Raw genomic sequence first — 144179 nt, forward strand, 5'->3', positions numbered from 1 at the left:
TGGCTGGTTAGGAATACAAACACATAATCAGAATAGTTAACATTTTGCTGAGTCTTTAACTATACGAGAGGTAGTTCCCTAAAAATCATATTTTTGAATTAGTGCATTTTAAATAAGCTATCTATTTGCTATATTGTGCTATGGAATACATGCAACTCTATTTTTTTCTATTTATAAATATAGATGTATCTTTCCATCTATTTTCTCATATATATGATTACCAATTATTTAACCAAAGAAATTTTCATTGAGTTTTAATAGATAAAAGCACCCTAGAAATACAGTGTCAGGAGACTGGTTCAAGATGGTGGAGTAGAAGGATGTGCACTCATGCCCTCTTGCGAGAGCACTGTAATCACAACTAACTGCTGGATAATCACTGACAGGCAGACACTGGAACTCACCAAAAACACTACCCCACATCCAAGGACAAAGGAGAAGCCATAATGAGACAGGAAGAGGGGTGCAATCACAATAAAATCAAACCCCATAACTGCTAGGTGGGTGATTTACAAACTGGAGAATAATTATACCACAGAAGTCCACCCACTGGAGCGAAGGTTCTGAGCTCCACATCAGGCTTCCAAACCTGGGGGTCTGGCAACGAGAGGAGGAATCCCCAGATAATCAGACTTTGAAAGCTAGTGGGACATTAGATTGCAGGACTTCGACAGGTCTGGGGGAAACAGAAACTCCACTCTTGGAGGGCACACACAAAGTAGTGTGCACATCAGGACCCAGGGGGAAGGAGCAGTGACCCCATAGGAGACTGAACCAGACCTACCTGCTGGGGTTGGAGGGTCTCACACAAAGTTGGGGAGGAGCTGTGGCTCACTGCAGGGACAAGAATACTGGCAGCAGAAGTTCTAGGAAGTACTCTATGGCAAACGCCTTCCCAGAGTCCACCATTAGCCCCACCAAAGGACCTGTAGGCTCCAGTGCTGGGTCACCTCAGGCCAAACAACGAACAGGGAGGGAATTCAGTGCCATCCATCAGCAGACAAGAGGATTAAAGTTTGACTGAACTCTGCCCAACAGAGCAACACCCAGCTCTACCTACCACCAGTCCCTCCTGTCAGGAAGCTTGCACAAGCCTCTTAGAGAGCCTCATCCACCAGAGGGCAGACAGCAGAAGCAAGAAGAACTACAATCCCGCAGCCTGTGGAACAAAAACCACATTCACAGAAAGATAGCAAGATGAAAAGGCAGAGGGCTATGTACCAGATGAAGGAACAAGATAAAACCCCAGAAAAACAACTAAATGAAGTGGAGATAGGCAACCTTCCAGAAAAACAATTCAGAATAATGATAGTGAAGATGATCCAGGACATCGGAAAAAGAAAGGAGGCAAAGATTGAGAAGATGCAAGAAATGTTTAACAAGGACCTAGAAGAATTAAAAAACAATCAGAGATGAACAATACAGTAACTGAAATGAAAAATACACTACAAGGAATCTATAGGAGAATAACTGAGGCAGAAGAACGGATAAGTGACCTGGAAGACAGAATGGTGGAATGCACTGCTGTAGAACAGAGTAAAGAAAAAAGAATAAAAAGAAATGAAGACAGCCTAAGAGACCTCTGGGACAACATTAAACTCAAAAACATTCACATTGTAGGGGTCTCAGTAGGAAAAGTGAGAGAGAAAGGACCCGAGAAAATATTTGAAGAGATTATAGTCGAAAACTTCCCTAACATGGGATAGGAAACAACCACCCAAGTCCAGGAAGCACAGAGAGTCCCAGGCAGGATGAAACCAAGGAAAAACATAGTAATCAAATTGACAAAAATTAAAGACAAAGAAAAATTATTAAAAGCAACAAGGGAAAAATGACAAATAATATACAAGGAAACTCCCATAAGGTTAACAGCTAATTTATCAACAGAAACTCTAAAAGTCAGAAGGGAGTGGCAAGATATAGTTAAAGTGATGAAAGGGAAGAACCTACAATCAAGATTACTCTAACCAGCAAGGAACTCATTCAGATTAGCCAGAGAAATCAAAAGCTTTACAGTCAAGCAAAACAAACAGAATTCAGCACCACCAAACCAACTCTACAACAAATGCAAAAGGATCTTCTCTAAGTGGGAAACACAAGAGAAGAAAAGGACCTACAGAAACCCAAAACAATTCAGAAAATGTTAATAGGTACATACATATTGATAATTACCTTAAATGTGAATGGAATAAATGCTCCAACAAAAAGACACAGGCTTGCTGAATGGATACAAAAAAAAAGACCCACATATATGCTGTCCACAAGAGACACACTTCAGATCTAGGGACACATACAGAACTGAAAGTGAGGGGTTGGAAAAAGATATTCTATGCAAATGGAAATCAAAAGAAAGATGGAGTAGCAACACACATATCAGATAAAATAGACTATAAAATAAAGAATGTTATAAGAGACAAGGAAGGACACTACATAATGATCAAGTGATCAATCCAAGAAGAAGATATAACAATTATAAATGTATATGAACCCAACATAGGAGCACCTCAATATATAAGGCAACTGCTAACAGCTCTAAAAGACAAAATCGACAGTAACACAATAATAGTGGGGAACTATAACACCTCACTTACACCAATGGACAGATGATCCAGACAGAAAATTAATAAGGAAACACAAGCTTTAAATGACACAACGGACCAGATAGATTTAATTGATATTTATATCCATCCAAAAACAGCAGATTACACTTTCTTCTCAAGTGCACATGGAACATTCTCCAGCATAGATCACATCTTGGGTCACAATCAAGCCTCAGTAAATTTAAGAAAATTGAAATCATATCAAGCATCTTTTCTGACCACAGCACTATGAGATTAGAAATGAAGTACAGGGAAAACAATGTAAAAAACACAAACACATGGAGTCTAAACAATATGTTATTAAGTACCCAAGAGATCACTGAAGAAATCAAAGACGAAATCAAAAATTACCTAGAGACAAATGACAATGAAAACATGACGATACAAAACCTATGGGATGCAGCAAAAGCAGTTCTAAGAGGGAAGTTTATAGCAATACAATCCTACCTCAAGGAACAAGAAACATCTTAAACAACCTAACCTTACACCTAAAGGAACTAGAGAAAGAAAAACAAAGAAAACCCAAAGTTAGTAGATGGAAAGAAATCATAAAGATCAGAGCAGAACTAAATGAAATCAAGAAAACAATGGCAAAGATCAATAAAACTAAAAGCTGGTTCTTTGAGAAGATAAACAAAACTGATAAAACTTCAGCCAGACTCATCAAGGAAAAGAGGGAGGGGACTCAAATCAATAAACTTAGAAATGAAAAAGGAGAAGTTACAATGAACACCACAGAAATACACAGCATCATTAAGAGACTACTACAAGCAACCTATGTCAGTAAAATGGACAACCGGGAAGAAATGGACAAATTCTTAGAAAAGTATAACCTTCCAAGACTGAACCAGGAAGAAATAGAAAATATGAAGAGACCAATCACAAGTAAAGATATTGGAGTTGTGACTGACAATCTTTCCACAAACAAAAGTCCAGGACCAGATGACTTCACAGGTAAATTCTAAAAACATTTTGAGAAGAGCTAACACCCATCCTTCTCAAACTCTTCCAAAAAATTGCAAAGGAATAATCCCAAACTCATTCTACGAGGCCACCCTTATACCAAAGCAGACAAAGATACTACAAAAAGAAAGAAAATTACAGACCAAAATCATTCATGTAAATAAATGCAAAAATCCTCAACAAAATACTGGGAAACAGAATCCAACAACACATTAAAGGGATCATACACCATGATCAAGTGGGATTTATCCTAGAGATGCAAGGATTCTTCAATATACGCAAATCAATCAATGTGATACACCATATTAACAAAATGAAGGAAAAAACCATATGATAATCTCAATAGATGCAGAAGAAGCTTTTGTCAAAATTCAATACACATTTATCATAAAAACTCTCCAGAAAATGGACATAGAGGGAACATACCTCAATAAAGGCCATATACAACAAACCCGCAACAAACATCATTCTCAATGGTGAATAAATGAAAGCATTTCCTCAAAGATCAGGAACAAGACAAGGATGTCCACTCTCACAACTATAATTCAACAGAGTTTTGGAAGACCTAGACATGGCAATCAGAGAAGAAAAAGAAATAAAAGGAATACAAACTGGAAAAGAAGTAAAACTGTCATTGTTTGCAGATGATATGATACTATACATAGAGACTCCTAAAGATGTCACCAGAAAACTACTAGAGCTAATCAATGAATTTGGCAAAGTTGCAGAATACAAAATTAATGCACAGAAATCTCTTGCATTCCTATACACTAACAAGGAAAGATCAGAAAGAGAAATTATGGAAACAATCCCATTCAGCATTGCAACAAAAAGAATAAAATACCTAGGAATAAACCTACCTAAGGAGGTCAAAGACCAGTACTCAGAAGACTATAAGACACTGATGAAAGAAATTAAAGATGATACAAACAGATGGAGAGATATACCATGTTCTTGGATTGGAAGAATTAATATTGTGAAAATGACTATATTACTCAAAGCAATCTACAGATTCAATGCAATCCCTATCAAATTACCAAATGCATATTTTACAGAACTAGAACAAAAAATCTTAAAATTTGTGTGGAGACAGAAAAGACCCCGAATAGCCAAAGCAATCTTGAGGGGAAAAAATGGAGCTGGAGAAATCAGACTCTCTGACTTCACACTATAATACAAACTACAGTATTCAAGACATTATGGGGGGGACCTTCAAGATGGCAGAGGAGTAAGATGTGGAGATCACCTTCTTCCCCACAAATACATCAAAAATAAATCTACACGTGGAACAATTCCTACAGAACACCTACTGAACACTGGAAGAAGACTTCAGACTTCCCCAAAAGCAAGAAACTCCCAGTGTACCTGGGTAAGGCAAAAACAAAAAGGAAAAACAGAGACAAAGGAATAGGGATGGGACCTGTACCTCTGGGAGGGAGCTGTGAAGAAGGAAAAGTTTCCACACACTAGGAAGCCCCTTCACTGGTGGAGACGGGGTCTGGATGGTGGGGGGAAGCTTCAGAGCCACAGAGGAGAGTGCAGCAACAGGGGTGCAGAGGGCAAAGCGGAGATATTCCCTCACAGAGGACTGGTGCCGACCAGCACTCACCAGCCTGAGAGGCTTGTCTGCTCACCTGTCAGGTCAGGTGGGCACGGGGACCTGAGGCTTGGGGGTTGGTGGTCAGATCCCAGGGAGAGGACTGGGGTTGGCTGCGTGAACACAGCCTGAAGGGGTCAGTGCATCACAGCTAGCTGGAAGGGTGTCTGGGGAAAACTCTGGAACTGCCTAAGAGGCAAGGCACCATTGTTTCGGGGTGCGCAAGGAGAGGGGATTAGGAGTACCACCTAAACAAGCTCCAGAGACAAGAGCGAGTCATGGCAATCAGTGCGAACAACAGAGACGGGTATGAAAAGCTAAGGCTGCTGGTACAGCAGCCAAGAAGCCTGTGTGCAAGCACAGGTCACTATCCACACCTCCCATCCCGGGAGCATGTGCAGCCTGCCACTGCCAGGAACCTGTGATCCAGGGACAATTTCACTGTGAGAACACACAGCGCACCTCAGGCTGTTGCAACATCATGCCTGCCTCTGCTGCCACAGGCTCGCCCCGCATCCATACCCCTCCCACCCCCGGCCTGAGTGAGCCAGAGCCCCCGAATAAGCTGCTCATTTAACCCTGTCCTGTCTGAGCATGGAACAGACGCCCTCAGGCGACCTACATGCAGAGGCAAGGCCAAATCCAAAGCTGAGCCCCGGGAGCTGTTCGAACAAAGAGGAGAAAGGGAAATTTCTCCCAGCAGCCTCAGGAGCAGCGGATTAAATCTCCACAATTAACTTTAAGTACCCTGCATCTCTGGAATACCTGAATAGACAATAAATCATCCCAAAATTGAGGCGGTGGACTTTGGGAGCAACTGTAGACTTGGGGTTTGCTTTCTACATGTAATTTGTTTCTGGTTTTAAGTTTATCCTAGTTTAGTATTTAGAGCTTATTATCATTGGTAGCTTTCTTTATTGATTTGGTTGCTCTCTTCCTTTATTTATATATATATATATTTTCCCCTTTTTCTATTTTTGTGAGTGTGTACACTTCTTTGTGTGATTTTGTCTGTATAGTTTTGATTTTATAGTTTATCTCAGTATTCTGTCCGTTTTTGTTTGTATTTTTTTCTTTTAGTATAATTTTTAGCACTTGTTATCATTGGTGAATTTGTTTTTTGGTTTGGTTGCTCTCTTCTTTCTTTTTTATTACATTTTATTTTTTTATTTTTAATAATTTTTATTTTAATAACTTTATTTTATTTATTTATTTTTTCTTTCTTTCTTATATTTTCTCCCTTTTCTTTTGAGCCATGTGGTTGACAGAGTCTTGGTGCTCTGGCCAGGTGACAGGCCCGAGCCTCTGAGGTGGGACAGCCGAGTTCAGGACGTTGGTCCACCAGAGACCTCCCTGCCCCACATAATATCAAACAGTGAAAGCTCTCCCAGAGATCTCCATCTCAGTGCTAAGACCCAGCTCCCCTCAATGATCAGCATCTACAGTGCTGGACACCCCATGCCAAACAACTAGCAAGACAGGAACACAACCCCACCCATTAGCAGAGAGGCTGACTAAAATCATAATAAGGTCACAGGCACCCCAAAACACCACCAGATGTGGTCCTGCTAACCAGAAAGACAAGATCCAGCCTCATCCACAAGAACACAGGCACCAGTCCCCTCCACCAGGAAGCCACAACCCACTGAACCAAACTTACCCACTGGGGGGCAGACAACAAAAACAATGGGAACTACAAACCTGCAGCCTGCGAAAAGGAGACTCCAAACACTGTAAGTTAAGCAAAATGAGAAGAAAGAGAAATACACAGCAGATGAAGGAGCAAGGTAAAAACCCACCAGACCAAACAAATGAAGAGGAAATAAGCAACCTACCTGAAAAAGAATTAAGAGTAATGATAGTAAAGATGATCCAAAATCTTGGAAAAAGAATGGAGAAAACACAAGAAACGTTTAACAAGGATGTAGAACAACAAAGGATTAAACAAATAGTGATGAACAACCCAATAAATGAAATTTAAAATTCTCTAGAAGGAATCAATAGCAGAATAACTGAGGCAGAAGAACAGATAAGTGACCTGGAAGATTAAAATGTGGAAATAACTACCACAGAGAAGAATAAAGAGAAAAGGATTAAAAGAATTGAGGACAGTCTCAGAGACCTCTGGGAAAACATTAAACACACCAACATTCAAATTATAAGGGTCCCAGAAGAAGACGAGGAGAAAAGGGGACTGATAAAATATTTCAAGAGATTATAGTTGAAAACTTCCCTAATGTGGGAAAATAAATAATCAAGTCCAGGAAGTGCGGAGAGTCCCATAAAGGATAAATCCAAGGAGAAACCCGCCAAGACACAAAAATATTAAAAGCAAGGGAAAAACAACAAATAACGTACAAGGGAATCCCCATAAGGTTAACAGCTAATCATTCAGCAGAAACTGCTAGCCAGAACAAAGTGGTAGAACATACTTAAAGTGAAGAAAGGGAAAAACCTACAACCAAAATTACTCTACCCAGCAAGGATCTCATTCAGATTCGATAGAGAAATTAAAACCTTTGTAAACAAGCAAAAGCTAAGAGAGTTCAGCACCATCAAACCAGCTTTACAACAAATGTTAAGGGAACTTCTCTAGGCAGGAAACACAAGAGAAGGAAAAGACCTACAATAACAAACCCAAAACAAATAAGAAAATGGTAATAGGAATATACATATCAATAACTACCTTAAATGTAAATGGATTAAATGATCCAACCAAAAGACAGACTGACTGAATGGTATATATGCTGTTTACAAGGGACCCACTTCAGACCTAGAGAAACATACAGACTGAAAGTGAGGGGATGGAAAAAGATATTCCATGCAAATGGAAATCAAAAGAAAGCTGGAGTAGCAATTCTCATATTAGACAAAATAGACTTTAAAATAAAGAATGTTACAAGAGACAAAGAAGGACACTACACAATGATCAATGGATGAATCCAAGAAGATATAACAATTGTAAATATTTACGCACCCAACAGAGGAACACCTCGATACATAAGGCAAATGCTAACAGCTATAAAAGGGGAAATCAACAGTAACACATTAAGAGTAGGGAACTTTAACGCCCCATTTTCACCAATGGACAGGTCATCCAAGATGAAAACTAATAAGGAAACACAAGCTTTAAATGATACATTAAACAAGATGGACTTAATTGACATTTATAGGACATTCCATCCAAAAACAACAGAATACACTTTCTTCTCAAGTGCTCATGGAACATTCTCCAGGATAGATCATATCTTGGGTCACAAATCAAGCCTCGGTAAATTTAAGAAAATTGAAACTGTATCAAGTATCTTTTCTGACCACAATGCTATGAGACTAGATATCAATTACAGGAAAAAATACAAACAAATGGAGGCTAAACAATACACTACGAAACAACCAAGATATCACTGCAGAAATCAAAGAAGAAATCAAAAAAATACCTAGAAACATGTGACAATGAAAACACAACAACCCAAAAGCTATAGGATGCAGCAAAAGCAGTTCTAAGAGGGAAGTTTATAGCAATACAATCCTGCCTCAAGAAACAAGAAACATCTCAAATAAACAACCTAACCTTACACCTAAAGCAGCTAGAGAAAGAAGAATAAAAAACCCCAAAGTTAGCAGAAGGAAAGAAATCAAACATCAGATCACAAATACATGAAAAAGAAATGAAGGAAACAATAGTAAAGATCAAGAAAACTAAAAGCTTCTCTTCTTTGATAAGATGAACAATATTCATAACCCATCAGCCAGACTCATCAAGAAAAAAGGGAAAAGACTCAAATCAACAGAATTAGAAACGAAAAAGGAGAAGTAACAATTGACACTGCAGAAAGACAAAGGATCATGAGAGATTGCTACAAGCAACTATATGCCAATAAAATGGACAACCTGGAAGAAATGCACAAATTCTTAGAAGAGCACAACCTTCCGAGATTGAACCAGGAAGAAACAGAAAATATAAACAGACCAATCACAAGCACAGAAATTGAAAATGTGATTAAAAATCTTCCAACAAACAAAAGTCCAGGACCAGATGGCTTCACAGGCGAATTCTACCAAATATTTAGAGAAGAGCTAACACCTACCCTTCTCAAATGCTTCCAAAATATAGCAGAGGGAGGAACGCTCCCAAACTCAATCTACGAGTCCTCCATCACCCTGATACCAAAACCAGACAAAGATGTAACAAAACAAGAAAACTACAGGCCAAAATCACTGAAAAACATAGATGCAAAAATCCTCAACAAAATACTAGCAAACAGAATCCAACAGCACACTGAAAGAATCATACACCATGATCAAGTGGGGTTTATCCCAGGAGTGCACAGATTCTTCAATATACACAAATCAAACAATGTGATACACCATCTTAATAAATTGAAGGAGAAAATCCATGTGATAATCTCAATAGATGCAGAGAAAGCTTTCGACAAAATTCAACACCCATTTATGATAAAAACTCTCCGGAAAGTAGGCATAGAGGGAACCTACCTCAACATAATAAAGGCCATATATGACCAACTCACAGCAATCATTGTTTTCAATGGTGAAAAACTGAAACCATTTCCTCTAAGAGCAGGAACTGGACAAGTGTGCCCACTCTCACCACTATTATTCAATATACTTTTGGAAGTTTTAGCCACGGCAATCAGAGAAGAAAATGTAATAAAAGGAATCCAAATTGGAAAAGAAGAAGTAAAACTGTCACTGTTTGCAGATGATATGAGACTATACACAGAGAATCCTAAAGATGCCACCAGAAAACTACTAGAGCTAATCAATGAATCTGGTAAAGTAACAGGATACAAAATTAAAGCACAGAAATCTCTTGCATTCCTATACACTAAGGATGAAAAATCTGAAAGAGAAATTAAAGAAACACTCCCATTTACCATTGCAACCCAAGAATAAAATACCTAGGAATAAACCGACCTAAGGAGAAAGAAAACCTGTATGCAGAAAACAATAAGACACTGATGAAAGAAATTAATAATGACACAAACAGATGGAGAGATATATCATGTTCTTGGATTGGAAGAATCAACATTGTGAAAGTGACTATATGACCCAAAGCAATCTACAGATTCAATGCAATCCCTATCAAACTACCACTGGAATTTTTCACAGAACTAGAACAAAAATTTTCACAATTTTTATAGAAACACGAAAGACCCTGAAGAGCCAAAGCAATCCTGAGAAAGAAAAACGGAGCTGTAGGAATGAGGCTTCTTGACTTCAGACTATACCACAAAGCTACAGTAATCAAGACAGTATGGTACTAGCACCAAAACAGAAATATAGATAAATGGAATAGGACAGAAAGCCCAGAGATAAGCCCATGCACATATGGTCACCTTATCTTTGATAAAGGAGGCAAGAATATACAATGGAGAAAAGACAGCCTCTTCAATAAGTGGTGCTGGGAAAACTAGACAGCTACATGTAAAAGAATGAAATTAGAACACTCCCTAACACCATACACAAAAATAAATTCAAAATGGATTAAAGACCTAAATATAAGGCCAGACACTATGAAACTCTTAGAGGAAAACATAGGCAGAACACTCTATGACATAAATCACAGCAAGATCCTTTTTGACCACCTCCTAGAGAAATGGAAATAAAAACAAAAATAAACAAATGGGACGTAATGAAACTTCAAAGCTTTTGCACAGCAAAGGAAACCATAAAAAAGACAAAAAGACAACCCCCAGAATTGGAGAAAATATTTGCAAAAGAGGCAACTGACAAAGGATTTATCTCCAAAATATACAAGCAGCTCATGCAGCTCAATATCAAAATAACAAACAAGCCAATCCAAAAATGGGCAGGAGACCTAAACAGACATTTCTTCAAAGAAGATATATAGATTGCCAACAAACACACGAAAGGATGCTCAACATCACAAATCATTAGAGAAATGCAAACCAAAACTATCATGAGCCATCATCTCACATCAGTCAGAATGGGAATCATCAGAATCATCAGAAAATCTACAAACAAAAAATGCTGGAGAGGGTGTGGAGAAAAGGGAACACTCTTGCACTGTTGGTGGGAATGATACAGCCACTGTGGAGAACAGTATGGAGGTTCCTTAAAAAGTTAAAAATAGAACTACCATACAACCTAGCAATTCCACTACTGGGCATATACCCGGAGAAAACCATAATTCAAAATGGCACATGCACCCCAATATTCACTGCAGCACTGTTTACAATAGCCAGGTCATGGAAGCAACCTACACGCCCATTGACAGGCGAATGTATAAAGAAGATGTGGTACATGTATACAATGGAATATTACTCAGCCATCAAAAGGAATGAAATTGGGTCATTTGTAGAGATGTGGATGGACCTAGAGACTGTCATACAGAGTGAAGTAACTCAGAAAGAGAAAAACAAAGATGATATATTAATGCATATATGTGGAATCTAAAAAAATGGTACAGATGGACTGGTTTACAAGGCAGAAATAAAAACAAATGCAGAGAACAAATGTATGGACACTAAGGGGGGAAAGCAGGGGATGGGGGTATCTGGTGGTGGTGGGATGAGTTGGGAGATTGGGATTGACATACATACAATATGTATAAAACAGATAACTAGTAAGAACTTGCTGTATAAAAAAATAAATAAAATTCAAAAATAAAAAGAAATACAGTGGCGATACATGTTAACTTTCTCTTCACATGGGATGCTAAAAGCACATAAGAATTTAAAATATGAAATAGAAAGATTGTCTATTTAATACTGACAGAAATAAAGATATGAAAATTTCTAATCCAAGTAAAACCTCATTTGAACTCAACCTTTGAAATAAAAAGGAAGCTCTGTATGTATGAAGTTTCACAGATTTTGGCTAATATCCATGAAATAGACTAGTGCTACCCTAACACAACTGGCATGTACTTAGAGCTCTGATACAATGAATAAAACATTCTGCTTGGGTTCAAAGAAAGCACATGCTTATTTAACTTACTGCTATGAAAGATTTTATTTGGGTTTTGTTTTATTTTGCTTTTTAACTGAACTTAAATATTTTCCTTAAGTGAGCTGTTCCCAGAGAAGAAAAAGGAAAAATTAATGGGGCCTGGTTGTTGTCTTCTTTTTTTGTATCCCTTCAGTTGTAAGTTAATTGACTAAGTTGTGTAGATTTCTTAATTAATACAAAGAAGGTATAATATTTCTAATGTCAATAAGCTTTCTCATAAAGGAGGACACTGTAATTACTTGGCAAACCAATCATGGTGAGAATTAAATATTTCTCTTCATTTGTTAAGGAAAGCAATCACAATTTTCATCTAGAAAGCAATTCACCTGGGATTCAGAAAACCTGGATTCCAGAGCTAAAACTGATGTTTAAGCTCATTGATCATTTCATTTATCTATAATATGGTGAGCTCAACCATATAATCTGTAAAATATGATCTTTAAAGATTGATGTGTATTTTTTTCTATAATGCACCAATGGGAAAATATTAGCATTTGGGGGGAGCAGAGGCAATGGATTCACCCTGATCTCGATGTTTTTGTTTGTTTGCTTAGCTTCCTATTAGTTAGCAATGCATGCTTATGACAGTCAGCTGGAGGAAAAAGTATCAGTGAAACATGAAAATCTTGAAATAGAAAGGGTAACATGTAGCCCAACCTTAACTGAAAATCTTTCTATAAACAATTGGGTTTTCATTTAGGAACTGTTAACGGTAATTTCACTCTCTATCCTTTAGATTTAATATCTCTAGGGGAAAAAAAGCAAAATTAGCGTAAGTTTTATATCTGGTTGTTTGTCAGTAGATGCAAAGGAATTATGATTGAATGATATGTGCGATAGATACAGAACTCCAAATAATCCTCTTTGACACAATTTGGATCATATGAACATGTGACAATCCCTCCTGTTTTTGCCACTATCAGTATTTACCTATCCTTTCAAACCACTTCCTCCTGCATTTATCATGACTAGAATAAGAAAAGCATGATTTTTTAGCACAGGGAGAGTTGAGAAATCGAGTCCAACTTTTTATTTTATGGCAGAGTATAGAGAGTATTAGGCTGTAAGTCAAAAGAACTTGACATTAGTTCTATGGCTCCACTTATTACCAGCTTGGCAACAATGCGCCATCCACTCTTTCTGAACATATTACCTCTTCCAGAATAGGATTAATATCTATCTTTATACCTCATTGGACAACATTTTTTCTAATCACTTTCGTCAGCCCACTTTCATGATTTTTCTCCTCAAAATTCTATAGCACTAGTTCTCAACCAGTATGTTGTTGCAGAGGACAAGAGTTCTGGGAGGGTTGGAGTTAGTTAGAAAACCTAACTACTCCTAACCTAACCTAGCTACTATTACTGGTGGGATTTGTTATGCTTGTGACTGACAACCAATGACTGTGTACGTTGGAAAGAAGCTAGAACTTCTTATAACCTTGATTTTCATATATTTAGGGCCCGTGAAGATGGGTCACAGATTGATCTCAAACACAATTCCTTATTTAGTTCCTACAGTATGATGATACAATTCTACAGACTTTTATTTCCTGAAAGATGAAGGCTATTTCCTAGTAAAGAGTGAGCATACATGTTAGTACTCAAAAGCCAAAGTTAGTACTTTACATCCTTAGAGTTTCTGAACTTTCCAATTCTGTGGAAATACAACCTGCCAAGTAGCACTATGCAATATTGTGAACTGTGCTTTGAAATCCCAAGTTTTCAAGAAAAACTTTTTTTTAAGTGCATTAGTGTAGCTTTGAATAAGATATGATGCTTAGCTGCTACTTATCTCATGATGTATCTCTTTGTATCAGCAGCCTGAGGTCATCATTAATTTTTTAAAACAATCTGTCAAGAAAGGAAACACACTCATGGTAGTAAAAATACAGTGATTAAAGTTAAAATAAAACCATACCTTTTTGTGTATGGGTTGTGCACAAGAATATCACTGTAAAATTCTAAATGAGAAATTAATATAACATAAAACTGCATACTGGAAGGCTACACCATTACCAAAAGGGTGTTCCAACATTAAGAAATGTAATGATATAATTAATAATATTAGATAGCCAAACTTCCTCACTACTCTTTTATGACACTGAGATGTACTGTGTCAGATGGAAATTTAGCAGTAATGGGGCTTGTGACAATTTCTGTCCAGTAAAGGCTCCCATGTGATAATGAGCTCTATAAATTGGGTCAAATGAATCTGTACCTGGAGGCAAACTTACTTTCAGGTGAAAGAAGAAAATCAAACTGGTCAGAATGCCCTATCTAGAGAATATGCTGATAGCTGAGAACTACTATCACTGCTCAGTAACCAAAACAGATGCATTTCATTGCTTTCAAGGAGCTTACATTCTAGCAGGATATGTAGAAAATAAGTACCAAAAATAAGAAGTAAGTAAAATGTGTTGTATGCTGGAAGGTGGATAAAACTTTTTAAAAAGTAAAGCAGAGAGAAAGAGAAGAGGGGTGCTGGGGGGCAGGAATGGCAAGAGAATGCAGTACTATATTGGGAGGTCATGGTAGGCTTCATGGAAAAGATGACAAAAGGTGTAAAGGACATGAGGGAGGGAATCGTGTAGAGGATATTTGGGAGATGAGTCTTCCAGATAAAGGAAACAGAGCAATACGGGAACATTCTTCTAACATTCATTCTAAAAGAAAGTATACATTCTGGGTGACTGATGTAGGGTGAGTCAGATTCTGAGATATAAGAAACATGGTCACAGAAGAGACTCAGTTACTTTGGACTTTAATGACTTATTCTGAGTAAAGTGTTGGGCTATCACAGGGAGTTAAGTAGAGGAGTGACATTATCTGGTTTACATTTCCAGTGGCTCATTCTGGCCACTGTACTGAGTATATATCGTGGTAAGGAAGGCATGGGCTGAAAGAGAAAAAATCCACCATGAAATAATTCCAGTATTCCAGATGAAATACGATGGTGGCTGAAACCAGAGTGGTATTAACAGATGTGGTGAAAAATGATTGGATTGAATATACATTTGGAAGATACAGCTGGCAGGCCTTCCTCACAGACTAAATGTGTGCCGTAAGAGAAAAAAGACGTTAAAAAGTTTTTTTTTTTTTTTTTCGCGGTACGCGGGCCTCTCACTGTTGTGGCCTCTCCCGTTGCGGAGCACAGGCTCCGGACGCGCAGGCTCAGCGGCCATGGTTCACGGGCCCAGCCGCTCCACGGCATGTGGGATCTTCCCGGACCGGGGCACGAACCCGTGTCCCCTGCATCGGCAGGCAGACTCTCAACCACTGTGCCACCAGGGACGCCCAAAAGTTCATTTTTTAAAAGATCATTATTATTATCATTTGTCATTAACTGAGATTTGAAAATCAGTAAGTGGCACAGAATTGTCAGGGAAAGTCAGGAGTCCCTTTTTAGAGATTTTAAGGTTTTGAAGGTCTATTAGACATCCAGGTAGAGCTGTTAAATAGCCTGTGGAGTGGATAAATAGACCAGAGTTTGGACAGAGCTCTGGGCTGTAGATATACAATTTGAGGCTGTCAGCATACTGATGATATTTTAAAGACATGGGACTTAGTGAGTTCCCTAAGAGAACAAGACTGAGCCCTGAAGCACTCCAGCATTAAGAGAGGACTATTCTAAGAGTGTTAGGGACCCGCTTCTTGATTTAGGCTATATGGCATCAGAGAAAGAAAAAGGCAGATGCTGATTTCTAAAACTTGGCACATGGTTTGCTAAAGTAGCAGCAGTTTACTAATGTTATGGATCTACTTAACTGCAGTCTCTTAGGTCCCTTTAAGGCCATCATTGATTCCAGTGTTCATTCTTCTTTGTGTGTCAACAGTGAAAAAGGAAGAGTAGTAGAAACAGGGAGCCAGGTCAATCAGTTTTACTGAGAAATAAAACACATATTCTTTAGTGTTAGTGCAAGTGTGATGGAAGCAAAGGAATGGGTTGGAAAGGGTAAGGACAGAGATCCCTAGAATAAGACATAAACCATTTAAGAACAACTGGTTTAGGTCTATCAGCAAGAATAAACAACCATTAATTTGCATTCGGTAATAATTTTAGGCCTGAATTAAATAATAGCAAAGTAAGGTAATATATATTAACTTGTTGGTTTTGATAGAAAAATAATTGTATTTATCATACCTTTGTTGTTGACACGAAAAGTAAAAATACAATTCCCCCTAATTTAGCAAGAACACTCTTCATGAGGCATTCATGGAGTCCTTGAAACACTGAAATACTATTTAATAAAAATCTAATTCATCTTGCCTAATGCCATTCAGTACAACTGTCATTTGGTAAGGCCATCATTAATTACTCAACTGGCAGAAATAATTATTTTTAGATACTCTCCTTTTGGCAGCTCAGCAAAAAGAAAGCAAAAATTGCCTCCACAGAATTAGCAACTGGAGGTTTCTTTGTAGTCAGCATTTAAAGGTGACTTCTGATTTGTAAGACACACTCCTCTGGAAAAAGAGCATATAGCACTTTCCCCTCACCCTGTGCTTACTTTACAATTCATTCATGGAAAAATTAGAGGCTCCACAACAGCATAATTTCATCCTTGACGTGTGTTCTTATTTATTTATTTATTTAGTTAGTTAGTTAGTTAAAGAACTACATCAAAAATGGCACTAGTGCAATGGGATTTTTACTTTCCCCTTACAGAGCAAAGTTGTTGCTGATTATACAGATCTGAAAATGAAAACTCCAAGATAACAAATTTTAAGGATCCAGGACTTTAGAAGGGAAGTGTACAAGTTGTAAATTGAAATGCCTTAGAATATGTTTCAGGATATGCAAGTCTTAAGCTCCTGTGTGGGGCTGAGTTTCAATTTATAGCTAATTTTCTCTTCTTTTTTTCCATCAGTACTTGACCTGGATAGCACATACTTGCAAATGAAAGCTATAAAGTTGCTGGAGCACTGTTGTGTGTCCCCAATTCAGATGAACTGTTTCCTGATCAACCTGCCTTAGTACTTTCACTTATATAGCTCTAGATACAAAGACTTAAACTAAATTGCTGGCACCCATACTTTCTGTAGTACTTGAGAAGTCTATTCAGTTGCTTTTTGGAATGTTGTGTTTTCATTTCAATGAAATTTTAAAATAATTCTCTTAACTCATATCTTAGACCACATTACATCAAATACTGCCAAGTGACTTTAGTGTCCACAGCTGCTGTGACATCAAACTTGTAAAATAATGAACAAATAATACACATGTTCCCATCAAAGAAAGGCCTAGTTTAAATAGAAAAAAAGAGTAGGGGAATTGAGCCATCTCCTGGACCTAGACAGTATCAATTCACCAAAAACGACCTCTGATGAAGCAGTGAGCATAATATTCACCTCTGAACAGCAATGTCATTTCAGAATAAAACACCATCTAAAGCATTAAATTATTTTAATTTTGTTGGGTTTGTAGATTTTTTTAAGTTATAGATTTTGAAGACAGAAATTATTCATGTAATAATTATATACTATTTAGGAAACATAACAAATATAATTTGATAAAATATGGCAGAGTGAAACTGGATTACTGAAGTCCTGAAGCTATTATCCAGTGAAATTCACACACACACACACACACACACACACACACACACAAACATCAAAGAAAATCTCATACCATTCTGGAAGGCATTATGGAGTGCCTAACCCTGCCATCCAAATCCAAAATAATAAAGGGGAACATGATGAATCAAAAAAAGAAAAATTCCATAAATTATCAATGATACCCTATGGTTTAGGGAGAACGAATATGTAGATAGACTGCAGGGGGTGTGTGAAAGAGGAGGTGGGGAGGTAGAGGGAGAGAAAGAAAGAGAAGGAGAGGGAAGGTGGGGGAAGAGAAGGGAAGGAAAAGGAGGAAGAGAGGGAGAGAGAGAATATGAATACATATAGAAGTCCTTTAACATACAAAAAAATCTGAAAAGCCTAGTAGAGGTGGGAAATACTACCATGGCTTCAAAGTTTCGATAGATCCGTGGTAAAATCAGAAGTGATGTAGAACTTGAGGGTTGCCCTACCGCTTGGGAATAGGACACAGTCACCTAGTAATGAAGTGAAATCTTAATATAGATAGTTTTTTTAAAAATCTACCTACCCAGTAACCAGTAAGTATTTCAAGTTCTCTAACAAAAATGGTTCCCAGCCCTAGTTGTATCCATAACTGTATGAAAACATATTATGAGAGTAAAGAAAGAGGGAAGGAGGGAAGGAAGGGAGGGAGAGAGGGAGGGAGGGAGGGAAGGGAGGGAAAAAATCCAGCAAAAGAGAAAGAATCATGTTTGTTTATAAACTCCCTAAGAGTACCGCCTACGTTAGAAGAATTTCACAAGGACCTAGTTCAGCAGAGTAAGGGTTCAAAAGCACATTAAGAAAATAGAGAATAGATTTTTGAGCTATGGAAACATATTGAGGAACAAATCAATACCATTAATTGAACAAATAAAAGAATTGGAAAAAACAGGATCAGAAAAGTTGAGGATGAAACTCAAATAACTGCCACAGAAGAAAGTCATGAGATTATTTTGAATGCAGAGGGAAATAAAAAAGACAAAGACAGTAAAGCATTAGGAAGATAGAAAGGAGAGAACGAATACACTGCGTCATAAGTACGAGTGCTGTTGCTGCTCTTGAATATTCAACAAATAGAACAGTCAAAATATGTTCACAGAGACAGTAGTAAAAATCTTTCTATGAAATGAAAAACTAATTTTGATATTGTAAAAAGTCATACAGGATCTATAAAAAATTGATACAAAGTGGTATACACTGAGACATGTTCTAGTTAACTGAATTTCAAAAATAACTGAAGACATTTTCATGCACACAGCAAGATAACAAGTTAATAAAAGATGAAAAATCAAGTTTGCCTCAGACTTTCCAAAGTGAGATTTCGTATCAGAAGAAAAGAGAGCAATATCTACAAAGTTCCAAGGAGAAATATCCAAAACTATAGTCAATTTATAATTCAAGTTCAAAGGTAATTTATATTTATAAAGGCAGTAGACAGTTATTATCAGGCACAAAAGAGCACAGGGAAATCCCTTATATTCCTCTTGAAAAGCACCTTGCCGTCCCAATTCAGCAAACCAGATGATGAGTCAAAATTTAGAAATCAGGAATAGAGTATAGTAATGGAAAAATGGACTGAGAGTAATCAACAATCCCTTAACTCAGCTTAATCAACGGAAGGATTTATTCCTACAGAAAAGAATGCAAGTGTTATAAACTTGATAAATCAAAAATAAAGATAGACCATCTTAAAGCAGATAGTGGTGGAAGGAAAGAGAAAAAAAACATGTAAGTGCTGATTTCTCATCTTTTGTAGTGGGGAGTCATTTTGATAACATAAAATTTAAACTTGGAGGGAAAAAAAACAGCTCAAGCTCTAAATTGTCTATCACAATCTCTTATTCTTAATCTAAAAGGAATATTTTAGGCATTACAGTCTTTTTTGTCTTTTAAACAAGGAAACATTTATCTGAAACTTCAGTTTCTTTTCAATTCCTTTTTATCCTAACAATTCAAGAAATATTAAATGTAATGTCTTTCAATGAAATACATAGATATGACCTCATTTTAAAATAAAATTTATTGATCTATAAATTACTTAATTTTTCAGTACACATGCTTAGAAAAAAACTGGAATGATGCTCTGTTTCATTTTCTTTCTTGAGGATGTGACACTATTGGATTTTTAAAAAAATATTTATATAGTTTGTATTGATTAACTAAAAATTAAGCATTGTGATTTTATGTAAATCCTATAAAATCATCACCCAAAATGAAAAGAGGTCTATATAATACTTCTGTCTGTGTAACATGCCTCTAGGTGGTAAAACTGGTAGACATTGGTCTGGGTAATAAAACATGGAGGATATTTTTTTTCACAGAATTTTTAGGTTCAGATATCATGGCATGTGCTATTTTATATTTTACCTTAGTCTCACCTCGTGAAAATGTCTGGTAAGTGGTTTTTTCAGATTTTTTAAGGTTGAGCAAAAGCAGTCAGTCTCTGTGTTTAGATGCCATAACCAGGACCATTTTGATTCTGCCAAGATTTCCAGAGTCTTTGCATCTTACTTATTATATGTAATAAATATCCACATGGTAGATCAGTAGCAAGGGTCATCTTGCTTTATTGCTTGGCTTTATCTAACTAGTACCAGTACCGAAGAGAGTCACTAATAACCTGATAGAAATTAAGAGGACAGAGAAGGAAAGCAATATTCATCTTTAATATATATGTGTAAGGTAAAGTAATGATTTTGAGATTGAAAACCTGAAAAGTAGGGCAAATATTCAAATCTCCTTCATCCTAATGGACAAATCCACTGCCTGACAGTGAGCTGTTGTATCTTGTCAGCTGCAGCAGTAACCTTTAGACTTGATGCTGAAATCAATACACCACAACAAGCTCTCTGTTAGAAAGCAAACACACATCCATCTGCCCTTCAAGAAACTTCAGTGAATATTGCATGAACTCATTTACCCCATGATCCTTATCTTTAGAATGTCTAGAAGTTGTACTTCTAAAAACTTCATAATAACTACTCTCTAAACATATTTACTTAAATTTTGCTTTTTGTTTTTGGTAGAAGAGTGATTTCTGAAAAGTGATTTTAAGACAATTGCCTTCCTGGAATCTTACTGGATATTTTCTAAATGCCTGAAATATTGTTTCTATTTAAAGTAACATTCTCCAAAATAAATGAATGAAAAGGGTAGCAGAATTCCTGCTTGTGTGTCATTGGCATCTTTGAGATTCTCTTCCCATCTTTCATTCCTGAAACAAAATTATCATTTAGGGGAACAAGTTAGTGTGTGTGCTGGCTGGGCTGGGTGGAGGAGGAAAAAAAATTATCAATTAAAATAACAATTCAATTTTAGAATATCCAAAACTCCCTGCCTTGAACAATTGCTCTTTCCCTTTTTCCTTCCTTCCTCCCTTCTTTCCTCCCTTTAACCCTCCCTTCTCTTCATTTTTTCTAATTTGTTTTGTAAACATTGACTGAACACTGTGCCCAGACATTGTGCTAAGAGCTGGGAATAAAAAGAGAATCAGCATACTCTTGTTTATCTCAAATCCAATTCTGGCTAAGTATTGCTGAGAGTCAAAGACTACAAGGCTTGGAGGTCTGTGATTCTGTGTTTCTGAGGTAAAGGAACACATTTTACAAATGACTGAAATGAATTTTTGACATATATATATAGATGAAATATATATGTTGAGCACCTGCAATGTGTTTCAAACATATTGTACTCATTCTCTCCTCTAAGCTTTCAACCTTGCTCTTCTCTGGAATGTACCTTTATACCTTTTCCAGATAGAAGAATCCTTCATTTCCTTCAACGTGCATCTCAATCATGAAAACGTCTTTAAATTCAGGAGGCCACATTAAATTTTGCATCGATAAACAGATCATTTATAGATGGTTGACATAATTTAGCAGTTAACCTATATTGCATTCTTCGCATGTCAGTTTTATGTCCCCTGACTGGATGTGATGACCAGGAGAGAAGATTTTGTGTTCTTATAGTACTGAAGAGAATGCAATACATAGTAGGAGCTTGAGAACTACTTATTCATTGAAGTATTTGCTTTTCTAAATACATCTATAAAGAGGTGTGGGGAGTAGAGTTTTCACACTTAGAAAGAAAAACAGAACATTCAGTTAAATTTGAATTTCAGATAAAGAATGAATTTTTTTTGCATAGAAGCATGTCCCAAATATTGCACAAGGCATACTTATACTACTAGAAATTATTTGCTGTTTATCTTAAATTCAAATTTAGCTGTGCAAACTGTATTTTATCTGGCAAACTTCATTGGAAGAAAATTTTACAATTGTGTTAGATGCTTCTGTCAGTAGATTAGAAGCACAGTATATAGATATAGTCATAATATTCAAAAGCACAAATACACGGAGTAGGGTTTATGTTTTGGAGGGAGGGACTGTTTTTCTTTTATAGTGTGTGTGTATGCACTTGGGTGTATGTGTACGTGTGCCCACACCTGCATATGAGCATGTACCTGTGTGCAGAGGAAGAAGGGCACCTAGCTCTACTTTCAGGTGGTACAGCACATAGAATGGCAATAGGAAGCAATGACTCATTCACAGAGGCACATGAATATGACCCAGATATAATCAGATGCTAGAAGATTATTGCTTGAAAAGGTCAAGATCCATTATTGTAGAAAAAGACACATAAGCCTTTCATAAGCTGCATTTCATTTGAAAACAAAGATCGCTATTTCAGATTAATTTCAGCGTACTTTCTTTTCTTTAATTATTATTTGACTATTTTGCCAAATCATGGCTAAAAATGTGGGCAATTTTTTTTTTATTGCATTTGGACTTTGTCAAAGTGTTGGGTTCAGAGAAATGTTTTCTGCCAAGTTCCTCTGTGCTCATGCCAAGTAATTTTCAATTGGTTTATAAGCCTATATGTATTTTAAATGAAAGGAATACATACATTTTAGATTCCTTTACCCTTAACTCACCCAGGTGGTTCAGAAGATATCCAATAAACCTTTGATTCATGTTATAAGAAATAGATTGCCTAAAGGTTTTGGAAGTCAAGAAGCAAGTCACCTCATTTGCAAAAAGTGGACCCAAATGTTCCAACTATACGAACGATGATAGCGAGAGTTGCATTCTCTAGAGGTTAGAATGAAGTTTTGGACTGAAACTCACTGAGGTAGATTTAGTGCTTGGTTAAATATTCAAGCCTAGTATTACTATACTCTACATTTAATATCTACATGTCTTGGATCATACTAACTTCATTAACCTAAGTGATATGTATAGCCTACTACTAACCTCAAGTACTTACCATCCACATATGAAGATATTGAAAACGGTATTACATTCTTGCTTAATACTGGATTATTTTAGTATGTGAAATTGCTTTTATGGTGCATTGGAAGTCAGTGATACAGATGTAACTAGAAAGCACAAGGAACAATTTAACCCCACTGTGCACACCTGAGTAATTTTTCAGAGCATTTAATATCTAGAGTATGATTAACAACATATAATAATAAAACATTTTTTACTTTGTTTTTTTATAAATCATATTCTAGATATGAAACTCTGTGAAAACTCAGTTGTATACAGCATATAACAATTTTCTATACCCAAATATATTTCAAATTTTAATCCCTATTAACTACTCAGTGGAAATTCATTCTCAGCCAAGGCAACCCCCATTTTCCCAGGGCTGGGTCAAATATTTGGGGGTGAGGGAGCTTATAGTGCCAAGGTTTTGTGGGAGGTGCTATTTATACTTCTGCATCTGGCATCCAGGAAGAGGGCCACTATTTGCTGCTTGGTCTTCTGTCCACAAAGTTTGCTGCTGAGAGATTTCTTGTTCCTGTTTCCACGTCCCTTTGGTTCTAGTGGAGTTCTACGTATGTCTACCACCCTGAAGGATATGGAAATCCTGATTCTCCCATGGCACTTTTGAGCGTGGAAATCTTTCATTCCTGCCCTGCATCCTGAGTCATTTGTCAATGAATCAGGACACTGGACCTGCCAACACTTATGTGCTAATATTTCCCGTTACTTTTCTTGTTTCTGCCTAGATTAAAGAAAGTGTGTGTATGTTTGTGTGTGTGTACGTCTGTGCGCACGTTTTCTTTTTGTGATGATCTTTGTCAGGAAAACACAATCTAGCTCTCTTTTGATGTTTTATGATATGCTTTGTCTAAGCCAGCAGATCTCTGCATCTCTAAAAAACTAAGGTTTTTGTAAATCCAAGCCAGGAAAAGCACAAACTACCAACTGGCCTAAATATTTGAGTTAGTCTGAGGATTGCACAGTAGTGAGAAAAGAAGCATTATTCTGAGAAGCAAAATATCTCAACAGCTCTAACCTTCACTTTTAGAAGGAATTCATTCCCATTATTTAGTAATCTATAAAAACTATGTAGAGAATGCTTTAGCAGTAAAACAGTACTACAACTATGGACTTAAAAATCTAAAAATCCAAGGTCATAGAAAAGAGGTTTGAATGATTCTTATTCCAAAATGTAAAAAAAATTAAAAACATTACTATAGAGTTACTTTGAAATTAGCCCAAGACTTAGTAGATGTTGGTGGTGGCAGTCTGCTCTGGATGAGTGGGGTGGGGATGGTTCAATTTGTCATGCTCAGACTTATACTCCCTAGAATGACTTCTGATTATTCAGGAAGGAAAATAGATTATCCTAATGCCTACTACAAAGGCTGGAAATAAATCTGAGAATTAAAGAGAAGGTGGGACACATTCAAGATTAAGAAAATTAGGAAAGTATCTGTTTAAAATATATTATGTGGATTTAATGGGCTTTATAACTCAGGGTCTTTTTAGTTAGGAGAGATTTAGGACTGTTCACTTTTAGGTTCCAAGTTGCATCCATAGATACAGACTCAAATACCTTCAGGATCTAGACAAGTGACTTAAATGTGACTTAAATGTGAATAGGACCTAACTTTATTCCCACAGGAGTTCATGGGCACCGGAAATGTACTTTTTGTTCTGTGAAAAGATTCACTATTCATGCCAAACAAAACATGTCTGCAGGTAACATTGGTGACTTTCAGGTCATTGTCAAAGCCACCATACATCTTGAAAATGATTTGGAAGAATTTTCAAATGAATTATGAAATAATTGGAGTGTTTCATAAATTATAATATCTAGACATGAAATTTTAAGAAGGAAATTCCAAATCTATTAATTTCATTATTATTAAAAAAAAATACTTTTGTGCTCTGCTTCCCCACTTTGAGAGTCTGCAACTCTTTCCTTACAGTGCTCCATTTATCTTTTCAAAAAAGTCAATAGCACTAGACTGTTATAAAGCAGGAATTTTTTAAAATGTGATTCTCACGGTATGAAATTAGTGATGATATTAAGCTGGAGGGTCGACTAGAATAAAGTGGGAGAACTGTTTAAACCTATGTTAATAGATGGTGAGATACTGAAACACTTATAGCTAACATTGCTTGGTTTTCTGACAAATTTGGATGTACAAGTTTCATAGTCACCTTCCTACCATTGCTATTCCTATTGTATATCATTGGAAGCGAGTTTTATAATGATCAGTCTTATTTCTACAGATCGTTACATTTTCCACATTGCACTTTAATATGTTTTCTCATTTGAGCTACTCAACCGTATCTCATCCTTACTTGCACTTTATGTATGAGGAAACTGAGGTTCTTAGGAAGTTAACTGATTTCCTTAAATTTAGCCATGTGATCAAGAGTAGGAAGAAAACACAAATATGAGTTTTTTCTACTTTAGACTCTGGATGTTTGCAAACATGCCTTGTGACTGTAGTGGAAATGCAGTTGTATTATACTGTCTTTCTTAGAAATATTGTTTTCAGCTTTTTTATTTCACTGGTTTTTCCCAGATATCTGTAAAGGAGACATGATTTGCCTCATTGGAAAGAGAAATTTAGGAAATTTAAGTTACTAGAAATCAAGCAGTGATTAGGCCAGACTCGACAGAAAATGGTTTCCTGGCTCCTGTCTGGAAGTTTCCTTATCTGTTCTAGCTTGAGCTTGCAAGAAAGCAAGAGCTCTTTATTTAGCTTGATATAATTATTCTGAGTTCTTTCACCCATGGACTAAATGGCTCTGTAGTTTACATGCTCTTTTACTTACAGTTTATGGTTTTAATTATAGCTTTCATCACTTCCTTTGACTTTTTAACCACCTGTCATTCCTTTGCAAGATTCTTTCTTTCCCATTGGCCGTTGATGGCAATGTTGCAGATACTTTAGCTCAGTGTTCTTGTTCCGTTTATGTTAATGAGGAATCTTACACTTCTAACATGATATTTAGGGTGGAATTCAGTGGAGTTAATCATATTCCCTGCATAATGTAATTCTGAACTCCCTGATATGAAAATAGCATTAGTATTTTCTATAATTTTATGTTTGCTCTCTCATTACTTTTGAGGTTCAAACAGATTTAGTTTAGATGACCTGAAGTTCAAGGTTTTCCTAAGTGAACTGAATGAATTATCTCTGCTCTCCACTTAGCAATGATGTTCATAAACTGACAATGAAGTGCGATGACAGTCTCCTAAGGGTAGGAAACCAGGCACGATTCTTGTCAACACCATTACACATTCCTTGATTTGTTTGTATTTTTTCACTGGTTCTTTGTTCATGAGAGTCATATCACAAACTAATCCTATAGGATCTTGAGGTCAGCGAGGATTTTATTAGCTTTTCTCACATTTCAAGTTTTTGATGAGAAAACATAAAAAGAAGGAAATACAACTATTTCTTAAGCAAAAAGAGTCTTTTTCTTTATGTACCACCTATGTATTCATGTGGAATTGGAAATATTGATTTTTGAAAACAGTGATGGAATTTTTTTTCTAGGCTTCTCTGTGGGTCCATGGTGTAACAGAAGAAAGACACCAGAATCAGCCATAGATTTGTCTAGTGGATATACTCCTACCTCGACAAACTACTTAACCTCTCTTAGTTTCATCTGAGAGACTGGGACGTTCATACCTATCTGACAAGTGTTGCTATGAAGATCAAATGTGATAATGTACATTGCAGCTCCTCAATGAAATTAGTGGTTATTCCTGATAAGATTTGCATTTATACTTGGCAGTGGCTATTTAAACTAACTTATCCAAAATTTACAAAGTCCCAGAATATTCAAGAAGGGAAGTACTCTTAAAGTGTCTAAATTATCTCACATTATTCTCACTCTCGGCCACACCAGCCTGACAACAGAGCAAAGTCATCATAACAAAATACCCCACTCTCTGAGTCTCTGAAACCTGAGCCATTTACATCTTTCCATTCTGGTTCGGGTAGGTCAGCAGAGTATTGCATGGCCTCCGCAAAGGTCACAATTTACATTTTCTTCTATCACAGCCATGTCTTGTCTGCCACTTCTGGGTGACATTTCATCACCATCATGATAGCCTCTGTCACTCCTGAGGTTGACCTCCAGACTCTCAAACAATCAGGCCATCCAGGTGAACTTCTCTTGTTTCTAATAATGTAGGGATTTTATGTAGATAGATACTGAGCTCAAGTAGTAGAATATATCCTCCCTACATCCAACCCCACCCCAAAGAATTATGCTGTAGTCCATTACTAATCCACAAAATAGTACTGAATTTTTTTCTTATTTTCTTAAACTGACATAAAGTGACAAAGTTCTTTTATTTCACCTACTTTTGTTACAGCTCTTTTTCTCCGTAGGACCCCAGAGATAAATAAAAAAAAAAAAACCTGATGTGCATCATTACTAAAATAAACATTCCTCTTTGTGCCAGCCCTCATCCACTGTTCATACTTGTGAAGCCCAACTCTATTTGTCCTCTGGCTAACTTCCTTCTTTATGGGTTAATAATGTCTTGAAAATTGGGCAGCAGTAATCTCCAATCAAAATACAGTCAATGATCTCATAAATAGAAGAATGCTCACTGGTCTCCTTCACAATCCATGTCCTTCTCCCCCAACACATTTTCAGATTTGGATAAATTCTCCAAGGTGCAAATTATGGGTTCTCCTTACATTATTATGGCTACTTAAGATATGTGAGGATGCCAGTCTTTGTCATATAAGTGTGGTCAAAACTTATCAGAAGTACTGCAGCTCAATGTAGATTTGCATTATTGACTAAAGTGATAAGCATCCATTATAGCAGACCTATTATTAGTTCCAGTCCTGTTTTTGCAATTCTATTCTTGATTTTAGTTTTATGTTTTACTCATCTGGTCTTGAATTACAAATGAATCACATTTCCCAGACTACTAAATTCTTATTCAAAATATTTATCAGCTATCATCAGAAGAGATGGCAGATTAAGCTAATTTTAAATGTACTTTTTTTTTTTTTCTAACGTAGGCTGAAAGTATTTTCTAACTTCTGAGGCTCAGCTGGAGAGGTTTTATGTTTTGCTGTTCATATTACACACTTGTAACTATAGCTGTGGAATTTTAATAGTTGGGTCAGACCTACCTGCAGTCTAAGGGATTTTGCATGGACCCATCACTTATTAGAGAACATCAAAGGGTTTCTGAGGAAGCAAAAGCATTTTCTTAAGTAGAATTGAATTGCTGGTCTATTCAGGGGAATCTCTTTGCATTAAAGTAGTTACGTTACTTCATAATCACCCATGAATTACTGAAAACATCTTTGAAAGATTTGAAATGTGGGGTTCTTTACTATCATCTGGTTCACTACGTTGAAATGAAAGATAGGCTTAGATAAGAGATCTTATTTTCAAAGATAGGCTTAGATAAGAGATCTTATTTTCTTTTTAAATAACTGTCTCTTTTCCATTAGATTATTGTCTCTATGGTTGTCCCACTGAGCTGTAAATTATCTCCATTATTTTATCATGAGTTTCGTTTCTGTCGTCCTGGTAACAAAGCATAATTGCCTTTTTAATATTTATGTATTTTACTCAAATGATTCTTTTTAACTAAAGGAAAAATAAACTCCAACAGTTGAAGGGCATGCCAATTCTAATCTGTAAAACTTCTTTTTCTTTCCTTTGTTTTTTGGCCTTTCTCTTGCATTAGTTCTATAATATGAACTTCAGCACAGACATTAACATAATTTTTAAAATATTTATATAAAAATTGTATGTTCAACAGTAAAACTATACATATTTATTAAATGTAAATGTGATGATCATATGCTCCAAATTATATTAAATCATTGCTAGTAAGTTAGTAATTCTCATTAAGACATACAAATTATTTTGAAGAAAGCTTATTCTGACCCCTTATTATTATCTATTACCCTGCTGCAGTGCTCAAATAATGATCACATTTTTTATAATGGAAAGCTCATTTTAAAGAGGTTTGTCAGTCATTTAAGCTGGGCAAAAAAACTATCAGTTTGCACAAGTTTAAAACCAGCTACATTAAGACACCACTTTTTTCTTCAATAATATTTTATTCCAATACCTAAATATAATTTGGGGAATTATATGTAAATATGCTGGGAATATATAGTAAGTGGTGATATGGCACATTGTCATCTTGTTCAATGGCTATCATAATTTGGAAAAAGAAAAAAAATTGCAGGAAATCTAGTACTTAATTTCGAAATAAACAGATTGTGAAAACAGATTTTAGTTTTCAAGAAAGAAACTATTACATGAGCTAGAGAAATAAAAAACTTTCTAAAATTTTATAAAACAGCATCATCCTAATCTCTGACTGCAAACTCAGTGCATATCAATTTATAAATGTTTTGGAGTCAAAGATTATTTAAAAAAATACTTGTAAACTAGTGCTGCAGAGAAAATAAAGAAAATTTAAAAATATATCCTGCCAGAGAAAAAATTAAATAATAACATTGATAAATTGTTACAAGTTTTAAAATGGCCAATTCCTATGGCTTACACATCAATTTTAGGGGGAACATTGGAAAAGTTACTACCATCTTTGATTCTAGTCTACTGCATTGTATAGAAAGATGGTAAACATGCAACACATCACAAAATTTATGTACTAAAATTTAAGTTTGGCAGTTATTTTTAAGATGGTTTTACAAGATTAAAGTACAATTTCTTCAAATTATGGCTTCTATCTTTTAATCTAATCTTAGGTGATTTGTAAGTGACTGGAATTTTTGATAGCTTTGAACTAATATGAATTACAAATTCTGGTACTATTCACAAGTAAAACAGTGTTACTTTAAAGACTGAAAAAATTTTTTTCTAATGGACTATTTTTTGGAGCAGTTTTAAGTACACAGCAAAATTGAGAAAGTACAGAGATTTCTTATATAGTATAGCCCCTGCCCCCATCGTATGCATAGCCTTCCTCATTATCAACATCCCCCACCAGAGTGGTCCATTTGTTACAACTGATGAACCTGCACTGACACATCATTATCACCCAGAGTCCATAGTTTACATTACAGTTCACTCTTTGTGTTATATATTCTTTGCATAAAGACGTGTAACCACCATTATAGAAGCATACAGAGTATTCTCACCGCTTAAAAATCCTCTGTGCTCTGCCTATTCATCCCTTCCCCCTAATCCCTGGCAACCACTGATTTTTTTTTTTTTTTTTTTACTATCTCCACAGTTTTGCCTTTTCCAGAATGCCATATAGTTGGAATCGTACAGTATGTAGCCTTTTTAGATTGACTTCTCTCATTTAGTTATATGCATGTAAGTTTCATCCATGTCTTTTCAAGGATTGATAATTCATTTCTTTTTAGTGCTAGATAATGTTCTATTGACTGGATATAGCACAGTTTATTATCCATTTACTACTGAATGGCATCTTGGATACTTCCAAGTTTTGTCAATCATGAATAAAGCTGCTACAAGCTATTCACAAAAGCCCAAATAGGGATGCAACCCAAGTTTCTATCAGTAGATGAATGGATCAACAAAATGTGGTGTACACATACAATGGAATATTATTTAGCCTTAAAAAGGAATGAAATTCTGACACAACTTTAAGGACATCATGCCAAGTAAAATAAACCAGTCAGAAAAGACATACACTGTATGATTCCATTTATATGACATTTCTAGAGTAATCAAACTCACAGACTTATGTGCTTAGAAAGTGGAATGGTGGTTTCCATAAGATGGGGGGAGGGGGGAGGAATGGGGAGCTATTTGTTCAGTGGGTACAGATTTTCAGTTTGGGAAGAAGAAAAAAGTTCTGGAGATTGACGGTAGTGATCATCACATTGGTGTGAATGTCCTCATGTCAGTGAACTATACATATGAAAATGGTTAACATGGTGAATATTATGTCACATATATTTTACCACAATAAACATTTTTAAACCTGTTAAAAAATAATAAAGCTGCTACAAATATCTGTGTACAGGTTTTTGTGTTGATAATACTGTTTCACCTCCTCTGAGTAAATACCAAGGAGTGAAATTGCTGGACCGTGTTGTAAGAGTATGTTTAGTTTTATAGGATACCACCAAACTGTCTTTCAAAGCGGCTGTACCACTTCCATTCCCACCGGCAATATATGAGAATTTGTGTTGCCCCCATATCCTTGTCAGTATTTGGTGCTGTCAATGTTATGGATTTTGGCCATTCTAAAGGTATATAGTGGTATTTCATTGCTTTATTATAATATGCATTTTCTTAATGATATATGACTTGTGACATTTTTTATATATACTTATTTGGAATATCTATATCTTCTTCGATGAGGAGTCTGTTAAGGTCTTTGGCCCATTTTTTAAATGAGTTTTTTGTGCTCTTGCTGAGTTTTCAGAGTTCTTTGTATATTTTGGATACCTCCTTTATCAAAGATAACTTTTGCAGTATTTTCTCCAAGTCTGTGGCTTGTCTTTTTCATTCTCTTGACATTGTCTTATGCAGAACAGAAATTTCTAATTTTACTGAAGTCCTGCTTACTAATTCTTTCTTTCATGGATTGTGCCTTTGGTATTCCATCTAAAAAGTAATCACCAAATCCAAGGTCATCTAGATTATCTCCTATGTTATCTTCTGGGAGCTATATAATTTTTGTACTCTGTGTTTTATTTATTCATCTTGAGTTAATTTTTGTGAAGGGTGTAAGGTTTATGCCTGTATTCATTATTTTGCATGTGGAAGCCCAGTTATTCCAGCACCATTTTTTGAAGCCTATCTTTTCTCCATTGTATTACCTTTCTCCTTTGTAGACTGCAATTTATTAGAATAACTTTCTGACATATTCATGTGGCAGAGATAACACTATGTGTCCACAAAACTTGAGCATTTAAGAGAGACAACATATTTGAGTTTTAATCATAGGAATGTGGGCACAAGTGATGCTTACTGCTTGTCATCTCCCACAATCTTCCATTTCTTCTCTATCCCAATTCATGCATCTATCTAGCAGCAATAGATCCCTGGTTAGCATTTAGAGGAGGGCTGCCTAGGACAGTTGTCTGACCTGCCTTAGAATATGGTAAAAATGATAATTAAATTTCTATTGTGTTAAACCACTGAAATCATCAAATATGGCAGCTACTATTACTTACCCCGAAAAATATAGTGCAATATAATACACTAATAATTTCTCTAAGACTCCAAAAACCAGAAATTGCTTTAAAAATCAGGTGTTTCTTTGGGTTAATAATGGGTTAAAAATTATAGCTTTTAACAATTACAATTTATTTTTCTTATTTAAATAATAATGGTGTTTTAATAGCATTAAGTGTACATCTATAAAATCTAAGTGTCACTGAGAATATCTAGCACTGATTACCTCTAGATTTTTGGACAGTACTCTGCTCTGTTTTTGATACATAATCTTCAGCATTATCATTATGACCACTTCTTCAAACTCTAATCACCTTTACAAACCACTGTTTTGGTAATCGAAGCAAGAATAAAATAGGTCTTTTGCCTGGTTAGAATATCTTTCACTCTACTTAAACTTTTATGTAATACTCACGTAGATATAGGACAAATGATGGTGGAAATACATGTACAAGTAATTAAATACAGAGAATATATTATTCAGGTTAAGTATATCTTCAATGATTTTCTGCTTCATTAAACTATCAATTACTGTAAGAGTAGTGTTGAAGTGTCTAACTGCAATAGTGGAGTTGCCAATTTCCCTTTGCTGTTGTATCTGTTTGCCACACATATCTTGACACTGTTTTGATTCATACATGCTTGGATTATTAGATCTTCTTGGAGAATTGACTCTTTTTCGTTACATAATGTTCTTCTTTATGCTTGAATTGCTTTTCTTCTGAAGTCTGCTTTGTCTGAAATTAATATACCTAACTCCAGCTTTTTCTGGTAAGTATTTGCATCATATATATTTTTATATCCCCTTTTAATCTGAGTCTTTTTATTTAAAATGGCTTTCTTGTATACAACATAGAGTTGGCTCTATTTTTTATCCATTCTGACAATCTGTCTTCGAATTAGTGTATTTAGATCTTTCATATTTTAAGTGATCCTTTATATAGTTGGATTAATATCTATCATGTTTGTAACAGTTTTCTGTCTGTTGTATATATATTTTTCTGTCTCTTTGTCTCTTCTGGTTTTAATTGAGAATTTCATATTCCAGTTATCTCCTCTCTTAGCATATCAGTTATACTTTTCAAAACTTTTAGTGGTTGCTCTACAGTTTCTAATATATATTTTTAATTAATCCAAGTCAATGTTCCAATAACACTATACTGTTTTACATGTAGGCTGCATTTATAATAGAGCATCCCCAATTCCTACTTCTTGTCCCTTAAGGTATTACTATTAGTTATTTCACTTAGATATTACGGTTACTGAATATATGAGTATATTGTTACTATTATTAGCTTAAATAGTTACATTTAGATCATTAAAGAATAAGTAAAAGATTTTATTTTACTTCACTTATTCTTTTCCTATGTTCTTTATGTAAATCCTAGTTTCTGACCTATATCATTTTCTTTCTCCTTAATACTGTATTTTAACAGTTCTTTCAGGCAGTTCTCAGGTCAATTAATTCCTCAGATTTTGTTTATCTGAGAAAGTCTTTACTCCTACCTCTCTTAAGGATGATTTCACTGAATATGGAATTCCAGGTTGGTGTTTGATTTTTTTTCTTTTACTTCTTTAAATATTTCACTTTACTCTCTTTTCTATTGTGATGTCTGACCCTATTAATTCTCATCTTTGTTCCTCTATAGGTATGGTGTTTTTCTCCCTCTGGTTTCTTTCAAGATTTTCTCGTTGTCTTTGTCTTTCTGCAGTTTGAATATGACATGCCTACCTGTCACTTTTGTTTACTTTGTTAAGTATTTAACCTATTTGGTGTTCTCTGAGCCCCCTGGATGTGTGGTTTGGTGTCTCTCATCAATCTGGAAATCTATCAGCCATTTTAACTTCAAATATTTCTTCTGCTTCATTCTTTCCTCTCTTATTGGTACTTATGGTACTTATTGGTACTTATTCCTCTCTTATTGGCATTATGTGTGAGATGTACCCTTTGAAATTGCCTCACAGTTCTTAGGTGTTCTTCACAGTTTTCTTCATATTTTTTTTTTCTTTACATTTCAGTTCAGGAAGCTTCTATTGGCACATCTTCAAATTCACTAATTCTTTTCTCAAGCATAGCCAGTTTGCTGATGAGTTCATCAAAGGAATTCTTTATTTCCATTACAGTGTTTTTGATTTAGCATTTCCTTTTGATTCTTTCTTAGAGCTTACAGCTCTTTGCTTACATTAACCATCTGTTCTCGCATGTTGTCTACTTTTTTGCATGAGATCCCTTAACATATTTGTCATAGTTATTTTAATTTCCCTATCTGTTAATTCCAGTATAAGTATCATATATGAGTCTGGTTCTGATGTTTCCTTTTTCTCTTCAGACTGTTTCCTCTTGCTTTTTGGCATGCTTTGCAAATTTCATTGAAAGACAGACAAATCACATTGGGTAGTAAGTTTTATGTTAATCTTGTTAGGAATTGGACTGTGTCTATTTTCTGTAGTTGTAGGTTACAGAGGCTTCAAATTCCTGTAGTGACCTTGGTTTTGTCTCCTCCTTAAATAGAGTCTAAGTCTTGTCACTCTTTCTGTTGTATCGATTTTTATTATGCTAGAGCCCTGTTGTTTTGGTGGTAAGAATTGGGGAAGGATAAACTGTCTATAATCTTATGATTTAATCTCAGTCTTTTAGTGGTCCTGTGCCATAGGTCTGTGAACTTCACAAGTTTTGCTCCAGTGATATAGCTTTTTATTCCCTTAGGTGAGACAGAAAGGGTAGAGGAGGCTGGAGTGGGACAAATGGCCCTCTTTAAGCTGAGATAAAGCTCTGGTAAGTCTTTGCCCTTGGAGAGTAGGCTTTTATGGAGAATGTTCTGGGCATACTTCACAATGATTACTTTTCATCTCCACCTGCTAGGGTTAGAACTTCTTTGTTCTAGAAGAAGTGAGCTTCCTAGAAGTAAGTTACATGCAAGTGTGGGACGTTTACGTAACGTGGCCCCAGGAATATCTTAGTCTCATGCTAATCCACACTCAGTGTCCAGTAATTCATCAAAATTATTAAAGTATTCCTGTAAGTTTATTGCTCCAGCAATTTCAATCTAGCAAGGTAGATCTTGCCTGTTACTCTGTGTATTCACCTGTCTCTCAAAATTTCCAGGTGACAGTTTTCCCCCAAGACCTCAGATACATCCAGAAGTAGATTTTCAGTTTGTTCAGCTTCTTCTTGCTGTAATAACAGGTATGATAACTTCCAGGTTCTTTATATGTCGAAGCTAAAACTGGAATTTGCAGGATATATTTTTTAAAATTAATTTATCAACTTTTCAAGGGCCAGACATTTTCCTTCCAAATGAGCACACTTTCCTTCCCTTTCTTTGCTCCTTTATTTCTTGCTTCCTTCCCTCTAACTCTTCGCTCCCCACACTAAACTTCATAGCCTGCAAAGTTTTTAGGACTGAGGATATACAATATTTGTAGAAGCACTATATCAAGCCAATTTTGATTTCTTTGGCTCAAAATATATTTTTAATTACACGACAACATTTTAAAAGACATGAGGTTTCACATAAAAGTAAATGTTTGCTCCTTTCCTTAAAAATTCAAAGCACTGGCAGTTCAAAGTTCATAATCGCTCATGGAAAATGTTGGGTTCAGTTGCAGATGTCTCCTTTAAATGACGAGGTATGTGCTATTGAATTTTCCACACTGAAAAAATATATATCTTTTATTTATGTAAGCTTCTCCCAGCCACACATTGTGGTTTGCCAGTGAAATGCAATTCTGATCCCGACTACCTGGAACTAGGTCACATTTCACAGGTTAATGGAACAGTTTTCAACAAGACTGCCATTACTTCAGACATCAGCCACAAGCTCTAGATTCCTAGGTCACCTGTGCTCTGACCAACAGGTTACAAATTTGCGGTTTCCCTCTAACATCCTAGGTTCAAAAATTTGCTAGAATGACTCACAGAACTCAGGAAAGTACTATGCTTATGACTACAATTTTGGTTTTTTTTGTTTCTTTTTTTATCAAGAATACAAATAACAGCCATTCAAAAGAAGAGACCCAAAGAGAAAGCTCTGGGAGGGTCCCAAGTGAAAAGCTTCCATGTCCTCAGAACATGTCACTTTCATATCCATGTATATCACCTACCAGGAAGCTCACCTGACCTATGGTGACCAGAGATTTTATTGGGATTTTATTATGTATTATTATGCAGTCATGATTTATTGAATTTTGGCCATGTGGTTGAATTCAATATCCAGCAACCCTCCGTCCCCATAGGACAGGCTGATATTCCATGGCTCAAAGTCCCAATCCTCTAGTCACATTGGTCTTTCTGGGGTAGTCTGTTCCGATCATGAGTCATCTCATTAACAGAGACAATTTAGGAGCCAGTTGTAAATTACCTCATTAGCATAAACTCAGGTATGGCCCTAGGGTCCCACATGAACAAAGACTCCCCTATCACTCAGGAAATTCTAAGGTTTAGTAGTTGCCACTAGGAACTAGGGACAAAGACCAGCCACTTTCTTTATTATACATCTGCCATCCATATTCCGAGGCAAAATTCTGGAAACGTATAAAACTGTAAACAAAAAATTTAGTAACTGAGAAAAAACAGAGGTTAGTCTATCAAGAGGACTAGAGGCTACTGTATGAATACTGATAATTATCAGGAGCTAAATAATCATTTTAGTTGAGTTGTAAATTGAGAGGTTTCATTAAATTTTATACTCAAGCTAATAACTTCACTTATATTACTAAAAATTATAGTAGCTAACATTTACAGATTTTTTTTTTTTTTTTCGGTACACGGGCCTCTCACTGCTGTGGCCTCTCCCGTTGCGGAGCACAGGCTCCGGACGCGCAGGCTCAGTGGCCATGGCTCACGGGCCCAGCCGCTCCGCGGCATGTGGGATCTTCCCGGACCAGGGCACGAACCCGCGTCCCCTGCATCAGCAGGAGGACTCTCAACCACTGCGCCACCAGGGAAGCCCTACAGATATTTTTTTAATTCCTCAGCTTTTCATTAGCTGAGGCCTTGCCAGGAAAGAAGAGTCTTTCTCATTCTTGTTGGCTCTGCTACTTTGCAGAAAGAGGGCATAAGAGCTCCTCTTTCTGGTCTCCCAACTCAATTTAAGTGGTTTCTGTTTATTAATTTTTTACAACATACACAGTTATATTTCAAAATATATGCATAGCAATATGTTCCATGCCCTTGTTCATAGTCTTTTGGGTACATTTTACAGAACCTTTTGATCTATTTTGTGTTACTCAACTTAAACTTCAGGCTGTAGATAAAAACCTTAATTTATAGATGGAAATTCAGTTTCAGAAAACTTTAAATTCATACCTATACCAATTTCTTGGGAATGCTTACTGTTCCTTTTTTTCAATTGTAAAATAAGTCGTAAATAATGTAGTCTGCAAAATCTTGCAAAATGTTATGTTTCTTAATTTTTAATGTATAATCAATACATGAAGACTTCCCCTCCATTGCCCAGCTTCTATGCAATTTTTTATTATTCCTATTATAAAAGGAGTAATAATTATTAAGTAGGTGCTACAAAAGAGGTACACAGAGAATAGTATAGCAATGCAAAGGATAAAATGTTTTAGTGCCACATGAATCAAGTAATATTTGAGCTTTTAAATGAAAACATTAAAAATGAATCAGTAACAATAATTTAAGAAAATTTTTAAAGGTGAAGGGACATAAGAAAAGTGGTTTGGTATGGTCAAAACATGGTTAAAGATAAGGCTAGATCTAGGCAGAAGCTAGATCATAAACAATTTTTTATTCCATGCTCAGATATTTGGGTTTTCAATCTAAAGTCAATAGAAAGGGGACTTCCCTGGTGGCACAGTGGTTAAGAATGTGCCTGCCAATGCAGGGGACACGGGTTCGATCCCTATCTGGGAAGATCCCACATGCTGCGGAACAACCAAGCCCATGCGCCACAACTACTGAGCCTGTGCTCTAGAGCTCGCGAGCCACAACTGCTGAAGCCCACATGCCTAGAGCCTGTGCTCCGCAACAAAAGAAGCCACCACAATGAAAAGCTCACGCACCACATGGAAGAGTAACCCCTGCTCTCTGCAACTAGAGGAACCCCGTGCGCAGCAACAAAGACCCAGCACAGCCAAAAATAATAAATAAATTTATTTAAAAAAAAATAAAGTCAATAGGAAAACGTTGAACGATTTTATGCAGGACCATGTCATGATTAGATATATCTTAAGTTATTCTTGTGATAGTGTGAGGGAGAATTTTATCATTTGTAAAGTGATGTTAATAAATATTTTATGAAATATAAGTCTACATAGATGAGTGCACAGTAGAGCTACCATATGATACAGCCATCCCACTCCTGGGCTTATATCCAGAGAAAACCATAATTCAAAAAGATACATGCACCCCAATGTTCACTGCAGCACTATTTACAATAGAAAAGACATGGAAGCAACCTAAATGTCCATTGACAGATGAATGGATAAAACAGATGTGGTATATATATACAATGGAATATTACTCAGCTATAGAAAAGAACAAAATAATGCCATTTTCAGCAAAATGGATGGAACTAGAGATTATTATCATTACTGCATATTAAGTGCAGTAAGCCAGACAAAGACAAATATATGATATCGCTTATATGTGGAATCTAAAAAAATGGCACAAGTGAACCATATACAAAGCAGAAACAGACCCACAGACATAGAAAACAAACTTATGGTTACCAATGGGGAAAGGGGGTGAGGGAGGGATAAACTATGAGTTTGGGATTCACATATACACACTACTATGTATAAAACAGATAAATGACAAGGACCTACCATATAGCACAGGGAACTATAGTCAATATTTTGTAATAACCTATAAGGGAAAAGAATCTGAAAAGAATTTCATATATATATGTATAACTGAATCACTTTGCTGTACATCTGAAACTATACTTCAATTTTAAAAAGTGTACAATTTATAATTATACAGCTTGATCAATTTTCCCCAAGAGGCCATACATATAACCAGAATACAGATGAATACAGAGAACACTGAACACTGTCAGTCCCACAGAAAGCTACTTGTAACTTCTCCTAGCTACCTGTATTCCTCCTCAGAGAGAAACAGTACCCAGACTTCTAACATTTTACTTGTTCACAGTGTTATGCAGTATTCCACTTTATAATTTATTCTAATTAATATACCTATTCTACTGTTGTCTGGGTTTTTCAGTTGGGGCTATTGTAAATAATGATACTATGAACATTCCCGTACATATCTTACAGTGTACATTTGCATATATTTCTGTGGAGTCTAGACCAGGTTGTGGAATGCTGGGTCAGAGAGCATACCTTTGTTCAGGTTTAATACACACTACCAAACAGATTTCTAAAACATATTGAGTTTGAGATGCCTGTTAGTATTTAGGTGAGAGGTTAAATAGCAAGTAAAAAAATACAGCTTAGGCTCTTACGAGAACAATATAGGAGGGGTATATACGTGTTAGTCATCATCATCCAGGTGGTACTTAAAACCATTAAGAGGGAATGAGATTACTAGGAGGATAACAAATGAAGGCCAAGTAGAGAAAGCTACAGGAAAGAAATCTAGGAAAATCTTAAATAACCAAGAGGGTGAGGGAAGAGGAACTCACAGAATCTAAAAAAAGGGGAAGTCACAGTTAAAAGGAAATGATCAAAAACCTGATAATAGGCTGAGTATACATGTATTTCAGAAATGAGTTAAAAAATACACATCTTGAAAAAAGTTGAAGAAAAAAGGGATTGAAATGTTTTCATTTGAATTGAGTCCCTAGGTGTTCACTGGTAAAATAAATACTGTGTCAGCGGAGGTAGGGGTCATAGAGCAGATAATTACAGGAAACTAGAAAGGATTTCAGGTGAAGAAGTGCAAAGTTACATTTAGATTGCCTTTCTTCAGTGGAAGAGAGGGTACATGAAAGAGAGACCTCTAAGGGAGATTGTGAAAATAGCTTGGAAAAGTACATTTGTTATCTCTTAGACAAGTTTAGTGGTGCATGATTTCTGTTAGTTTATTTTTTCTAGTTATGGAATAGCATTCCACTTGTATTTTTATAATACCTGCTTGCCAGGTATTTGTAGCAATGAATTGTACCATGGATAACTAGTTTATTAAACAAAGGCAAACTAAAGAGAAAAAGGGGGTGAGGGGGAACCTTAATTAGCAACATCCACAAGTTACTTTAAGATTATCCCCAATAGTGCCAGGACTGCTACTAATGTTGCACACTGGTCCTGCCCCACAGCACTGTTCAACAGAGCTTGAAATTAGCGAGAGACACAGGGACTCTTTGACAGCCAGTCGGATTGTGGCCGCCAATTCTGAGCAAATAGCGGTAGCTATTTTGCTCACAGGAAAAATAAGGTTAGCAGAAATATTAAAGAAATGTGAATATCACTGCTTTGTAGTAATTGGCTCTTTGCGATTCATGCTGGCCTATTTCAGAAACCTACAAATTGAAAGCTTAAAAGCTGTTTTTCACACAATGTCTCTTTTCTTAAATAATGAAAAGAGACCAAATGTCTATTAAAGTAACCAACGGGCTTTTAGTTTCAGTTATTGTGTGGTTGTATGTAAGGTGTTTAGTACAAGTTTGTCTTCTAAAATAACACACTGAAGCCATTGCTTTCTATAGATTTTTAGTTTAATGGTTAATTTATATGTATGTATGTATTTATATATATATGGCCTTTAAGTATTTTTATATTATATCTATGAGTATTTTATTTTCATGTGTTTATGTGTGTTAAAATAAAGCAGGGAGGGAAAAAGGCTGTTTTTTTTTTTTCCCCCGAGTTAATGGCATTTGAGTTTTTGGATAAACTTATTTCCTTGAATTTATTTTCTTATTGTTAGAGTATATTATTTGTTTGTAAGCAAATTGTAAACATGTCCTATGACTGAAGAAAATGTATATATACAGAATTAGCTCTGTGAATCAAAGGAGAGATCTTTTGCTAACCGCCAGAGACTTAGCCTCTATGTAAAGGAGAAACTGAACATTAAGAACATTGGTTGTAAATTGAAAATCAAAGCAATAAGTACAATCATACTAATCTCATTATATTAAAACAGTTATAACAAAGCCTCTGGATTTAAAGTGTAATTGATATATTCTAATACTACTGATATATTTGTAATGATATAATCATTTGAGAAAACAGTATGGCAAAATATTTTAAAAAGCTGTAAATATGCTAGGTCCTTTCACTTACTAAATCTATTCCTGGGAATTTATCATATAAAGAAACTCAAAGATCTTAATGTATCCTTACTCTGGCACAGTCAATGTAGCATTATCTATTGTATCAGAGGACTTAATAACACTTAAGAGAATCCTAAAACATTGTGGATTAGTCTCCTTGGGCTGCCATAACAAAATGTCACAGTCTGTGAGGCTTAAACAACAGAAATCAGTTTCCCACAGTTCTGGAGGCTGAGTAGTCCAAGATCAAGGTGCCAGCCAATTTGGCTCCTGATGAGAACTGTCTTTTGTGCTTGTGACTGGTTGTGTTCTCACTGTGTCCTTACGTGGCAGACAGAGGGGGGCGGGAAGAGAGAGAGAGAGAGAACAAGCTCCTCTCTGGTGCCACTTCTCATGAAAACACTAGGCTGATCAAGATCAGAGCCATCCCTTATAACCTCATTTAACATTAAGTAATTCCTTAGAGGCCCCATCTCCAAATCAGCCACAATGGAGGTTAAGGCTTTAATATATAAATTTGACAGGGGTCACAAACATTCACTCCACAGAAGGCTCTTATGACTTCATTAAAGTAATGTTTAGAAAGATTGGGTAGAAATGTGGGAAAATATTTAAAAGATATGTTAAATGAAAAAGACAAAGATTATGTTTAGTATGACATGAAATATATTCCAGTAGTATTGATTTGAAAGAGACTTGAAAGGTACAATCAAAAATGAATATGAACTCTTTAAGTGCTTTATTTAGAATTATATTATTTTTAAGTAAAAGCATTGGTAGCCTGATATATGACAGAATTATAGTTTCAGGTAAAAGGGAAGTGGATTTTTTCCATGAGGAAATATATATAAATCTCTACCTCACACCATACACAACAATCAATTTCATAAAGTTAAAAGATTTGGTGTAAAAGCCAAACTTACAAACGGTTAGAAGAAAAATATTGAAAATTACCTTGATGGCCTCAGGGTAGGAAAGGATTTTTTTATTTTCTTTTTTTTTTTGAAAGATAACCAAAAATATTTGGGTTAACTTTAAGTAAATGATCTTAAGCAATCTTTTCTGATAATAGTTAGCAAGTAGCACTAATTTCCCCTGAGAACCCTGATAATTTGTGACATATTCATGTCATAAGCATGTAGAAAGAACATTCTATTCTCAGTATGGAACATTATTTATGCTGGCCAAACAAATCAATGAAATATGTAAAAAGAAAATGGGAGGAATTGGAACACAGCAGGCTTTTATGTTCTTTAAAATTTGATTAGTTAGTAGGCTGAGGAAAGGATTTAAGCAAAACATACAAAGCAGGAAGTATAAAAGAAAAAGAATAATACATTTTACTACATTGAGCATAAGAATATAAATGCTATTCATAATTCTTTCTTTTCTACATGGATTGAAAAGACAAGTCACACTTGGAGCTTGACAAGTCATATTTGGAACATACAATGGAAAAAGATATTTGTTATTGCCACACTGTTGACAATGGATTGGCATTCAGAAAGTATAAAGAATTCCTGTAAAGCTAAACAAAGAAAACAAGCAATCTAATGGAAGTAAGAGTGGCCAGTAAGGTTAAAAATGTGTTCAGCCACATTAGTAATTATGAAATACAAATTAAAACCTCAATGATTTATATTCTTACCCTGCCAGAGTAGCAAGAATAAAAAGGTCTGATAGTATTACCTATAAATTAGATATGAAGCAACCAAACTTTCATGAATGGTTATCTATTACTTTTAAAATGGCTTGGGGCTTCCCTGGTGGCGCAGTGGTTGAGAGTCCGCCTGCTGATGCAGGGGACACGGGTTCGTGCCCCGGTCCGGGAGGATCCCACATGCCGCGGAGCGGCTGGGCCAGTGAGCCATGGCTGCTGGGCCTGCAAGTCTGGAGCCTGTGCTCCACAGCGGGAGAGGCCACAGCAGTGAGAGGCCCACGTACCGCAGGAAAAAAAAAAAAAAAAAAAAGGCTTGGCGTTATATAGCAGAGTTGAAATGCTCAGATCCTAAACTTAGTAATCCATTACATAGGATATAACATAGAGACGCTCTTGCAGGTGTGTCCTAAAGACTTGGACAAGAGTGTGGACAGCAGCACTCTTAAGAGCAGAATCATGTCAAATGCCCTTAGGGTCTTCCTAGATTAGGTTAATTATTCTACCTAACATCTCAACACCACTTCTTAGGTTATTATGAATATACCAGAATGTTCTTTCTGTTGGAAAAAAATGTATATTTCAACGGTCTATACTTATTTTTACAATTGTTTTCCTATAGAATGTGTGTGGAATCCTGTAAGTAATAAATTGAAGGAAAAAAAAAAAACAAACTAGAATGGATTGCCTATTATCCCACTCCAGAAATTTAGGTTCAATTTGATTTTCAGAGAATTTTTAACTTGATAATAGTTTACTTAAAAAACTTTCCATATCATTAATTCTGCAGTAATTTGTGTCTAAATAAATCCCCACATTTCAAACAGAACTACTGACGGATTTTCAGTGGCACACTTTTTAGGTGACCACAGGACTCTCTTGGGGCAGACCAAATTAAAATTCTTCTCCCAATGTTTTGACTGGTTTAGCATTTGCTCAAATTGTTCATTTCTTGATAAAGTAACATACCTAAGAGTGGCAAAGGAGTAGTGGCTTTGAAGTTCCACATGGTCTCAGCTAGCAGGTATGAGACACATGCAGTTAAATTTGAAAGACAACTAGCAATATAATTGGTTCTCTTACCCAAATCCTTCTAGTTACAGTATAACTTACTGTCCCTTTACAAGTAACTTTTATGAATGCCATGCACGGTACTTGGTGCTGAAAGAAAGTGCACTAGGACCCAAATTACTAGGGACAGTGAACTCCTTCTGGTCTTGGGTTCTCATTGTATTGGCCAGCGGTGCTCAGGCCAGAGGAGTGAACCGGCTGCAGAGACACTGCTACAGACAGAAACAAGAAGACTAGGCTGATCAAAGTATGTGAAAATGTGTCAAAAATCACTATTTGTTATTGCTAAATCAATACAAATTTTATAGTCTAATGTATATGATTATACATTTTTATTTTTAATAATTTATTTTGAAAATAATTTTTGAATTGAAGTATCTTATAGGTGTACCTAAATAACCATTTTTCCATCCGTATATAAATATTTTTAAAATTACATATTTTAATTATTTTAGCACCCCTCTTTTACTCTCTATAGTGACTGCAGTTGGACAATACTTAAATGGTGACTCCACTTTCTCATCTTTGTTATCTGTCCAATTTATATATGTATAAAACATGTTTTCACATTAATTATATGCCAGGTATATTTAATCTTCACATTGATCCCATCAACTATAACTATAATTATTCCTGTTTAACAGATTAGCAAACTGAGGCCTAGAGAGATTTAATAGCAATTCTGCAATTTTTTTTATAGCAAAGAAGAGGGTTAGAATTTGACTTTGAGAAGTTCACATCTCATGCTCTATTCTCACGCATGAATTTCTCTGTGCAGTCATGAGATCTCTAAGCTCCAGGAAATCTCAGAACATGTGTAAATAAAAGCATACTGCAAAAGGCATGAATTGAACTTAGGCATGAGTTTCGCAATGCAAAATACATAAGTTTCTTTAATGTTGATCAGACCATGGGAGCCAGGGCAGAGTGTATACCTATTACATAATGTGTTCCTGGCTCTCTTATGCTTTAGAGCAGTGTCTACATGTGGGGATGGGGGGTGTGGGGGTGTGTGTGTGTAATAAATGTAAGACTGTAATAAATGTAAAATCAATAAAATATATCTGGTTAGAGAATACTTCAAATAAACCATGTAAGTAATGAAACATACACTATAGCTCTGTTCTGTAAAAACGTAAAAAGTGGGTGTTTTTCCCTCAGGGGAGAACACAAAAGGATAACTACAGCCATCATCTTATGTATAGAGCTATGGTCCCATATCAGACTGTGATTCCCATCACAGGTTTTTGTGAGACAATGGTACTGTTCAAAAGAACCCAGAATCCATCTTAAAGTATCTCTGTCTACTTGCCAAAAGTAGTAAAGAAATTATTTTGGAAGAATAGAAGTTGCTTTATATAGCATAACATGAAGAAAACGAAATGAAGTAATTAATTCTCAGTAATAATGGTTAAAAAAAAGAGCATGAACTTAATATAGTATCCCTCTTTTGGAGCTTAGATGTGATAAAAGCATAGCAGCACAGGACAGACAGACTCTAAATAATGAGAGGAGATAACATGAGCAGCTCTAGAGACCACCTACTTCCAAACTATCACTGCAATGCTTAAGGTGCCACTTTATACGTCAGGCACATATTGAACTGGAGATCAGTCCTTCCTCTTGTCCTCCTCAACAGCTCCACTGGCTCCAGAAGCATCACTCCACCTCCTACCAATCCAAAGCAAGGCAGGTGATGTCTTTTTCCGGGGGTCAAGGCCCCACTGGTTCCCAGTGGGATACTGTATGGTCTATCAGGTTGTTCTGGATATCATAAGGCTAACACAGATTAAAGACTGAGTCACATCAAGGCCAGCAATTATTTTTTCTTACAAAAGTTATATATTCCTGCCTAATTGGTTTCTGGAATGAAAATAGTTTCAAGAAATAACTACTAAATATTTGATTTCTCTTCATAGGCAAAACATTCTCTGACATAAATTGTACCAATGTTTTCTTAGGTCGGTCTTCCAAGGCAATAGAAATAAATACAAAAATAAACACATGGGACCTAACCAAATTTACAAGCTTTTGCACAGCAAAGGAAACCATAAACAAAACAAAGACAACCTACAGAATGGGAGAAAATATGCAAACGATGAGACTGACAAGGGCTTAATTTCCAAAATATATAAGCAGCTCATACAACTCAACCACAAAAAAACAAACACCAATTGAAAATGGGCAGAAGATCAAAATAGACATTTCTCCAAAGTAGAAATACAGATGGCCAATAGCCACATGAAAAGATGCTCAATGTCATTAATTATTAGAGAAATACAAATCAAAACTACAATGAGGTACCACCCCATGCTGGTCAGAATGGCCATCATAAAATTTTTTTAAAAGTCTATAAATAACAAATGCTGGAGAGGGTATGGAGAAAAGGGAACACTCCTACACTGTTGGTGAGAATGTAAGTTGGTGCAGCCGCTGCGGAAAACAGTATGGAGGTTCCTCAGAAATCTAAAAATAGAACTACCATATGATCCAGCAATACCACTCCTGGGCATATATTCAGACAAAACTATAATTCAAAAAGATGCAGGCACCCTTATAGCAGCACTATTCACAATAGCCAAGACATGGAAACAACAGAGGAATGGATAAAGAAGATGTGGTATATATATATACAATGGAATATTACTCAGTCATAAAGAAGAATGAAATAATGCCATTTGCAGCAGCATGTATGGACCTAGAGATTGTCATACAGAGTGAAGTTAAGTCAGACAGAGAAATACAAATATCGTATCACTTATATGTGGAATCTAAAATATGATACAAATGAACCTATCTATGAAACAGAAACAGAATCAGGACATAGAGGACAGACTGGTGGTTGCCAAGGTGAACGGAGTTGGGGGAGGGATGATGGCGGTGGGAGGTTGGGGTTAGAAGATGTAAGCTTTTATATATAGAATGGATAAACAACAAGGTCCTACTGTACATCAAAGAGAAATATATTCAATATCCTATAATAATTAATGGAAAAGAATATAAAAAAGAATGTGTATATATGTATAATTGAATCACTTTACAGCAGGAATTAACACAACATTGTAAGTCAACTATACTTCAATAAAAATATTGATCAACAGTAAAAAAGGGCTTCCCTGGTGGCACAGTGGTTGAGAATCTGCCTGCCAGTGCAGGGCACACAGGTTCGAGCCCTGGTCTGGGAAGATCCCACATCCCGCGGAGCAACTGGGTCCGTGAGCCACAACTATTGAGCCTGCGCCTCTGGAGCCTGTGCTCCGCAACAAGAGAGGCCACGACAGTGAGAGGCCCGTGCACCACGATGAAGAGTGGCCCCCGATCGCCGCAACTAGAGAAAGTCCTCACACAGAAACAAAGACCCAACACAGCCAAACATAAATAAATTAATTAAAAAAAAAAAACAGTAAAAAAAATTTGATCTCTTAACTTGAAAAAATCACTATACTTTTATTGAAAAAAATTACAAGCTTAAAAAATTCACAAATAAAAGAATTTCTTTTTACTTTATTATTTATCTGATTTCCATTTCCATGGAAACAGAATAGAAATTGCAGGTAGAGGCCAGAAGCAGATTGGAAACACTTTCCTTTTTTTTTTTTGACTTTGTTATCTGCTAGACGTGACAGACATTTCCAATGTGTTATACGTTAAATAATAATAATAATGAAAAGAATGAAAGAAAAAAAGAAAGACGTCCACAATTCAATGGGCCAGAGTTTTTCATTGTCAAAAACCCAAGAAAGACACTTCAATAAGTAATAATGTACAAAAATATATTCCTTTTTAGTAAATGTCATTGAATATTTTGAATGTTTCTACCAGAAAAAGACACAGTATATGAAACAGATTTTTAAGTTAATTTCTGTAACTCTCAACAACCAGCAAAATCAGTGGATTTTAAGTGAAGTCAAATATGTAGAAATTCAGGAAAATATAGAAAATAACAAAGAAGATAAAGGTAATCCCAGAGTTCTCTGAGTCTCCTGATGCCTAACCCCAGAACCACACACATAGACAACTTAATCTTCCCTCATTGGGAACTTACCTTCTAAGATGGAAGCCACTGTAATATGCTTTTGATAGTGCTGGAAATCTTTTAGCCTAGGTCCCGTGTAGCCACCTGACAAAAGAAAGTAGAGAGTGTCAGTCACACCTGCACAGGGTAATAAGCTTCTGGAAATATCTGATGATACTCTGCTTATTCATGTGTATAAACCATCCATTATACCACTGAAAAGGCACCAGAACTCATGCTTGCTAATAAACAGTGAACACTGAGCCTATCGGTGACAGAAAACATTTGGTTAACTAACGGAAGTATGACAAGACCTTAAGGGCTATGTGTATTTTTTTTTTAATTTTATTTAAGAAACTATGTCTCCCAATTAGTTAAGATTTAAAAATATGACAAGTCTGCCTCTTGGAGTCCTCAGTGAGGAGGCCAGGAAAAAACTTCCATGACAATTTTAAATAAAAATTTTGCAAACTGTGTGTACTATAGTATCTGGAATGAATGGAGAATGCATTTGGAAATAAAGTTACAGTTTACAAACATTTTTATATTTCCTCCTATCATTCAGTGATTAGATTCTCAAGGCATTAACCTGGTCAATTATGTCTAAAATCTACACATATTTATACAATTCTGTTAAATCAAATAAAGCATGCTCCTTTTCCTCATGGGTATGATTTTTTATTCATCACTCATTATTTTGGGGTTATTCAGCTAAACAAATCTAATCACAAGTGGAAAAATTATTTTTAAAAGTCAAAAATGATGAAACTTTATTAATTTTCTACTCTTCCTCAATTTTCTCTTCTGACCCAAAGGTATCAGATGTGTTTATTTATGTAATTATTTAACATTTTTATTCTGCAGCTGCTATGTCTTTTCCATATTTAATTTCATGTCTGTGTTTGTCTTGAGGTGTGAGGTTCTAAAGACAGAGACAGTGCCAAAAGAATTCTTTCTCAAAGCCCTCTGCAGGGGGTCATGTGAATTTATATCTTGAAGCTATAGTATTTATTATTATACTTTAATGTCTGAGGATATCAAATTTTCGAGTCTTTTTTAGGTTTATGTCTTCATTTTTCTCTTCCTGGATCAGAAAATCTCTCATTTATTTATTTATTTATTTTTTTTTTTTTTTTTTTTTTTTTTTTATGCGTTACGCGGGCCTCTCACTGTTGCGGCCTCTCCCGTTGCGGAGGACAGGCTCCGGACGCGCAGGCTCAGCGGCCATGGCTCACGGGCCCAGCCGCTCCGCGGCACGTGGGATCCTCCCAGACCGGGGCACGAACCCGCGTCCCCTGCATCGGCAGGCGGACTCTCAACCACTGCGCCACCAGGGAAGCCCCTCATTTATTTTTTAACCTGCTTTTAAAAATCTTAGAATCCCATAGTGGGAAGAGAAAGTTACAATAACTAAATTTCAGGAAATTAAGATCAATCATGTATATTGACATAACAAGGAGACTATTAATCCTAGTATATTTTTAAACTGTTAATTCAATACAGAAAATTCTTTATTCTTCATACTTCAGTATGTACATATAATAGACCACAATCACCTGTACAATTGGGGTGATTGAGTACGCAAGTTAGCATTTGATTACTTCTTCACTATTGGATCCTAAAATGAGACAAAACTATGGATTATTTGAGTTTCAGCTCATAGACACTGCCTTTATATCTCAGTCCAAAAGCCACAGTTCATCAAAATTTAGACTTAGGGGTGACCTCACCTGTTACCTACAAAGTTACGCTTTCACGGTATCTATTATAACTGCTGGGAAAATGCAGTCAAGAATTACCTTCAAAATGTTCCAGTGGTTTTACACTAAGTAGAATTAGACATATAATGCACATATTACAGCTAGCTACGGATTTATTTATGACTTATTTATTTTAAACCCATGTTTTAGAAACCCTAAAAATACGTGCTTTAGACTGTAATAAGTTCCTACTGTGTGTGCATGTGTGTGTGTCATATTCGCTTGAATGTATTTTACTACACTAAACATCTATCAGTGTATTCTTTTTCTTTTTTAAAATCTCTGATATAAATCATATTAGCCATCTTAGTCCTTTCAGGTTACATTACAGAAATATTGCTAGAGACACATAAGTGATGCTCTGTCATGCTATTATAATTCACATGAATCAGTTTAACCTTATTTTTTTAAAACTTCAAAAAGCATTCTGACGGGGACATGTAGTTCCTTTATAAAGCAGAAGCTTCTGCAGATTTGGGCACTGAAGTTTTATATTCTGACATGGTAAACTAAAAAAAGTTATGAAAATAATGAACCATAGAAATGTATTTAGAGTAGACAGCTCAGCCTGAAAATCTCTAACATTTTTCCAGGTGCTCTATTCCCAGATGCTCATCTTTTTTTTTTTTTTTTTTTTTTAGCGGTACGCGGGCCTCTCACTGTTGTGGCCTCTCCCGTTGCGGAGCACAGGCTCCGGACGTGCAGGCTCAGCGGCCATGGCTCACGGGCCCAGCCGCTCTGTGGCATGTGGGATCTTCCTGGACTGGGGCACGAACCCATGTCCCCTGAATCGGCAGGCGGACTCCCAACCACTGCGCCACAAGGGAAGCCCCAGATGCTCGTCTTTTAAAACACAAAAGCTTGGTCTTATTATGATGCATCCCTTTGATGGTACATCTACCCTATATTTTGCCTTAATAAATGGTGCATATTCTCAGTCAAAGGAGATACTGGAGAAAGTGAGAAAGAGAGAGAGAAAGTGAGAAGGAGATTATTTCCTTAGCTCTTATGACGCTTAGATATTTCATGGAAATTTAACTCCTTGATTTCTCTCTGGTTCTCATTATCATAGTGGCTTTGTGCTTATTCAGTCAAATTAAATTGAGGAAGAAGAATTTACTAAAAGTTTTTTATATGTCCAGTCTTGGAAACAAGATTATGATTCATGCACAAATTCTAACTTAAAATTATAGTACTGTGTGTCAGGAAAAGCTAGATTAACATAGTTTAAAAAAAATATATGAATTCATTCTATCATTCATTCCACAAATATTTCTTGATAAGCTATGTGCCAAAAACTGTTCCAGTTAGTGAACCAGACAGATGAGGTTCCTGCCCTCAAAGTGCTTATATTCTAGTGGAGAAGACAATAAACAAACACATATCATAAAATTTCAAATAATAGTGCTGTCAAAGCTTTAAAAAGGGTAACGAAAGGAGAGAAAGAGTAAGGGGGATGCTAAAAGGATGCAAGGTTAAAAAGCCACAATTTGAAGGAGACCTGAAGCCATGTAAGTATCTGAAGGAAGAACATTCCATTCAAAAGAGCAAATTAAAGGACTCTGAATCAAAAACAAGCTTCTGTCTGAGTACCCTGAGAGTGGAATTGCTGGATCATATGGCAGTTTTATTTTTAATTTTGTAAGAACCTCCATATTGTTTTCCATAGTGGCTACACACTTTTTATATTCCCACCAAAAGTGAACAAGGGTTCCAACTTCTCCATATCCTCACCAACACTTGCTATCTTTGTTTTTTAGATAATGGCCATCCTAACAGGTTTCAGGTGATTAAAGTTTTGATTTGCATTTATCTGTTAATTAGTTATGTTGAACAACTTTTAATACACCTGTTCTCCATTTGAATGTCTTTGGAGAAATGTCTATTCAAGTCCTTTACCCATTTTGTAACTGGTTTTTTTTTGTTTTTTGCTATTAAGTTGCAGGAGTTCCCTATATATTTTTCAAATTAACCCTTTATCAGATACCTGGTTTGCAAAGAGGTTCTCTTTTCACTCTGTTGACTATCACCTTTGCTGTGCATAAGTTTTTTAGGTTAACATTGTCCCACTTATCTATTTTTATTTTTGTTGCCTGTGCCTTTGGTGTCACCACCAAAGCTTAAAAAATAAAAAAGAGCAAGGGAAGAAACCTTTTGGAGGTAATTGATGTGTTTATTACTTTGATGATGGCATCACAGGAATATGCATATGTCAAAACTCATCAAAATGCATTAAATATGTGCAATGTTTTATGTTAAGCATATTTCAATAAAGCTGAAAATTTGTATCTCCTATGAGCAAGTCTCTTTAATTATTATAAATATAAAAACAATAATGTTTTAACATAATTGTAATATAATTACGATAATACTTGGGCAGGGTTCTTAAATTTGCTTGTGGGTGGACTGATAGATAAAACTAAAAGACAATTCCAGGGTGGGTGTGATAAATGCCATAATAGGAAAAAGAAACAGGGAGTGATAGGAATTTTGAGAATGGAGAGACATCTTTTGAGATTTACAAGAGCAAGTGCTATAGAGGAGTTTGCATTTAGTCATATACAATGGGATGAGATTTTAATTGGCTGAGTTATTTAGAGAAAGCATTAGGAGGAAGTAATTGTTTCAGAAAAAAATCAGGACTGTAAGAGAAGCAAAGGCAGCAGTAAGTCCAGTCTGTTTAGACCAAAGGGCATGCATGTATTGATTGATACCTCTAGAGAGATAGACTGAGGTCATAATGTAAATAACCTACAATGCTCATTGAAATTATTAAGTAGACATTGAAAATATGGTTTTGACGGGCTTCCCTGGTGGCGCAGTGGTTGAGAGTCCGCCTGCCGAAGCAGGGGACACCGGTTCGTGCCCCGGTCCGGGAAGATCCCACGTGCCGCGGAGCGGCTGGGCCCGTGAGCCATGGCCGCTGAGCCTGCGCGTCCGGAGCCTGTGCTCCGCAACGGGAGAAGCCACAGCAGTAAGAGGCCCGCGTACCGCAAAAAAAAAAAAAATGCTTTTGAGTATATTACTCTGCCATAAAAATGAAAGAAATGTTGCCATTTGCAGTAACATGGATGGACCCAGAGGATATCATGCTAAGTGAAATAAGTCAAAGACAAATATCATATGATATTGCTTATATGTGAAATCTAAAAAAAAATGATACAGCTGAGTCTATTTGCAAAACAGAAACAGACTCAGGCATAGAAAACAAACACGGTTACCAAAGAGGAGAGGAAGTGGAGGGGATAAATTAGTTTAGGATTAACAGATACACACTATATATAAAATATATAAGCAACAAGGATTTACTGTATAACACAGGGAACAATATTCCATATCCTGTAATAACTTATAATGGAAAATAATCTTGAAAAATATATGCATATTATAACTGAATCACTTTGCTGTGCACCTGAAATACAATATTGTAAATCAACTATACTTCAATTTTTAAAAAAGTAGTGGTTTTGAAAAGTATCTGCATGGAAATGTTTATTGCATAATGTTACATGAAAAAAATAACATTCAAAATTTTATCTATATCATGAAGGCAACTACTCGAACATATAAAGTAAACACATTAATGGTTTTTGAGAAAAATATTGTGTTGGGATGATATTACAATCTTATTTTTCATTTCTCTATTTTATACATATTCCATGTCACTATCACCTAATACTGTAACACTATATTATATGATTCTAAAATATGGGACTGAAAAAGAAAAGGAAACAGGAAAAAAACTAGGAAGACTAAGAATAACTAAGAAGTCATCTCTTCAACATATATACTGAATGCCTACTAAACACCAGGGAATGTACTAGACACTAGTAATACAAAAATCAAGCAAAATCTTCTAATAACTTACCTTCCAGTGAAAGGGGCAAACAAGTAAGCCAAGGTTCCTTTTCCTTGTGGTAAGAACGAGGTTGCAGCAAACCCAGTTTCTTCTGGACGCACACGGGAGTGGTCAAAGAGCTACGTTAGGAATTAAGCAGTACGTCACAACAGTTAATGTGGATCAGAATCACCTGGGTATCTTGTTAACGGCTCTGAATCATCCTGATTCAGTACACGTGGGTTGTGCTCTGAGTCTGCAGTTCCATCAAACTCACAGGTGATACCATTCTGTCATCTATGAGGAGCATTAGGGTAAAGGTAAGCAGTTCTAGAGAATATAACACTTCTGATGAGATTTGAAGAAATAGAATGAGCCAAATAAAAAAGGGGGCTCAAGTAAGTCCTTCACCATCCTCATTTCTGAATTTAAAGATTTTTTAAAATAAACTAGTAAAATCTGGGCATAATGAAATGACCTCTGTCTTCACAGGAGAAACATCTAGAAGGTGTCAATAAATATGTGATCAAAGAGTTTAGAAAACCCCCAATCTACAATCAAGATAACCTAGAAATAGCCCAGGAGGCAGAAATGGCAGGCCATTCTAATTTGGTAGATGAGAATCTGATTTTATTTTACATGTTTGGAGAAGCATTGTGTGAAAGGAAAAAGTTTTACCCCCTGGTAAAGGACTTCTCAGTCTTACCAATTACTATAATCTGGGGCAATTTTTAACAAGAACAATACCCCAGCCTCACCTTGGATCAATTGAGTTTGACTCTATGGTTGGGCCCAGTCATCATTATGCTTAAATACTCCTCAGAAGATTCAAATATAACCAGGGCTGAGCAGCACTGATGAGAGGTGAAAATAATAAAGAGTCAGAGGCTGGCAGTATTGAATCAAAATACTAACCAAGGGAAGGAGGGCCTCAACATGTGAAGTGGCATAAATCAAACTCTCAGCTCTGTAAAAGCAAAATTGCACTTGGATGAGTTAAATAAGCAAGGAAGACTTTATTCAAAACTACTGCAGTACAGAACAGAGACTAAATTCAACTCTGCTGAAACAAAATGTGAGAGTGGTTTTAAGTGCTGGGATGAGCTAGTGGAAAAGTACTGAAAGACATTAGTGGGGAGATTGGTCAATGTGATTAGGTCACCTGTGTTTGCTAAATGGCACTTGTTAGGCTCCTACCCTTCCATGGTGGCTAAGAGATAAGGGCCCCGTCTTTATTGATGATTATATTTCATAGAAGTGGCTCCCAGGTTCTTGAAAAAGATATTCCTAGGTTGCAGAAGATTTACATCTCAATTGAGCAGAGAAGGATTTTATGATTGCGAGTTTTCTAAAATAAATGTTCCAAGAAAAGGGAGGTCAGGGGCCTACTGCCAGGGAGAAATCTGTCAAAAGTTCAGTCAAGCTGATGTGTTGCAGCCATCCAGGTCAGCCCTCGTGCACTGGAATCAGGCAATGCCCACCCTTCCATGGTCACTACATTTTGGCTTGAAATTTGGCTGCTTGTGGACCCCTGCTTAGAAGGAAAGCACTGTCAGTTCAACTGGTCCATTCTAGAATTCCATGCCATAGGACAGTGTTATTTTCTCAATGCAAATTGTAAATTCCTGAAAAAAATGGTCTGATCTGATTGTCTAAAATCAGGAAGTTCATACGTTTATTACTGTCCAGCACTCTACTTATCAATGTTTCAACCTTTCCATTTGAGCATTTCACATTAATAAGCTTTCTAAGATGCAAGAACAACAACATACTATTATAGCACAGCTTACCAATCAATGTGTTGTAAACTAGTACAAGTTAAATAATCTACAACCTAGCAACACGCATACATACATCATGGTAAAGGGATAGACTTCCAGTAGTCAACACTGGCTAGTCTTTTCCTACATGCATTGTAAGACATAATTCAGTTAACAATTAAAAAAGCCATTTGAGATTAGTCAAAGTCATTAGTATTATCTTTATTTAATAAATGAGCAAAATGAGACACACGTGTGTTAAACTTACCCAAGTCACAAGGACTAGGTAAAAGTTGCTCATCTTAAATCCTAGTACTCTACAGTGTTTGTTTACTTTGTTTCAAGCGGTCATTCTATTTTCCCATCTTCTTTCCCCTTCAGGCAGCCTTAGAAGCATTTCTTTCTGTCCTAAAGAACCAGTGAAGCATGTACCTCCAGTCTACCTTTCAACTACTGTTTTGTTCCTCCCCGTTATTTATATCATGTTCCCAAGGCACAGTCCATCCTTATTGTTTTTTTGCCTCATAATTTTGTTACTGTTGATTCTAACCCTACATTTCTCTATCTACCCCCTTTTAGTCCATATCTGCTATGCTCTGTAGAATTATTTTATCTCTTTATCATTTATTTTGGAGCCCAGATTTCTACACGTAATGTACCTGTCAGATGTAGGTAGGCCACTTCTCTCCTGATTGAATGGAAGTAAAAAGAAGGCTACAAATTGCAACCATAGGTCACTCCCTGAATATTGACTTTTAATTCTCACAAAAGTCTCCTCTTTCGTACACAGCATGGAATTTTTCTGTCTTCACTTTTGTTGTGTACATATGACCAATAAAATTTACCTTCCAGATGGACTTGAGCAACTGGTTCAGTTTTCTTCTCAGATTCTCACTTTCACACTTCCCATTCTAAAATAGGTTTTTGATTAGACTAGGGAAAGATTTTCATTGCAAGAGGTGACTGGGTTTTTCAGTGCATTTTCTTCCTTGCTCCCTGAAATTTTGGACTGTGGACTCTTGGGAAGAGAAGTGGCTTAGCTATTGGAACTAAAGACATTTAAACAAACATGCTGTAATGTTTTGACCTCCTGGTCCCTGTTTTGAAGTGGGTATTACGAACAAGGGACTATATTTACCATTTCTCTAAGAGTAAGCTCTTCTTCCTGTTGACATTAGGAGAGGATGCAGTGGTTATACTTCAAGAGAATTATGTTCCCAGTTGCAAAGCCTAAGGGAAACTGAACATTGAGAGACTTTTTGTTGGTGGTGGGATGGATTTATAGGAAAACTGCTCAAATCAAAATCTAGGACAGTTTAGGATACTGTAAAAAATAGAGAAATAAATAGATACATTATATATATATATATATATTAGCTCTTCATTAAAGCAAATGAATCAAGTCATCTAGAGATCCATATGGCATTCTTCATTTACACATTAAAATATGCTATCATTTTTATACCACAGTTATATGACTGACCTGCCTTCAGCAAACCATGACATTTGAGTTTCCTAGGAGTGAGAATGAGCTGATGAAACTATTCATAGTCTTACCCAGACCCTCTTCTAACCCGCACGAAACTGTAAGCAGACAGGGCTGGCTTGGGCTATTGTCACTGGGAGTGATGTTGGTAGGAAATATATGTAAAGTTAAAAGAGAAATAAAACTGTGAATTAATGAGATTTATACCCTTAGAGGGAATTAAAATGGAAAGTTATCCTTTACTTGTTGAAACCAATAATTAGGCCAATAGAGAGCAAAGAGAAGTAAAAGTAGTCTTCCCCGTATATCTATTGCAACCACTTTGTAAGTTAACTGTTTTAAAGCATTATTTAGGATTCCACTGAGAAGAAAGCAGGATTACCATCAGTGGATGACACACAGTGATTTTGTTTGGTTTCTTCAAAAAACATGGGAGGTTTGTTCAACACTACTGCAAATATACGGTGTTAAGTATATATGCCCTTTTTTTCAGCATTAAATAGAATGTAGGCTGGCCTTTAAAATCAGATACAACCGGGTTTGAGTGCTGGCTTTCCTTAATTATTATTAGGCATCATGTTTATTAAATGCACTAAAAGTATTAGACTGTATCAGATGATAAGCCATTCCTGTGATATGTGGCAGATAAACCCTGAAATTATGAGAAAGGGGAGTATATTACCAAGAGCAGTATGACTGAGCTAGCGACAAGAGACACATGATGGGGAAGGATCTGGCTTGGGAGTGAAATAATTGAAACTTCTTGATCCAAATCAGATTGAACACTGAATCTTGCTCTCAAAGTAACTCGCTGTACCTGAGTTTAAATATGAGCAAGTCGATTTCATTCATGGTTAGTCCATAGGCTCTAAGTAGATACATAGCGTTCAAAAGATGTACACATGTAGGTGTCACTGTGTTTGCACAACGTCAATATGACAAGGTTGTCAAGAAAATATTTAGTAAAATAAATGAAATAATGTGTATCTCATTTCAATCATTCTCCTCACAGCCAGCACTTCTGGTTGGAAGAACAAGGGAGTAAATTTAAATTTCAAACTGGAAATAACTGGAAGAAGCGAAAAGCTCTAAGACCCTGAACCAAGGGGGGATTAAAATCAGAGACAGCTGAGAGCATCACAGTAGCCATGTGAAGTGCTCCAGGGAAGAGCAAAAGACTGGGATTGCCAGAGGGCCAGACAGCTGGTGACTGGGAGAACATGGCAGGAGGTCCATGTGGATAATCAAAGGGGCTTCTTCCCAAAGTCCTTGGCTTCAGCTACAAATCTGGATGCAGCTAAAGTCTCTGGGGAGTGGATGTACGTGCATCTAGGCTTGTGTTTGTGTGTGAGAAAGTGTGTATGTACCAAAAGCAGGAAAATAGGCTACTTATTGGGTCATTTCCATTTGCTTTCCTGTCACACTTTAAGTTACAAAATAAGTATAGGTTTTCCACAGATAGAAGTAAAGTGCTTGAAAATGATTCATCAACAAACAAGTATTTTTCAGTGGAGACAAACAAAAATTAAGGTTCAAGGTGACATGATCTTTAATCTGTTGGGACACAGAGAGATTGAGTTGGTTGACGATGGTAGTCTGAGGCACTTTAGACTGCATTATAATGAAGTCATCTATGTAAACCTAGCTCACATCAGAAGAAAGGTGGCTTCCAGAGCATGGAGGTGAGTTATAGGAAGAAGAGTGCATGTAGCTGGGAATAGGGTAGGAGAGGGGGGAAAGGGGATAGAGTGTAACTGTACCTATCTTTGTCTGAATTTGTTTTTTTGCTTAACATAGATATGGAGAGGAGAAAGAGAAAATGACCCCAGCTTCACTTTTAGCAAAAGTTTTTCACTGTGGCTCAAAATTTAATGTGGAGAAAAGATAAAATTGGAAGTAACTGTTAAAAATTGGAAAGGTGAGATATGGTAAGAGGACAGGCAATATTATTGGGTCAGGTGGATTAAATTCAATGTGATTTCCCTTTTCTCTGTAGTTTCCCTTATGCCATTTTGAAGGTGCATGCCCTTCAGTGCCAAAGAACTGCACAGTAATGATTTTGAATTAGTAGTTTATAATACAAAAAGTGCTCTACAGTGTTTTATAAGAGCCAAGCTTTTGTTTCAAAAATAACAAGCAGTGTTATGGTATGACACTGGTAGAATATACCTCTATTTCTTCATCTATAAAATGATGATACAGACTTTAAAGAGTTAACATGAGAATTAGATGAGAATATATATATATATATATACACACATAATTTTGAACAATGTCTGCCTGACCCATATTAAGACTCAGAAGTAAATATCCTGCTAAACTATAAGTCCATGAAGGGGATGGTACCACTATTGCTGACTACTTTGTTGCAAGTGCCAAAGGCTAGTGCTTACTAATTATTGATTAACTATAAATATTAAATTGAGGACAGGTCTAGAATTTATCTGACTGAGGTTTCCAAATGTCTTATTCTACTAATTACTGTAGTGAGTTTTTAGTTTGAGAAATAAGAATAATACTAACTGTACAACTTCTTATATAATTAAAAAATATTTCAGTGATCATTTGAAGAATTTTTCATATCAAATCTTAGCAGGACACGATACTAAAATAATGCAAAAGCATTGTTTATAATAGATATCTATTTTATGAAGTACTCAAATTAAATTTGTCTCTGCACAAAAATAACAAAGAATTTACACTTCTTTTATAATTGGTAAAGAGCAAACTACAAACTTGTTTACAATCTCCCCTTTTGATTACAATGCTGGACACTATATAGTGGAGAATTGCTATAGGCATATATAGCGAAACAATTTTTATTATTTAATTTTGTCAGTATTTACATGATTTTTTTGTTATCACTTACAATTTCAAATAATTCTGGGTAACATCTATAGCATTTTCTATAAATAAAATTAGTAGAAGTAAATTCTCTAGTAGAATATTTCAAGTCAAAATGAAATAAATTATTTTATGTTTAAAAGTGAATATTTAACGAAATATTAAAAAGTTATGCTTCTTTTATTTTTTATTTATTTATTTTTTTAACATCTTTATTGGGGTATAATTGCTTTACAATAGTGTGTTAGTTTCTGATTTATAACAAAGTGAATCAGCTATACATATACATGTGCTCCCATGTGTCTTCCCTCTTGCGTCTCCCTCCCTCCCACTCTCCTCCTCCCACCCCTCCAGGCTGTCCCAAAGCCCCGAGCTAATATCCCTGTGCCTTGCGGCTGCTTCCCCCTAGCTATCTACCTTACTACGTTTGTTAGTGTGTATATGTCCATGACTCTTTCTCGCCCTGTCAAAACTCACCCTTCCCCCTCCCCATATCCTCAAGTCCGTTCTCCAGTAGGTCTGCGCCTCTATTCCTGTCTTATCCCTAGGTTCTTCATGACATTTTTTCCCCTTAAATTCCATATATATGTGTTAGCATACGGTATTTGTCTTTGTCTTTCTGACTTACTTCACTCTGTATGACAGACTCTAGGTCTATCCATCTCATTACAAATAACTCAATTTCATTTCTTTTTAAGGCTGAGTAATATTCCATTGTGTATATGTGCCACATCTTCTTTATCCATTCATCCGATGATGGGCGCTTAGGTTCTTTCCATCTCCGGGCTATTGTAAATAGAGCTGCAATGAACATTTTGGTACATGACTCTTTTTGAATTTTGGTTTTCTCAGGGTATATGCCAAGTAGTGGGATTGCTGGGTCATATGGTAATTCTATTTGTAGTTTTTTAAGGAACCTCCATACTGTTCTCCACAGTGGCTGAACCAATTCACATTCCCACCAGCAGTGCAAGAGTGTCCCCTTTTCTCCACACCCTCTCCAGCATTTATTGTTTCTAGATTTTTTGATGATGGCCATTCTGACTGGTGTGAGATGATATCTCATTGTAGTTTTGATTTGCATTTCTCTAATGATTAATGATGTTGAGCATTCTTTCATGTGTTTGTTGGCATTCTGTATATCTTCTTTGGAGAAATGTCTGTTTAGATCTTCTGCCCATTTTTGGATGGGGTTGTTTGTTTTTTTGTTATTGAGCTGCATGAGCTGCTTGTAAATTTTGGAGATTAATCCTTTGTCAGTTGCTTCATTTGCAAATGTTTTCTCCCATTCTGAGGGTTGTCTTTTGGTCTTGATTATGGTTTCCTTTGCTGTGCAAAAGCTTTGAAGTTTCATTAGGTCCCATTTGTTTATTTTTGTTTTTATTTCCATTACTCTAGGAGGTGGGTCAGAAAGGATCTTGCTGTGATTTATGTCATAGAGTGTTCTGCCTATGTTTTCCTCTAAGAGTTTGATAGTTTCTGGCCTTACATTTAGGTCTTTAATCCATTTTGAGTTTAATTTTGTGTATGGTGTTAGGGAGTGATCTAATCTCATACTTTTACATGTACCTGTCCAGTTTTCCCAGCACCATTTATTGAAGAAGCTGTCCTTTCTCCACTGTACATTCCTGCCTCCTTTATCAAAGATAAGGTGTCCATATGTGCGTGGGTTTATCTCTGGGCTTTCTATCCTGTTCCACTGATCTATCTTTCTGTTTTTGTGCCAGTACCATACTGTCTTGACTACTGTTGCTTTGTAGTATAGTCTGAAGTCAGGGAGCCTGATTCCTCCAGCTCCTTTTTTCGTTCTCAAGATTGCTTTGGCTATTCGGGGTCTTTTGTGTTTCCATACAAATTGCGAAATTTTTTGTTCTAGTTGTGTGAAAAATGCCAGTGGTAGTTTGATAGGGATTGCATTGAATCTGTAGATTGCTTTGGGTAGTAGAGTCATTTTCACAATGTTGATTCTTCCCATCCAAGAACATGGTATATCTCTCCATCTATTTGTATCATCTTTAATTTCTTTCATCAGTGTCTTATAATTTTCTGCATACAGGTCTTTCGTATCCTTAGGTAGGTTTATTCCTAGATATTTTATTCTTTTTGTTGCAATGGTAAATGGGAGTGTTTTCTTGATTTCACTTTCAGATTTTTCATCATTAGTATATAGGAATGCCAGAGATTTCTGTGCATTAATTTTGTATCCTGCTACTTTACCAAATTCATTGATTAGCTCTAGTAGTTTTCTGGTAGCATCTTTAGGATTCTCTATGTATAGTATCATGTCATCTGCAAACAGTGACAGCTTTACTTCTTCTTTTCCGACGTGGATTCCTTTTATTTCCTTTTCTTCTCTGATTGCTGTGGCTAAAACTTCCAAAACTATGTTGAATAAGAGTGGTGAGAGTGGGCAACCTTGTCTTGTTCCTGATCTTAGTGGAAATGCTTTCAGTTTTTCACCATTGAGGATGATGTTTGCTGTGGGCTTGTCATATATGGCCTTTATTATGTTTAGGAAAGTTCCCTCTATGCCTACTTTCTGGAGGGTTTTTATCATAAATGGGTGTTGAATTTTGTCGAAAGCTTTCTCTGCATCTATTGAGATGATCATATGGTTTTTCTCCTTCAATTTGTTAATATGGTTTATCACATTGATAGATTTGCGTATATTGAAGAATCCTTGCATTCCTGGAATAAACCCCACTTGATCATGGTGTATGATCCTTTTAATGTGCTGTTGGATTCTGTTTGCTAGTATTTTGTTGAGGATTTTTGCATCTATGTTCATCAGTGATATTGGCCTGTAGTTTTCTTTCTTTGTGACATCCTTGTCTGGTTTTGGTATCAAGGTGATGGTGGCCTCGTAGAAGGAATTTGGGAGTGTTCCTCCCTCTGCTATATTTTGGAAGAGTTCGAGAAGGATAGGTGTTAGCTCTTCTCTAAACGTTTGATAGAATTCACCTGTGAAGCCATCTGGTCCTGGGCTTTTGTTTGTTGGAAGATTTTTAATCACAGTTTCAATTTCAGTGCTTGTGATTGGTCTGTTCATATTTTCTATTTCTTCCTGATTCAGTCTGGGCAGGTTGTGCATTTCTAAGAATTTGTCCATTTCTTCCAGATTGTCCATTTTATTGGCATAGAGTTGCTTGTAGTAATCTCTCATGATTTTTTTTATTTCTGCAGTGTCAGTTGTTATTTCTCCTTTCTCATTTCTAATTCTATTGATTTGAGTCTTCTCCCTTTTTTTCTTGATGAGTCTGGCTAGTGGTTTATCTATTTTGTTTATCTTCTCAAAGAACCAGCTTTTAGTTTTATTGATCTTTGCTATCGTTTCCTTCATTTCTTTTTCATTTATTTCTGATCTGATTTTTATGATTTCTTTCCTTCTGCTAGCTTTGGGGCTTTTTTGTTCTTCTTTCTCTAATTGCTTGAGGTGCAAGGTTAGGTTGTTTATTCGAGATGTTTCCTGCTTCTTAAGGTGGGCTTGTATTGCTATAAACTTCCCCCTTAGAACTGCTTTTGCTGCATCCCATAGGTTTTGGGTCGTTGTGTCTCCATTGTCATTTGTTTCTAGGTATTTTTTTATTTCCTCTTTGATTTCTTCAGTGATCACTTCATTATTAAGTAGTGTATTGTTTAGCCTCCATGTGTTTGTATATTTTACAGATCTTTTCCTGTAATTGATATCTAGTCTCATGGCGTTGTGGTCAGAAAAGATACTTGATACAATTTCAATTTTCTTAAATTTACCAAGGCTTGATTTGTGACCCAAGATATGATCTATCCTGGAGAATGTTCCATGAGCACTTGAGAAAAATGTGTATTCTGTTGTTTTTGGATGGAGTGTCCTATAAATATCAATTAAGTCTATCTTGTTTAATGTATCATTTAAAGCTTGTGTTTCCTTATTTATTTTCATTTTGGATGATCTGTCCATGGGTGAAAGTGGGGTGTTAAAGTCCCCTACTATGAATGTGTTACTGTCAATTTCCCCTTTTATGGCTGTTAGTATTTGCCTTACGTATTGAGGTGCTCCTATGTTGGGTGCATAAATATTTACAATTGTTATATCTTCTTCTTGGATCGATCCCTTGATCATTATGTAGTGTCCTTCTTTATCCCTTTTAATAGTCCTTATTTTAAAGTCTATTTTGTCAGATATGAGAATTGCTACTCCAGCTTTCTTTTGGTTTCCATTTGCATGGAATATCTTTTTCCATCCCCTTACTTTCAGTCTGTATGTGTCTCGAGGTCTGAGGTGGGTCTCTTGTAGACAGCATATATAAGGGTCTTGTTTTTGTATCCATTCAGCCAATCTGTGTCTTTTGGTGGGAGCATTTAGTCCATTTACATTTAAGGTAATTATCGATATGTATGTTCCTATTCCCATTTTCTATATTGTTTTGGGTCCGTTATTATAGGTCGTTTCCTTCTTTTGCATTTCTTATCTAGAGAAGTTCCTTTAGCATTTGTTGTAAAGCTGGTTTGGTGGTAATGAACTCTCTCAGCTTTTGCTTGTCTGTAAAGGTTTTAATTTCTCCATCAAATCTGAATGAGATCCTTGCTGGGTAGAGTAGTCTTGGTTGCAGGTTTTTCTCCTTCATCACTTTCAGTATGTCCTGCCACTCCCTTCTGGCTTGTAGGGTTTCTGCTGAGAGATCAGCTGTTAACCTTATGGGGATTCCCTTGTGTGTTATTTGTTGTTTTTCTCTTGCTGCTTTTAATATGCTTTCTTTGTATTTAATTTTTGATAGTTTGATTAATATGTGTCTTGGCGTATTTCTCCTTGTATTTATCCTGTATGGGACTCTCTGTGCTTCCTGGACTTGATTAACTATTTCCTTTCCCATATTAGGGAAGTTTTCAACTATAATCTCTTCAAATATTTTCTCAGTCCCTTTCTTTTTTTCTTCTTCTTCTGGAACCCCTATAATTCAAATGTTGGTGCGTTTCATGTTGTCCCAGAGCTCTCTGAGACTGTCCTCAGTTCTTTTCATTCTTTTTTCTTTATTCTGCTCTGCAGTAGTTATTTCCACTACTTTATCTTCCAGGTCACTTATCCGTTCTTCTGCCTCAGTTATTCTGCTATTGATCCTATCTAGAGTACTTTTAATTTCATTTATTGCGTTGTTCATCGTTACTTGTTTCATCTTTAGTTCTTGTAGGTCCTTGTTAACTGTTTCTTGCATTTTGTCCATTCTACTTCCAAGATTTCGGATCATCCTTACTATCATTATTCTGAATTCTTTTTCAGGTAGATTGCCTATTTCCTCTTCATTTGTTAGGTCTGGTGGGTTTTTATCTTGCTCCTTCATCTGCTGTGTGTTTTTCTGTCTTCTCATTTTGCTTATCTTACTGTGTTTGGGGTCTCCTTTTTGCAGGCTGCACGTTCGTAGTTCCCGTTGTTTTTGATGTCTGTCTCCAGTGGCTAAGGTTGTTTCAGCGGGTTGTGTAGGCTTCCTGGTGGAGGGGACTAGTGCCTGTGTTGTGCTGGATGAGGCTGGATCTTGTCTCTCTAGTGGGCAGGTTCACGTCTGGTGGTGTGTTTTGGGGTGTCTGTGGCCTTGTTATGATTTTCGGCAGCCTCTCTGCTAATGGGTGGGGTTGTGTTCCTGTTTTGCTAGTTGTTTGGCATAGGTTGTCCAGCACTGTGGCTTGCTGGTCGTTGAGTGAAGCTGGGTGCTGGTGTTAAGATGGAGGTCTCTGGGAGATTTCCACCATTTAATATTATGTGGAGCTGGGAGGTCTCTTGTTGATCAGTGTCCTGAAGTTGGCTCTCCTACCTCAGAGGCAGAGCCCTGCCTCCTGGGCTGGAGCACCAAGAGCCTTTCATCCACACGGCTCAGAATAAAAGGGAGGAAAAGTAGAGAGAATTATTAGAAGTATGAGGAAAGAAAGAAGGAAAGGAGGAAAGGAAGGAAGGAAGAAAGAAGCAAAGAAGGAAAGAAAGGAGGGAGGGAGGGAGGAAGGAAGGAAGGAAGGAGGGAAAGAAGGAGAAAATGTAGAGAGAATTAGTAGAAGTATGAGGAAAGAAAGAGGGAAAGGAGGAAAGGAAGGAAGGAAGAAAGAAGCAAAGGAAAGAAAGGAGGGAGGGAGGGAGGGAGGAAGGAAGGAAAGAAGGAGGGAAAGAAGGAGAAAATGTAGAGAGAATTAGTAGAAGTTTGAGGAAAGAGAGAAGGAAAGGAGGAGAGGAAGGAAGGAAGAGAAAAGCAAAGAAGGAAAGAAAGGAGGGAGGGAGGGAGGAAGGAAGGAAGGTAGGAGGGAAAGAAGGAGAAAATGTAGAGAGAATTAGTAGAAGTTTGAGGAAAGAAAGAAGGAAAGGAGGAAAGAAGGAAAGGAAGGAAGGAAGAAAGAAGCAATGAAGGAAAGAAAGGAGGGAGGGAGGGAGGGAGGAAGGGAGGAAGGAAGGAGGGAAAGAAGGAAAAAAGACAGGAAGAAAGAAGATACAGTAAAAATAAAATAAAGTATAATATAGTTATTGTACTAAAAAATATTTAGAAAGAAAAAAAAAAAAAAAAGAATAGATAGAACCCTAGGACAAATGTTGGAAACAAAGCTATACAGAGAAAATCTTACACAGAAGCATACACATACGTGTTCACAAAGAGAGGCAAAGGGGGAAAAATCATAAATCCTGCTCCCAGAGACCACCTCCTCAACCTGGGGTGATTCGCTGTCTAAAGGAGGGAAGGAAGGAAGGAAAGAAAGAAAGGACGAAGGTAAAGTTCAATAAAGTTATTACAATTAAAATTAATTATTAAGAAAAAAAAATTTTTTTTTTTAAAAAAACCATGGACGGATAGAGCCCTAGGACAAATGTTGGAAGCAACGCTATACAGAGAAAATCTTACACAGAAGCATACACATACACGTTCACAAAGAGAGGCAAAGGGGGAAAAATCATAAATCCTGCTCCCAGAGACCACCTCCTCAATTTGGGGTGATTTGTTGTCTAAAGGAGGGAAGGAAGGAAGGAAAGAAAGAAAGAACGAAGGTAAAGTACAATAAAGTTATTACAATTAAAATTAATTATTAAGAAAAAAAAATTTTTTTTTTAAAAAAACCATGGACGGATAGAGCCCTAGGACAACTGTTGGAAGCAAAGCTATACAGAGAAAATCTTACTCAGAAGCATACACATACACGTTCACAAAGAGAGGCAAAGGGGGAAAAATCATAAATCCTGCTCCCAGAGACCAACCCCTCAACCTGGGGTGATTCGCTGTCTAAAGGAGGGAAGGAGGGAAGGAAAGAAAGAAAGAAAGAACGAAGGTAAAGTTCAATAAAGATATTACAATTAAAATTAATTATTAAAAAAAAAATTTTTTTTTAAAAAAAAAAAAACCATGGACGGATAGAGCCCTAGGACAAATGGTGGAAGCAAGAGTATACAGACAAGATCTCACACAGACGCATACACGCACACATTCACAAAAAGAGGAAAAGGGAAAAAAATCACAAATCTCGCTCCTAAATTCCCCCTCTTCAATTTGGGATCACTCCCTGTCTATTCAGGTATTCCACAATGCAGGGCACATCAAGTTGATTGTGGAGCTTCAATCCGCCGCCTCCGCGGCTGCCGGGAGAGACCTCCCCCTCTCCTCCCTGCTCTCACAGCTCACAGGAGCTCAGCTTTGTACCCGGCCCTGCCCCTGCGCGCAGGTCGCTGGAGGGCGTCTGTTTTTTGCTCAGACAGGACGGGGTTAAAGGAGCCGCTGATTCGGGAGCTCCGGCTCACTCAGGCCGGGGGTTGGGGGATGGGGGAAGGCGGGGCACTGCGTGCGGGGCGGGCCTGCGGCGGCAGAGGCGGCGTGACGCTGCACCGGCCTGAGACCCGCCGTGCGTACTCCCGGGGAAGTTGTCCCTGGATCCCGGGAACCTGGCAGTGGCGGCCTGCACAGGCTCCGCGGAAGAGGGGCGCGGAGAGTGACCTGTGCTCGCACACAGCCCCCCTGGTGGCGGCAGCAGCAGCCCCAGCGTCTCCCGCCCGTCTCTGGGCTCCGCGGTTTCAGCCGCGGCTCGCGCCCGTCTCTGGGGCTCGCGCTTCCCGCCGCGGCTCGCGCCCGTCTCGGGGTCTCGCGCCCTCAGCCGCGGCTCGCGCCCGTCTCTGGGGTTCGCGCTTTTAGCCGCGGCTCGCGCCCGTCTCTGGAGTTCCTTTAAGCAGCGCTCTTAAACCCCTCTCCTCGCGCACCAGGAAACAAAGAGGGAAGAAAAAGTCTCTTGCCTCTTCAGCCAGTGCAGGCTTTTCCCCGAACTCCCTCCCGGCTAGTCGTGGCGCACCAACCCCTTCAGGCTATGCTCAAGCCGCCAACTCCAGTCCTCTCCCTGCGCTCCGTCCAAAACCGAAACCCGAGCCTCAGCTCGCAGCTCCGCCCGCCCCGGCGGGTGAGCAGACAAGCCTCTCGGGTTGGTGAGTGCCGGTCGGCACCGATCGTCTGTGCAGGAATCTCCCCGCTTTGCCCTCCGCACCCGTCGCTGTGCACCACTCCGCGGTCCCGAAGCTCCCCCCTCCGCCTCCCGCAGTCTCCGCCCGCAGAGGGGCTTCCTAGTGTGTGGAAACTTTTCCTCCTTCACAGCTCCCTCCCACTGATGCAGGTGCCGTCCTTATTCTTTTGTCTCTGTTTTTTCTTTTTTCTTTTGCCCTACCCAGGTACGTGGGGAGTTTCTTGCCTTTTGGGAGCTCTGAGGTCTTCTGCCAGCCTTCAGTAGGTGTTCTGTAGGAGTTGTTCCACGTGTAGATGTATTTCTGGTGTATCCGTGAGGAGGAAGGCGATCTCCACGTCTTTCTCTTACGCCATCTTCCCGCCGACCTATGCTTCTTTTATAGATGTATATATAACTTGAGTATTACATGATTGTTTATTAGTTAACTGTCTATTAGTCTTTTAGTGCTATACAATGAAAAAGATTAATAATTTTGAGAAATTAACATGTTTAATGGAAGCTTCATCTACCAAACAGTATATGATAACAGGTATGAAATTAGCCATTCTATCAATCAATCAATAAGGCAATTGTTTTCAGGCATTGAACAATAGGCAGCTTGAGACTGGAATTTCCGAGAAAGGGGAAACACAAGCTGAGGCACACAATCCTTGCATCTTTGTACCTTAGCACAATTTTCCAATTTTTTGCAGAGAACTTGAGCCCAAGAAAAGCACCATGATCCCTCTGAGCTGAGAAAGCAGAGACTAAAACTTGTAGTATTTGAAGCAGCTGAAATATAAGATAATCTGTGAAGTCAGGGCACCAGATAGAGAGAGTTGAGAGGGTTAGACTGTGAAGAATTTATCTTTGAGTTCTTAACTGAAAGGTAGGCTGCACATGTACTGAGAGAGACTCAGCTATTACAGAGATGAGAAGAGAAGAGAAACACTAAAATTTCAGCATGCTGAAATATATTGGAGTTCTGTTCCAGAAGGAGAGAGAATGAATACCCCAGTATGCTAAGGCAATAGAAAGATCATCATTAGGACTAAAGACTACTCCTTAGAGTAAGTTCTAATCTAGATCTGCCATTTAAAAAATTAAAAAAAACCTAAAAGTTAACCTAACAAGATCCATAGGAAAGATGGATTTGAGGACGTGTCCTATAAAGTTAGAGAAGCTTGATAAACACCTTGTATTTTCTACAGATCCACCCAAACAATGTGTTAAAAGTAAGCCTACACAAGTGTAAGATGATCAACCAATAATAGAAACACCTACATGGGGGAAAAAGGCAATACTCTTCAAAGACAGATAACAAACCATGGTCTATATAACATATTATTGACAATGTCAAGTTTACAGCGCCCCCCACAAATTACTAGATGTCAAAAAAAAGAACAAAGGAAAGAAAAAAGTGTGAGTGTGACCCATGAACAAGCAAAGAGCAGAAATTGACTTTAAAGCAATCTCAAATCAGATTTAGCAAACAAAACTTTAAAATATATTGAGGGGAAAATATGTTGGAAAACTCAAAGGAAAATATGGACTTAATGAGTAAACAGAGCGATTCAGCAAAGAAATGGGATCTGTAGAAAAGGGCCAAGTGGAAATTTGAGAAGTGAAATGTACAATAACTGAAATGCAAATTTCATGGATGAGTTTAACAATAGCATAACAATGGAAGAAGGAAAGGTCAATAAATTTAAAGATAATCTAATAGAAACCACTGAATTTGAAAAACCCAGAGAAACAAAAATAAAATAAAAATTTAAGGAGTCTGAGGGACCTGTGGAACAAGATTAAAAATTTGACCTTATATGTAATTACTCTCTTCTCAGAAGGAAAATAGAATAAAGATGGGGCAGAAAAATATTTGAAGAAATAATGGCCAAATTTGATGAAAAACATGAACTTACACATTCAAAATGCTCAATAAATGTTGAGCAGAATAAATACAAAGAAACTTGCATGTAGACCCATCATAATCAACTGCTAAAATCAGAAGTTAGAAGAAATTACTGAAAACAGCTACAAAGGAAAAATATTACATTAAAAGAAAAAATGTAATACTTCATCGTATATCAAATTCAATAGAAGACAAATGGATATGGAAGGATATCATTAAAGTACTAAAAAAAAAACCCTGTCAATACAGAATTATATGTTCAGTAGAAATAAGGGTAAGATAGGAACTTTTTCAGACAAATGAGTAAGGAAATGTTTCGCTACTATTAGATCTCCCCTATTTCAAATTACAAAGGATTTTCTTTGTAAGAAAGTGATATTAAAGAAAATTTTAAAATAAATGGAAACTCAGATTTATAGGACTGGAAATGGCAAATAAGTTTGTAAATATAAAAGTCTATGGTTCTATTATCAAAAAGACAAGAAATAAGCGTTGGAGAGGATCTGAAGATTGTGCAATGTTGGTGGGAATGTGAACTAGTGCAGCCACTATGATAAACAGTAGAGAGGTTCCTTCTATACTTCAATAGAAAACAAAATAAAAAATAAATAAACGTAAAATCTAAAACAGAGAAAAATACAAAATTTTACAACCTTAAGGTATGCCCAGAATTGTAGATAATAATAAAAACACAAGGACTATAAAAGAAAAATTGATAAATTGGATTTCATTAATATTTTTTTTATTTTGTTTTTTAAAAGAAGTCTCTTGAAAATTGAAACGTAAAATGCAGGCTTGGAAAAGTATTCCCAATATGTTTGTCTGACAAGATTTCAGGTTTAAGATATTTTTAGAAATCTTATAGTCCCATAATTAAAAGAAAAACCACCGAAATAAGAAAAAAGATATAATACTTGAATAATACCTTCCAAAAAGAAGATATATTATGACAAATAATTACATGAAAAGATTAGCCATTACGGATATACATACTTAAACCACAATAGGACATAAAACAGCATTGCACACACATTAGAATGGTCAGTTAAATAGATTAACAATACCAAGTGTTTCTGAGGATCTAGGGAAACTGCAATTCTCATATATGGCTCATGGAGGTACAAAAATGTTAAGACCACTTTGGAAAACAGTTTGGCCGTTTCTTATAAAATTTAGCATTCACCTACATTCGCTCAGCAGTTCCACAAATAAAAAATATATGTCTACAAAGATACTCATGTTCTTAGCAGCTTTATTCATAATAACCAAAAGGGGAAGACAATCCAAATGTCCATTATGAAATGACAATATATTGTGGTATACTCCACACAATGAAATACTACTCATCAATAAAATGGAACAAAATATTGTTACAGGCATCACCAAGTATTAATCACGCACTGAAAAAAAAGCATTTTTATGAGTAAAAAAAGATCAGCTTTCAGAGAGTACAGTACCTATGGTATGATTGTATTTATATGAAATTTTAGAAGAGTCAAAATAATCTAAATTGATAGAATCAGATCAGTGTTAACTAACTAGGTCAGGGAATGGCGAGTGTTAATTGCAAAAGACGCATAACAAAACTTTTCAGGCTGAGAGAAGTCTTGCATCTTAGATGCGGTGGTGATCTTACGGTTGTAAAAATGTGTCAAAAACCCATCAAATTTTGCACATACCATAAGTATATTTTCTTATATGTAAATAAAGCTTGTTTGTAAATCAAGAAATATACATTTGTTTGCATTTGTGCGATACACATCCTACACCCCCCCCACACACGCACACTTTGATTTTGCTTCTAACATCAATGGTAGTTCAATTTTACAATTTTATCCTCATTCCAGAAAGCCAACATTCATTTAACATTTTTTAAAATTAAGGACCTGTTAGGCACTCGGCTCTCTTCCAACTGTTCTACTCTTGGCAACGTGTCAAGCAGGAAAAGGTCCGTTCCCTACACTTACCAGTGATCTGTACAATAAACAAAAGACATGATATAATGTCAGGCAATGATGAATTCTGAGCAAAAAAGAAACTCATGTTACAGGGATAGAGTGACGGGTGTGCAAGTTTCGACAGTGTACTCAGGCAAGCACTCTCTGATGAGGTGACGTCAGTTCAGAGACCTGATTGTGAGAGGCAGAGCAAGGCAATATCTGGGGCAAGAGTATTCCAGGTAAAGGGAAGGGCTTGTACTAAAGTCCTCACAGTGCCAAGGCTTTTAGAGTATGTGATGTTACAATTATGGTAAAACAAATAACACATATCAGTTTTCAGGATATTTGTCAGTTTCTATACTCACACTTTACTTATAACAAGACTTTGTGTGTGTGTATACAAATAAATAAATATCTACACACATATACACATACATATCCACACATGCATATATTTTATATAAAATGTTATATGCATCTATATTTAAATATTTATACACATATATACATTTTACATATATTTGATACATGTATATGTACTGCATAAACATTTGATATATATAAAATATGTCTATACATGTATATCAAACTTGGTATGTATTTGTCAAATATATGTGTGCATATATGCATCTCATACATACATCTATGTATATATACATACCATATATATTTTATAAATAAGAAAACAGAAACTCAGAGATGTTAAATAATTTGCCTAAGGCCAAGGAAAAGTTGGTTGCAAGGTCTACCTCCAAAATTTAGAATCATTGTATGCCAAGGACATAGATCCTCCTTGTGTACTGAAGATTTATACAAAAACAGGTAAAATATAAGTTAGTGTCTGAATAGTGAGACAACCTGACCACTTACTTCAGGCCTACCCTTTACATGATTAGTTGTAAGTACTATGCCAAGTGTCTGGAGAAAATTTTGAAGAGATTATGTTTTATATGACATTATTTGGTTTATACACATACAAGAACATATGTAGTCTTTGGCATGGAGAAATACATTTAAGTGAATGGGAATATCAAAGGAGGACTTTAGGTATCATTTTAGAAAAACTCAAGCTAGAAAGTCTCTGTGAATTGTACTTGGCCAAAACTCAAACTCTGTAAATCTCAAACTGATAAATCTTCCAAACATAGCCCGACATATAAGCAATTTGCTTTATCTGTGCTTCTGATAAATATATTAGAAATATATATAGGTCTTACATAATTGAACTCCTAAAAATAAGCCAGAGTATTATGCATTTCAGTAAGCCATAATACAGAATGAAAATATTTTGTTGGTAATAAATTTAATGTTTTGAAAACTTGACAGAGGGAGTATCTCTCGACTTTCTTTAAGTTAGAGCTAGTATATTACCCAGAGCTATGAAATTTCTAATGGTGGGAATGGAGGGGATTTTGGAGGACTGGAGAGTTTATGAAGCATAAAGATAAAATTCAATTAGAAAGATAATACCAGTAATAAGAGAATCAATATGTATTAGGTAATAATTATGGTCTGGGACATGTGTTAAATTCTTTACATCAATTGACATGACTCTCCTAGTTAATGAATTTCCACGGACATGGAACCAAAATTCAGAGAGGCCAGGTGACTTACTCAAGTTCATAGTAATGGTAGGACTGACTTCAGAGCTTGGGCTTCTAATCAATGTGCTATAGATCATGACTCAAAATTTTACATATAGGATAAGATGAAGCTTGTTCTTTCTGAGAACATTGTACATAATGTCCAAACTCCCAAACGATCCATAAACCAATGCAATAGAAGCACTGTGATAAGCCATTATAATAATTTTGCTGAATAGTATATGATATTGATACAGCTTGTAATAATTTAAAAGATAATAATTTGTATAACTTGCAAAAACAAATCTTGGATTCTTTCCAGGGACATTCACTAGAGGGAAAATAGAAGCAGGGATGTGAGGGACCATATAGCCCCCAAGCGACAGAGAAAAATGGGGTGTAAAGAAATCACTGATGTACACAGAGAGTAATTGTGTGTTCCAAATTTCCAAAGTCCCCATGTGACCCAGGCTATTATATCAGACCCAAGAATGTCTGTGAACTTGCCTGCTGTTCATGTAGGTTTGTACCTATTTACAATAAACTTTCACTTTACCTGAAAAACAAAACAAACAATATATTGTGTTCAGTCCTGCCTTTACCAATAGCTGACTGAAGACCTGGGATGTTATTTAATCGATATGTGCTTCAGTTTCATTATTTATATCAATACCTGCTTTACTGGTATCATGGAATTGTTTGACTAACAGATAACATGTTGTCACTAACATTTTGAAATTTTGTGTTCCTTATAGAATGATGAGGAAAGTTTGCTGATACGTTTCTTCAGTTTTGAATACAGGCAGGAACAAAAGGCTTGTAAAACTAGCCTTGTGACTGATGCCTAATTGTTTTTTACAAAATCTAACAACAAACCAAAACATGTGTGCAATCAGAGAGTCTGACAGGAAGAAAATGAAGGCTTACACACAAGTAAGCCTTGAAGAGAATGGGGGCATTTAGGGTGTATGTAGTTTGACTGAGAACATCTTTTGACAAATAAAGCAATAAGCACAGTCACTTTCAAAGTTTTTGTTGAAACTTTGAAAAGCCTCTCTAGGCTATAAATTACTAAAGATATTAATTAAAAAGGGAGTGTTGTTTACATTGTTAAAAGTATGTATGAGTTTATAGCATTGGTTTCTTCTTAGTTATAATTTAAAATATTTATTCATGTGTTATATTAATACAGCCTTTATATCAAAGTATCTGTACTTAATTGCATCTTTTTTCCTGAAACAATGTTTCAGATATTTGAAAAGATTGTAAGAAACAATGCTGAAAAATTATGGGAAAATTATATTTTGTAATCATATGAATTTCAAAACTATTTCCTTCTTCTCTATGAGTAATCAGGAGACCCCTGTATCTTTTGACAGTGTCTCTTCTTATGTCATCTACTGGGTTACCTTGTCATAACTTTCATGCTCATTTTAATGCTTGTGTAACTCACCCTCATCCTTTGTACACCTCATTAACCATTTAAGGTGCTGTATTACAAATGCTTTAAGTTCGTCCAAGCAACGAAGGCTATTCATATTTTTAACACAACTGTCTGATTTTGGTTTTCCCAGCAAAGTTATCAGAACTCTTTATAATATAGACTTGTAATTTCATAGGTGTATTAGCATTTCACACCACAGGAACAAAGTAATATCTGCTGAGTCAAGTAAATTTTGGGAGCAGATTATTGCTTTGGGGGAAAAGAATGGATTTATTGCACATATTGTATTTATTACATATGTAAGTTAGTTACACTGTGAAGTTATTGTAGCACAGGGTTCAACCATCATCACAGGTAGCACATCTTCTCAGCCACCCTAAATAATCTGTGATTGTGAAAGCTGGATGTACCTAACACACTATTTTGTGTTCCACTTGGATACAAGGCTTTGCAGGTGATGAAAAGGAAAATACTTTAACAATGGAGCCACTACTATCCTCTACTTATGGGTGGAAGTAAAACATTTGTTTCAAATCTCCAACTGTCTCTTTCACATACAGCTATTTCTTTCTTTTTATTTTTTTCCAATTTAATTCTACAAGGTTTCATTGAAATGGCATGTTTCTGTATATTGTGTTGCTTCCCCCGATGTATCTTGAATGACTCTGCTTAAGCATGAAATATTAAAAAACAAACAAACATGTCAATCGATTTGCAAGTTTTTGTTTGCTTATTTGTTTACTGTAATAGGTGGTTATGAGTCTTCTTTTATGGACTATGAAACTCGATGTTTGAGTCTCTTCTCCCTTCTTTAATCACATTCTGTTGTGTCAGTATCTTGTTTTTGTTCAGTGACACACTTCTTAAAAGTAAGGTCATTGTCATATTAAAGGAGATAGGAAGATCGTTTTTTTCTAATATGCTGGTGATTAAAATGATTACAAAACATTTTTCAAGTTTGTGCATTCCTGTATTCAATGGGAATACAACATATTTCCTGTTATACTAAGCAGGAAATGCTATACAAACCTCCCAGAGCAGTACTTTCTTTCAAGGGAAGCACTTTAAATCCTCAAGTCCAGGGAGAATGTTTGATCAGAGGAAACAAAAATAATAATAATAATAAAGGAAAGTGTGGCTACATAAATTTGGGGAACAACTGCCAGGCACCACTCAGACTAAAGTATAAACGGTGTAAGTCATACAGTAGTCACTCAATATAATAATAAGTTGGGAAGGTTATAAAACTTTCTATCATATAGAACAAAGCATATATAGTCAAAAAGCATTTTGTAAAAACTATTTTGAAGAAGGCCCTAGGAGAACTTATTTGCATTAAAAAACAGGGACTTCCCTGTTGGTCCAGTGGTTAAGAATCCGTGCTCCCAATGCAGGGGGGCCTGGGTTCGATCCCTGGTTGGGGAACTAGATCCTGCATTCATGCTGTAACTAAAAGTTCATATGCCACAACTAAGGAGCCCGCATGCCACAACTAAGGAGCTGGCGAGCAGCAACTAAGGAGCCCATGAGCCACAACTAAGGATCCCAGCTGCCACAACTAAGGCCCGGTGCAACCAAATAAATATTTTTAAAAAATAAGCAAGATTCGGATTTTCCAGCATTTGCACAGATTTGTACAATAGCAATGAGGTAGAGAACTAACTAGAACAGTGGTAATAGAGTCAGGAATAGTGTATGTTTGAAGCAGCAAATGTTTGTAATCTAAAGACTGAATTCTGAATGAGTTCAAATTGATTGTAAAGACACTGTGATTTTCAGATGAGGCTGGGGCAAGAAAATGCTTGGTGTGATGTGGCCATTTTAGGTGCAGCATGGGAACTGGACTTGTAGAATTAGAAGAAAGGACATTGCCTACCCAGGCGAAGTAGTATCCTGGTCACACCTGGGTTTCTTATGCCGAGGACAATAATATCTAACAATTACACCACACTTGACTCAGGGGCAACATGAATAAGGATACACTTTACCTATAAGTTTCCTCTACACAGAACTCCTCCAAGTAACTTACTAGCAAATCAGCGTTGCCTGTGAGTTGAACCCAATTACACATCTCTGACCTACCTATTCAACAATGAAAATGGATTCAAAGTTAACAATAAAACACATTTGTAGTTATTCCTGTATTTTTGTGATGAGCTGAAGGCTCCTGTGAATGTGCTTCCCTCAGCTTCCTGTGGTCTAAGGTGCCCAGAGTTCTCACGGATTTAATGAGGGTAGAGAAGGTGGCCTGGGGACTGAGGAGGGGCCCCTCAGAGTAACAATCCCAATGAGAACTGATACAAAAGGGAGGATTACATTGATATTGAGATCCAATAGGGCTGATCTCAGGAGGACCCAGACAGCAAGACAGAAACTGGCCAGTGTTCCCTAGGAGTAGTTTTTTTGAACTTTAAGAAAGTAATTTTAGTTGTTCAATTATCTATTAGTTCAGTCATATACTTTATGTGTCATATTATCCAGATATCTTTCTTAAAATAAATTTTAATACCAAAATAGCATACTTAATAGCTGAGATATAACGTCAGTGTACAAACAGAAAGAAGAAAAGTCCATGTGCAAAAATGGAGAAGCACCAGTGTGGTGAAGTGTGATAGAATATGAGTCTTAGCAAGTAAAAGAGCAAATCTGAGGTAAGTAATATACTGTTATTATCATTATCAAATAAGTTATCAACATAATGTTTCTTCTCCTCCCTGGTGAAATTTTACATATTTGAAGAAAATAATTTCATAAAGACTCTGTAAATAAAGGGGGTATGGCCAATTATAAGAAATTTCAGAAATGAAACATATATGTTTATTAATGAATAGTTTTAAAATTAGGTCTAGGAGATCACTTCACACTCCAGGTGTAAGAATGAAATAGTTAGGGACTGTTACACGTGAGAAACTAGCTCACCACCAACTCTGAATAAATATAGCACAAGGAAATTGATTTTAAAGTTTAAGAAGAACTTATTGAAAATGAATCTAATAAACATTGGGTGAGACATCCTGAAATGTCCTTTTTTGATGGTCTGTAGAATATGATTTAGGCTTTAGCATAGCAAAAGATATGCGGAAAATCTACAGATATTGTCAAGTAAATTCTTGCATGATTTTTAAAATTTTAAAATACATTTCCTTATAGATACTTATTGGATTCCTTGTTTCACATTCATTCCTTCAAAGTTACATGTATACACAAGTCTATTGAACATGGCTAATGATTTTGGTAAAAATTCTCATGCTTAACTTCCTGAATATGGGCTTCCGTAAATTTTGTCTCACACATGTTTAGCCTAGATGTTGTCATTGCTTAGCTGCTTTTTATACAGAAAGCAATGCTTGATATGAATTTGTGAATATACAGATTTTTTCTCACATTATGGCATTATATAAAATTTGATATTAATTCTTGATATATGCTTGTATTAAAATATAACATCACTATTTTTCTCCACCTGTCTGAGCAGGACAAAAAAAAAATCCATTTTATAAATGTACAAGTTTTTGTTACATCAAATGGTTAGTGATTTTTTTTTTTTTTTTTTTGCGGTATGCGGGCCTCTCACTGCCGTGGCCTCTCCCGTTGCGGAGCACAGGCTCCAGATGCGCAGGCTCAGCAGCCACGGCTCAAGGGCCCAGCTGCTCCGCGGCATGTGGGATCCTCCCGGACCGGGGCACGACCCCATGTCCCCTGCATCGGCAGGCGGACTCTCAACCACTGCGCCACCAGGGAAGCCCTGGTTAGTGATTTTTGATAAGATTTTAAAATAATTTTAAATAATTGATACAGCCTCTTGGCTGAACAGTTTGTGCCTTCAACTGCTGTTATTTTTTTCAAGAACAGCAAAGCAATATACAGTCCTTTGTAAGCAAACGTTTGAAACAATGTAACTCCTTTGTGAAATGCAAAGGTAATAAAACAAGTCTTTATTTCATAAAGGGAGGGAACAAGGCATAGAAAGGTTATATAATTTATTCATAGCTCACAACTAGGCATTGGTAGAGTCAAGAAGTGAGATTATCTGCTTCTTTCAGCATAAACCCATGCTTTCTCATCAAGCAAACTCCACATGGAATAAAGAGGAGCAACAGACTTTCCAGTTTAAAAACTGTGATTTGGTATAAAAATGCCCCACAGTAAAGCATAATTAAATCTTCAAATTCTTTAATGCAGTTCAATTTCAGAATTTAAGATGAGTTTAACTTTTTAGATAAAAAAATGGACATCTGAATTCACTTCATTATCACTTTGATGTGCAAAAATTATGGAGGAACTCTCTTCCAGGAAGACTTCAAGACACTGCTGTTTTTGAAACAATAATTCTCACTCCTACTCTTCCTTGCAATGAGGCTGTTTTGACAGCCTGAGTGGGTGGAGTGGGAAAACAATGCTTCATGTAGCCATGTGATACTGCAGGTAGAGATAGGACTTATGAAAATTATCCTATTTGAGAGAAAAGCAGATAAACACAAAGTAACTGCCATTTTTCAGATATATTTTTCAAATCGTATTTGTTCTCCTACCTACCCTCCTTTCCTGCAGTAATGCCTCAGCTTTTCTTTGCCAAAGGCTAAACTGGAGTGAGAGAAATTGGAGAGAGTGATCCCCTTCTCGGGAGGTCTTGAACTTGAGCCAGTTTGCTTGCATGACTATGCATGAGAGATGGCAGCGGTATGACAGCACTGCTGTCAGAAAGGCAGTGTTCAGTGTCATGATCTAAGTCTGGTCGCTTTCCTTTTCCTTTGGTGTGGTTGGGGTAACTAAACACGATGTGAGAGGCAAGGGTGGGGATTAACTTTTAAATGCACACACCTAGATTTTTTTTTTTTTTGAATGTTGTGACTAGTGTAGCTCCTTTAAAAACAATAAAGTCTGTGCTAACTCATATAAAATCATGTTGAGGCCCTTGGGATGGAGTCTCACTAATATATAGGAGAAAGTATTTAGAAGGATAAAATTTGCATTTAAAAAGGTGAATTTTTATCTTTATGAAAAATGCTACTTTCATAATATAATAATTTATTTCCCTGCTCCACTTTCACACTCATAAATGATTTGCCTTTTCCTTTATAAAAGACGAAACAAATCTAAAACATTTATTTTCTTAGAAAAGATATGTGCTCTTACAATCCCTGTTTTACAGATGAGGAAAATAAGGGTCAGAAAAGTTAAGTGTCTTCCCAGGGTCACACAGCTAATAAATATTGGAGTCAGATTTCAAACCCAGGCTGTCTCCCTGTAGAATCTATACAATTAACCACTTCACTGTACAAGTTCAATACTTGAGAAGTCTGGGAGGGACATGAAGCAAAAAGGAAACTGATACACAGACAGACAAATAACGTTTTTACATGGTTAAAGATCATGGGGTTGGGGAGGAAAAATGAGCTTGGAAAGTTATAGCAAAAGAATGGCTACTAGAGTTTATAGTTTTCAAGCCAGGGAAGCCCCAGGTCTTGGCAATGTCAAGGGTAAAACCATGGACAGGGTTCCTGTAGAGAAGAGTGTTGGAAATTAAGTCTGAAGTTGTTTGATGAATCTCTCATGTGAATTTTGAATTTACACTAAAAGAAATACTGGATTTGAATGTAGTCCAAAATGAGGGGATGGGGGCATAGCACAGGGTTAATCATAGGGTTTGGCCCAAAACAGAGGTGATATTCTACAAAAGTGAATTAATAATTTGGAAGTGACTAAGGAAGACTTGTTTTATGGCAAGTGAATTGCAGCCAACAGAAGTAGCTTTCAATTTAAAGACAGGATATGCAAACAAACTAAAAAAATACTGTTAATTTAGAAAGGGTCCAGGACTGTGATGTAAACCTGAACAGATCTTACTTTGGGGAGAAAACTCATGAAAATTGATATGTAAATTAAAAACTTCCCCTCCTATTAACCTCATCCCCTAACATATGTCCTTAGTGGTATAGCACTACAGAGATGATGGAATGATACTAACTAGATATTAGCTATACTAACTACAAACTCACAGGCCCATGCTTAAATTAATGCTATTTTCCACAGCTCTCCACCTCTATAATCAAGATGCACTTATAGAATTGATTGAAATAAACAGTCACATTCTGAAATGTGTCCCCAAATTATCATAAATGGTAAATGTAACAACAAAGTAGTAAGGAAATCACCTTGTTCAAGAACTCTGCGGTGTTTACCGATAAATCTCTGAAATGCAAGAGATATCCTGAGTTCCAATGAGGTTCTCTTCCTTTTTAACATTGTATTTTAAAAAAGAGAAAATGCACATGATTTTTTTTTTAATCTGCTCCAGGGAACTCTCATAGTTTTTACTGTCTATATTTTTAGTGGTGCTCCCTGACTGCTCACACTACTGGAGCGCCTGGCACTGGGGACAGAAAAGCAATGTACCGTGGTCAAGAGTAACTATCATAGCAGTTCCACTTTGAGCAGGCTCTTTGCCCAAAGTCCTAATTCAAGTGATGCTAAAGAGCTCTCCAGAGGTTGTAAAGAAAGGCAATTGCTAACGTGTAGCCCACAAAATAACTTTTATTTGCTTTGAAGTATACTTATGGAAGGTTTTTCATTCTCCTGTTCTTTATTGTTAGGTACCCAGTCTCTGCAAAGTGGGCAACACAAGCACCCTGCTGTATTTGGCCAAGAAGCCAATTGCAAGAATGATAGGTCATTTTATAACTTTTTTGAAAAATGTTCTCCAAGTGCAAGAAATCACAGTATACTCCAAAAAAAAATCTTGTTTTCTCATCTAACAGATGGATTATAATTTATACGTGGTCCATGATAAATGGAAAATATTGCACCGGTATTCCTAGATGGAGGTGCTTGCACAGTGAAGGTGATGTCAGTTTTGTTCATACTTTAATTTGCATCTAATTTAATGTTTACTTCTTTAGAAGTACTTGCATTTACGCTTTCTTTCTTTTAATTGACTATTTTAAAATTAATTTTTATTGGAGTAGAGTTGGTTAACAATGTTGTGTTAGTTTCTGCTGTACAGCAAAGTGAATCCGTTATACACATACATATATCAAATCTCTTTTAGATTCTTTTCCCATATAGGTCATTCCAGAGTATTGAATAGAGTTCCCTGTGCTATACAGTGGGTTTTTATTAGTCATCTATTTTACATGCAGTACTGTGTATATACCAATCCTAAATTGGGAGATTGGGATAAGTTTTTTTGGGTTTACTTCATAATATCATTTTCTTGCAAAAATAAAATAACTAGAGGGATTCAAAGAGATTTGAGGCAAATTTTTCCATATTCCCATCATCATTCTCCATAATACATTCTATTTCTTGATGACTCTGGTGTGCACATCTTTTCACATAAGTGTAGTAATATTATGGATAGGGTTTACATTTTACCAGGTTTTTCCCCAGTTGCTTATCACCCCACATTACAGATATCCACTTATGCCAGTATCATTAAGTAAGCCATTCTTTTTCCACTGCTTTAATATATCACTTTGTTGTATATTAAATCTTCCTATATATTTAGATTTATTAATGGACGTTCAGTTCTGTTTTGCTTACTGGTCTGACTTTTTAATTTATTTTTAAATATATTTAACACTGGTGACACCAGGATAACTCTTAATATCTCTTTATGTTCTTTATATTTCTTTACTATGAAATATCTCTAACAGACACAAAAATAGAATCTAGTAAAGCAAAGCCCATGAATACTTTGCCATCTTTGTTTTATAGTCTCCATGCTTGTTCTTTGCATATTTTTCTCTCATCCTACTGACTAGCTGATTAATCATATTTTCTCTATTGCATTTTTCAAGTCATTTGCAAGTTATTAACTCATTTATATTATTTTAATGAGAATTCGGTGTTTACAATCTCATTTATACATTTGAGTTGAAACCTGAAGTTCATCAAAATCACCATCCCCTCCTGAACAGTTATGGTCAATTAGAAGTCTTCAACTCTGATCTCACTCTTCCATGTTTCATGGGGTTTTATTATAGGACTTTTATTCCATTTTGTTTTTAATTCTGTACCATAAGTTAATCTTTTTTTGTGTGTGTGTGGTACGCGGGCCTCTCACTGTTGTGGCCTCTCCCGCCGCGGAGCACAGGCTCCGGACGCGCAGGCCCAGCAGACACGGCTCACGGGCCCAGCCGCTCCGCGGCATGTGGTATCCTCCCGGACCGGGGCACGAACCCGTGTCCGCTGCATCGGCAGGCGGACTCTCAACCACTGCGCCACCAGGGAAGCCCTTCGGACGTATTCTTGATGCAAGACATTGTGCTTTCTCCTCTTCTCTGCCCGCATTCCTCCTTCCACATGGGTGCTCCTGATTTGTCCCCTCAGTTTATTCCTGACTTGCTCAGTTCTCTCCTCAGAGAGGAATTCTTTGGGACTACCACCTCCACCTTCTTTCTCTTGACCATGTTGTATTATCATTTATTGTGAATACTGCCTGCCTCTCTCACTGGAAAGTAAATGTCATGAGAACAAGCACTTTCTTTCCTTTGTTGCTATATTGCCAGTGCCTGGAACAGTACCTGGCATATGATAAGTCCTCAAACTATGACTGTGGAGAGAATGTGTAAAATTTATGTATTTATAGTAGATTGTATACTAAAAGAGTAGTTATCAATTCTGGTTGCTCATGAAGATCACAGGGGGATCTTTAAAAACATACCTATGCCCCACACCTGACCCTTAGGTTTTAGATTCATTTGATCTGGTGTGGTGACAGAGCGTCAGTATTTTAAAGTGCCACCCAGCAAATTCTAATATGAAGTTAGAGAGGAGGACCACTGAGGATGCCGCTTCATTTCTCTTTAAATTTGCTTCTCTCAACAGCGTACAACACAATTAATTAGATTCCAACTGATCAAATTTAAAACACATTTCATTACTGCTCTTCCAGTTTGTACCAGGTCATATTGACTATAGCTTCAGAATAAAATAATAATCATTTCCAACATCAGGGCACTTTGTGTATTTGCCTTCACCTTTCCTTCACACAAACAAATAAATTTCTTTAGAATTCTCATTTTCTTCTCCCCCACACAAATAGACACACTTGAGACTTTTATATGCTGTTACTTTTTTACTCTTCACATCCTTTAAAATGCTTTACTTTTTGGGTGCTTCTTTAAAATTGCTAATCCTATATTATGTATAGTAGTGTGTATACTATTATAAACATATATACATATGTACACGTATAATAGGACAAACAATATCCCATGTATAATGGGACAATTTTTTTTCCTTTTTTAATTGCAGTATAGTTGATTTACAATGTTGTGTTATTTTCTGCTGTATAGCAAAGTGATTCTGCTATAAATATATATACATATTCTTTTCCATTATGGTTTATAACAGGATACTGAATATAATTCCCTGTGTTATAGAGTGTTACCTTGTTGTTTACCTATTTTACATACAGTAGTTTGTATCTGCTAATTCCAAACTCCTATTTTATCCCTCCCCTACTCCCTTTCCCCTTTGATAACCATAAGTTTGTTTTCTATGTCTGTGGGTCTGTTTCTGTTTCATAAATACATTTGTGCCATATTTTAGGTTTCACATATAAGTGATATCGTGTGGTACTGGACAAATAATTCTGATGGTTTACTTAACAGTCACTTAGTAGTTCTTTCTTGCTCATAGAATTTCATGATCTTTTTGAGGAGTGAAGCATTCTGCTTTAGTGGATAAATCCTTGTTAGCCTAAGACAATCATTATCATATCCCTCTTTGCCATTAATTGTCTTATGAATGTCCATATCAATCTGTTTTGGCCAATGAGTAATTAGGGGAAGCCTGTTTTTGTGCTTAAGAGAATGATATTTTTCTCTGAAAAAAGATAAATATGGGGCTTCCCTGATGGCGCAGTGGTTGAGAGTCCGCCTGCCGATGCAGCGGACACGGGTTCATGCCCTGGTCCGGGAAGATCCCACATGCCGCGGAGCAGCTGGGCCCGTGAGCCATGGCCGCTGAGCCTGCGCGTCCGGAGCCTGTGCTCCGCAACGGGAGAGGCCACAACAGTGAGAGGCCCGTGTAACGCAAAAAAAAAAAAAAAAAGATAAATATGCATTAGGAAAATGACCATTTGGACTCTTTTTCTGCTCCCTCCTTGTTTTGTGAGAATATGATACTTGGTTTTATAGCAGCCATCTTGTGACCATGAGATGATAATATGCCAATAATGATAAATGGTAGATTAGAAAGAACCAGTAAAGACAAAATGGCAACATCAATAGTAATAACAATCACAGCAAAAGAACAATGGGACATTAACTTCTGGAGTTCCTATAAAGTAAAAACTAAATGCTCTATGTTTATTCTACTGTTATTTAGAATTTCTGTCATTTGCACTGTAAAACAATCAAACTGGACCCAAGTTCCACTTCAGTTTCAAAAACTCTTACTTAATACATTTTTTCCCAAGCTGTCCATTATACTTATAAGCAATTTATATTTAACTATATGTTACAAGATACACCACCACTGATAATAGCTTTTTCCTCTTCCCTCATGTTGAGATTAGAGCATTTTTTTCTGGGCACGTCGTTGAAATGCTCCTTGCATATAACTTCCCTTTGCTTAACAGTATAATATTCTTGTGTCCTAGTCTTTTTGCTTAAGAATCCATACATTAATTGCACTGTTTTATGGTTTTGAGTGTTGCAGAGTTAATGGCCCATGTTAGGTTGCTTTTCTTTTCCTTGCCTTGTCTTTATGTTGGGAAGTGTTTGAAATTTCCTTTACCTTTCAGAAGTTTTAAAGGCACATCCAGAGGCTTTTGTCTTTTTGCTAATCCTGAGTGGATACTTTCAACTATCATCAGATCAGCAAATATATCCCCTCTAGAAGCTTGTCTCCATTTGTTTCTTTATCTTCTTTTAGACTGTAAAATATTTTTATGATTCCCTCAATCCATCATCCAATACTTTCAATTTTCTCTTATCTCTGGATTTTTGCTCATTGTCATGAGATAAATTTTTGATCTTCTAGGCCATTGTTTCAGTTCTCAACAGTGTTCATTTTCTCATTAAATTTTTTGATAAAAGCATCCTGAAAGTCATTTTTAAGTTAATATTTTAGAGATCTACTTGAAAACTTCATTACCGTTGCTGTTGGTAGTTTTTACCTTCTTCCTAAAACACTTATGTTTCTCAGGTGATGCTGATTCTGCTAGTGCAGGGAACCACACTTGGAACCACTGCTTTAGACAAAGGAATTCTTGATTCACTTTGAAAATGCATTTAAATCCTTGAGAAAGCAATGGCACATTCAATACATTCAATTGTTCACATTTTATTTGCTACTCTTTTGTTTGTTTTTACCCTTTTTAAGGGAAAAGAAGTGGCATTATTTCTCTACTCTGCTTCCTTCTAGAGGTTTTAAACATGAAATGCCCACTGGTGGATTCTTCCATTAGTTATAGGGTGAATGACCAGCCCTGAAGAGCTGAAGCAGTGTGATTCCCTGCCAAAGATGCACCATAAAGCAATGTCGCCCTTACTCCATGATGGTCTGTGATGAGTGATCTGCAGAACTGATAAAAGCAAAGTAGCTGCTGTGTGGCATTTGCTTTCATTACTGTAAATGATATCATGTGTTTGCATTTACTTTAAAGTTGATCAAATGTAACAGGAGACAGTGTTGACAGATGCTGAAAAAGTGTTAACCTTTCCTTTCATCTTTTTGCTTATGTGTATCTTGTACCATAGGCTTCTCAGATAGTTTTATTAGCTGATATATGAAATGTTGTACAAAATACCCACAAAAGGAATGTCATTGTTGGAAAGAATTGTCTGTAATTCTCTAAATGATAGAGTCAAACTGCGTGGTTCATGTATAGTAACACCAGACTCTTTAACTAAATAAAATGATTTTGTATAAAAGTGCATTGTTAAAAGAAAATTAATTTGTTTTGAATGAAAATTGAATTTATACTAACTAATTGAGTCCAGGCATGTAGACAACTCGTTTATGCTATATGTGATTTTCAATAAATCTAATTCAGCTGATTTATGTGAATTGAGATGCAGTTATTTCTTAAAACTTGGCATTAAAATTATTATCAAAGATTATATTATCATTTTATTTCCTATATATTTATTAATCTAAATGGAAATCACAGACAGCAAGTGTTTGTAGACCTTCCTTCAAGCAGATGGAAAGATTCTGTTTTGTCCTATGAAGTTAAGATAGGATCACTTTGAAAGTATAAAGACACTGTCTATAACACTGTACATATACCAAGGTATAAACTTTATTTTGTACTGAATGAAATGGGAAAACATTTTGCAACTATAAACTGGTGCATTTTAATTTTCATCTTTGTTGCCCTGCAATTCCACTTCCAAAACCAGAAATATGTAAGACAGAAAAAGTTGGTTATTTGGCCTTTTTAACAAGACAAAATCAAAGAAAGTTCCTAATTGTCCTGATATTATTTTATTTTTACATTGATTTTTCACCTCTTTAAGTGTCAGGTTAAGCTGATTGGTCAGCCTTGGGATCCATTTTTGAAGAAGAGAAGCTACTCTCTAACAGAAACTGAGGAGAATCACCTGAAGAAATGGAGAGACAGAAAATGGGACAGGTAGTACAGAGATATATAGCAACATCAAGAGCTGAGGGGAGGTCAGATCAGCCAGTAAGGGCTCCTTGCATGGTGAAACCAAACAAAAAAGCAAATAAGAACACAATGAACAAAACCACATCAAGGATTAAACCTACCACCAAATTTATCATAAAGAGCCAAAAGGATTCCATACCAGAGGGGCAGAATGTATCCAGGACTCTACCATCTCAAGGTCATTTCAGACTCCCTGCTCCAAATCCCCATAACTATTTTTGAGCAAAGAAGAAAAAGGTAGGATGAGCAATCATCCCAAAAGATTGTTTAAATTATCCAAATGGACTAAAGTTTAAACCAGATTAAAACTAAAGAACAATAGAAAAGATCAATGAAACTAAGAACTGGTTCTTCAAAAAGATAAACAAAATTGATAAACCTTTAGCCAGATTCATCAAGGAAAAAAGAGAGAGGACCCAAATCCATAAAATCAGAAATGAAAAAGTGGAAGTTACAATGGCCACCACAGAAATACAAAGGACCATAAGAGATTACTATGAATAATTATATGCCAATAAAATGGACAAGCTAAAAGAAATGGACCAATTCCTGGAAAGGTACAATCTCCCAATACTGAACCATGAAGAAATAGAAAATATGAACAGACCATTTACCAGCCATCAAATTGAACAAGCAATAAAAACATTTCCCAACAGACAAAAGTCCAGGATCAGATGGTTTCACAGGTGAATTCTCTCAAACATTTACAGAAGAGTTAACACTTATCTTTCTCAAACTATTCCAAAACGTTGCAGAGGAAGGAATACTTCTGAACTTATCCTATGAGGCTAGCATCACCCTGAAACCAACACTAGACAAAAAAAGCAAGTTTAGGCAAATATCACTGATGAACAAACATAAAAGGAAAAACCCTCAGCAAAATATTAGCAAACAGAATTCAACAACACATTACTAACATCATACACCATGTTCAAGTGGGATTTATCCCAGGGATGCAAAGGTGACACAATAACTGCAAATCAATCAACATGATACACCACATCAACAAATTGAGAATAAAAATTATATGGTCATCTGCGCTTCCCTGGTGGCGCAGTGGTTGAGAGTCCACCTGCAGATGCGGGGGACGCAGGTTTGTGCCCCGGTCCGGGAAGTTCCCACATGCCACGGAGTGGCTGGGCCCGTGAGCCATGGCTGCTGAGCCTGCGCGTCCGGAGCCTGTGCTCCGCAATGGGAGAAGCCACAACGGTGAGAGGCCCGCATACCGCAAAAAAAAAAAAAAAAAATTATATGGTCACCTCAATAGATGCAGAAAAAGCTTTTGAAATAGTTCAGTACCCATTTATGATAAAAATGCTCAACAAAGTAAGTATAGAGGGAACATACCTCAATATAATTAAGGCCACATATGCTAAGGCCACAACTAACATTATACTCAATGGTGAAAAGCTGAAAGCATTTCCTCTAAGATAAGGGACAAGACAAGGATGTCCAGTTGCCACTTTTATTCAACAAAGTATTGGTAGTCCTAGCCGCAGCAAGCACATAAGAAATAGAAATAAAAGGAACCAAATTGTAAAGGAAAAAGTAAAAATCTCACTGTTTGCTGATGACATGATACAATACATAGAAAATCCTAAAAATACTACCTTAAACCTACTAGAACTCACCAAAAAATTTGGTAAAGTTGCAGGTTACAAAATTAATATACAGAAATCTGTTGCATTTCTATATACTAACAAAGAAAATTATCATAAAGAGAAATTAAGAAAACAATCCCACTTACAATTGCATCAAAAAGGATAAAATACCTAGGAATAACTCTAACTAAGGAGGTAAAAGACCACTACTAGGAAAACTATAAGACGGTGATGAAAAAAATGAAGATGACACACAGAAATTGGAAGATATACACTGTTCATGGATTGCAAGAATTAAAATTGTTAAAACGACCATACTACCCAAGGCAATCTACAGATTCAATCCAATCCCTATCAAAATGACAATGGCTTAGTTCACAAAACTAGAATAAATAATTCTAAAATTTGTATGGAAACATAAAAGACCCCAACTAGAAAGATCAATCTTGGGAAAGAAGACCAGAGCCTGTGATATCATGCTTCTTGATGCTAAACTATACTACAAAGCTACAGTAATCAAAACAGTATAGTACTAGCACACACACACTCGCACGCGCGCGCGCGCGCACACACACACACACACACACTCACACACAAAAGACACATAAATCAGTGAAACAGAATAGAGAGCCCAGAAATGAACCTACATTTATATGGGCAACTAATCTATGACAAAGGAGGAAAGAATATACAGTGGGGAAAAGATAGGCTGTTTAATAAATGGTGTTGGGAAAACTAGACAGCTACATGCAAAAGAATCAAACTGGACTACTCTCTCACACCATGCATGGAAATAAATTCAAAATGGATTAAAGACTTAAGTGTAAGACCTGAAACCATAAAATGTCTACTAGAAAACATAGGCAGCATCGTCTTTAACATCTGTCTTAATAATATGCTTTTGTGTATGTCTCCTCAGGCAAGGAAAACAAAAGCAAAAATAAACAAGTAGGACTATATCAAACTGAAAAGCTTTTGCACAGTGAAGGAAACTATCAACAAAACAAAAATGCCATCTACTAAATGGGAGAAGGTATTTGGAAACAATATATTTGATGATGAATGATTTGCAAATTGTATGAGTAACTCATGAAATTCAATATCAAAAACACAAAGAACCTAAGTTTTAAGATGGGGAGACTTTTGTGGTGATAATGTGGATTAAAAATTCAGTGGCTCACAGCATCATAGAGAAACATTGTACTTACTAAATTAAAAACATTTAAGGAACATGGTTGTAAATGCACTTGGTTGTGGTGCACATGTAACTCGTAATTGCATGAAAACTGATTCAATATTATACAAATTAAAATAAAATTTGTAATTATTAAAAGTTATACATTTCTTATCAAACTAATGCCAATTAGAAAAAGAAAATCTTTTAACTTGACAACATGCACTTTTTTGTCCCTTTGCCTTTCACCAGTTAAATTTTAGATTTCTAGGTGCTAGACAAGTTATTTTAACAGCAAATTATTTTGCAACAGGATTTTTTCTTATGAAGAAATAATCGCCAAAAATAACAAGATAGCTGAAGGAAGAAAGAGGGGTAAAGGAAAATTCTGTATAAGGCCTCTTCTGGAGTTCTGAATTTTGAAATTCTCATTCAGGACATAGGTGTAATATCTTGGAATATAACTGCAAGAAACTGGGTTTTGTGTAAGCCCAGCCAGTAAGAGAGCTTAGAGCCAGTCCTGGGGAAGTCAAAGCCAGCTTAGTTCATTCCTGGAACCTAGAGATGGAGCCATTCTGGTCTCCCGAACTTGAACTTAATAACCCGAAGTACAGCCACACACGTTTATGTTATCATAACCATATACCAAAAAAAAAAAGGGCCTCTCTCTTTCCCAGGCTTTAGTGTCCTGGTGTAAAGGCAAAAGTTCTTAGATAGAAAACAGCTTCCTTCTTATCTTAGACTTTTGGAAGGATGGTGAACACACCGCATCACATAATTTCTAAAGCACATGACTTGCAAAAATGAATGGAGAGCAGAGTAGTTTGAGAGATTTTATAAGTCAACTTTGGGGGAGAAATAATTTTACAAACTACAGAATTTGGGTAGTAACTTTGTTTTATGGGTGTCATAAACATAGTTCTAATACCTTTCTATATGTTCATTATGGGTGCTGATGAATAGGTTTTTGGTTTTCTTTGTCAATAGATTAGATGAGTAATAAACTGAATGTAGCTGTCAGCCAAGTTTTTATTATACGTAATATTATTGACTTTTCAATTTTCTAACCACAAAGGATTTGACTCATAAGACACAAAGGAGGGTAAAAGACTGAAGATCCTAGGAGGCCTAAGTATGACCATATTGAGTAAATATGAAAACAAAGAGTACAGAAAGTTAAAAGTAATTTGAAATCTTTTAAAAAAAATTTTGAGGCCCAGATTCCATCTATTTTTTCACCTAAACCTTTTTATGTGAAACTACTTTATATGTAGAACTTCAGAATTTCAGATGTGAAAGGAAATCTCAGATCAAATAATCATATCTGTACCAGTGTATAGGGAAAGAAAAGGCACAGGAGAATTATTTATTTTATGTAAGATTATATATTTCTTAGTAATGACAATTCTAGAATCTAGCTCTTCTGGATCCCTATCTACTATTATTTTTCATATTATTTAATATTTCTATAATTACTTTTAGTGACAGGGTTGAGGGATAGCAGATCTATTGTTTATAAGGGTAGTCCATGAAAAGGAGAAATAAACAATGCTTATACACTAGTCCTTAATCAGTGACATCCAGAACACTTATTTTCTTGTTTTCTTTCTCTACTGTTTAACTTCTAGATAACCATAGCTAGAAAATAGCTTCTTTCTCATCTTAGAGTTTTGGAAGAATGATGGACAACTGCATCATGTAGTTTCAAAATCACATTACACACAAAAATGATTGGATAGGAAGACAGTTTAACAAATTTTATAAATCATGTTTTGGGGAAAAATAATTTAAAGATGCAATTATATGATACAGAACAATATTAATTCTACCATATGATAAAGAACGGTATTAATTTTTCTTTTCTTTGAACTGCCCCATGTATTACTATAACCAACTGACCCCATGCTCCATAATCTTATCTTAAAGCATACCAAATGACATCTATATGCTTGTTTTTTACATTTTACTCTAAGTCCCTCATAATATGATGTTTATTCAACAGTTTTCTTCCAATACCTTGCTCCTTTCCCTAGTAAAATCGGTCCTTTTTGCTTTATCGAGATATTCTCATTACTAGTCCCCTCTTAGACTTCTAGAAAGCATTCTGTTTTTTTGTGGCTGTAAGTAACTATGAAATCTAAGTGGTACACTGATGATTCAGAGTTGGCAAAACTGTCATTTAGTAACAAAGATGCTCAGGATTTTAGTGATTTAACGCAGCAAACGTTTGTCACCCACTCTGCATTTCCAATGTCAGTTGGAAGACTTCATGCATAATCACTCATGAGGGAAGCTGACCGACTAAGTGAAGGAAGCTGAGAGTGAGGCTGGGAGGCCTCATCTCAACACAAGCTTTCACAATCACTGAGGCAGGAGAAAGGAATGTGGTGAACTGTGTGCTGGTTTTTAAAGCCATATTGTAGAAGTGATGCGTGCATTTTGACCCTCCTTTCATTGCCAAGATTAAACAATACCTGTCTCTAACTTCAAAGAAGGATCTGCTGGGAAATGGAAACCTACTCTTTGCCTGGAGGGAAAACCAGAACATTTATGATAGGGGGTCATGTTCTATGTAATCAAACCTTAAATTCTAGTCTCACATTTTTGTGGCAGGATTCTGAGGTGACTTCAAGATTGTCTGGAGTATGGTCAGTACAATCTTCCTTTTTTATTTTTTAATTTGGGCAGAATCTGTAAATATGATATTACTCTCATGATCAGGCTGAATTAGATGGCAAAGCTGAAAGAATTCTGCAGATGTAATTAAAGTCCCAAACAAGTTGGTTTTGAGTCAGCCAAAAGGGATATTATGTTAGGCCTGTCTTAATCAAGTGATAACTCTTAAAATAGGACTGGACACTTCCTGAAGAGGGAAACTCTTTCTTTCCAGCTTTGAAGAAGTAAGACTGCCATGCTGTGAGGTGGTCTGAGAGGATTCTGGAGAGGGCCACATGGCAAGGAGCTGAGAGAGGCCTCTAGCTAACAGCTAGCCTAAACTGGAGCCCAGGAAGACACTGAGCTGAGAACCCAGCTAGATATGCCCAGACTCTGGAACCACGGACCCTGTGAGTAGTAAATACATGCTGTCTTAAGCCTTTGTATTTGTGGTAATTTGTTACACAGTAATAAAAAAATAATAATAAACGTTTCCATGCTCATTAAGAATCATCTATGTTATATATTTTTTGTAATTTAATAGATTATATATTTGAGTGTAGTTTTAGTATTTTTTTAACATCTTTATTGGAGTATAATTGCTTTACAATGGTGTGTTTGTTTCTGCTTTATAACAAGTGAATCAGTTATGCATATACATATGTTCCCATATCTCTTCCCTCTTGCGTCTCCCTCCCTCCCTCCCACCCTCCCTATCCTACCCCTCTAGGTGGTCACAAACCACCGAGCTGATCTCCCTGTGCTATGCGGCTGCTTCCCACTAGCTATCTATTTTACATTTGGTAGTGTATACATGTCCATGCCACTCTCTCACTTTATCACAGATTACCCTTCCCCCTCCCCATATCCTCAAGTCCATTCTCTAGTAGGTCTGTGTCTTTATTCCCGTCTTGCCCCTAGGTTCTTCATGACCTTTTTTTTTCTTTTCTTAGATTCCATATGTAGGTATTTGTTTTTCTCTTTCTGACTCACTTCACTCTGTATGACAGACTCTAGGTCCATCCACCTCACTACAAATAACTCAACTTCATTTCTTTTTCTGGCTGAGTAATATTCCATTGTATGTATGTGCCACATCTTCTTTATCCATTCATCTGTTGATGGACACTTAGGTTGCTTCCATGTCCTGGTATTGTAAATAGCTGCAATGAACATTCTGGTACATGACTCTTTTTCTTTTTTTTTGTCTGTTTGTTTTCTTTTTTATTTAATTTTAATTTTATTTTTTATCTATTTTTTTATTGAAGTATAGTTGATTTACAATGTTGTGTTAATTACTGCTATACAGCAAAGTGCTTCAGTTATACATATATACAAATTCTTTTTTTTATATATTCTTTTCCATTATGGTTTATCATAGAATACTGAATATAGTTCTCTGTGCTACACAGCAAGACCTTGTTGTTGATCCATTCTATATGTAAAAGCTTACATCTGCTAACCTCAACCTCCCACTCCATCCCCCCAACCCCTCCCCCTTGGCAACCACCAGTCAGTTCTGTTTGTGATTCTGTTTCTGTTTCATAGATAGGTTCATTTGTGTCATATTTTGCATTCTAGATATAAGTGATATCATATGGTATTTGTCTTTTCCTTTCTGGCTTACTTAGTATGATAATCTCCAGTTGCATCCATGTTACTGCAGATGGCATTATTTCATTCATTTTTTAAGGCTGAGTAGTATTCCATTGTATATATGTACCACATCTTCTTTTGTGTGTGTGTGTGTGTGTGTGTGTGTGTGTGTGTGTGTGTGTGTGAAATGGAATTTTATTACAACCTTCCTCCTATGCAAATGCCATCAAATTTTCTTTATCCCCACTAATCACTTGGGCAATCATTATAACCCAAATGATTTAATAAGAAGTCACATCTTTGCTACTGCTATTCAACTTGCATGATATGCCCTCCCTCACTTTATGTTTTACATCTTGATTGGAGTATAATTGCTTTACAATGGTGTGTTACTTTCTGCTTTATAACAAAGTGAATCAGTTATACATATACATATGTTCCTATATCTCTTCCCTCTTGCGTCTCCCTCCCTCCCACCCTCCCTATCCCACTGCTCCAGGCAGTCACAAAGCACCAAGCTGATCTCCCTGTGCTATGCAGCTGCTTCCCACTAGCTATCTACCTTACGTTTGGTAGTGTATATATGTCCATTCCTCTCTCGCTTTGTCACAGCTTACCCTTCCCCCTCCCCATATCCTCAAGTCCATTCTGTAGTAGGTCTGTGTCTTTACTCTTGTCTTACCCCTAGGTTCTTCATGACATTTTTTTCCCCTTAAATTCCATATATATGTGTTAGCATATGGTATTTGTCTTTCTCTTTCTGACTTACTTCACTCTGTATGACAGACTCTAGGTCTATCCACCTCATTATAAATAGCTCAATTTCGTTTCTTTTCATGGCTGAGCAATATCTCACACCAGTCAGAATGGCAATCATCAAAAGATCTACAAACAATAAATGCTGGAGAGGGTGTGGAGAAAAGGGAAACCTCGTGCACTGTTGGTGGGAATGTAAATTGATACAGCCACTGTGGAGAACAGTATGGAGGTTCCTTAAAAAACTACAAACGGAACTACCATATGACCCAGCAATTCCACTACTGGGCATATACCCTGAGAAAACCACAATTCAAAAAGAGTCGTGTACCAAAATGTTCATTGCAGCTCTATTTACAATAGCCCGGAGATGAAAACAACCTAAGTGTCCATCATCGGAGGAATGGATAAAGAATATGTGGCACATATATACAATGGAATATTACTCAGCCATTAAAAGGTACATGACTCTTTTTGAATTATGGTTTTCTCAGGGTATATGCCCAGTAGTGGGATTGCTGGGTCATATGGTAGCTCTATTTTTAGTTTTTTAAGGAACCTCCATACTGTTCTCCATAGTGGCTGTATCAATTTACATTCCCACCAACAGTGCAAGAGGGTTGCCTTTTCTTCACACCCTCTTCAGCATTTATTGTTTCTAGATTTTTTGATGATGGCCATTCTGACTGGTGTGAGATGATATTTCATTGTAGTTTTGATTTGCATTTCTCTAACGATTAATGATGTGCATTCTTTCATGTGTTTGTTGGCATTCTGTATATCTTCTTTGGAGAAATGGCTATTTAGGTCTTCTGCCCATTTTTGGATTGGGTTCTTTGTTTTTTTGATATTGAGCTGCATGAGCTGCTTGTAAATTTTGAAGATTAATCCTTTGTCAGTTGCTTCATTTGCAAATATTGTCTCCCATTCTTTTTTTTTTTTTTTTTTTTTTTTTTTTTTTTTTAAACATCTTTATTGGGGTATAATTGCTTTACAATGGTGTGTTAGTTTCTGCTTTATAACAAAGTGAATCAGCTATACATATACATATGTTCCCATATGTCTTCCCTCTTGCGTCTCCCTCCCTCCCACTCTCCCCATCCCACACTTCCAGGCTGTCACAAAGCACCGAGCTAATATCCCTGTGCCTTGCGGCTGCTTCCCCCCAGCTATCTACCTTACTACGTTTGTTAGTGTGTATATGTCCATGACTCTCTCTCGCCCTGTCAAAACTCACCCCTCCCCCTCCCCATATCCTCAAGTCCGTTCTCCAGTAGGTCTGCGTCTTTATTCCTATCTTACCCCTAGGTTCTTCATGACATTTTTTTCCCTTAAATTCCATATATATGTGTTAGCATACAGTATTTGTCTTTTTCTTTCTGACTTACTTCACTCTGTATGACAGACTCTAGGTCTATCCATCTCATTACAAATAGCTCAATTTCATTTCTTTTTAAGGCTGAGTAATATTCCATTGTGTATATGTGCCACATCTTCTTTATCCATTCATCCGATGATGGGCGCTTAGGTTGTTTCCATGTCCTGGCTATTGTAAATAGAGCTGCAATGAACATTTTGGTACATGACTCTTTTTGAATTTTGGTTTTCTCAGGGTATATGCCAAGTAGTGGGATTGCTGGGTCATATGGTAATTCTATTTGTAGTTTTTTAAGGAACCTCCATACTGTTCTCCACAGTGGCTGAACCAATTCACATTCCCACCAGCAGTGCAAGAGTGTCCCCTTTTCTCCACACCCTCTCCAGCATTTATTGTTTCTAGATTTTTTGATGATGGCCATTCTGACTGGTGTGAGATGATATCTCATTGTAGTTTTGATTTGCATTTCTCTAATGATTAATGATGTTGAGCATTCTTTCATGTGTTTGTTGGCATTCTGTATATCTTCTTTGGAGAAATGTCTATTTAGGTCTTCTGCCCATTTTTGGATGGGGTTGTTTGTTTTTTTGTTATTGAGCTGCATGAGCTGCTTGTAAATTTTGGAGATTAATCCTTTGTCAGTTGCTTCATTTGCAAATGTTTTCTCCCATTCTGAGGGTTGTCTTTTGGTCTTGGTTATGGTTTCCTTTGCTGTGCAAAAGCTTTGAAGTTTCATTAGGTCCCATTTGTTTATTTTTGTTTTTATTTCCATTACTCTAGGAGGTGGGTCAGAAAGGATCTTGCTGTGATTTATGTCATAGAGTGTTCCTCCTATGTTTTCTTCTAAGAGTTTGATAGTTTCTGGCCTTACATTTAGGTCTTTAATCCATTTTGAGCTTATTTTTGTGTATGGTGTTAGGGAGTGATCTAATCTCATACTTTTACATGTACCTGTCCAGTTTTCCCAGCACCATTTATTGAAGAGGCTGTCCTTTCTCCACTGTACATTCCTGCCTCCTTTATCAAAGATAAGGTGTCCATATGTGCGTGGGTTTATCTCTGGGCTTTCTATCCTGTTCCACTGATCTATCTTTCTGTTTTTGTGCCAGTACCATACTGTCTTGATTACTGTTGCTTTGTAATATAGTCTAAAGTCAGGGAGCCTTATTCCTCCAGCTCCTTTTTTCGTTCTCAAGATTGCTTTGGCTATTCGGGGTCTTTTGTGTTTCCATACAAATTGCGAAATTTTTTGTTCTAGTTCTGTGAAAAATGCCAGTGGTAGTTTGATAGGGATTGCATTGAATCTGTAGATTGCTTTGGGTAGTAGAGTCATTTTCACAATGTTGATTCTTCCCATCCAAGATCATGGTATATCTCTCCATCTATTTGTATCATCTTTAATTTCTTTCATCAGTGTCTTATAATTTTCTGCATACAGGTCTTTCGTATCCTTAGGTAGGTTTATTCCTAGATATTTTATTCTTTTTGTTGCAATGGTAAATGGGAGTGTTTTCTTGATTTCACTTTCAGATTTTTCATCATTAGTATATAGGAATGCCAGAGATTTCTGTGCATTAATTTTGTATCCTGCTACTTTACCAAATTCATTGATTAGCTCTAGTAGTTTTCTGGTAGCATCTTTAGGATTCTCTATGTATAGTATCATGTCATCTGCAAACAGTGACAGCTTTACTTCTTCTTTTCCGATTTGGATTCCTTTTATTTCCTTTTCTTCTCTGATTGCTGTGCCTAAAACTTCCAAAACTATGTTGAATAAGAGTGGTGAGAGTGGGCAACCTTGTCTTGTTCCTGATCTTAGTGGAAATGCTTTCAGTTTTTCACCATTGAGGATGATGTTTGCTGTGGGCTTGTCATATATGGCCTTTATTATGTTTAGGAAAGTTCCCTCTATGCCTACTTTCTGGAGGGCTTTTATCATAAATGGGTGTTGAATTTTGTCAAAAGCTTTCTCTGCATCTATTGAGATGATCATATGGTTTTTCTCCTTCAATTTGTTAATATGGTTTATCACATTGATAGATTTGCGTATATTGAAGAATCCTTGCATTCCTGGAATAAACCCCACTTGATCATGGTGTATGATCCTTTTAATGTGCTTTTGGATTCTGTTTGCTAGTATTTTGTTGAGGATTTTTGCATCTATGTTCATCAGTGATATTGGCCTGTAGTTTTCTTTCTTTGTGACATCCTTGTCTGGTTTTGGTATCAAGGTGATGGTGGCTTCGTAGAAGGAATTTGGGAGTGTTCCTCCCTCTGCTATATTTTGGAAGAGTTTGAGAAGGATAGGTGTTAGCTCTTCTCTAAACGTTTGATAGAATTCACCTGTGAAGCCATCTGGTCCTGGGCTTTTGTTTGTTGGAAGGTTTTTAATCACAGTTTCAATTTCAGTGCTTGTGATTGGTCTGTTCATATTTTCTATTTCTTCCTGATTCAGTCTTGGCAGGTTGTGCATTTCTAAGAATTTGTCCATTTCTTCCAGATTGTCCATTTTATTGGCATAGAGTTGCTTGTAGTAATCTCTCATGATTTTTTTTATTTCTGCAGTGTCAGTTGTTACTTCTCCTTTTTCATTTCTAATTCTATTGATTTGAGTCTTCTCCCTTTTTTTCTTGATGAGTCTGGCTAGTGGTTTATCTATTTTGTTTATCTTCTCAAAGAACCAGCTTTTAGTTTTATTGATCTTTGCTATTGTTTCCTTCATTTCTTTTTCATTTATTTCTGATCTGATTTTTATGATTTCTTTCCTTCTGCTAGCTTTGGGGTTTTTTTGTTCTTCTTTCTCTAATTGCTTGAGGTGCAAGGTTAGGTTGTTTATTCGAGATGTTTCCTGCTTCTTAAGGTGGGCTTGTATTGCTATAAACTTCCCCCTTAGAACTGCTTTTGCTGTATCCCACAGGTTTTGGGTCGTTGTGTCTCCATTGTCATTTGTTTCTAGGTATTTTTTTAGTTCCTCTTTGATTTCTTCAGTGATCACTTCATTATTAAGTAGTGTATTGTTTAGCCTCCATGTGTTTGTATTTTTTACAGATCTTTTCCTGTAATTGATATCTAGTCTCATGGCATTGTGGTCGGAAAAGATACTTGATACAATTTCAGTTTTCTTAAATTTACCAAGGCTTGATTTGTGACCCAAGATATGATCTATCCTGGAGAATGTTCCATGAGCACTTGAGAAAAATGTGTATTCTGTTGTTTTTGGATGGAGTGTCCTATAAATATCAATTAAGTCCATCTTGTTTAATGTATCATTTAAAGCTTGTGTTTCCTTATTTATTTTCATTTTGGATGATCTGTCCATGGGTGAAAGTGGGGTGTTAAAGTCCCCTACTATGAATGTGTTACTGTTGATCTCCCCTTTTATGGTTGTTAGTATTTGCCTTATGTATTGAGGTGCTCCTATGTTGGGTGCATAAATATTTACAATTGTTATATCTTCTTCTTGGATCGATCCCTTGATCATTATGTAGTGTCCTTCTTTATCCCTTTTAATAGTCCTTATTTTAAAGTCTATTTTGTCAGATATGAGAATTGCTACTCCAGCTTTCTTTTGGTTTCCATTTGCATGGAATATCTTTTTCCATCCCCTTACTTTCAGTCTGTATGTGTCTCTAGTTCTGAAGTGGGTCTCTTGTAGACAGCATATATAAGGGTCTTGTTTTTGTATCCATTCAGCCAATCTGTGTCTTTTGGTGGGAGCATTTAGTCCATTTACATTTAAGGTAATTATCGATATGTATGTTCCTATTTCCATTTTATATATTGTTTTGGGTTCGCTACTATAGGTCATTTCCTTCTCTTGTGTTTCGTGTCTAGAGAAGTTCCTTTAGCATTTGTTGTAAAGCTGGTTTGGTGGTAATGAACTCTCTCAGCTTTTGCTTGTCTGTAAAGGTTTTAATTTCTCCATCAAATCTGAATGAGATCCTTGCTGGGTAGAGTAGTCTTGGTTGCAGGCTATTCTCCTTCATCACTTTCAGTATGTCCTGCCACTCCCTTCTGGCTTGTAGGGTTTCTGCTGAGAGATCAGCTGTTAACCTTATGGGGATTCCCTTGTGTGTTATTTGTTGTTTTTCCCTTGCTGCTTTTAATATGCTTTCTTTGTATTTAATTTTTGACAGTTTGATTAGTATGTGTCTTGGCGTGTTTCTCCTTGTATTTATCCTGTATGGGACCCTCTGTGCTTCCTGGACTTGATTAACTATTTCCTTTCCCATATTAGGGAAGTTTTCAACTATAATCTCTTCAAATATTTTCTCAGTCCCTTTCTTTCTTTCTTCTTCTTCTGGAACCCCTATAATTCAAATGTTGGTGCGTTTCATGTTGTCCCAGAGGTCTCTGAGACTGTCCTCAGTTCTTTTCATTCTTTTTTCTTTATTCTGCTCTGCAGTAGTTATTTCTACTACTTTATCTTCCAGGTCACTTATCCGTTCTTCTGCCTCAGTTATTCTGCTATTGATCCTATCTAGAGTGATTTTAATTTCATTTATTGCATTGTTCATCGTTGCTTGTTTCATCTTTAGTTCTTGTAGGTCCTTGTTAACTGTTTCTTGCATTTTGTCCATTCTACTTCCAAGATTTCGGATCATCCTTACTATCATTATTCTGAATTCTTTTTCAGGTAGATTGCCTATTTCCTCTTCATTTGTTAGGTCTGGTGGGTTTTTATCTTGCTCCTTCATCTGCTGTGTGTTTTTCTGTCTTCTCATTTTGCTTATCTTACTGTGTTTGGGGTCTCCTTTTTGCAGGCTGCACTTTCGTAGTTCCCGTTGTTTTTGATGTCTGTCTCCAGTGGCTAAGGTTGTTTCAGTGGGTTGTGTAGGCTTCCTGGTGGAGGGGACTAGTGCCTGTGTTGTGCTGGATGAGGCTGGATCTTGTCTCTCTAGTGGGCAGGTTCACGTCTGGTGGTGTGTTTTGGGGTGTCTGTGGCCTTATTATGATTTTAGGCAGCCTCTCTGCTAATGGGTGGGGTTGTGTTCCTGTTTTGCTAGTTGTTTGGCATAGGTTGTCCAGCACTGTGGCTTGCTGGTCGTTGAGTGAAGCTGGGTGCTGGTGTTAAGATGGAGGTCTCTGGGAGATTTCCACCGTTTAATATTATGTGGAGCTGGGAGGTCTCTTTTTGACCAGTGTCCTGAAGTTGGCTCTCCTACCTCAGAGGCAGAGCCCTGACTCCTGGCTGGAGCACCAAGAGCCTTTCATCCACACAGCTCAGAATAAAAGGGAGAAAAAGTAGGGAGAATTAGTAGAAGTATGAGTAAAGAAAGAAGGAAAGGAGGAAAGGAAGGAAGGAAGAAAGAAGCAAAGAAGGAAAGAAAGGAGGGAGGGAGGGAGGGAGGAAGGAAGGAAGGAGGGAAAGAAGGAAAAAAGACAGAAAGAAAGATGATACAGTAAAAATAAAATAAAGTATAATATAGTTATTGAATTAAAAAATATTTAGAAAAAAAAAAAGGGACGGATAGAACCTTAGGACAAATGTTGGAAGCAAAGCTATACAGAGAAAATCTTACACAGAAGCATACACATACACCTTCACAAAAAGAGGTAAAGGGGGGAAAATCATAAATCCTGCTCCCTGAGACCACCTCCTCAATTTGGGGTGATTCGTTGTCTAAAGGAGGGAAGGAAGGAAGGAAAGAAAGAAAGAACGAAGGTAAAGTATAATAAAGTTATTACAATTAAACTTAATTATTAAGAAAAAGAATTTTAAAAAAAAAGTCATGGACGGATAGAGCCCTAGGACAAATGGTGGAAGCAAGAGTATACAGACAGGATCTCACACAGAAGCATACACGTACACATTCACAAAAAGAGGAAAAGGGAAAAAAATCATAGATCTCGCTCCTAAATTCCACCTCTTCAATTTGGGATCATTCCTTGTCTATTCAGGTATTCCACAGATGCAGGGTATATCAAGTTGATTGTGGAGCTTTAATCCGCTGCTTCTGTGGCTGCTGGGAGAGATTTCCCTTTCTCTTCTTTGTTCTCACAGCTCACAGGAGCTCAGCTTTGGATTTGGCCCTGCCTCTGCGTGTAGGTCGCTGGAGGGCGTCTGTTTTTTCGCTCAGACAGGACGGGGTTAAAGGAGCCGCTGATTCGGGGGCTCCGGCTCACTCAGGCCGGGGGTTGGGGGATGGGGGAAGGAGGGGCACTGCGTGCGGGGCGGGCCTGCAGCGGCAGAGGCAGCGTGACGTTGCACCAGCCTGAGGCCCGCCGTGCGTTGTCCCGGGGAAGTTGTCCCTGGATCCCGGGAACCTGGCAGTGGCGGGCTGCACAGGCTCCGCGGAAGAGGGGTGTGGAGAGTGACCTGTGCTCGCACACAGGCCCCTTGGTGGCGGCAGCAGCAGCCTTAGCGTCTCCCGCCCGGCTCTTGGGTCCGCGGTTTTAGCCGCGGCTCGCGCCCGTCTCTGGGGTTTGCGCTTTCAGCCGCGGCTCGCGCCCGTCTCGGGGGCTCGCGCCCTCAGCCGCGGCTCGCGCCCGTCTCTGGGGTTCGCGCTTTTAGCCGCGGCTCGCGCCCGTCTCTGGAGTTCCTTTAAGCAGCGCTCTTAAACCCCTCTCCTCGCGCACCAGGAAACAAAGAGGGAAGAAAAAGTCTCTTGCCTCTTCGGCAGGTGCAGGCTTTTCCCCGAACTCCCTCCCGGCTAGTCGTGGTGCACTAACCCCTTCAGGCTATGTTCAAGCCGCCAACCCCAGTCCTCTCCCTGAGCTCCGTCCAAAACCAAAACCCGAGCCTCAGCTCGCAGCCCCGCCCGCCCCGGCGGGTGAGCAGACAAGCCTCTCGGGTTGGTGAGTGCCGGTCGGCACCGATCGTCTGTGCAGGAATCTCCCCGCTTTGCCCTCCGCACCCGTCGCTGTGCACTACTCCGCGGTCCCGAAACTACCCCCTCTGCCTCCCGCAGTCTCCGCCCGCGGAAGGGCTTCCTAGTGTGTGGAAACTTTTCCTCCTTCACAGCTCCCTCCCACTGGTGCAGGTGCCGTCCTTATTCTTTTGTCTCTGTTTTTTCTTTTGCCCTACCCAGTTACGTGGGGAGTTTCTTGCCTTTTGGGAGGTCTGAGGTCTTCTGCCAGCCTTCAGTAGGAGTTCTGTAGGAGTTGTTCCACGTGTGGATGTATTTCTGGTGTATCCGTGGGGAGGAAGGCGATCTCCGCGTCTTACTCTTCCGCCATCTTCAAGGTCCCCCCTCTGTCTCCCATTCTGAGGGTTGTCTTTGGGTCTTGTTTATGGTTTCCTTTGCTGTGCAAAAGCTTTGAAGTTTCATTAGGTCCCATTTGTTTATTTTTGTTTTTATTTCCATTTCTCTAGGAGGTGGGTCAAAAAGTATCTTGCTGCGATTTATGTCATAGAGTGTTCTGCCTATGTTTTCCTCTAAGAGTTTGATAGTGTTTGGCCTTACATTTAGGTCTTTAATCCATTTTGAGTTTATTTTTGTGTTTGGTGTTAGGGAGTGTTCTAATTTCATTCTTTTACATGTAGCTGTCTAGTTTTCTCAGCACCACTTATTGAAGAGGCTGTCTTTTCTCCACTGTATATTCTTACCTCCTTTATCAAAGGTAAGGTGACCATAGGTGCATAGGTTTATCTCTGGGCTTTCTATCCTGTTCCATTTATCTATATTTCTGTTTTTGTGCCAATACCATACTGTCTTGATTACTGTAGCTTTGTAGTATAGTCTGAAGTTAGGGAGCCTAATTCCTCCAGCTCTGTTTTTCTTTGTCAAGATTCCTTTGGCTATTCAGGGTCTTTTGTGTTTCCATACAAATTGTGAAATTTTTTGTTCTACTTCTGTGAAAAATGCCAGTGGTAGTTTGATAGGGATGGCATTGAATCTGTAGATTGCTTTGGGTAGTAGAGTCATTTTCACAATGTTGATTCTTCCAATCCAAGAACATGGTATATCTCTCCATCTATTTGTATCATCTTTAATTTCTTTCATCAGTGTCTTATAATTTTCTGCATACAGGTCTTTTGTCTCCTTAGGTAGGTTTATTCCTAGATATTTTATTCTTTTTGTTGCAGTGGTAAATGGGAGTGTTTTCTTAATTTAACTTTCAGATTTTTCATCATTAGTGTATAGGACTGCCAGAGATTTCTGTGCATTAATTTTGTATCCTGCTACTTTACCAAATTCATTGATTAGCTCTAGTAGTTTTCTGTTGGCATCTTTAGGATTCTCTATGTATAGTATCATGTCCTCTGCAAACAGTGACAGCTTTACTTCTTCTTTTCCAATTTGGATTCCTTTTATTTCTTTTTCTTCTCTGATTGCTGTGCCTAAAACTTCCAAAACTATGTTGAATAAGAGTGGTGAGAGTGGGCAACCTTGTCTTGTTCCTGATCTTAGTGGAAATGGTTTTAGTTTTTCACCATTGAGGATGATGTTGGCTGTGGGTTTGTCATATATGGCCTTTATTATGTTGAGGAAAGTTCCCTCTATGCCTACTTTCTGCAGGATTTTTATCATAAATGGGTGTTGAATTTTGTTGAAAGCTTTCTCTGCATCTATTGAGATGATCATAGGGTTTTTCTCCTTCAATTTGTTAATATTGTGTATCACATTGATTGATTTGTGTATATTGAAGAATTTCATTCCTGGAGTAAACCCCACTTGATCATGGTGTATGATCCTTTTAATGTGCTGTTGGATTCTGTTTGCTAGTATTTTGTTGAGGATTTTTGCATCATGTTCATCAGTGATATTGGCCTGTAGTTTTCTTTCTTTGTGACATCCTTGTCTCGTTTTGGTATCAGGGTGATGGTAGCCTCCTACAATGACTTTGTGAGTGTTCCTCCCTCTGTTATATTTTGGAAGAGTTTGAGAAGGATAGGTGTTAGCTCTTCTCTAAATCTTTGATAGAATTCGCCTGTGAAGCCATCTGGTCCTGGGCTTTTGTTTGTTGGAAAATTTTCAATCACAGTTTCAATTTCAGTAGTTGTGTTTGGTCTGTTCATATTTTCTATTTCTTCCTGGTTCAGCTTTGGCAGGTTGTGCGTTTCTAAGAATTTGCCCATTTCTTCCAGGTTGTCCATTTTATTGGCATAGAGTTGCTTGTAGTAATCTCTCATGATCCTTTGTATTTATGCAGTGTCAGTTGTTACTTCTCCTTTTTCATTTCTAATTCTATTGATTTGAGTCTTCTCCCTTTTTTTCTTGATGAGTCTGGCTAATGGTTAATCATTTTTGTTTATCTTCTCAAAGAACCAGCTTTTAGTTTTATTGATCTTTGCTCTTGTTTCCTTCATTTGTCTTTCATTTATTTCTGATCTGATCTTTATGATTTCTTTCCTTCTGTTAACTTTGGTTTTTTTTTTGTTCTTCTTTCTCTAATTGCTTTAGGTGCAAGGTTAGGTGGTTTATTCGAGATGTTTCCTGTCTGTTAAGGTAGGATTGTATTGCTATAAACTTCCCTCTTAGAACTGCTTTTGCTGCATCCCATAGGTTTTGGGTCATCGTGTCTTCATTGTCATTTGTTTCTAGGTATTTTTTGATTTCCTCTTTGATTTCTTCAGTGATCACTTGGTTATTAAGTAGCATATTGTTTAGCCTCCATGTGTTTGTAATTTTTACAGATCTTTTCCTGTAATTGATATCTAATCTCATAGCATTGTGGTCGGAAAAGATACTTGATATGATTTCAGTTTCCTTAAATTTACCAAGGCTTGATTTGTGACCCAAGATATGGTCTATCCTGGAGAATGTTCCATGAGCACTTGAGAAGAATGTGTATTAGTTTTAGTATTGATTGCCTATTCCTTCATTTCCCAAACATTAATGTGTGTCTATTATGAGCCAGAAGTAGTGACATTGGTAATATTCCAGTAAATATATCAAGGTTTTAAAGTTTTTTAATAGAGATTATAAATAAATACATGATTAGTAAAAAAAAAAAACTGCATTTTATAAATGCAGTTTTTATAAAATAGTCATTCATTCCACTAACAGTTCTGAGTGTCTACAATGTTCCAGGACATGTGGAGTAGATAAGGTTTTAAAAAGAAGGTGACATATGATATAATCTTTAAAAGGGGTTTATGTCTGCCCTGTATTAAATAAAAAGATGAAAAAAACATGTCTTGACATGTACACAAATAATGCAAGCCCTTTTTGAGGTGAAGGGCAAAGTAAATTCTCTTTGTCCTGAGTATGGAAAATGCTAAAATATAAGCAGCAAGAGGAATACTGGTCTTGGAGGAGGGGCTCCTTTAAATCTCAATCCATCAGTGAGTTTGATGTTATTCTACCTGGATCTGAGGACAGCAAACGTTAGTTGAAGGAAATTTTAAAAAACCCCTTTGCAGGATTTGGTCATTATTCATTCTTCAGAGGATTTTAAATGTAAGAAGGTCTCACTTAGGATGGCCTAGGTCTACAGGCAGCAATGTGGTCTGAAATTTCCCAGTGAATTTCATTCTTGATACTGTAAGGCTCAGAGTAAGGCAGATAAAGAGCATCTGAACAGAAAAATATCAGAGGACAGTATGAATCTTAATTTCCTTGGAACTGTTTCTGGATTTATCATAAGTTTTTAGGAATGTTGCAAGGAAGTCAGTGACAGGAATATGGACAAAAACTAACCACCACTTTTTCTTTTCCAGCTTCAGTCAATCAAAAGAAAGCATGCTGTCAACAGCCTTCACCGCAGATATCTAGTCAAGCAGGCTCAGCCAGAGATTGATTCACAATTGAACTATGTTTTCACATGATTAACCTACTCATTCACACCTGAGCCACATTATAAGGCTGGCATGGGGAAGTTTTAACTTTTGCAGCTCATGCTCCATCAATCCTGTGAACAGAGGCCTCATGATGACATTGCTCCCTATCTTGTGCTATTTACTAACAGAAAATTAAGTTTGGAGGGGGGAAAAAGAGGTCAACTGCTAATTTTATTGTTTAGAATTTAGTTTTGTGAAATGAATTTCATCTTTAAACATCAACTTCAAATTTGATTTTTGATTTGTAACACCTGAAAAATAAATCTATTGTCTCAAATTTAACAAACCAGTTTAAAATTTGCAAGTGAGGAAGTGATTTGAAATAAATTGAATCTAGGGTTTCTCTTTCTTATTTATAGTTTTGGCATTTTTGTAGGGAACGTGCAATATGTGGCATTCCATAGGAAGAGGGGTGAACAGACAATGATTCTTTCTAATTTGTTAAAATATCAACTTCATGGAAAAATCATCCTAAAATGTAATATAAAATTTTAAATTTGATTAAGTTGTTTCATCTATTACTCAAAGTTTTAAAAGCTGGAAATAAGGTTTGTTTCTCATTTAGAGTCTTCACAATGCTTTTGAGCTAAGTTAAAATTGACTGAATTAAAGACATTATACTTTAATTAAAATTGCACCCATATTGTGAGAGTCAGCTGAAGCATTAGCTGCATCTCATAATCATTTCCTTTAGTTTTATTATATTTAAAAATGCAATAGATGCCATATAATTTCTGTTAAAAAGTAGTATGAATTGAAAGTCATTTGTGGGTATAATATTATTCTTTTTTTAATTTTTAAAAGATATCCTAATCTCTAGATCATAGTTTGAAAACTGCAGTCGTTAAGTTTGCCAACATAAGCTTTAGTTCCATTACAAAGGAAAGAAAAAATAATCCCCCAAAGGCATGCCATTTAATCCCCAGTGACTGTACAAATCATGATGTCTCACAAAACAAACCAACAAACAAATTGTACCCTGGCAGCCTTTGTGCTAGCACTTCTGTAAAAGTAGCCAATTCCATCCTTTTGACCAAATAAATATATTTTCTTCTTGAGGCGTGAATCTCAGTATTACAGAACTTTTGACTTTTCACCATACCTCTAAAATGTGAAAAGATCACAGTTAGCAGTGTCAAAGCAAGTAGAAGAGGGAGGCTGTGTGATGTTCAGTGATTTCCCAAATACATTGTTCAGTATCTAGCTACTATTTTCCATTTTATAAAAGTTATGTCATTGAGACAGCAACAAGATTTTGAATGCAGAGTTTAGTGATGGGGAAATGGCACTAACATGCTTTAGTGGGTATCATTTAACATAATTTTACATTGAACCACTGTCATGTTGGAGAATATTTTGGCCAGCAATTAATAAGATTCAGTGCATAACTAGCCAGGTTGTAATAGGAGTATACTCCAGTTCTATTTCATATTATTTTTGCTTCTACTTTGCTCCAGGTTCTTTATGTACATTTTTTTCTTTCTCTAATAATGACACTTCATGTTAGGGATCTTACCCCCTGTTTATATCGAGGAAAGTAAAGCTTAGAAAGATTAGGTATATTCATATTCATTCATTCATTTATTCATGCATGTATAAATAAATTATCTAGTCATGAATTTTTTGATACTTTGATTACCCAGCTATGTGTAGGGTACTGTCCCAGGTGCTAAAGAATCCTAACAGAATTCTAAATCTAGAAAACAGCAGTCCCAGGATTGTGAACAGAAAACTACTGTCTAAAGCTTGTGATTTCAAAACAGCTTATTATGAAAAAGAGGCTAAGTTGAAGTTCCACTTTAGAATTAATGTGTTGAAACTGCAGTAGTCTTTGGAACCTAAGAAGAATCTCAGTAGCCAGCACATCACTTTGCTGAACTAACTTGAAGCTGTTATATACTGTCCAGCGGAGTGCAGTAATTCCTTCTCTGCTCTTGGACTTTTTGATCTTGTTGTTAGAGATTGTGCTGTTTGGGGACTGAGTTGAGCCCAAGGTAGAGTTGCTTCAATAAAAGGCAAATGTAGAGGATTACTTCCCTTTTATGACACATTGTTACTCCCAAAACTTCAGTGTGATTACTGGGATACAGTAATCAACCTGAAAAATTCACTGAAAGGCAGGAATTCTCTGGACAGAACAGCATCTCCTTTGAATCCACGTCTTTGGCACCATGTAAATGGAGTGCTCCAATGTGGAATTACAGGCCTACTGGGAAATTCACTAAGGATTTTAAATTAAAATCAAATAAATCTTGCATTAAAAAAGGCAATTTCTGTGAATATGATAGCTAAATTAACTCTTATTTCCCAGGTTGAGGAGTTCTGACAAACAACTGCAATGCTATGATAATGCCTTTGACAGTAAACAATACTGTGAAATGAAGCAAGTCGTATTTTCTAAGTATCATAATAACACTTTAGTGTAGCACAGATTTTAATGCATCATAAAATAAATGATGTGCCAATATATTTTATTAAAGAGTTTAGCAGTGGGAGTAAAACTCAATTAAGGGCAAACTCATTAACACAATTTTATTTGGGCCATTATTGCTTGTAATTGTACAGTTTCTTAACTTTATCCCTCACTCTCACTCATAATTCTAGTAAGCCTTACATCTATCATGGAAGACAGTACTTCTCTGTGAAAAGCCCGTGGACAAATTTTTCATTTGTGAAAAGACATGCGATTTCTTTTACTGCTGACATTCCCCTGATTTAAGAGAGCCGGTAGGGAATCAGATCCTTGTAATTGTGAAGATGCTTCCAACTGATCTGAGACAATAGAAGGAAAATGTAATTGTGACATATATCAGTAGCTTCATGTACATGGCATAAATAATACCTGCAATTTTTGAATAGGCAGGTACCTGTGGATTTAAGCCAAATCTAGGATTTTTAGACATGTGTAAGTAGTCTGACATTCATTTGGAGCTAGTCATTTCAAAGTTGGAAATTGTACTATTTATTTGAAAATAAAATATTATGATAGTTGTGTTGGTTTTCTCAGAAGACATGTATTACTCTATTACGTCAGTACTTTTATGAAGAAATGTTAGTGTTCCCATATTCCATATATAAGTAAAATTATTATTTCAGAATTTTATTATAATTTTTTATTATTATATATCTAAGCACAAAGAAAAGTACAAACCTTAACATTACAAACACCCATGTAACAACAGCCAAAAATCTAATAAACATTAAAATCTTACCTTGATAACCTCAAAATTATTTATAAGTAAACAGTTGTCACAGATAAAGTTGAGGAGATGATGTTCCCTTTGTACCTGTCCTCAATCTTATTCCTCCCCTTTCTTCACAAAAGCAACCATTATCTTGAGATTGATGTGCCTCTGTGTTGCAAAACTTTACTAGTGTTAATTGTATTCATAAGTAATATATTGGATTGTTGTGTGTGTATATTTTGAATGGCAAGGACTCTCTAGATAGAAAAAGGTCTTTTGAAGTCTTTTATGATACTATGCCATGACATGCTTATCATTCAATAGCTTGTTTCTTCATCTTGGTGTTTCTGAGATCTACCAGTTTTGATATATGAAGATAAAAAAAGAAGATACATAATTCTATACATATTCTTCTACTTGCTTGCTTTTCCAAATAAATTGTTTTTGTGATTTAGCATTTTATATAAATGTAAATCAAATATATTATTATTTAGAGTTTTTATTATGCTTTTCTTTATATCCTCCCATCTTCTCCTCCTCTGGAATAGATTTTTTAGTCTCCCTTTTGTTTGATTTCTTATAATAGAAAAACATTCCAACTCTATTATTTTAATGGTTACACTTAAACGTTTTAATATAAACACTTAAGTTTGCTGAATAGTCTAAAGTGTCTTTTATAAGCACACAACACAACAGACTGCTCTTAATTTCCTCTTCTTATTTTTCCAGTTATTACTGTCAATTTCATTATTGTTGTTTAAAACCTCTTAAAATTAGTGGTAGATTGCTTTTTGCAAGTAAATAATAAGATTTTCCAAAATCTTTAACTTTATTTGCCTATCATTGTTTATTCCATCTATATCTTTCTTTATCTTTAGTTTGTTTTCCTTGCTGAGGTATTCCTTTGTTCAGTGAAACTATGTAAAATGTAAACTTTTGGCTTTTATGTCTGAAAAATAATCATTCAGCCTTCACATGTGAATAGTATTTATCTAATTTAGTATTAATATTGCTAACCTAGTATGGATTCCTAGACTGACAACTATTTTCTCTAAATAATTTGAGGATATTATTACTTTGTATATTAATTTCAAAAGTTTTGCTGAGCACTCTGCAATAAAGTTTATTATCATTTCTTTGAAAATAATCATCTTCTTTTTCTTATTTTTTCCTTTGGTACCTCTCCAAGATTTTTTCCTTATGTCTTATACTCTGTATTTTCACTATAATATAAACAGATATGGGCTTATTACTTATATATGTTGATTGGTTTTCTGTGTGCTTTTCATTCTGAGGACTAATGTATTTTTTTTTCTTTATAAATTCTGGAATTTTTCATTTATTATGGCTTTGAAAATATCCTCTCACCTTTTAACTCTATTCTCTACTTCTGGCACTCTTTATTAGTTATATGTTGAAACTTCTTAACTTTCCTTTAATGTCTCTTAACAGCTCCCTTATATTTTCCAAGGTCTTATTTATGTTGTATTTTTTTCTATTTCTTTAAATCTAACTTCCCATTGTATAATTCTTTCTTCAGTTTTGTCTAGTCTACCCATAGAAACTATTAACAACTTTTTTAAAAAAAATCAATGCCTTTAATTTTCATCCTATAAATTGTTTGTTCATCCTATAGTTCCCAAAATGAACTATTTTTTTCCTGTATGCATTATAGTTCTTCTCATCCTTTCTTTGAACATTTTCAAAGTGCTAAAATTCCCCTGGGTGGTTCTATTCTCTGTCATTCTTAAAGTATGAGTTTTTTCTTTTGTTCTTTTTGATTTTGCTCTTTTTCTTTTTCTCATAGTTGTTTACTCTCTGTTCTGGGCAATTTGCTTCTTATCTCATCCCCAGTGTAAGTCACTTGTTTGCTCTGGTGATTTTCTCTTGCTTTAAATTGCAGTGGTATTCCAGTGGGGCTTCTCCATGTTCATCATGAGTTTTTGAATGCCATCCATCCTATACCAGTTTTTAGGTCAATTTTGGGGCTGACATTTTTGTATGTCTAATTAGATAACATGATTTTAGACTCCATATTTAATGGTAACAGCTTGGAGTCTCATCTTTCACTGGATGCTTCTTTTATTTCTTCCCATAAAATTAACAGTAGGAAAAGTATTTTTAAAATGGTTTTACAACCAGGCACCTGTGAGCATTCATGTAACCTTCTAGGTGATAACAGTTTCCAGTAACTTATATGATCTATTCTGTTTAGTACCTGATGAAATTTCCAGCCTTGAATTCTTTCCTTATCATTGAGATTGTCTTTTCCTCTTTTTAAACTCTACTGTATATTTGAATTATTTTGGCATTCGACAAGAGACTACTTTTATTAGCTTGGTGGACCATAGTGACCAGAAGTCTCTCTGAAATTTAAAACCCCTTACTGAAACTTTGTGTGCTCAACCATCTACTTTTAATACCCCAGTTTTACACATAATTCAAAATACTTCCTCAAAAACTTGTCCTGATCTTCCTAACATCTAATTTATATATTTTCTGTAGAAATAATTAGCAGAATACAGTCACAGGGCAATAAAAATCTCAAAAATAACATGAATAAATGTGCACTGGGGATTGTTATAGTTATGATGATATTAGAAAATATTAAAAATGACACCTGGTGTTTCCCTATTCAATTATCATTTTTAAAGCACATTCACAGACATACCTTTTAAAAACTTGATATCCAAATAACATTGTGAGATATACAGGCAAAAATAAAGTCAGAGCTTTGGCATTTAAATATCTGTCCAAGTTCATAATGTTATCAGATTCAGGGCTGGTATTAGAGTCCTCTCCAACATATGATTTGAAATTTAGTATTTTTATAAATTTTTAAATGCTGCTTAAGTAAAATATCTGATTTTAAACATTGAAAGCCAAAATTTTTATTTTATCTTCAAATATAATACTGATCACTCTCAGGAGAGAAACTGAACATTTATTCACTAAAAGTCAAATTTTGATACCATAGCCAAGCCTAATTTATGTTCAGGCTCATTTTCCATTTGTCGATTGTAAGGCAGATAATCTTGCCTCTTATTGTTATCCTGATTAATTGCTTGCTTATCTGGCAGTTCCTTCTGTTAGCTTGCACCCTTTCCTTTCTCAACTTTCACGTGTAATTGTTCACACTTTTTCTGCTTAAAGCTCACTGGACAAGGGGAAACAAAAGACTAGCGTTCTGTTTTGTACCAGCTGGAAAGCAAAATTGATTCTCAGGGACAAGGTGAATATGAGTCACGTATTGAAACTAGGTAGTTTCTTATTTCATATCTTGATGTTTCAAATGTTTGAAAAGGGTCTGAGATTAAGTATAAATATAAGTAAACAACACATTCAAGTTTTTCATATTTTATTTTATTTTTTTTAAGTCCTTTTTTGTGAATGCCAGTTTGCATTAGGTTTCTTTTTTTTGGTCACGCCTTTTTTTTTTTTTTTTGCCATGCCGTTAGGTTTTTGTTTTTTTTTTTTGGCCATGCCTGGTGGGGGATCTTAGTTCCCCCACCAGGGATAGAAGCCACAACCCCTGCAGTGGAAGTGTGAAGTCTTAACCACTGGAACACCAGGGAAGTCCTTGTATTTTAAATAAATAAATTAGCCTTATCACCATTTTGTTACAGATCACAATAATTAACTGGAATATAACCACCCACTCTCACAAGTCAGAATAAAAATTAAAATTTTTACTTGCAACTCTGAATAGCAATAATTACCAAAATGGTAACAATATCAATCAGTTTGGTTTTGGTATGTTAATTATTTATCATATTATTTCATCATTATTTATTGAACACTTACTGCATATTAGGCACAGAGTCAGGCACTGAGTGTGAAGAGATGAACAAAGCTTAGCATCTGTCCCTTGCTCAGATTCATGTAGTGTGTCTCAGGGTGTGGCTGGAGAATTACTTCCCTCAGAATCCACTTGGTGTATTCATTTAAAATGCAGATTCCAAACCATAATTCAAAAAGATACATACACCCCAATGTTCACTGCACCACTATTTACAATAGACAGGACATGGAAGCAACTTAAACATCCATCAACAGATGAATGGATAAAGAAGATGCGGTACATATATACAATGGAATATTACTCTGCCATAAAAAAGAACAAAATAATGCCATTTACAGCAACATGGATGGACCTAGAGATTGTCATACTGAGTAAGTCAGACACAGAAAGACAGATATCATATGATATCATTTACATGTGGAATCTAAAAAAAGGGTACAAATGAACTTATTTACAAAACAGAAATAGAGTCAGAGATGTAGGAAACAAACTTATGGTTACCAAGGGATAAGGGATAAATTGGGAGATTGGGATTGGCATGTATATCTACTATATATAAAATAGATTACTAATAAGGACCTACTGTGTAGCACAGGGAACTCTACTCAATACTCTGTAATGGCCTATATGGGAAAAGAATCTAAAAAAGAGTGGTATATATATATGTATAACTGATTCACTTTACTGTACACCTGAAACTGACACAAAAGTGTAAATCAGCTATACTCCAATAAGAAATATAAAAAATAAAACGCAGGTACCTACACATCAGCTCAAAATTATGACTGAGAATTTGAGGAGATTTGGCTGTGGAATATTTCTGGTTTGAGATACATTGTTCCACTGGATTCAGAGTCAAAATATTCAGATTTAGTTAGTTCATTTTTATTAAACTGTCCTCCAAAATTCAATATTTGAATTTTTCTGACCCATCTGTGCTATTTATTTCTTTCAAATTGAGCAATTTGAAATAAATTAAAAATTTTAAGTAACATGATTGTAATAATTATATTACCATAGTGCCTTTTAGTATAAAAGAATAATGTCCATTCATACAAGTATCATAGTAATAGCAAGTATGTGTTTTAGGATATAGTATGCATCTGTGTGTATATTGCCTCATATAATTCTCAACAATTCTATAAAAAAGAAATTATTACCTCAATTTATATTTGATGACTCTAAGCCTTGGAAATAAAGTAAATGTTTGATTCTTGGTCTTTATAACTCCAAAGCTTTTCTCTTCACTGCTGAGCTGTATTATGCATTATACATGTTCCCAGGTACTGATTGGATAGAAAAGTTGCCTAAATCCATTTTGAGCATTAGCAGAGCCACCCAGTGTAAGTTTGCTGCACTCAGATAAGGTGTATCAGTTACAAGATGAAGGAAGATTTCTTCATATAAAAATAACACTGAAAATCTAATAGACAATGAAATTGAACAAATAACTTGAATGTCATTTCATCTAATCAATCATTACATGTGGGCATAGGCTTATTATTTGAAATACTTGATTGTTTTCTATTCATTCCTAAATCATTTTATCTAAAATAATGAAAAGTATTTTGATCATTTTGTAAATTCTGGTTCCCCAAGAAAAATAGAAGTTCAAGGGGATAAAAATACTAATTAGAAATGTAACATAAATTATAATTCTAAACTCTAATGATTGTACATAAAGTTTTGTTAATTATAGAGGTTCCCCTAGACATTTAGTGAAGTTGATTAGAATCACTTGTAGACATGAGAATGCTCATACAATCAAATGAAAGTAAGTGTGGTATTTTAATTATCCACACCTGCAAACATTTGAAGGAAAACAGCCAGGGATTTTTTTTTGTGTGTGTAGAAAATAAACATCAAACTTGTGTTCAGTCTGAAATTTCAAATAAGTCTTCCAAGCTTTATTCTTTATGAGGCATAAAAACAAGTATTTCTCAATAATTCCATGTAAAATATTTTCCTATTTGATTTATTTTTCTCTGTCACTTCTCCATCCCTTCCACTCGCCACTTTGCTGTTAGTGTTATCTTTCTACAACTATGTTTTGATTTTTTTTTTAAGCCACTAGTACTATACCATTTCCTGCAGAAGAATCTGTAATATTTTGGCATAGTATATGCAATCATTCAGAAATTGGGTCCAAACTTAATTTTAAAACTCTTTGGTAGCCATTTATACTCGCTGTGCTACAAATTCAATTCTAGATCCCTCTAGAGAGGGGTCCATAAACCAGCATCACTGGCATCCCCGGGAGCTTGATAAACATTCAGAAAATCAGCACCACTCCAAACCTCCTGCACTTTAACAGCTCCCCAGGTGATTTAGTTGAAAAATACTGATAGACAAGTCTCAAAATGTTATGGAGGATGTTCTTTCCACTTCTGCGGGGGGCGGAGGGGTGGGGCGGGCCGGGGGGTTGTCTTAAGGACAATTTTAAGGAAAAGAAACTCATTTAAACTAGCTAGGAAATTATTGAAAAGATACAGAATTGTCATAAGATCCAAGCCAAAGATACAGCTGGATCTGACCAGGGACTTGAATTACCTGTCTGCTTTTCTGAGCCCCAGAAGTTCAGGTTGATTGGTTTCCCATTTACTTCTCTTTGTAGCTTTTTCCTTCCTTTCTGCAGTCTAGATTTTCTACTTTTGTTTTCAGAAAATAGCCTTTCAATTTATAGATATATGCTTCCCCCCATTCTCTATTTCTCAAATCTTAAGTGCTCTGACTCATGCTGTCCTAAATCCTAATTCTTAGGAGAAAGACTCAATCAGATCCATTTGAGGGCCAATATCCACCCTTGTCTAATCAACAATGGCAAGCTGGTAGGAGGGATCATGGTCACTTCAAACTAACGTGAGAGGTAAACCCAGAATGCTATAAAGAACTGTAGGTAATTAGTTCACACAGAAGGTAGTGTGACCTGGACACAGTCCCCTCCTCCAGTGCCCAGCCCCAATCTATAGGAGCATTTTCAAAACACCATCATTTTCCCCCAAACATAGCCAGGCCCACATGTGAAACGTCTCTGCCGAGGGAAGCCAGCTTCAGTCTCCAGGTTCAGGGCTATTATGTTGAGCTGGTCACATGATATGGTAATGGAAACTCAAGACTCCAACAATAAAGCCAGGTGTATCACCAATCTGGATGCTCACAAAACAATCCTGATAAGTCCTGACAAGCTGGTGAAGCATGTCCCATTGCTCTGAATACCCGCAACAACATTATTAATCAACAACAGAGGACATTCTCTGGGTCACAGTCCTGGGGGTTGAGCAAGAATCAATCCTGTTTGCAGATACCCCTGGAGCCATTCAAAGATTGACCAATCAGACTTGCTGTATTAATTCTTTCCTCACAATAACATTATCAATAAGGCCTTCTCGTATATATGTAGTACTCCCTAAAAATATTTTTTTCTCCATGACTCTTGTCATCATCTGAAATTTCTTGTGTTTCTTGATAGTCTTCTCTCAAGTAAAGACCTAAGAGGGCAGAGATTTTTCTCTCTCTCTCTCCTATCTTTTGTGTCCCCAGGACCCTAGAAGTACGTAGACGTTCAATAAACATTTGTTGAATGAGTTAATGAACATAGCATTTTTTATGTCCTTTAAACTATTTTTCCCTTTCTTTTCTTTATTGAGATAAAATTGACAAATTTTATCAGTTTACAAATACTTTATTTACTAAGTTGTCTTTTCATTCTTTAGTTTGTTTTCCTTGCTGTGCAAAAGTGTTTAATTTAATGTATTCCTACTTTTTAATTTTTATTTTTCTTGTCTATGCTTTTGCTGTCATACCCAAGAAATTATTTTCAAGACCAATGTCAAGGTTTAACCTTATGTTTTCTTCTAGTCATTTTACAATTTCAGGTCTTATGTTTAAGTCTTTAATCCATTTGAGTTAATTTTTGTGTACAGTAGAGATGAGGTACAGTTTCATTCTCTGCATGTGGATGTCCAGCTGTTCCAACAATATTTGTTAAAGAGAATATCCTTTCCCCATTGCGTCACCATTGTCAAATTTCAGTTCACTGTATATGTGTGGATTTAATTCTGGGGCATCTATTCTGGTATATATGTTTGTCTTTATGCCAGTACCATACTATTTTAAATACTCTAACTTTGCAATATGTTTTGAAATTAGAAATGTGATGCTTCCAGTTTTCTTCTCAAGAAAACACTGGCTATTCTGGGTCTTTTGTGGTTCCATCTGACTTTAAGGATTTTTTAAATATTTCCATAAAACAATTATTTGGGATTTTGATGGGGAGAGCATTGAATCTGTAGATTGCTTTAGGTAGTTTAGACATTTTAACAAAATTAATTCTTCAAATCCATGAACAAAGAATGCCTTGTGATTAATTTTTAATACCTTCAGAAACTTCCACTATAATGCATAACTGATCCCTAAAATTTCATACTGCTAATGTATTCAGAATATATTTATGTCCACACACTCAGTGGGATAAAAAAAGTCATACTATTCTATTCTTTTAAGGAACTACAATAAAAATCTGACCCTAGATCTGAGTTCCTTCCCTGAAAGTCCAATATTTGTCAATATTAGTTCTCTTCTCCCAGCATGAAGCAAGGTCACTGAAATTTCAGTAGGCTTGGGCAGTACAGCATAAGTTTTCAGGCTAGAAATCTGTCTGTTTGGGTTCAAATCATGTCTCTGCCACTTGGTTACTTGTGTGATCTTGAGCAAAGAATGTAGTATTTCTTTGTCTTAGTTTCTCTGGTTGTGAAATGGGGTTAATGCTAATCTAATAGTATTTGGTTGTGAGAATTAGGTATGTTTATGTGTACAATGCATAGTAAATGTCAGTGTGTGTTAGGCTTTTTTGTCAGTCCACAGGTTGCCAACAAGAAAACAATTTCTCAGTTTGTATGGCCATTTATAATCTGGCAGCTTGGCTACTACTGCACCAATTGTGTTGCATGGATACCATTGGAAACCTCAGTGCCTAAACACTTTGTTTTCCTTAATGAATCATCAATGCTTGCTTGCAAGCTCTGTGGGCTGCTGCCACTAAGTGGTATATAGATCTTACTATTCTGAACCCCTCAACTTCTGTCTCCTTCCTCAATTTGGAAAAAGTCTTCCTTTCTCTCACCTTGCTCCCCAAAGCTCTTCTATTTCTCCTACCCAGACACATGGCATCACTTCTTCAGAGTCCCCAAGTTTTTAAAGTCTTCTGACACTCTCCATAATTCCTCCTACAAAACATCCTGAGGCATGACATTTCAAAGGGCCTGCTTAGAATACACCTACTTTGAACAGGAATGAAGGGGAAATAAGGAGGAAAACACAAATTGATATCTCAAAAATGATTCTGCCATGTTGAAATTGTCACTCTATATTTTTTTCCTTTTTAGTGTAATTTTAGCAATCAGTAGCTGAGTTACAGCCACACTTTAATATATGCTTTAATTTACCTCATACTATTAGGAGATAATTTCCTGCATCCAATCATATTAATTTTTAAAATAAACTAAGCATAGTAAAAGAGGATCTTAAGATCATTAATGAACTAATGGGGAAGATTACACTACAGAGACATAAGAGCATAAAGTAGATAGGAGTAAGAGTCACAGAGTCAGACAGATGTGGAATTGAATGCCGAATGTTCCAATTAACTAGGCACTTACTAACTCCTGACCTTTGGAAAATGAGTTGCCTTACTTTTAAAATGGAATAAGGCAAATCAATAAAGATAGACTGCAGATTCGTGTTTGCAGGGGACTGTGGGTAGGAGGAGAAACTGACCCTGAAGCAGAACAAGAGAATTTTAGGGGGTGGTGAAAATATTCTGTAACTTGATTAGGGTGATTAGACAAAACTAATTAAACCAGATGCCTGAAATGAGTGAATGTTACTATATGCAAATTATACCAAAATAAACCTCATTTAAAAGAAATGGGATGATGACATATTTTTAGGGAAGTATCTGACTCCAAGTGATCACTTAATGAATATTAGCTTGTGCTATTATTACTTAGGATTCTCATAAGAAATGATATTCACCTTAGATATTTTTAAAGTTTTGTTATAACACGCCAAGTACATAACTATAGGAAATCAGGAGGCAATAGCATTTTCTCTCAAATCTATGCATATGGAGAACTGAATAGAAGGACATGGTGTTGAGAGTGGAGCAAAGAAGGTGGAAGTAAAAAACAAGAAAAACAGAGAACAATTAGATCATTGCTTGCTTTCTCTCTTTAGCTATATGAATGATTTGTGGTTTCTCTATCACTGGATGTCTGGGAAGTGGACCTCTCTGCCACCTTTTTTATACAATGGTTTCTTTTGATTGTCCGATTTAAGCTGTCTTCTAGATCAAAGCCAGAAATCCAGGGCTTCCTTTTAAAGTGATTATAAAAGGAAAAAGGAATGAGATACTAATATTATACTAAGCTACTTATTCAGAACTTAACTGAAGTGTGTAATTGCAGTATTCTGGAATATATAATATATTCAATGCTTCTGTAATTCTAGGGGTTTTGAATAACTTTCTGTAAAATTAGTGTGTTTATTTGGGGATTGGTTCAGTTTAATAGACACAAAAAATTTATAACCCCCTTCAGTGAGAAATCACATCATTTTTTAGATAGTTTGAGATCTTTTGCTGGCTAACAAGCAATACACAGTTGGTTTATGAGTAGAAGAACAAGCAAGCCAGACACTTTCTTAGGCTCATCCAAACACTTCCTAAATTGCCTCTACCTGGCCATTGGCTACCTGTTTATTCATCATTATTTGGAAACTGGAGTTCTCTTGGGAATATTTGAACAGGAGCATAAATACTTAAACTGAGGTGTGTTTAATTATAACTATCTTTGAATTTCAGCTCTGCTAAATCACTAGATATATGACCTTGTACAAGTTACTTAACAATTCTGAACTTCAATTTCCTCTCTGCAATATTGGAGGAATTACTGTACCTCCTTCTAGCGTTGTGAGGATTAAATCTTATATATCAGGTAAAGTGCTCAACAAAATGCCTACAGGTAAGAACTCAGTCAGTATTCTGAATGTATTATTTTTTTATTTAAATAATTTGATGACGTTAGGGAAAGAAGATCTAGCCCCAAAATTTGGAAGAAAAGCAAACTTGATATGTGAATACTACTTTCCAAATTACATTTGTTTTCTCTGTCTCTTCCTGTATACTTCTTTTCGTCTCACAGGGGTGAGGAATTTATGCCATTAAAATGAGTGGGTTTGGGGGGAGAAAATACATATACAAAGAATACCAATAAGTAACATTTATGGAGCACTTATTCACTCCAGCCCAGTTAAGCAATTTTTGTGTGCTTAATAAATTAAACCTCACAACTCTAAGAAGCTAAGTACTATCACTATGTCCCTTTCAAAGACGAGGAGACTAAGGTTTTACACAGGTAGTTTGTTCAGGTTACACAAGTATAATATGGCTCAAAGAGTCTTTGATTTTAGAAATGGCTTCTGGAAATAGAAAGTTAAAATTATGGTGTGTGTGTGCATAATTATTTGTTATTATTAAAATAGCACCCTGACCTTCTTCCTTCCTCCACTGTTTTTCTTTTTCTATTATTTATGATGTGCTTATTATATTCTATGGACAGTACCAGATAGCTCCCATATATTACCTCATTTGATAGGCATGAGTAAACGAGGTCAGAATTACTCTATTTGCAGATGAGAAAACTGACACTGAAACTTGCCCAGGCTTATTAAGAGACAGTATCAGGATTCCCACATCAGCCTGCTCGCACAGTCCGATGTTACCTGGTGTATCACTAAAGGATGTGATTGAAATGCTGTCTGACCACTGTTCTTACATGACATGACATTGGAGACACAACTGGGAAAACATATTGCCAATTTCATTCATTCACAGGAAACAAAATAGCATTGTAAGATGGTGGTTAAACTGGTAGCTATGTAATTATTATTATAAATCTTATGCTCAATATTTTCTAGGCCTCAAAACAATTACTTTTCTATCAAAATACACCACTAGAGAAGTAGATTTAAGTGTCTGGTTCTATGTCTCTGCACAATGTCACCTGTTTCTATCTCTGACTTTACCTTCCTTCTCTATTAGATTGGATTCAAATATTGCTACAGGGAGATAGACTCTCAGAGGCTTATTATCTTCCTTTCTCCAATGCCCTCAAGGGTGCTGTGGAACAAGCCCTGACACCTGCTTATTACCTCCACAGGCCTCATATGATTGGGAACTACTGCACATTCACATACCACCACAGACACACACATAAACACATGCAGACACACACTTATGTATACGTTTGCTATTCTTTTTTTCAACTGGGCAAGATAACAAAGAAACTTTACTTCTAAAAATGACTGCAGATTTCACTTTTATCATATAAAATGAAAGAATGTCTGATAAAATGCCTCCCTGTTCCCTTGAATTTTCTGTCATTTCCACCTTGACCTAAATTCTATAATCCTTTACCACTTGACTCATCCCTGTTGATATACTGTCAAGTAGATAATTCCCTCAAAAGTGTCAAAAATATCTAGTGCCTAGTGTTTTATTTCTTTGTTCTCGTCAAGAAAAACAAAGGTCACTCTTACTTAACACCAGACCTTAGAGCTCACATTTTATAGTCTGAAGCTTTAGTCAAATTTAGGTTTCATTTTAGACTTTTTACTACTTAGCTTAATAACTTTATATTACACATTTAAAAAGATATTCCTTGTTTATAAACTTCACATAATATCAACAGGCTTTCTGTTACAAAATATTGAAAAAAATGAAATGATTTAATTCCTCATACTTCCTTACCTGATTCACCTTCCTAAGTTTTTGCCATTATATTCTTTAATTTTTTCTTATTATGATATTTTAATCCTTTAGATACAGTTGAATTGTATTTAACAATCAAATATGCTTCCACCACTTTCTATTGATTTATAAAATTTAGATAAAATCTATTAACTGTATACTAAGAAAGATATACACTATTCATAAAAACTCGTCACATGAATATTCTCTCTTATCTCAAGTTCCACCTTTTTTTCTGTTTTTTTTTTTTTTTTTGGTTAGCTATCCTAATTGTGGTCATTGCACTTTCCTGGCTAAGTGTATTACATGTGAAGAAAGAATATGTGATATGGCTTTTTCCTGCTACCTTGGCCCAGTTGTCCACACGTCAAGTTTTCACTTAGAAAAATTTTACTCTTCTTTAGCAATTCTCGTTCTGCTCTAAACTCCTTGAAATGGCTGCAGAAACTATTTCACACATATGTTTACTCTTCATGGAAATTCCCAGGGCTTATGTGAGCTCCGTAAAAACTTTAAGTGGTTGACAATTATAATTTTTTTATTACTGAAACTATCAGTGAAATTGCTGTGACCCTAGAATACTAAAGCAGTGTGTCCTTTACGAGAGAGATATTAATTAGTGTTATGTTTTTGGTAAAAACATCTTTAAATTATCCGTATGTTAACATGAGCAAACTACAAAATGGCAGTGCCTTTTCCTTATGTCTCTTAATTTGAGGCACTTAAACCAAAGCAACTAAAATGACAGGATTTTGAAAGAGTTTATTGTTCTTGCAGTCTAACCCGAGAACATACTGGGTTAGAAAATTTTGTTTCTATTTTAGGGATTGTCACATAGTAAATGCTCAAAAATCTCGCTGTAATTTTTATCATGACAGAAGGAATAATTGTACTTCAAAGCAAAATGTCGTGGTGGTAGACAACATACAGATCTTCCAAGCATTTTCCTGTACTAACTGAATTATAGTTTAGTATCTTTCTCTACCAAGAGAAGGGCAGTGATTTGTCATAAAGAATAAAGAAAAAATTATGCACTTCACATGGAATTGTTGAATGGGTTATCTGGATAATCACTTCCCTCTCTTTGCATCAGAGGTAGAAGCTGATCTGAGTACTGCATTAGACCCATTGATCAAGTTCTTGTTTCCAAACCTTATCACTCTATCACGTATATGTTTTAGAACTTTTGAAAAAGTGTCTGGCAGGAAATTGAGTTGGTATAGATCAATAGAGACAAGAAGTGTGCCAGTGGGAAGGTTATAGAGGTGTTTCATATTTTGAACATATGTGTAGGGGCTTTTCACTGTCAGTGTTTTCATTGAAGATTAGATGGGAGAGCACTGTGATTTATACCAAGAGTTGTACATGTTACTATAACTAAAGAAAGACTCTTCGTCCACTTCATGCAACTTGGTGGGACACATTTTATCTCAGGACGCTAGAAATGACCATGACTTTCTGAATTTGCCTTTTGTGTAAAATGCAGAATTAAGTTCATTTCCCTATCTACTAGATACTGATAGATATGATTTGCCTTCCTAAACTGGGAGCAAAGTAACAGGGATTCTCTTTTTAACATGTATTACACATTTAACATAGGCTCTTATGTCGTATGATTTAGTGATTTTCTGTGGTGGGCAAAGCAATGGGTCAGCAAATATCTGTGCCTCTACTTACAAGCAAAAGTGTACAAGCAAACTGCGAATAATTAGTCTTAAACTGAGGTATGTCTTAGCCTGGATGTAGACAAAAGTAATATATTCTTCCATCAATATTTTTTTTTCATCAGGATATACATAATGTGAAACTTTGAAGCAGAATTTAAAATTTAGAAAAGCTAAAATATTTGAATAATTCTCTCTATAAATTTCTTCTTAAAATGAAAAAACAAGTTATCGAACATAGAACTCCAAAATTCTCTATTTCTATTAGCTACATGAATTTTGAAGGTAGTATTAAATAAAACAGATACTGTCAAGAAAATAGTCTGATATTGGGTTTTGCCAAGAGCTATAAATTAAGGATAGGCTTTTTTTGTTTTTTTTTTTCTTAAGTAAGAAAAGTAGGCCAGTGAGAAGATGTGGAAAACAAGAACAAGAAAAACAAAACTTAAATATTTGACATATTTGGGACAAGGTATTCTTGATGGATCATTGTCTTGGCTTGTTTGCTGACCCACATAGTACCTAATATCAGTCAGAGAGAAAGTCTTCTGAATACAACCCCATTTATGAGTACTTCTCCCCAGCACTCTGGCAATGGTTAGGAAAGATTTGATTTATTCACTCAGAATTATTGTCTATTCTATCATTTTTTTCCCTGTTCAAATGATGTATTCAGTATTTCCACAAATACAAATTTAAAATTGCAAATAGGGACTTGAAAGCACTGGCCTGGATATGGGTATATATTCTACATAGATCCAATCTACTGGTAAGAATTACTGTTTCCACAGAAATTCAGCATAAAAATACCATAAATATAGATCTATGTTAAAAAATTCTGATACAAGACACATCTCCGTTCATAGTACACCTGATACCAACGAATCCTGTGAAAATATGAAATTGCTGATCCAACAGAGCATTTCAATATAGTTGAACATTTAGTTTTACCCAAATAATTGGAAAAATGTTCTTATTCAGGTGGGTATTTTGATGTCATTTGGATATAATCTATATTATAATATCAATTCTAAACATTGTCAAGGCTGTGTGATATAATAGGGTTCAGATAAAAATTATAAAATACCAGTAAATTACTAGATGTTTTGTCTGAAGAAATCTAAGAGTGCATATATTTACAAGCATTCAGTTAATAATTCTAGTTTTTAAATTTTCATCTAGATAGTTAACATTAATTACTGAAACTTTAATTCAACATATTGTGTACTAGGTTTTTTGAGAGAGAAAAAATGGATTAAACAATAGTGATTTAGAACTATTTTCATTAAATACTTTTTAAATTACTTCGTATATCATTTGAAATGCTATAAATAAGTATTTTACCTTTAAATACATGCCTTCCTGTAGACAAGTTTTTGTGTATTAATATCACCAGCAAAGATAATCCTGAAGGATGAATCTTTCATTCCTTGTATCATAGTTTTCCTTTAATTTCAATGTGAAAAGCCAAACTTGCACTGTAATACAGGACCTGACAAGAAAAGAAAAACATGTGCGATGATTTTATTTGTGATTCTATTTCCTAAATTGCATTAGCTGCAACATAAAACCTTTTACACAAAACATCAAAAGAACTTTATTTTAACAATTAAAACTTTAATGAAACAAAGCACTCCCAGAATGAAAACTGATCATGTTTCCAACAAGCAGTCTGTGTTTATTTTATCTACCTGAAACATTTGCATCTCTAGGTTAAGTAGTTTTGCTAATCGGTTTACATCTCCAAGTAGGCTGTAGTTCCTTAAATATTTATACAGTCTTAATGTACACCATGCTGGTTTTATTAATTTTAACCCCAAAGCCTCTTCTATCAGTTACCACTTAATGACTGTATTGTTTTTCCTTTTGATCGCCTTTGTTCTTTGGTAAGATATTAAAAAAGCGGGGCGGGACATAAGGCTGAAAGAAAACAGCTAAATAAAATGCCACTCTGAATGATTCACCGTGCAGGACCTCACTTTTCTGACTCACCTGTCTGTTGCAGGCTAACTTCCCTGTTTTGGTTTTATTTTTCTTAATCCAAAGTCATATGCTTTCTTTTTATCCTAAGAAAACAAAATTTTAAAAAATCTTTCTGTTTGATGGAGTTGATTTTAGGCTTGATGTAGCTTGATAAAAGCACATCAAAGTCCTTGAATAATCCTATATCTCTTGACTGATCAGCAAAAGAAAACGGTTATGCCTTTCAGGAGCTTAGTAAGATCATTCAGACAAAAAATGTAAGCTATTATCCTGGTGAAACTTACCTAATATTTTATTTTACAAAATATGCTTGTCAATAAAAATTCTATACTATTATAATTTACAAACTGGAAACTGAAAAATTCAGTTCTTCTTCCCAAAGGATATGGTTTAAAATTATATTTTATATATTTATACATATTTTAGTGAGATTTCATATACCTATATAAATACATCAATTTTATCTCTCTTTATATTTATCTCTTATTCATCTATCTATGCATTGTGATATGTGACATATATATGACCATTTATACAAAGTTTATATGTAGGGGCTATTTAAAAATATTTCTTATATTTCTTATTTATCTTTGGCAGTGGAGGAACAGTCTGAAATGCAAAAAGTTACAAATGGATCCATTTGTACTGTATTTTTTTTTGTACTGAATTTTTTTTAAAGCTTGATTTATTATTCATCTTAGCTGTGCTGTTAGGAGTCACTGGTTGACATAGTTATCCAAGTTGTGAGACAATTTGGTTGCTTTCAAAATGATTTATATTCATTGTTCCTTCTATTATCTCAGGTCCTTATAATTGTTCTAGGTTTCTTTGTTTTGGGTGGTAGTTCTATTTAGCAGGCAACCTACTGAAAATAGTGTGAAAAAAGAATTTTATAAATTATATATAAGAAATCTACATTAGGTTTAGTACTTAGTCCTAAAACTACTAAAATACTTATTTAAGTATTTAAATTGCCTTCTAGAAATGAGAAAAAAAAATTGCATGTTGCCATTAATACACAGTTTCTAACATAAATCTTTTTAATAAATAGCGCTTAAATATAAACCTTACAGAAATATTCATATCAGTGCCTGACACATAGTAGGTGCAAAGAAAACATCTGATGCATATATGAATAGATCAATAAGTAAATTCCCTAATATAAGTTTTCAGTTAATCTTGATCAACTAACCACGGGGACAACTTTCACAGTTTTAATATGAGTAAACATGTTGCTAATATTTTCTCTTTAATATGCCATCTTGCAAGGATTCATGTATTGCTTTTTTCTCCTATTTAAGTTGTACATCAGCCTCAACCTATTCAGCTTTCTGGGGTCACAAGGCATTCAGGACCCTTTCTAGTCTGTCCCAGATGACTTTTCTAACCCTTTCTCCCACTGTTCCTGGGCATGGGGCATGAATTCTCTTCATTCTTAAGAGAATAATCTACCAGCGCTTCCTCAAACATATCTAATTCACTTTAAACTTTACAGCTTTGTTGCTATTGAAGCCATTATGCTCTGGCTTCTTACACAAATCATACTCATTCTTTAAGCCCCAGATCAAATCCTTCCACTCCCAGGAAGCTTTCTCGACCGCTGTGGTCCCTTACTTTTCTCTGAATTCCTACCCTGTGTTATGACTCAACCATTCCTTTGTTTGGAGTTGTGATACATGCTTCTCTTCTTTCTCTGGAGACACAGACACTGGATTTTTGTAGAAAAACGAATTCAGTATTTGTATATAAATGCTCAATACGTTTTAGTGAGTCAAAATAAGCCGATCAGTTCTGCTGGGTAATTAGCTCATAATCAGTCACATCTCTATACTTAACTAAAGCAGAGTGAGGGGCTATCCTGTAGAAATTGCATAGATACTACAAAGATTTGATCTTGTCATTTGAAATAGAGCAATCTTTCCCCACTGTGTCAATCCTTTCCGGCCCCACTTCCATGCCAAAGAAGACACTTGAATTGTCTTTTTGTGTCTTCAGAATCGCAGGTAGCTGAACTCTACTTGGTCCCAACTAACCTAACATGTGTGAATATATATCATTAAATCAGCACCAAGCCACAAGCTGTTAGGTTAGTGTAAGATTTTGTTTTTTAAACACATAAAATGAAAGGCAATTTGCTTTCTCTTTTTGGCTTTTACTTTTTCATTTTTGGAAAGGCAGATATCACCAATACAAGAAATGCTATTCTAATCTGTATTTTGGTACAAGAAAATCAAGATTACAGTATAAAAATTTTAGAGTACTTCTTATTTTGAAATCTGACAGTCAACTTTTTTTACAAGGACTTCAAGAGATGAATCATCTATTTTTATATTCTGGAATTCTGCTGTACACGGAGGACCGCATTGCTTGAAATTTCCTTCCCTCTATACATAGATATTTTTATAAAATATTCATAAGAAATTGTTGACTATAGAACTATGGCAATTCTCTTGAGTGATACTGGGAGTTTTTCAGTCAATGAGCTCCATGCGGCTCTGGCAGCATGAGCCATGCTCCATAAATCAGATTAAAACCATTTTATGCTACTTTTAAAATGACTGCTATCAACAGAGCCCATGAGCCTGAATTACTTAATCTATGCAGATGTTGTTAACTGCATTAATTATTTAATTCTGACAATAAAACAGCAGTTCCACTTGCCTTAATACAGACCATTCACGCTGCTAATTTTTGAAAGGACATTTAACCATATGACCACTAGATGGGAGTAGACAACTTTTTAACCTGCATAAAGCACAGTATGAAAATGGCAGCTGCTAAACTTAGATGTAAGGTAATTCTAGGTTACAGTATTGCATTTCTAACCAAAGCCCATGAAATACCTTTTGTTAACTAGTGTAGGTTACATTAAAATTGAATTACTTTCCTGGAGAACCGAATTGATTCAAAGGAACTTTCTTCTTCATTGCTAGCGGAGTCATCTTTATGATTTCATGAGGAATAAATAATATAGAAACTTTTTTCTATCCTTTTATTGACATGAAAACCAATTTTACATACCAGTTAGATAGCTACTAGCTTGATGAATTAAGTGGGCCCATTTGAAATACGATTGTATTTTTTAATAATCATATTAACTAGAAATTAACAAAAAGGAATTGCATGGATTATTGTCCCCTTTAGACTGCTGTTTAATTGATTACTTCTTGCACATGTGTTGAATATTAAGCTTCCCCAATCAGACATGAGCATAAAGCAAAATGATCTTTTTTTTTCACCAGGACATAGTGAGCTGTGGTATGTCAATGAAATTATAATTGGTTCTAATTAGCACTGTTCAAGCTGTTGATTTTTTTCTTTTTAACCTGCATCTAAATCACACAGGAAGAAAGGTAAAAACTGTCTTAGGAAATAACAAAGATTCCCCCAATACATGGCTCTTTAAACTTGAGTAAACATCTCCAAAGATTAAACTCTTGATTTTTTTTTTTTTTATATGTCTTTTGGGTGATTTCTGGAAAAAAAAAAATTCACTTTCAATTGAATTGTTTTTTCCAAGAAAAAGCACATAAGGATGTCATTGTAATAGTCATGCTCTTTTTGTTATTGTTGTTATTATTTATAGCTACACAGGGAGTGAGGTCATTAACTTGAGGGATATGTCACATTTTCTGCATAAGCTTTGAGCTTTCTTACTTTGCTTTGTTTCAAGAAATGCTGGAAATCTCTTATTCTAGCTCCAGTTGTCTTCACTAAGGCCTGCCACACATGTGAGATGAACACGAAACTGATTGTTCTTTGTGCAATGCAACCTGACATAAAAAATTCAGGTATCTACTTCTCTTACACATGTCAAATATTAAAAAATCTTGCAGATGCGTGGTCAGGCTGTCTAATAAATTGAAATCTCTATGACTTTTTTCTATGCAGTGAGGTTCACCTCTGTTTTTAAATGTGAATGTTTCAATGTCAAAACTTTGCAAAATGTCTGAATAGATGAGAGAATTGGAGCTGTTCTTTCAGGTTTATTTTCTCTATAATGCCAATATGCTTTTTAGCAATCACTTTTGAATGAGCATTTATTTTTATGTAATGCATTTTACTTTATTTCTGATTTTTTCACACAGATTTCATCACAAATTTAGTTTCTAATAATGTCTTCTATGATTAAGAAATTATTCATAAATTTAATCTCTTACTCTAGGTTTCTTCTATTTGATTCTTTAACCACAATTTTCCTATTTCAATTTTACATCACAGTTATAATTTTAATAAATTCACACTAAATCTTCAAAATAACTGTATTTGCAACAAATGTTAAGTTTTACTCCAATGTTAATATGTTTTTCTAAGATTAAATATTACATGTTTTAATCGATAGAAAAGTGCTTAGGTAATATGTAAAAACCTGCTTTTATGGCAATTGTGGAAACAAATAATACTTGTAGTAACTTAAATATGTCTGTTATCCCCTTAACTTATAATAATGTGTCTGCCAAAGGATGAGCAAGACAAAGGAGTCTTTGCCGTATAAGATAAAAAAATGACATTTTAGAAGAAAGTTCTAATCAGATTTCAATGCCTCCAGTATTCCACCTAAGAAAGTTGAATTATGTGGCAACATTTTTTAACAGTAAAATTAACACTATGTGGCTTCAATATATTTTTAAAGTAAATGTTTTCAGTCATACACATGATATAAAAATACATAAGCTTAGACTATCAAATATATGAGTCCATTTTTATATGGCTTTAAAAGTTTGATAAATTTATTTCAGAAAAACAAATATAACATCATGAGACAAGCTAAAAAGAACTTGTCAATTCCAAAACAGATCTGATTTAATTTGCTTGTTTAAGTGATCTTGACGACATAGTGGCTAGAGAAAGTCTTAACTTACAATTTATAAACCTCAACAGAATAACCAGAAAGTGAAAGATTGCTGTTAAATGATGATTTCTCCTTCTTAGTCTTTATTTACTAAAATTAAAACAATTCTGTTTTCTTGTGAAGTTCCGTTTGTGTAAATTTCCAATTTTGACATTTAAATTAATTTAAATAGATGAATTATTAGAGTATTAGTAAGAACTGGATTTTTTTACATTTTCTTAACCATTTTGTTGAAAGAAATTGTGTCAAAGGTCTGTATAATTGGACAGGAGGAACTATATTCTAGATTACTTTTTATTATCATGTTTAGGATCTTACATGATATTAAAATCTTTGTTGATAGAAGCATGTTTTTGGCACATATACAGCATTCTATATTTTCCAATTAACTGATTTTTATTATTGTTCCTTGGTTGCAAATATTAATGAGGCAAATAAATATATTTTTTAAAATAGATGAATATTTATAGAATATATATTTTAATTTCTATACAGTCTTTCTGCATTTACATAAAAATTGAGATGTCTTAATAGAAACCCTCTATCTCTACCCATGTGTTCTAATTCATAGCCCTGTAGTCAATCATCAATACAGCAGAAAACACCAAGTTGACCCTGCTGGGGACAACTGAACCAGGCTACACAGAATTTGGCTCTAGGTTTTGTTATTTTCAAAAATGTCCAAAATGTTTAGAAAAATGTACAAATCCTGGACACAGCAAGCCATCTTCAGTTTAAGTATGTAAGTTGCAAATGCAGCCAAGTAATACATGTATGTACAAAGTATAAGGAAAAAAGAAACCAGGTATGAGAGCTTGCTAAATTTTTGCTTATAATTTATTTACATTTTGTTTTCTTAAAATAAAGCAAAATGTGTTATTGCCTGGGAACAGACCAAATACTTAACGCCACAGGCAGGAGATTCCGCTCCACCCTTTACCTGCTGTGAAACCATCTGCCATCTCCTTAATCTTCTGAACACCTCAGTTTCTCCATTTATCAAGTGACAAGAGAACACCACCTGCCCTCTATGCCACTTTTATTTTAAATTACAGAAATGTTAGAATTAATGAAATCAGTTTTGCAAAAACACACTGAGACCTGAGGACAAGGAGAGGGTAATGACCTGAGGAAATCTGACATGATGATAGCAAAGAAAATGCCTTTTAACAAAGATACTACAAATACTTGCAAGAGGTTAACAGAACAACCAGTGTGTGTTCAAAGAAAGCAGTATTTTAGAGTATCTGACTTTTCTGCATGCAAACCTAGAGCTTTGGGTTTGCCAGTTAATGCTGTCTGAGGATTATACAACATCAATAACTAAATAGCTTAATTGCTATAAATATTTTTGGCTAAAGCTTAAAATGAATCTGTTTATTTTCATTTAAATTATTAGCAAAATTGTATGTTATGAAGAGGTAGAATAAACATTGTCTTTTGCTTTTGCTGTTGGTGGTAGTGGTAGCAGATGTTATATTCTATTTTGCCATTTGTGTTTAATGATAGTTACAATATATGTATTTAGGAAATTGCATATAGCTAAAAGCTGATCTACTAGTAGGAATCTAGGATTCCTACTGGGCATTTTAAAATTTAGGAAATTTATTTATAATTAGATTTTTCAAAATGGAGTATATGAACAAAAACGTAGTGCAGCTGTAACTATTGAAATTCACAACTTCAATTAATGTAAAACATCAAATATACATAGACACAAAGAATATCACATAAGGAAAAGATATACATATTGGTCTCACCAGCCATTTCAGTTTATCCAATTAAGATATAATCTCAAGCCCTATTCTGTTAAACAAACAATAAGTAGTAAAAGAGATTGTCCCTTTCTTCAAAAATGAAATATACATGTAATTTTCATAGCTCAATAATTTAAATACATAAATGCATATTATGTAGTATATTATATTTTATAGTCACAATAAAGATATCTCAAAGAAAAATCGTATTCAGATTACGTAGTTGAGTGTGAATGAGAGCATGGAAAACATTACAGAAGTCAAAGAGGACCAAGGGAGAGTAAAGCTGTGGCTTCAACATTTGCAAAGAGAGTAGAACTAACCTCTCTAAACAAGCTTATTTGATTTGGGAATTTTCCAAGCTTGCTTAACATAAACTACACTTTAATTCCAGAATAATCAGTCAGAGGGAATGGTTTTATAGTCGACACATAAGGTTTGAGATCCTTGGACTTCCTGAGTCTACAGGTTCAAATCTCAGTAGTGCTCCATTCTTCAGTGGTGGCTGAGTTAAGTAACATGCACGTGTACATACATGTGTGAGGGGATTTTTTTTTACAGATGAAACGTCCTAAACGGGACCATTGCTTGCACTGTGTGAAGATCCCAATGCAGTTTTCCTAAGAACAGAGTGTGTGGCTCATGAATGACTGCAGCTTCTGGGAATCTTGCCAAAAACCTAGGGTAACCCAGAGTGTGGCTTTGCTCTAAAAGAGATTAAGCTCCCTATTTAAAAGCTCCCTATACTCCACCATTGTGAGGGTTACACTCATTATTTTTTCCATGTTAGATGGTGAGTTAATACACATGCCTAAAATGCAACATCTTAATTCTCCTCTCCCTCCCTGTCTGACGGAGTTGGCAGACTTGCCACACACAGCATTCAAGGTTAGTGATTTTCAAGAGCACTCACAAAATGCTATTACAAGGGAAATACTGTATGCACTGGATGGATAACCACGTAAAAGGCGAAAAGTGACGCACAGCAGTTAGCTCAGTAACAATATAAAAACAAATATGTTTTAAAAGCTAAGGTAATGAGGTCAAACTCCCTGTGAATCATTCAGTTGCACGTTTTCTAACTGTGGTCTGTGGTCCCTAAATATCACTATTTGTTGCAGGTAAGGAAATATGAATGAATTAACACTGTATGTCTTTTAAAGTTTATTTCCTACTGTGCATTGGCCAATATAGTTGTAGTTATATATTTATGAGGATTTAGATCAACAATAAATACCTCTTGTCAACTTACCTCCTACTTAGTATTGGTCAATGTAGTCCATATTTATTTAGGAGAGAGGTTTGTTTTAAAGGAACATCTAATACTTCTGAAATTATTCAGTCATAGAGAATGTGAGATGGGGCATGAGGAAGAAAAAAATGTTTTTGATGCTGTTCCTTTCCATTACGAAAACATCTTTATTCTTTAAAAATATCACTGCTATAATTTAACAGTGTAATACTGGAATAAATATGATATAGGCTTCCAACAACATTTTTTTCTATTTTTAATAAAATTCACTAAATTGTTCCCCTGTAAAATAATCCAATAATACTTCATTTTGTAGAATCCATGTGATCAATTGACATAATGGATTTAAATGTTCTCTGAAAAATGTAAAGTACCAAGATAGTATATGATATTATTATTTTCTAATCTTAGGACTTGTGTTAAAATTAGCAGTTTTTGAAGGGACTAAAAGAAAGAAGAACATAACACACAAAATATTTATTGTACAAGTATTCCAAATATATCATTAAATTGTAAAACAAATTATGGTAAATACAATTAGACTACGTTTAGCATTGGAGGTCTTAGAATTAGTGATGCAATTGATTTACCAGCATGCTCAAGTTTTTTTTTTATTTTTAAAAATCCATTCTTGGGCATAGAATATTAGAAGTTAGGGTGTTTTATTTTATCATTAAGAAAAAAACTTTAATTTGCTGTAGTTGCAAGGTTAATAGCGCTGAATGTGACAGACAGGGTGTCAGTTTTTCTTTTGCCCTTTCATTTATATGCAAAAGGTTGAGGTGTAATTATTCAGAGATGGCATAATTATCTACATAGAAAAAAACAAAAATATACAAATAAGCCATGATTTCTAACAAAAGATTCTACTGAGTTTGTTGTATTAAAATCTTAATATAAAACTTAGTTGAATTTCTATACACTGGCAACAACAATCAAAAAACCCGTTAATTTTAAAAGTATGCCACTTGTGGTACATAAGAAATAAAGTGCCTAGAAGAATATTAACATGCTATTTATGAAAAAAGTTAAAATGTTTCATCAGAAGACACTAAAGAAGTCTAATAAATTAAGACATATACTAAATTCATAGATGGAAAGATTCTATTACATGTAAATGTCAATGCTCCCCGAAATGATTTATAGATTTAACACATTTTACATCAAAATCCCTACAGTTTATTTTGCGGATCTTATGCAGATGACTCTAAAGTATATATGTGAGAAAAAATGCCAAAATTTCCTGTGAAGAATAAGGAAAGAGAAATTGCCTCATGAGATATTATAAATTATTATAGACCTACAGTAAATGGACAGTGGTATTGGTTTATGAACTAAGAAAACATCAAGAAGTAGACTAGAAAACCCAGAAACAATCCACAAATACATGGATTTTTGATTTATCACAAAGCTGGCTTTGGTTCTTCGTAAACTGATAAACTTTGAAATAAATGATGCTGGTATGATTGGTTATGTTCACTTATATGGATATAAGTAAAGCTGGAGTTTTATCTTATACTATACACAAAAATAATTTCCATGTGGATTAAAAAAAACTTTACTATAAAAGGAAAAAGAATTAAACTATTAGAAGACAATATAATTGAAGACTTTGTGACCTCAGTAGAAACTAACTTATTAAAAATCAAATAGTAAAAGTAAAATAGGGATTAATTTGACAATACTAATATTAAAAATTTCTATTGTTCAAAATATCAAATAGAAAATAAAATGACAAGGTAGAAGCAGCAAGAATATTTGCAACACATGTAGCAGCTCTCCCCACAAATTATGATGAATAAAAGAAAATGACTATTCAAAAGATAGTCAAAAGTCCTGAATAATCATATTAAAAGTGACCCAGGGACATGCAGATATTCTAGAACTATTTAAAAATCAGGGAAATACAATTTAATACCAATGAAATACAATTTCTCACTTGGGACTTTTGAAGAAAAGTTTTTTAAAGTTTTGACAATAGGAAGTAAAGATAAAGCTATGGAAAAACTGGAATGTTGTTATACTGTTGGTGAGTCAAAATTAGTAAAACCACTTTAGAAAAAAAATATTGTCATGATCTCATAAAGCTGAGGATGTCGATGACGCAGCAAATACTTTCCTTGGTATTCACCCTAGAGAAAGATGTGTACCTAGAGACATATAGCAGAATGTCCCTGGAGACATGTAGCAGAATGTCCATGGCAGCGCTATTTGTCTTAGCCAAAAATAGGAAACAATTGTCCATCAGCAGTAACATCCATAAATAAATGATGATGTATGAAGGAAGTCCATACATCAGTAAAAATGAATAAATGAGAACTATAACAAATAACATGGTTGAAGCTCAGGAATGAAATATAAGGCACCAAAAACAAATTGCAGAGAAATGTATAGATTTGTTTCAATTTATATAAATTTAGAAAACAAGAAAAACTGAAAAATAATTTATTAAGGGTAAAAATAGAATAATAAATAATAGAATAATAAATAAAAGCAGGGAAATGATAAACATGAAATTCAGGAAATAATTTACCTCCTTAAAGAAAATAAGATGGGATGGGAAAAAGTCACATAAGGTATTTCAAAGTAATAAAAATACGTATTTTATTTCTTATATAGCTTGGCTAATAATGGGTATTAGACTATATGATTAAATATGTTTTATATATATATATAAATATATGAATGTAAATAATCTCTTGCATCTTTCATTACTTAACAATTGTCTTTCATGCTCCATGATAAAAAGAAAAACTATATCAAATAGTCATAAAATTATTTTTCACTAAAGACATTTTAACTAGGCTGTCATAACTCTAATCAGACGAGATCATTTGTAGTTGCACAACATTTTAACTACATTCTGTATTTGGGCAACATTTTGAGTACATTCTAGGCTTCTTTTCCTGACATGTGAACTGAAACTGTGACACTGGACTTTACTGTTACATGATAAGAGGAAACTATTATGATATATTCATGATATTCATAGTTCAGACTTTCTTAAATACAGCATTCACTACATCATACATTATTCTCTCATCAGGACTAATGAAAAAATTTGTCTCAGCACTAAGCTTAAAAACATTTATTTCCTTAATAAACGATGCCTAAATTAATGGTGTGGACCTGGGAAACTCTTGTGACAATGTTTAACTTAGCTCTGAATCTTTATTTCTGTCTTTAAGGCCTCACTGAACTTAGGTATGGCCAAACTTTGGTCACCAAATAAGAATTTTACAGTAAGATCTTTATATATTTACCCTATATTTTACATTCTTTTCCAGCACTTATTTTCCTTTTAATTCCTGAAACTGGTATATCTTAACTTTGCTCCATACTCCATATATGCATGTATAAGCTGTTGCACATTCTTATCTGAATGAATCAGAGTATATATAATTGTCTCTAAAATTTTTAAAGTGTTTAAATCTTGTGACTCTATCTTTTATCACTGAAAAATCAGAATCTGAATTTTTGAGGATGTTCTCCTACATAAGTGATCTTGACAAAAACACACCAGTTTCAATATTGAATAATCCAGGATATGGACAAAAGTTGTAAGCCATTTATAAAAACCTTATGATAAAAAAACCCTCTATAGAAACATATGATACATATTTCTTTTCTTAAAGAGACAAGTATCAAAAAGCCATATTTGAAATACAAGGAATACTAACATAATACATGCAGCATGTACACTATGGAAAATAAGAAAAAAGAAATAAAAATTTGTTTAGATAAAAACAAAACAAAAGAAAAACCTATATCCCTTGATATCTAAAGAATGACTTGAGAGCTGTCTTTTCAAACTGGCTTAAATTTTTGACTGGAGCCTCAAATCACCTTTCTGAAAACTAGGCAAATTTCTGCTAAACATTTTTGAAACTGAGTCCGTGGCTGAAGCCATACAAATGCATCAACATGCTTGTACAGCAAAGCACCACCAGCTTCGTAGTGTTTGGCATCAGGTAGAGGGTCAATTTCAGCATGGGCCTTTCCTTTCTTCAACTGTCATCAGGAGAGTATACACATTCCTCCTGCCTCCATTATGAAAGGAGTTATCTAAAAAGGACTTCAGTATCCATTATTGTGGTAAAGAAAGTGAGGAACCAACGTTAAATATAGTTAAGTACTGTGCTTCCCTTACCAAACCATCACCTTTTCACCAATACCATGCCAGGGCAAAGCTCCACCATAGCTCAGAATGCCAGGAATGGACCTTAGTTTACAGTCTCCTGTGCATTTTTATAATGTTTTGGGTTTTTTTGGGTACTTTTTGCAGTATTTTCAGTAATATAGTTTTTTCTTTCTGTCTCTCTCTTCTTTCTTTTTCATTATTTTTCTCTTTTTTTTCTTAATATCATTTTTATTGGTGACACACACTGTTATAATTCGTTGTGTTTACAATTATGTTCCACCCTAAATCAAAAGCTATTTTAAGCATATTTACCTGTACTAATGAGTGATGTCAATCAAGGATTGGTATGTTCTAGTTATCTTTTTCAGGTTTAGAGATTTTCTTAATTGATTCCAGTCACATCATTTTCATCCCAGATATTTCACAAAGCAAGTGAATCTTAATTAAATCATATAGAAATATGATAGATTCAAGACTGACCCTCATTAAATGGCTCTATAAGTTTTAGAAGTATGTATAGTCCTTCCATCTGAAAATTTCTAGCCCAAACAACCTCAAGCTTCATCTGCTTATCTTTGTTTTCATATTCCCTCTGGAGTTATTATATGAATCAAGGATAATTAAAAATATATATATATAAGTTTTATTTACAAATTGTCATAAGCCCACAAATAAATTTAGGATGCTTATATTCTTTGGGTGCTATTCTTTTTTTCAGTAGTTCATTATTTACTTACTGAAAATGTATATATCCTAGACACTGGTCTAAGTTTCATGAATGTATGAGTGTAGAAAAATTGTGACTTCATTGAGCTTACATTTTATTGGAGGGAAAAATTAATTGCTTTTAATGTGCTAGACACTGGGAATTTTACATGCAATAATGCATTTAATTCTCAAATCCAAACTGTGAGTTTGATATTATATCCCCATTTATTTAGCCAACAAGTATTGCTTGTCTTTTATATGTCACGCAGAGTTGCTGCCCTTATTTCACATACAGTGTAGTGGAAGATATACATATTAAACAAAAACCACAAGAAAAAATATAGAATGTTTGTGGGATTTATCTTAGACAAGGAAGGTTTTCTTGAAGAAGTTATAATTGAGATGAAAACTGATTAAATAATAGGAGTTAAGCAGAGGTTATGCTAAGTATTCCAGGCAGAGGATACAGTGTATGTGAAAGCTCTATTCCTCAGATATTGTTTCCATAACAAAGTATACCATTTCATTGTCAGTAGGTATTTCATCATTTTTTCAAAATGAAGTAGAATGGGATTATCAAGTCCTGTTTAGTTAACAAATGATGCAGAGTATGGATGGCTTGGAAGCATATTTATTATTACAAGAAAATATTTGGTTTCGGCACATGTGAACAACCCAAGCATTTGTTTCTGTTGAAAACATTTCTTTCAGAAGAAAATTTGGCTTCCATATTTGTATGCAAGTTTCCAAATTGGTTTCCAATTGTAGTGAAGTAAGCATTTGGTTGGTGGCAGTTAGGATAACCAAATGCATCTGCACATGTTCATAGAGGCCTGGGGACACTCCTGAGGTCCAAGTCCTCTTATTACGTTTTCACTGGTTGTCTGATTAATGATTTATCACATAGCTGTGCAATTATAATCACCCAAACTTTCATTTAAAGGAAAATTAAAATTTACAGAAACTCACTAGAAGTTAAGCAGGCCTCCACCGTCTTAGCAAAGGACATTTATTCTTTCCTCAGATTATAAAACTTTAAAGAAACAGAAGGCATTGTGCAGACAATAACTATGCTATATTATTTATGTATTTATTTACCCCCCATGGAAGTATTTTTTAAAGATACCCTAAAAATTTTAAAGATTTTTGAAGATTACCTTAAAGAATCAAGTATGACAAAATGAGTTATTTGTTGAGATTAATAGCAGAATACTCCATGTTTCTCCTACTGTTTATTAAGATAAGATAGTCAAGTTTTCGGTTTATTGAAGAGAAACCTAGAGTAAAATTTTAAGATATTGTAGAAAGTTGCAGTTTGTCTCCCATATCTATTCTCAATTTTTCCTTAGCCTATGAATGCCCAGTCAGTCGCTATATTCTCCAGGCTGCCTTATGGCAAGGTCTGGCCATGCAATTAGGTGATTACCAAAATGATATGAGAGGAATAAATAAAACTTACATCTGACCAGCTTCTTAGAAAATTCCTTGTCCTGGACTTTCCGCATCCCTTTTTCCCTACCCACAAGCTGAAACATGGATGGGACAGCAATCTAGTATCACAAGCCAAGAACACTGCCATAGGTGGTCGGATCACAGTAGAGCAGACTGTTCCATGAGAGAGCAGTCATTCTCTTAGCAAAGCTATTGTATTCTGGGGTCTCCTTATTGCAATAGTCCAACAATTATGTGAACTATTGTAATGAATATCTATTCAATCAGATTGCCAAGGTGGTAATTTTAGAATGATGAAAGTGTCTCTTATATAGTTATTAAAGATTATTAGTTAAGTTTAAATATAACTAATAGTATCTGAAAATATAAAAATGTTGTTTCTGTCAGTCCCTACTATTTAGGTAACTAAACCTCAGGGATACATATATATCTATATGGACTTTTACTCAGGATCCCAACTGAATGTATATTTTTTAGTTTTTAATTTTAACTAAAATGAAAATAAAATTACCAAAGATGATGATCATATAGGAACCATTTTGGCCAGAATATTAAAATAAAATACTATATAGGAAATTTAATCAAGAAAACATATTAAAACAAAATCAATAGAGAAATCAAATTTTGTCTTAAACAGAACCTGGAATTTAGCAGATCATATATTCAAGGATAAATTATCTTCCACAAGCAAGAAGCATAAAATGAAAATTAAAATGCACCCAAAATACAATCTTTTGTGTAGGAAATACCACAAATTACATGGAATGTCAACAAACAAGCAAGCCAAGTCAACCTAATTATAAAGAAGCAATATATTCTGAGAGCTAAATAAAAAAACATTTTAAAAATACTTGAACATATATTTGAAACCAGTTCTCTATCACAGGCTATATCAGAAAATAGTTATGATACATTTTAATTTTTTCACAGATATATGTAAAAGAGATAATATTAATTTTATGTATCAATGTAAAAATCACAAAATCTAGATGATACACTGTCCATATTAATGAATATACCTACAGTGAAAGGTGATGGATACTAGAAGTGTTTTATTTTATAAAATGTAAATACGTTTGTTTAATTCCATGGTGATACTAACAATATTAATACAAGTTCAATTGTTTTTCACCTTAATATTTGCTTTTACATTATCATATCGTTTGATCCTTAGAAGAGTAGACACTGTGTCTTGTTCATAATTGATCACCAAAAGAATGAGCTTGCAACAGTATTTTTTAAATGTTGAAAACAACCTGTGATTTCTGTTACTAGGACAAAATGGCTTACGTTCACTTGTCTCGGTTTATCTCCTCTAAATATGAATGCATACCCTGGAAATAATTCCACAAACATAAAAGAATTCTGTAAGATGAAAGGAAGCTGCTAGAGTAGCTAGAGATGTCAAGATCTGTATAACACTCAGGTGGTTTTCTGGCCTTTCTTTGTTATTTCCTATATATCCTGGATGAGTACTACAAAAAATTCCCACCCCCAGTTGGTAACAATCATAGAAACAAAACAAAACAAACAAACAAGAAAAACACAATAAAACAAAACACATGCAAAACCCCAACAATTAAACCACATGAAAACCTGGTTATTTTGGCCAAGAAATCAGAAACGGGGAAGTCCAGTAGGGACCGAACTGGAAGACCCATATCTAGTGGCCACAGCAACCAGATCTGCCTATCTTCCCTGACCCTACATCCCTGACAGGGGAGCAGCAGCAGCAACAGGTTCTGTATCAGCCCACACCCTGCCTTAGGGCCCCACTCAGTAATATACCTGGCAGGCCCACTCAACTCATGTCCTGCATCCACTGGCAATAGGTGGGCTCCTCCACTTGTACGGGCAGTGCCAACAGGCCTGGTGTCTCTCTGTCTTCTACCCAGCGATGGAGAGGCACATTCCTGACCCTCAACTCCAGTGGCAGAAAGAAACCTAGGCCAAGAATCTCTTAGTCCTCCATCCAGTGGGAGGAGGCAGTCTGGGTAGGTATTTCCCTCCTCCCATGCCACCTCCAGAGATATAAAGGGAAGTCTAATGGCACTGGGTGAAAGGCTCTGCATTGTAAGGGTTCAGTGTCCCCCATCTAAGGGCCCTGGGGCTACTTTCCACCTCTGCTAGCAACACCAACAGGGAACCAGCAATCAGCCAGAGCCCACACAGAATGAGAAGAAGAAAACAGACCAGAACAGTATTGTGAGGGCTCAGAAAACAAATTGCCATTGAAATTACAGCTTGCAAAAATAGGCCAGGACCTACATGATAAACCTAAACAGGGTGGCTGCCTGCTAAAGGAGATCTTCAAAGAATATAAAGCCATTCTCAGACAAAGGACCATTAAGATAATTTGTTGCTAGCAACTTATTCTTAAAGAATGACTAAAGAAGCCTTTTCAAAGAGAAAGAAAATAAGAGAAGTTTTGGAATTTCAAAAGTTAAAAAAAAAAAACAGAATAGGGAAAAATAATAGGCTTTTTTTTCTCCTCATAGTTTTTAAATCAGATGGTTGAGGCAAAAATTATTTGGTGCTTAATGTTTGCAGAGGGAATAATTATGACACAAATTGCAAAAATGGGGAGAAACAGACATAAAGAGAATAAAGGTTTCAATATTTCACTTGAAGTGCTAAATGGCAATAACAGTTGATTGTGATAATTTAGGTATGTATATTACACTATAGAGAGCAACCACTAAATATATACAGAGTGATACTTTTAAAACCACTACAAAGTTTGGAATTCTACAAAATGTTCATGTACTTCAAAGGAAAGGAAGAAAAGGAAAAATGAGGAATGAGAAACAGAGGAAATAGACAGTAAACAAATAAAATCACAGACTTATATACTACCCTACCAAAATCTACATTAAATATAAATAATCTAAGTAGGCTAATTAAAGACAGAGATTGGTAGAGTGGATTAAAAAAAAATCATGATCCAACTATACACTGTCTG

The sequence above is a fragment of the Phocoena sinus genome, chromosome 12, assembly GCF_008692025.1.
Source record: "Phocoena sinus isolate mPhoSin1 chromosome 12, mPhoSin1.pri, whole genome shotgun sequence".
In the NCBI taxonomy this organism is placed as follows: Eukaryota; Metazoa; Chordata; class Mammalia; order Artiodactyla; family Phocoenidae; genus Phocoena; species Phocoena sinus.